The sequence below is a fragment of the Euprymna scolopes genome, chromosome 26, assembly GCF_053919585.1.
Source record: "Euprymna scolopes isolate OS-2025 chromosome 26, ASM5391958v1, whole genome shotgun sequence".
Lineage (NCBI taxonomy): Eukaryota > Metazoa > Mollusca > Cephalopoda > Sepiida > Sepiolidae > Euprymna > Euprymna scolopes.
The window spans coordinates 70,423,194-70,567,372 of record NC_136507.1 but is presented as its reverse complement, the minus strand read 5'-3'; the positions used below and the strand labels follow the sequence as shown (position 1 = coordinate 70,567,372).

The window sequence follows — 144,179 nt, the reverse complement described above, 5'->3', positions numbered from 1 at the left end:
AAAATGTCAGCCCAAGAGTTGGGAAGATTAGTTGGAGTCAGAATCAAGAATTTAAAAAAAATCAGAACTTTTTGATGTATGGAATCGGTATTAGCAAAATTTGTAATTATTTTCCAATGTCAAAAAAATAATTCTTTTAAGTGTTTTTTTTTTTTTTTTTTTTTTTTTTTTTAACATTTATCATTGTTGATACTAATGATAAAAAGATAAATGTTATAGTATTGTGTATTCATTTTTTTTTTTTTTTTTTTGGCAAACTGTTATCTTCATCTTCATAGTTGTTGTTGCTTCATCACGTTTCGGCCAACTCATCCTCTGGCCTTCCTCAGGTGGTTAACTGTGGCGGGATAAGAATGCTGAGTTTTGTAACTGTATCCCCAGTAATTACTGCCTTCTATAGTTGTTGCTTTGGCCAACTAATCCTCTGGCCTGCTTTGGATAGGATTACAACCGCCATCTTCAAACAATGCTCACCTCGAACCATAGAGACTGTATTCACTTTGAGGCCCATAGTGCAGTGGATAGAGGCATTGAGTCTCTACAGTTCCAGGTAAGCTTGTCTGAAGATAGCGGTTGCAATCCTACCCAAAACATGTCAGAGGATTAGTTGGCTTAAATGTGGTGAGACAACAACTATGTAAGGCAGTAATTACTGGGAATGCAGCTACAAGACTCAGCATTCCTATCCCATGGCGGTTAATCACCCGAAGAAGGCCAGAGGATGAGTTGGCCAAATCATGATGAAGCAACAACTATGATGTTGAAAATAAGTCCACAAATAAAGTGAATGCATTTCTTTCTCTTTAAATAAAAGCTGACAGGGACATTTCTCCTCACTTCACCTTTTCACAGTTCCCACAGAAGAGACGTTGTGAGCTTGCCTCCGCTCTATCATTATTTCCATGGTAAGTGCTCGACTGAGCTCCAATCTATGGTTCCTCTCTTGCCAATCTTTCACAATCGTCTAGCCGAAACCACTATAAAAAATTTCCCCCTACCCCTCTCTATCGGTGCCTGAACCTAAATGTGGATTCCATGAACAAAGCTTCTTTCTTAGAACTGCCCGCCTGTGGAATTCAGTTCTGCTGATCTGCTTTCCAGCTGACTACAATATTGTTGTCTTCAAGTCCAATGAAAACAAGTTCTTATTGAACTATTCTTTTAATCTAATTATATCAAATTTCCACTACTAACGATTACTGCGCTATTGTTCCAATGACTACCGTACACAAATTAATCATTATCCTTGAGTGGCCTCTGGGCCTTGATGTGTGGCGATCCTTTGTAAAAAAAAAAAAAATAAAAATCTGAAATGTTTAAAACTGCCTTTGTGCACTGACATTGCAGACAGGCTGAGAGATAAGTGGCCATGACTGGCATGCACTTGCTGCAAGGAAACAGTAGTCATATGGAGGTGTGAACCTGGAACTGTTAGATTTCGTTAGATCATGCAAAATAGCCGCTGTTGGTAGTCCAGAATGGCTGAATAAAAGGAGTGAGATTCTATGCTTGAAGATCCATTCGTTTTCGAATGCCATTCTTACTGTGTCAAGAATTTATTCTCAATAATCAATTCGATGGAGGTGGGCCATTGTAACTGATGGTAGCCTTTGTCGTGCTGAGGTATGGTTCTGGCTAGTTCTAGGAGGTCCACTTTCTCAGGCCTTGTCTCTCCTCTTTAAGGTGGAGTAAGTTTATAGCTTGCTGCCTGAGGTGCACTGACTGGGTAATGATGACGTGGCTACTCGGACATTTTTTGCAGGATTAGAATGTGCCTCCTTTAGAGGCGCTACCTCGAATCTTTCCACCTTTTGACGTGTTACATCTTCATTTTTGGATGGATGTCAGTTTTTCTTTTGTTTTTTGGACACGTGTCAGAGAAATAATGAAAATAGAACAACTACTACTGCTGATATTACAAGTGAACGTCTTGCCTATTATTGGTGAAGAAAAGAAATGGAATAAAAAAAGAATCTGGTATCTTACGTGAATACTGGCTTTCTGTGTGTTCTTTCCATTCTTGATTGTTTTATTTTATTTTGGGGTTACTTTATGCTTTAAGTTCTTTATATTTTCAAATATTTATTGATGGTGTTTGCTTTGGTTTTTATTTGAAGATATGGACGATTTGAAACATAAAACCTTTTCCCAGAATTACTTGATTCAGCATTAAATAATCCCAAAAGGGCTGAATCCAGTGATTTTGGAAAAAGGTTTTAAGCTTCAAATTTTTTATATCTTCAAATATTTAGTTGTGATGTTTGGTTTGGTTGTTTTGTTTTATGGCATATTAAACCTTTTTTTTTGTATTATTTAATGTTGAATCAAGTAATTGTGGAAAAAATTTTACTCCTCAAGTTCTTTACGTTAATGTGAAATAAATAAGGTCCAGACAGGAATGTCATAAAAGCAGGATGTTTATTTGAAGTGTGAACACGAGCGACTTGTCTAAAAGAAAAGTACTAATAAAAAGATAACACCTCGTTCCCCTTTTTTTCCCTGGCGGTCCTGGCTTAACACAAGGGGAGATCATCAGTTTTTCCTTGGTCAGGATAAATAGGGGATGGGATATTAACACTTTACATCTTCAGATATTTATTCATGGTGTTTGGTTTGATAGTTTTATAGAAGAAAATTGTTGTTTTTGTTTTAGGCTTTGCAGAACATGATTGAGTTTTGCAAAGGAAAAAAAAAACCCAATAACGTCAATGTTTTGATGCATTTTTTGTTCAGGAAACCAATATCTTCAGACAACCTAAACTAATAGCATCAGATGTCCAAACAGGTAATATCATCCCAGGCCAAAGTGGACCTGAGAGCAATGATAACTAAGGGGCGATTCCACATTCCCCACAGCCCCCAAATGGGTCCTCATCACTGAATGTCGTTTAAGGTCATACCCAGGACCTGGATGAAATGAGTAAGAAACAGAAACCTGTACACAAAGATAGATAGGGAGGGGAGTTAGAGAGATAGAAAGAGAGGGAGGGAGTGAGAAAGTTAGAGAGTGAGAGAGAGGGGTTATTAAAAAGAAAGATGTTGGACACACTTTGTAACTTCATTTAATCATTTAAAAAATCCCAAATGCATATTCTACGTCATGATCTGATGAATGCCAAGTACATAAGCTAACATAGACAAGAATAATGTTGGGAAAGGTATGAACCCACAATCCCCATCTGTAGCTGTTAGTAAAATAGCGATATATTCAAATAATCATTGACAATAGGTACTCTGTTTCGGTATTAAATGACTCAGTTAGCCAGGAGCAAAGTGTAGTAGCTGCTCTAATGTTACACTATCTTTTCTGTCCTCCGTCACTGAAAGAGCAATCCTTCTAGACTGAGGCAATTAAAATTTTTGCTCCTAATCCAGAGTATTTACTTTTTAGGGAAGTTGGATCTCCCTCCCCCCACTAAAAACCAACCTTGCGTCCAACTCTGCCCTCGTGGAGAGCCAAGTGGTGACTGAGAAGAGGTTGATATGCCGGAAAACAGAAAATAAAGCATCCTTGTGATCAAGGAATTATCATGAGATGGGCGTGTGTGTGTGTGTGTGTGTGTGTGTGTGAATATAGCAATATTGATTTCTTTTGTCAAGCATTCACGGTGCTTACCTCTGTATTGATTAAGTTATTTATAGTTTTCCTCATTCATAATTATTTACTGCTTCTTTCATTATTCTCTCTCTCTCTCTTTCTCTCTCTCCCTCCCCTCCCCCTCTCTCTCTCTCTCTCTCTCTCTCTCTCTCTCATTGATTTCCATTTTTAGAATATCATTTCCTCTTGGCGACAGCAATCCTATTACCGTTCGGTGATTTTTCAGAATAGCCAACGAAGCAAAAATGGGAGTGAAAACATAAATACACAACAAATAAATGTTACCAAAGGCAAGATAAGTTACTCTTCTACCTATCTGGATAAGTTTTTTTTTGTGTGTTTTAACTTATTTTAAAGTGTTTTATAAAGCCTGTTGAGCCCCTCCTCTCGAAAAAAATATTAATTTGCTTGAAGCCATAGTCGAGCCTTGATAATCGCTCAGAAATCGAAAATTAAACAAAATACAGGTAGAACATTACATTTTCGCACAATTGGCGACATTTATTCCAGGTGCTTCTATCAGTATTTTGTTTGATATGTATATAGGAAGAGAATAAAAAAGAAAAAGAGGACAGATGAAAAGAGGGAACGGTGGGAAGATAAAAGGGAGAAGAAAGAAAGAAAGAAAGAAGGAAATGTAAAAAGAAGGAAAGTAAGAGGAGAAGAAATGAATGTCAGACAAGAAAAAAGATAACGAAAAGAAGAAAGAATAAAATTGAAAGATGGTGGAAAGAAAAGAAGAAAAAGGAAAAAGAAGGAAAGAATGGATAAAAAAGAAAAATGGCAGACAAGTATTTATGGTAGGTATGAAGCTCAAAGAAATCATTAAAAATAAGCACTTTTACTTGTAATATGAAAAGAAACTACGTTTGGTGCACAAGTCAATAGGTATAGTGCGGTGGTCCTCAACCTTTCAAATATGGCGACCCATTTTATAACGAGTAATCAAGAAGCGACTCCAATCCTTAAAATATCTTATATATTTATTCATTTTTAAAAAATTTTTTATTCATTTTTTTTACAACACCCTGCAATGTGCTGCAATTATTGAATCATAAATTATTTATTCGTGAAGTAATAATACATACTGTAATTTTATGATTAATTTCATTTATTCATACAAACTTACAAAGCTGCTACAAATTATTATTGCAAATCAAATAAATATTATAAATTATTAAATATTATTCAGACACACGAATTCACACCGTTATGTAAAGTACGACTTTAATTAGATGGATGGTATTGCAGTTTTTTGAAGTTGCGTGCAAGCGGGCGTTATGAAGGTCAAGTAGTCAGAGCTAAGCTTAGAAAGATAGGCAATGAAGCAGTCAACTCCAACACTGACGCGTGTTGTGAAATTTCTAGGCATGGCTCAGACAAGTACATTGCAAAGGTAAGACATCCAGATGGACGCACCCTGGAATCGACTCGGGAGATCTGCAAGGGGTTTCGAGAACATTTCGAGGAGCGTTTTACGCAGCAGCCCGATCTTCCGGTCCTTGAGTTTACCGACTATTTGGCTGACTCTCCCCGACTCAATGGTCTGCCATACAAACTTTATTTGAGGCTGTCGCCCATGTTTCTGCTTCTTCTGACAGATGTGTTCAACCATTGGTTTTCTCAGGGGTCCATCCATCCCGGGGGTAGTCACCAAGGGAGTGATCACATTGCTGAGGAAAGGTGACGGGCATGGTTGGGAAGAGTTAGACGAATACAGGCCCATAACTCTGCTAAACACAGAGTTGAAGATTTTGGCCAAGGTCCTGTCGAATCGGCTGCAGGTTGTTATCGGCGAGTTGGTTGAACCGGAACAGTACTACGCTGTAAAGAGGAGATCGATTCAGAACAACTTGCACCTGATACGCACGATCCTAAAGGGAGGGATAGATGACGACATGGAAACCGCGCTGATCACCTTAGATCAGTCCAAAGCTTTCGATAGGGTTGACCATCGTTTCTTGGCATCTGTCTTAGAGGCCGTCGGTTTTAAACCGGACTTCTGCAAGTGGATCTCCATGATGTATCGACAGCCCACAGCTGTCGTGCAAGTCAATGCAAAGCACTCAAAACACTTTATTATCTCTCGGTCAGTTCGTCAGGGTTGTCCGCTGTTGCCCCTGCTTTATGTGCTGGCTTTGGAGCCCCTGCCTCGCAAGCTTAGACGTGGGAAGGCAAATTCGGCCCTGCGTGGAATTGCAATACCCGGTGGCTCAGCCGCCAAGGCATCCGCGTTCGCCGATGATGTCACGGTCTTTGTGTCGAACTTCAGAGACATTGAGATCGTGTCGGTACGAAAGAATTACAGGGACCAAGATAAACTGCAGCAAGTCGGTAGGACTGCAGTTGGGCGCCTGGAGTGGCAACACCAACCTCCCAGCTCCCTTCAGCTGGATGGATGGCCTGGTTCGGATCCTTGGAGTGTGGTTCGGACCAGGTCTCCAGCTTGACAAAAATTGGTTGGAGGTACGATCAAAGGTGGAGGCGGCAGTCAATTCGTGGCTTCCTAGGAAACTTTCCTTAAAGGATAGAGCTGAGGCGTGTGCCACTTACGTCTTTCCTCTCATCCTTTACCGACTGGCTGTACTTCCCTTGCCTGCACAACACCTAACAGCTCTCTTCGAACTCTTGTCCTCGCTTTTTTGGGACAGAGGAAGACACTGGGTGAGCAGACAGGTCTGTATTCAACGTCCATGTGAGGGAGGTTTGAGAATGCCGGACTTGAAGTGTCATCGAGACGCTGAGAGTCTGGCCTTCCTGAGCCACTATATGCAAGATGACCAACCGTGGCACCCCGTGGTTACTGCCGCCTTCCCTGACCTCGTTCTTGACCCTTCTATCGAGAGCCGTCGCAGGCCGTGGGGAGAATCTGTCTACATGAAAGAGTGCCGAGCCGCGCTAAAACGACTACCAAGGTCCAGCGACCTTGTGACTGCTACCCGTAGGGAACTCCACAGAGATCTAGTGAAGGGGGCCGCCGCCGACCCACTATGCACGTGTTTGGGTTGGCAGCAGAGTGAGATCCACTCCGCGTGGAGCTGGGCGCCAGGTTCGAGTCATCTGAACAATTCGGAGTTCTCTCTGACCTGGCGATTGGCCCAAAATGCACTTCCACTTAACAGCATACAATGCAGTTCCGGGTTTTTGGAGTCGCCTGATTGTCCCCGTTGTGGGACAACAGCCATAGAAACGACTGATCACGCTTTCTTCAATTGCCGCGAACTCTGCCGGTACTAGTCGTATGTCAGCGAGGTGACGGCTCGCATCGATCCTGAGCATCCTCGCCCAATTACCGTATCCAATGTTGTGGACAACGTGAGGCCGCCGTGGGACCGGGAAAGACAAATGGTCTACGTTACAATCCTGGCCGTGGCAAGAATGGTGATTTGGACGTTGCGTCTGCAAGGTTGCCAGGGAGTGTTGTCTTTTTCTGATCAAGATCTGATCGCTTTCTTTAAACACCAACTACGAGTGAAGATCAGATGTGATAGAAGAAGGCTGCATTGCACGGCATTTGACAGAAGATGGATACATGTAACAAGTCTGTGTGTATGAAGAGGAGCCAAATTTGAATACGTGTTCCCCGCCTAGGTGTGGAACATGCAGTTCCATAAAGTAAAATTAAACAAGTAGCCTCTCAACTAGCTGAGTGTGTGCTCCATCCCTCCCCGATTAGAAAGCCTCCAAGATCCTCACCCCCTCCTACTTGCAATTTTTGTTTTCACCCTTTCCTCTAAATTTCACCCATCTTGGAGAGAAAGAAATACAAACTAACCCCCATCCCTTACCCACAACATTTTCTTTTCTCCATTTACCGCCATCTATAGGGCATCCCCACTTAGAGACTGACCTGCAGAAGCGAGGTTCCTTTTACAAACCTAGTGGAACAGGTAGTCTATCAACTAGACGGGGTTGGGAGGGTCCTACTAATCACCTTTTGCTTTTCTTCCCCCACCCTCGACACCAATGAATTATTGTACCATTTTCATTGTTATCTTTTTTGTTTTTTACACGTCAATAAAAAATATTTTTAAAATTGGGAGTTAAGTAGGATGTCCCCCAGTATGAAAGGGTGAATGCGGTATTATGGTGAAAGAAGATACTAGCTGGAAGAAACTTTTGATTTTGTTTAGTTCTGGAGTGACAAGGATGACCAACGACCCCCACAATCCCCCCTTTTGAGTTGGCCATGTGCCTAAGTTTTTGTTCATTGTTGATTTTCACTGTATTTTTAACATGAATAAAGGATTTAATATCTCAAAGTGTAGTATCTGTTCTTACTACATGCTGTACTTATGTTTGTAACTTTGTGATATAAAGTGGGGGATCACTTTTCTGTATTAATTTAATGTAAAATGATCACCCACTTTACAACCAGTCAGTCTCAAAGCCATTCACGTCATTCTCCAGATCATTCAAGTTGTTTTTGAAGGATTCCAGTTATTTTTAAGCATTCAAGTCATTCTTAAGGTACTTCAATTCATCCTTAAGTTCATTAAAGTCATTCTAAGTCATTTACTTTTTATTTATTTGAGTCATTTCGGCCCATTTTTTGGTCATTTTAGTTTATCTTTAAGAATTTCATGTCAATCCTACATTCACGCATTCATTCATTACACGAGAGCGTGCGACTAATGTCTATCAGCATTGTTTAGCTAGCAATTATATACCAGGGTCCATCGTCGATATGACACACCTCAAGTTGTCTTCCACATTCAATTAATTTCAGTACATGTTTTTAAGGATGAAAGGTTGGGAGAATTCTGCTTCGCATAAGTTGTTGGGAACGGCAAAAAATTCCTTATTGCGTTTTCTGATATTACTGGGAATTTTTGCCCTAAATTTTTGTAGTTTTAGTTTATCAATATATTTTTTCACCGTGTTGTGTATAAAATTCACATTCGGCTCAAAATCAATTGGTTGGGCATCACTGGTATAGTGAGAGCAGCAAGGGCTACTGCTTTAAAAGAAACAGCAAATAAAGTACTTGCTGCATCTAAATGGATTTCGCTAAAAAGATCAAAGCCCTGGAAAAGAATTTAGCTTTTTTGTTTCATTTTACTTCAGCCGAAGGAGCCCCCTTCTTGGGGCTAACACTTGATCTCTATATGAGACACATAGATATTCAAATATTCCATTAAAGTTCTCATTTACATCTCAAACACTGAGTTAGTAAAGAAGTTGAGAAGATAATTCTCCTCTCCTCAATTGAATATTTAAATATGATATAATCTACCTTTCTTGTGGTATCTTGGTCTTACTGGATTTCAGGACAAGAATTCATCTAGTCTGGTGGGGTATCCAGTTTCGTCCTGTTACTTGAGGTGATATAACTTGAAGAATATGCACTATTCCTTGTAAAAGCCAGTTTAGGTTAGCCATGCCGAGATCTTATTTGGGCCTTGAATACTATGTGATTTTTAATATTTAGTCAGGATTTACCTGTAGTGAAAAGTATTCTAATACCAAGAGAAAGAAAAAAAAAACGTCAATTTTTTGATGCATTTTTTGGTCAGGAACCAGTATCTTCAGACAACCTAAACTGATAGCATCAGATGTCCAAACAGGTATTATCACTCCAGGCCAAAGTGGATCTGGGAGCAATGATAACTAAGGGGCGATTCCACATTCCCTACAGTCCCCAAAATGGGTTCTCATCACTGAATGTCATTTAAGGTCATACCCAGGATCTAAATGAAAAGAGAAAGAAACTGAAACCTGTACACAAAGATAGATAGAGAGAGGAGCTAGAAAGAGAGAGAGAGAGAGAGAGAGGGGGAGAGAGGGAGGGATGGAGGGAGTGAGATTGAAAGAGAGAGAGAGAGAGAGAGAGAGATAGAGAGAGAGAGAGAGAGGTGGGTATTAAAAAGAAAGATGTTGGACACACTTTTTAACTCCATTTAATCATTCAAATGCATATTCTATGCCACAATCTTTTCTCAAGCGTAGAAACACACTTGTGGGGGATGATCTATATATTTTAGTTTTACTTGTATTTTAAAATCAATAAATATTTATTATTTTATCATTATTACCAGCAGTGGAAGATTTTGCTTTACACGAAATCAAATAAAAAGGAAAATTAAAAGAATGGTTTTTGGTATCTGAAAATAGGCACACATTTTTCTGATTCCAATATCGATTCCGATACCCCCTAAAAGTTTTGATTTTTCCAATTTCGGATTCCGATTAATTGTCCCAACACTAACATATGCACACCTATAAGTATATATCTTCAAAATTAATGTTATTAAAGTAGAAAATACCTGTCACATAAGGTTTATTTTTAAATTAAATAATATGTTTTAGATTAAAGCAAAGAAATTTGAGAAATGTGACATAGCATTGATTACAGGCAGACACCAATCCTTCATTATGATAAGATGGTAGATTTGATCTTAACCCCCTCCCCCAACCGTTTTGGGTCTATTTCTTTTACTGAAACAATAGCCTAGATTCATGGACCAATTTTAGATGTTTGCTTCGACCCTGGTCCATTTTGTGCTCACCGACCCTCCCGTTCTCCTTCATGAATTTCCTTTTGCTCATCTGCTCGGAAGCGAATGTCAAGTAAATGCCATGTTTGCTGGGTATCGTTGTCATGGTCACCATTATGTCCGGCACATTTGCCTTCAGAGATAACGAGCGAAAAGATAAGCGAATAATACAAGTTGTGAATGATGACATTTAAAACATACAACGCCATTATGAACCAGACATTGTATTGGAATATAATAATACGTGATATAAATTGGATTAAAAAAAAAATCAACTCCATTTAGTTGTAAAAAAAAAGAAGAAGAAAAAAAAGAAAGACTAGAGTGACACTTGTTCATCATAATAGCAAAACTCGAAAATTGAAAGACTGAATTTTAAGTAAAACCAATATCTACTTAATTGTCATAACGAGAAGATAGAACATTTATTCTTAATAACTAGCAATACCCATGTACCGGCGTTGCCTGGTGGAAGCATGCCCCTTACACCACATGTAAAAAAACAAACAAACAAAAAAACAAAAAAACAAAAAAAAAAACAAGAACAATAAAACTACGGTTGTTAGTGGGAGCCACTATCGGCCCAGTAAAATAGTGGGCACCGGCACCAGTGGGCAAAATGAATGTAACAACGTTAGTATTTATAAACGCATTCTTATGGGGATTTGATTATGTGCTGTGATTATTCTATGCTTTCAACTAACGTGTCAACATTGTGTCACACAAAAAAAAGAAACAACCAAAAAAAAAACACTGCTGCAAACCTGAACAATGATTCCCATAGCCTTTAAGTTTTACCTTTTAACTTTGTCGTAATTTTTTTTTCCAGTGATTATCATCGCGTACAAGCTTAATTTTCAGATAAAAAAAAAATAAAATAAATTAAGTAGTATTTTTAATGACTATAATAGTCGGAGATCAATTTGTAATGATAATGTTCTAATAAATGGAACACACTTTGTTTTCCACGTCAGTTGTTAATGCTGCAGCTGCACCTAGCCTTTAAATGTTTCTTTTTTCTGCTGATAAGGTGTAATCAATTTTTTCCATGGTATTTTTGTAATGTGAAAGCTATGAAAAGCGCTGTAGAAATATGCGAAAAATTGAAAAGGAAAAAATCTAAATGCTAATTGCAGTATTAACAACGGGAGTTGCCAAAAAGTGGGTGTTCACTGTAGTAGAATGTTATAATTCCAAATTTAAGCCTGTAAATGTTGATAATCGGCTGAAAAATTTACGAGTAAGTGAAAAATAAAAAAGTAAATGGTAGGGACAGTAACCTTTTCGTTCTTTTTTTTTTAAATTAACTTGCAATCTGAAAAGTATGTGTTTTTAAGGGTTCTAAAAGGGTAAATGTGTCTAATTGGGTTGCTATACACTACTCAATATTTGAAGCTAAATCTTGCAGGAAAAATACCAAAAAAGGCCAAATTGATGACTATAGCCAGATTTTCACAAACAAAAAAGACAAATTGAAAAAAAACAAATAGTGTGTGTGCAAATATTTATGTATTTTACACATCATTAATTTTATATTTTGTGTGCTTGTGTAGATTGATGATGTTTTAAAACGACACATTTCGTATATATTTATATATTGAAGAGTTTCGCTTCCAAATGATCGCTTGTTTTTTTATTATAATCTGTTCAAAAAAATGTAATGTTAGTAAACGTTCGTTTATAAAGTGAAGAATTGCATTCCGGAATTTGTAAATTATAGGAGATCAGCCAATCAGAATGTACAGACTTTGGTAAAGGAGCCTTTATTATTTCTGAATCAGAGATTGGAAAGATTATATTAGATCTATGTATGTAATAGCCAGTTAATATCGGTGTAATAACAGAATCTGTGGAATGTGTAGAATTTGTTCTGGTGATAATTGGTAGCAGTGGTAGGACTAAATATTTAGAAAAAGAAAAATAGAGACTCCTTCCTCTAAAGATGTTGCAATTGTGATGGTGTTGCTAGTAGGATGCAATGTAGTATTTTATTATCATAACTGAATGTGTCTAAAATGGTGTTCAAAAGATACATAAGATAGTGGCTATTAGCTTAGATGTATTGAATTTGTATGTGGCATCTGTTGTTGCAAACCAACGATACTTTGGTCCAGAGGGGAATTTCTGCAGTTATTTTATTATATATATAAAATAGTTTTCGAAATAATTTGGAAGTTTATGCTAGGTTGAGAAGAAAGTTCTTGCAGAATTTTAATTTTGGTTTCAAATGATGTATTTTCAAATAAGTTTTTGTTATAATACCTTTATATATCATTTATATATCATTTTAAAGGGCGTTTTTCTCTCTATCTAATCCTTTAAATTACAATCGTTTTAAAACAATTATATCTTTTTTTCAGAACGTTGGTTTCGCCTGCATTAAAAAAAACTGTAATGGATGAGACTGGTTGCAGACCACCTAACAGTCAGCATGACCTTCTTTTGGTGCAACTCTGGCGTCGGGAAGTGTCATGGAGCTTTGTTGGTGTCTAATCAATGAGCTGAGCTGGTTGTCATAAAGAACCCACTTTTCATCATAAGTCACAACCTGGTCAAGAAGCGGGTCAGTCTTGTTGCATAAAAGAAGGAAAGATGACACTTCATAACAGCATTTCTTTTGGTTGTCGTTCAACTCGTGAGGCACCCATTTATCAAGTTTTTTTGTCTTTCCAATCTCTCTCATGTGGCTGGAAATCGTTGTATTTGTTACGTCTAATTTAGAAGCAAGGTCTTGAATAGTTGTACATGGATTGGTTTCGACTAAGGCTCTTAATTGATTGTTGTCACCATCTGATGGCTGACCACTATGCTCATCCGCTTCAAGACTCTTGTCGCCACTACGAAATTTCTTAAATCACCAATATGCTGTGCGTTCAGTAGTGAATCCTGTGCCAAACGATTTGTTGATATCGCAAGCTGTTTCAGTAGCTTTTCAGCCTAGCTTGAATTGAAATAAGAAAATTGTGCAAATTTGCTTTTTTTTTTTATCTTGTCTTCAACGTTCTGAAAAGAAGACATATAATTGTTTTAAAATGATTGTAACTTAAACCATCAGATAAAGCAAAAAAAAAAAAAAAAAACGCCCTTTAAAATTATTTATAAATTAAATGTATTATAATAAAAACTTATTTGAAAATACATTATGTGAAATCAAAATGAAAAATTCCGCAAGAACTTTCTTCTCAACCTAATATATAAGAAATAGGAAAAAAATGACGATAAAAATAAAATTGAATCAATTACAATATCTATTGATCTATTCAAAATTCAAAAAGAAATTATAATAAGTTTTCAGTTTGCATTGTTAACCATTTAGTCACCGTCACCTCGCAGCTGCTGCTGATATGACGTTTGATGAGATCTGATTGGTCAGCTCGAGTGAGGATATATGCAAAAAGAATGAAACTGTATTGATTTCTGTCACGATAGCTAAGGCGTCCCAAGATTATACATCCGGTTTTGTTAAGAGTGCCGAGCCATCAAGAGGGTTTAAATAATTATTTTTATGATATTTTTAAGATTTAAAATAATTATCCAGTATATATATATATATATTATTCCTTAATTGGAATTCATTTTTGAGATGAGCATTATATATTAATTTATTTTTATTTCGGACTATTATTCTCATCTTTATTAGTTGTTGTTTTTGATCTTTTATTGTTTTTTTTTTGTTTTTTTTTATTCACAACGTTTCGGCTAACTATTCCTCTGGCCTTCGTCAGGTGGTAACCGTAACGGATAGGAACTTCGAATCTCCTAACTGCATTCTCAGCCATCACTGCCATCCGTAGTTGTTGTCGTCTCACCACATTTTCGCCAATTAACCTCTGGCACGCTTTAGGTGGGATTGAAACCGCTATCTTCAGACAATGTTCATCTGGAACCGTAGAGATTCAACGTCTCTATCAACTGCGCCACGGGCCCCGAAGGGCGATCAAGGTTGGATTCTTTGATCTTATAAATCCACGTTTATTTATTATCTGATCTTCCATAGTCGGGTCCGTACCGATTGGTATATATATATATATATATATATATATATATATATATATATATTATTCCTTAATTGGAATTCATTTTTTGAGATGAGCATTATATATTAATTTATTTTTATTTCGGACTATTATTCTCATCTTTATTAGTTGTTTTTGATCTTTTATTGTTTTTTTTTTAAATTTTATTTTAAATTAAATTTTTAAATTTTATTTTAAATTAAATTAAATTTTAATTTTAAATTAAATTTTAATAATTATCTAGTATTCTTTAAATATGTAGCAGTTATATGAGAGATTTATTTTTTTTTTGTATTATTTGTATTCTTCGGAATATTGTTCTCACCATGAGAGTTATTTTCCCAACGTTTCAATCGATATAAGCTCCAACCTTCTCCAGGTGTATCTTGTCAAACTGGGAAATCTTTCTCTCAAACTGGGGAATCTATATGGAATTTCTAATGGAACACTTTATATAATCTACGGTGGGGGGGGACGCATGCTCTCGTTCCATCAGCCATGATTATAAGTAATTTGCAAATTGTATATTGAGTGTCGCCCACACTGATGATTGAACCTTCAACCTCCAGAAGAGTGTAACTTACAACTGAATCCTATTCTTGATCCATAGCTAGAAACAACCAAGCTAGATGGACCAATCCGATTTAGCTATGAAAGAAATCTTCCTTAAAGCTATATTGGATTTCTTCTCCAGCTAAATTGGATTGTTTTTATTCTGTACTTATCTTCGTGTTTTTTTGTGGATATTGAAATTTCAACTATTTTTTTTTTTTCAAAACACTTTCTTTGCTTCTTGGATTTACCATCACGTCTTCATTCATTCTGGATCTCCTGTATTCGGTTTGTTTTCTCACTTTCACATGTATTAATCAATATGAACATATTACAAATTAAAAAAAAAAATTATGACTAACTATAACTGAGGAGAAGAATAGCATTGTTTGAAACTCTGCAGATTAAGGATTTCTTAATAAACTTTTTTGAAGTATTCGGTCGAAGAATAAATTTCCCCATAAATTTGAATTTACAATCTTGACTTGTTTTTTTATGATAAGCTCTGCTTCCTATTGTGGTGGTATTGAGTTTTTTCTTTTATTTACTACATAAATATTAGTATTTATATTAGATTTAAGTTTACACTTGCTTTTGTCTGGTAAACTTTTAATTCCTATTGCTTGAACTGATATATATATATATATATATATATATATATATATATATATATATATATATATATACTAGCAGTTCAGCCGGCTTTGCTCGGGCCTTACGTACTGTTCATAACTACCCTATGTGTGAATTCACTTTATGTAAAATTTGAAATGTTTAGACCAAAAATTGTCCAAGTAATTTTGTAGAAACCGCACAGGTTATTTTTTTAAACTTTGACCCCAATTTTAACCTCTTAACATTTATTGTTTTGGTCTCAAATCAAAATAAAAAGTTTTCCCCATATCCAAGTTACCTACATCTAAAATTTCAGGTGTTTAGACCTAAAATTGGCGGAGGAGTTTGGTAGAATCTGCAAAGGCCTACTATTTCAACTTTAACCTTTTGGCACCAAGATTTTCGCCCAAAAACTGATTAAAATGCTTACTGCATGTCTGAATACCCGTTATGTAAAAGTTCAAATGTTTAGACCAAAAATTGACGGAGTAGTTTGCTAGACACCGCAAAGGTCAAATCTGCTGAACTTTGACCCCTTGGTAGCTCAAATTCTCGACCCAAACCAATTAAAAAGCTTGTCCTATCTCTGAATACCCTTTATGTAAAATTTCAAATGTTTAGACCAGAAGTTATCCGAGTAATTTGGTAGAGACCACAGAGGTCAAATTTTTTACCCAAATTTTTTTACTCAAATTTTGGACCCCAATTTTGACCCCTTAACATTTATTGTTTTGGGCTCAAATCAAATTAAAAGTTTGATCCATGTCCAAGTAACCTACATCTAAAATTTCAAGTGTTTACACCGAAAATTGGTGAAGGAGTTTGGTAGAGTTCTCAAAGGGCAAATCGTTGAATGTTGACCCTTTAACAGCCAAATTTCTGTCTGAAAACCGATTAAAAATATTTTTCCAAATCTCAATACCTTTTATGTTAAATCTCGAGTCTGTAGACCGAAAACTAACAAAGTTATTTGGTAGGGAAATGTACACAGACCGACAGACATTTTCACTTTTATAGATCTACTAGCATTTCAGCCCGGCGTTACCCGGGTGTTTAGAGGTGTCTGTTGAGCAAAAAAAAAAACAAAAGTGGTAGTAGGAAGGCAGGCTTGAAAGGCAAAGGAGGAAAAGAACGTTTATGCTGTTACGACCACCGCCAAACCGGAAGCGACATTTTTTAAATTAAGGCTTGACAATCTAAAGGAGAGGATAACTTTAAAAAATATCGGCGAAAAAAAGTGACCCCTACCCTGTAGAAAAGTGCCTAGTTGAAGGGGAAGATATTAATGTTTTTTAGCCAATTTTTCGATATTTGTCATATGAAACGTCGAACTTTAAAACGATATTGATCTTGGTAAAATCCGTCGCCTCTATAAAAAGTTTAAGGCAGACATGCAAACAGACATACATACATACATTTATATATTAGTAACTAAAAATTTTCGACCCAAACTGATGAAAAAGCTTGCCCTATCTCTGAATACCCTTTATGTAAAATTTCAAATATTTAGACCAGAAATTGTCTGAGTAATTTGGAAGAGCCCGCAGAGGTCAATTTTTTTTTTAAACTTTGACCCCTATTATGACCCCTTAACATTTATTGATTTGGACTCAAATCAAGTTATTAAGTTAGATCCATGTCCAAGGAACCTATATCTAAAATTTCAAGTGCGTAGACCCAAAATTGTCGGAGGAGTTTGGTAGAGTTCTCAAAGGTCAAATCGTTGAACTTTGACCTCTTAATCGCCAAATTTCTGGCCAAAAACCGATCACATCGATTTTCCCAAATCTCAGTACCCTGTATATCAAATTTCGCGCCTGCAGACTGAAAATTGACAGAGTTATTGCGTAGGGAAATGTACACAGACACACAGACACACTGATACACAGATACACAAGCAGGGTGACTTGATTTTGCTCGGAATTGAATGATGGTCAACAAATGTTTCACACTCCTATAATAAATGGGGGTGCTATTAGCTAGATTTTAAACCAAAACATAGAAGTCGCCAATCTTATCTATGACCATATGTGCATAGAAAACCGTGCGAAATAATGTTGTAAAATGGATAAATGTGCATTTGTGCATGCTTTGTAATAATATGTTTAGTCGACTTGCCAAGGTCACTGTGTTTTTGCTAATTTTGACCACTTAGCAGCTATTTTTACCAGCTAAAAGCCAACTCAAATTTTTTCCACAGGTCTAAATCTCCTATATACCGAGTCTCAAGTCTGCGGATAAAAAACAGAGGAGTTTGGTAGAGATCTCCCATATACATACAGATAATCTCATATATATATATATTTTTTTTCTACCAGGCTGCTTGGCATTGGCCGGTTGTAGAATACAATATTTTCATTCAAGATTTTATATTTATTATTATAAAGCAAATTCTTTATTATTATATTATTATATTGTATTATATCATATTATTATATTGTATTATATCATATTATTATATTGTATTATATTGTATTTAATATATATAGTAAGGATTTCAAAAGTAAAACAAAAAAACCAACCAATTTTGGTGCCATCAGCTGGAATCAAAACCAAAGCATTCAGCTCTCTAACCTTAGTTGTTATTTAGTGCTTTAGCTTTCGTCGTTACCGTCTGAGCTTTAGTCAGATGGATAAAAATGTTGAGTTACTCCTGCTTAGGTCAACTGTTTTCCTTTTTATACAATTTTGACCCCTTAGCAGCTATTTCTACAGGCTAAAGACCAAATTGAAAGTGTTTCCGATGTTCAAATACCCCATATATCAAGCTTCAAGTCTGTAGACCATATATTCAGAGAGGAGTTTGGTAGAGAAGTTTCGCACACACACACACACACACACACACACATACAAAGAGACATGGTTACTTTTATATATATTCTAGCAGGCTGCCTGGTGTTGCTCGGTTATGAAATATGTATTGACTTTCAGGCCAAGATCACAGTGTAGTATCTGTTCTCATACTACACTTCGCCTTTTCTGTCCTCAGCCAGTGAAGGAGAAATCCTTCATGACTGAGGCAATTTTTATCTTTGTTCCTATCCAGAGCGCCTCTTTTTGAGGATCTGGATTTTCCCCACATTGGGGAAGCAAGTAAATAGGAATTATATTTTTATTCATGCAGATTTCTCATTTCTTCTTATAAAACCAATTCTCTATCGATTATTATCCAATATATAGTGATGATTTCAAAAGTTATAAAAAATATGACTTTAATACTGTCCGCTAGAATCGAAATATTCAGTGCTCTAGTCTTAGTTGTTATTTATCTCTCCAGTGTTGTTACGGTCAAATATTCAGAGAGGAGTTTGGTAGAAACTTTTTGCACACACACCGATAAGGTCACTTAGCAGGCCGCTCAGTATTCACTGATCATAAAATCTGCATAAATATCATATTTTAATTCATGTAGATCTCTTATTATAGTCAATTCTCTATCTGTAATCATATTATACCAAATACCTGGTATCAAAAGTAAAAAAAAAATACAATATGGCTTGGTTGCCATTAGCTAGAATCGAAATGAAAGCATACGACACCTTAGCCTCAATACAATATGGTTTTCATTCTGTGAGATTCTACAACGGATGTACTAACTGTTATATCACACAGGATTAGTGAATCTCTCGACAGGTGCTTCATTTTTACACTAATAACTCTTGACATATCAAAGGCTTTTGATAGAGTATGGCATAAAGGTCTATTTCACAAGATCGCCAGCTATGGAATAATTGGAAATGTCTTCTCAATTATTAAATCCTTTCTCTTTGATAGGCTTATAAGAGTAGTTGTTAATGGTCAGAAATCAGAAATTCATATTATTAATGCTGACGTTCCTCTCTTCCTGATCTAAGGCAGCATTAGCCACTATCGTGGCAAAAAAAAAAAAAATGTGTGTTCCATTTATTAGAATGTTATCATTAGAGTCATTAAAAATAATACCTTAAATTTCTTTATTAATCTGAAAATTAAGCCTGTACTCTGTTGCGGGCCAGGATATAATAATATCCTAACTCGCTACAAGAAAAATAATGAAACGAATGGAATTGAAGGAAACAAAGACTCAATTGATGGATAAGATAAACGTCGTTTATTTACTGTTGAAAGAATGAATGTTTTAGATATAACATGTTCGTGCAGGTGTAACCATTGTTTGTTGCGGGATTGGTATTATAGAAGGAAAAAGGAAATATGTTTTCATCTAACGTTCGGGTCACTATCATTTGTTCGCGCGTGGGAAAAGAAGTGAGTAATATAGTAGAAATGAGAATGATAGTCCAGCTTGTAGACAAAGACAAAGGATAGAGGGTTTACATCAGTTAAACTGTGCGCCATGTTAGCCGTCAGCTATGCGGTGGTGTTCTCTGGCACAAGTAGTAGATAGAGAGAGAAAGAGTGTACGTACTGTCTGTTGGCCTTTTGTCCCACATAGTTGTAAATGGCATGAGGTACGCGTGTGCGAGCGCCTGCCGAAACGGCGGCGGCTGGTGCACCGACCAACCACCTCGGAAAGGCAGGTCGGAAAAAAGAAAAGGGAGAAGCCACTTGTTGCTCTTTCTTTTATAGGTGTTTCCGGTGGTCTTTTGCGTATGTGTGGATTTCCATTGAAAGGAAGTGACGTCGTCCATCTGTGTGTGTACGTGTGCGCGTGTGTGAGTACATGTGTGTACGTTAGTGTGTGTGTATATACACGTGTATATACGCGAACATGAATATATGTACGTGTGTGGATGTGGGCGCGTATGTTTGTGCGCGCGTATGTATATGACAAGTAATATAGCTTGAAATGTGAACGTGTGTTTTTGTATGAGACTAAAAAAGGCTTGCGCGACTCGATGATAATCACCGGAAAAATTATGACGAAGTGAAAAGGAAAAATTTAAAGGCTATGGGAATCATTATTCAGGTCCACCGCAGTGGTTTTTGGTTGTTTCTTTTCCTTGTAACACAATGTTCCCTCCAGAATAAATGCACTAGATTATAATTAATTTTTAGTTCATTCTTTTATTTTCATTATATGCTAGCAGTTCAATCCGGCCATATGTACTGTTCATAACTTTATGTGCATATGTATATTAAAAGTTTGACTAATGTCCAGGTAACCTACATCTAAAATTTCAAGTGTTTGGACCAAAATAGGTGGAGGAGTTTGGTAGAGTCTGCAAAGGTCAAATCTTTCAACTTTGACCTCATAGCAGTCAAATTTTCACCTCAAAACTGATTAAAAAGCTTGCCACGTGTCTGAATACTCTTTATGTAAAATTTCAAATGTTTAGATCCAAAATTGGCTGAATAGTTTGTGAGAGACCACAAAGGCCATATCTTTTGAATTTTTACCTCCTGGCAGCCAAATTTTCGGCCAAAAACCGATTAAAAGCTTGCCCATGTCTAAATATACTTTATGTAAAATTTCAAATGTTTAGACCAAGAATTGGCTGAGTAATTTGGTAGAGACCATAGAGGTCAAAATTTTTTTTTAACTTTGACCCCAATTTTGACGCCTCAACATTTATTGTTTTTGGCTCAAATCAAATTAAAAAGTTTGATCCATGTCCAAGTAACCTACATCTAAAATTTCAAGTGTTTAGACCCAAAATTGGCAGAGGATTTCAAAGGTCAAATCGACAACCAAATTTCTGGCCGAAAACTGATTAAAAAGATTTTCCCAAATCTCAATACCCCTTTATGTCCAATCTCGAGTCTGTAGACTGAAAATTGACAGTAGTTTGGTAGGGAAATTTACACACACAGACACACAAACACACAGACAGACAATTTCACTTTTATAGATATATAGATAGATTGCAGGCGGACAGTAACACCTGCTATCTAATAGGCCACGCTATCCTACTGTTATTTGACACGTTAGGTGAAAGTACTGAATATTTACATCACATAATCATATCCCCATGTTAGGAATGGGTTTATAGATATTAATGTTGTTACTTCAGCATGGTATATTTATTTTGGCTATGGGTGCCAGTGCCTGCTATTTTACTGGGCCGGCAGTGGCTCTCACCAACAACCATAGTTTTTTTTTATGGAGGGGAGAGGCATACGAGGGGCGTGCAATAAGTAATACCCCTGACCCACTTCCAGTTGTCTGATCTAGCTGAAATTTTGCATGTGCAATGATTTATATCTCTACAGGTTATGTGGCCAATTACAACTCTGAACTAATTGTGGTTTCTGTTTTACAGGTGTTTGAACTGAGTCAGGTGTGAAATGAAGCCAGTTGAATGTCGAGCAGTGATCCAGTTTTTGTATTTGAAAGGACGCACACCACAGGAGACTTTTGATGAAATGAAAAAAACTTATGGTGATAATGCCCCATCATATTACTTTGTAAAACGTTGGCATCGTGAATTCAAACATGGCCGGAAGTCTGTGGAAACAGCTCCCAGACTTGGTCGCCCCCCCCCCCCTTCTGCATTTGTCCGTCAAGTTGAGGCTGCCATTTTGGAAGATCGGTGCATTACTATTCGCCAAATAGCCCAAGATGTCAAGATTAGTACAGAGTCTGTGGAAACTATCATTCATGACCATTTGCATATGCATAAGGTGTCTGCCAGATGGATTCCAAGGTTCACACCATTCCAGAAGCGAGAACGCGTCGAGTGTTCGAGGATGAATTTGGAAATGAGAAGATGAGTCAGTTTTTCAAAAGACTGATTACACAGGATGAAACCTGGGTCCATCACTATGATCCAGAGACCAAAGCCCAGTCAATGCAGTAGAAGCACTTGGACTCACCACTTCCAAAGAAGGCAAGGGTGCAGCCCTCCGCTGGCAAGGTCATGCTCACAGTCTTCTGGGACCAGGACAGAGTAGTCATGCCAGATTTCCTGACAAAGGGTACCACAATTACAGGAGCCTATTATGCTTCACTTTTGAGGAAATTAAGGGAAGCTATGAAAATCAAGAGGCGGGGCAAGATCAGCAAAGGTACCTTCTTCCTGCAGGACAACGCTCCGGTCCACAACTCGCATGTTGCCAGATCAGAAGCACGGGCGTGTGGTTATGAAATCCTGCCCCATCTTCCCTACTCTCCTAACCTTTCACACTCTGACTTTCACCTCTTCCCAGCCATGAAGTTGTTTTTGAAAGGAAAGTGCTTCCCAGATGATGCAGCCTTGATTTCTGAAGTCACGTCGTGGTTGGAGGACCAACCTGTGGTGTTCTACAAAAACGGTCTCCAGAGCTGCATCAAACAATGGGAGAAATGCATAACTCTGCGTGGTTCCTATATAGAGAAAGACTAATAACTCTGCCAAGTTTCATTGCTCTACTCCTATGGGAAGTGGGTCAGGAGCATTACTTATTGCCTGCCCCTTGTACTTCCACCGGACAACACTGGTACACAGATCCTGCTAGTATATATATATATATAATATTTCCGTGTGCTCGAACGTTTTATTTTAAATTCTATGCAATGATGCAGAATTTAGAAACAATGCAATAATAGAATTCAGTATAATATTGAATTGAAACCAATCATCTAATAAGAAACCATAAAATGAATAAGTAATTAATTAATTAGTTAACCATTATGTAGTCGCTCGCATATCCATGACTGAATATATCAAAAAGTTTGTTTTAAAAATTTTTGAAGAGAAAAATTAGGCTTTTCATGTTTTTATTTTTAAACCTCGGGAATTTTTACTTAAATCATTACAAATTGTTTCGATAGATAGGACAATAAAAAAATCCTGTCTATCTCATCAGACAATTCAAGCTAAAACCATATAATCTATATATATAAAAGCGAAAATGTGTGTATGCATGTATGTTCGCTTTTTGTGTATGTCTGCAAAAGGATTTTTTTCGGCGGCTTCTCAAGGCCGTCACTCATTTTTAAAACTTTTTATGTCACGTTGAAATCATAATATCTACGAGTTATGAACGGGGGTCGCATATGTATTTAATTTGCCTGACTTTCAAAAGCTAAATATTCAACATTTTTCGATCGCTTTTTTCATATAATAAAAGCGAAACTAATATGAAGGTTGTTGCATCGTCCCAGCGCAATCCCCGGGAACATCCAAAAGCAATCAGCTTTGATCAATGCGGTTTTTTCCTTATATCAGACAATTGCTATTCAATTTGGATAATCCCCTTTCAATGGGGAGCTGGTCCCCCCCTCCCATCATCTTGGGGAAGCCCAAACTGCCCCGTAGTAAATGAAAAAATGGTCCCGCAGTGAAACAAAATAAACAAACCCCAAAAAACTGCCCCATCATCGTAACGCTCCCACGATGACCTCATTAAGCGTCCACTTGTCAATCTAACCTCCTTGACTTGACTCACTTTAATCGCTCTTACATTAACATGGTCGTCGTAGTGCAGGTATTCAGGCTCAGTCTATAGGCCTCAAGGCTCCAGGTTCGAGCCCACATGCCACGAATCCCCCATTTTTTTTTTTTTAATCGCTATCGTTAAGTTTCCTTTTTGTTCTGATTTACACCCCCCCCAAAAAAAAACAAAAAACACACACACCTACAAATACCTGGGCAACCCCGGGTACAACCTGTCTATAATATAAATCTCACCTGTCTGTTTAAATGTATGTATTTATGTTTGTATGTCTCGTAAAAATTTTTGACAGAAGTGACAGATCCTGATAAGATCAGTATCATTTTGAAGCTCGACGTCTCGGACGACAAATATAAAAAAATTGGCCAAAAAAAATAATTCTTTCATCCTAAACTCGCCCGTTTTGTACAAGGAGGGGTCGAAATTTTTTGCCGACATTTTAGCAAGTCATTGTCACTGTTGGATTGACTTTGGTTAATTTCAACGCTTTTGACTTCCAATCACATCATGGAGACGTCAGCTAAGACGTCAGATTTTCTTTCACTCTCTTTTCCGCCTTTGCAGCATGAGTTCAAGCCTGCCTGCTTGCTACCACTTTTTTTTTTTTTTTTTTTTTTGTTTTTTGCTCAACAAACACTTCCAAACACCCGGGCAACGCCAGGCACCCAGGCTAGTATATATATATATATATACACAGAAAAATATAATATAATGCATGTAATAATATATATATATCCGCATAAATTCTAAATGCACATTGCTCTTTATTATACAGTGGAGGGTGTTTACCATTGGTATAATTCGGTTAATGACCATATATGGAATGGTTATCTTATCAAATAGCGGTCCGTAATGGTCACATGATCATCTTTTGTTATTTGTCCTCTGTTTTCATGACCTTGAGAAAGAATCAGTCTTAAAGAAGACAAATTAGCAGCCAACAACGAAGGTAAAAGAAACACTATAAGAAAAGGAAAAAAAAAAATACGGAAAAAGAAAATTGAAGTATTTGAGAAAAAAAAAAAAAAAAAAAAAAAAACATTAAAAGGAAATTGCATCTAAGTCAGGTATTTACCTCTCTCTAGCCCCTTGCCACACCCAACTCAATTCTGCACACACAAGACAAAAATTCATATTTTTTTCTTTCGGATACTGTTTAAAAAGAAAAGCCTAATTGAAAACAGCAGAAATGCAACGTAGTTAGCTTAATGTACTCCGGGTATTTTCTGTGCTTACCTTCATGCAAAACTCTGTCAAGTCTGACAATGAGTGAAGCAGCATTTATGCTGTTACTGACCCACACATGTGTACCTCTTGTTAACATTATAGTTCAGTCCTTGCACAAGAGAACATAGTACTGGAACATAAGGGCTGAAAATTGAACTGGGAACAACAGCTTTTGAAGAAAAGAACAACAACCATATACAGTGGTGCCAAAAAGATAGTCCGCACTTGTCATTAAAAAAACACACATAAATTTAAGCTAAACAATCTATACCTCATTTGATTTTCCTTTTATTCTTTTATAATTTTATCTGTTTATATTTGACTTTTAATTGAAGTATTCTAGTGTTCACGTCAATTTAAAAAATTAACTTTGAATCGAGAAGGCAAAAAGAAATTCTGCTCGATGGAAAAGTGTTATTTAAATGTAACTTTAGAACATTAATGCACCAAAAATACAACAGGAACACAATGAACTAGTTAATATTTAGTAACATAGCCTTTCTGCAAATTTAACAGCCTGCAATCTTTTTGGCATTCCTTGAATTAGTCTGTGGCAATACTCCGGTGAAAGAGCATCTCACTTCTCTTTAATTTTTGTCCAAAGTTCTTCCAGATTTGAAATTTTATCATTGCATAGCTATTGCTTGATGTAATGCCATACATTTTCGATAGAATTGAGGTCTGGAGATTGTGCAGGCCAATCCAAACACAGAATATGCATTGCCAGCTGTGTGAATGGGAGCATTATCGTGCATGAAGGTGGGATTATCATCCAAATTTCGGTTAAAGTAGGGTAGAAAATGTTAAGTCAACATATTAATGTACTTGATCGAATTAATTTGACCTAGCAAGCAAAATATAAGCTCTGGACCATTGACACTAATAACGCCCCACATCAAAACTGAATCTCCACCACCTTGCAGCATTGAAACTGTGCACCTAGGATTAAATTTTCCGCCCTTCCTTCAATGGACATACTGCCTACTATGACTCCCTAGCCTATTGAGCTTACTTTTATTGCTAAATATCACTTTTGACCAATATGAAGAGTCATGATCTTTATTCTATCTGGCGAAGTCCAGACAGCACTTTCTGTTTTTTATAGAAATCATTGGCTTGCGTTTTGCAACACAGCATCACAAATTAAATTCCTTCAATCTGTTCTTAACAGTAGAAAGAGAGCACTTTTTAACAATATTACACTGTTGTTGGATTTGGGGAGCCGTTTCAAATCTGTTTCTGAGGCTACAGATCTTGATAGCATTTTCTTCCCTGTAAGGAGTTACTCTAGGACGATTAGATTGAGAGACATCACGAACACTGCTGGTGTTTTGGTGCTTTTGCACAATCATTCATACCGTTTTCTCATCACATTTCAATCGGCTGATTTCTTGATTGGATCAACCAGAAAGGTGGAGATTAATGAGCTCTTGACAATCACTAAGAGAAAGTCTAGGCATATTGACTAAATGCTATATTATATAACCTGGAACAACAACAATTATGCAAAAATTTAGCATGTGATTGTTACCTAGTACCTTGGAAGGATTACAAGAAACGTTGGATTTTTTTATTTCCTTACTACCAAGATTTTCCATTTAATGATTTAGCATTCATTCTGGATTTAAATTACAATATACTTTTTCTGCCTCAATGTCTATTTCCTTTATTCTATGTATCTTAAACGTTTTTAAAAAAAACTTTAAAAACTTTAATTTTCTATGTTTATTGCTTTTAGCAAATAAGGTGCAAACCGATAAAAATATTTGCTGATATTTTTCCTCTGAGGAGATGAATAAGCATCGAAAACTCGTGGGTTAAGGAAATAGATTTATTAAATTGTATTCCTTGTTTTCAAACAATAAAAAAACTTATTCAAATCATAAGATTTAAATACCTACATATATATATATATAAATATATATATATATATATATATATATATATATATATATATATATATATATATATATATATATATATATTAGAAAAAAAGGATTTCAGCAGAGTGCTCTATTATAAGGAAAAATTCTTAAATTTCACTCCACGCTCATAAATATAGGTTTTATCGTCATTCGAAGTCTGAGTATATGAATACATTTTTGGAGACACTGTATATTTTAAAAGTAAACAAAAATAGTTTTTACTTTGAAGTATTCTTTTTTTATTACACGTTATACAAGAACTTGTAGGGTGAAGGGAGATCGACCAGTCTCTGAATTCATGACGATGACAAGAGCATAGGTCGAAACTCCTTTCTCTAACAAAAAAACAAAAAAGCAAAACAAAAAAAATAAAACAAAAACATCAGCAAATAGCAAGGACTCGGGAACGATTACAAAAATTTTAAATGATGATTTTTATTGAACCTGAAGAGGTTCATTTTTGTGCGTGATGTATGTGCAAGTCATAGTCCTTCTTGAATGTGTGATATCTCCCCATGTGTGCGGAATTAAAAAGATTGGGGTTCATTAGTATTGTGGTGAGATGTGTATTTTAATAAGACGAAAGTCTAGGAACATCATTCAAGTAGAAAAAGAATGTTGTATAATTGTAAATGCATTGCATTGCTGGAAGTTTTTAGTGACTGAAGAAATCCTCCGAGATTGAGGAAGCTATTAATGTCACTTTCATTTATGAAGAAAACCCTGCGAATGCAAAATACTAAGAGGGAAAAAGTTTATGAGCATAAAATATTCATCCACTGTTGTTTACATAAGCTTCATTGAGTAATTTGTCCATTTATGTTTTTTTATTCATCCACTGTTGTTTGCATAAGCTTCATTGAGTAATTTGTCCATTTATGTTTTTTTATTCATCCACTGTTGTTTGCATAAGCTTCATTAAGTAATTTGTCCATTTATGTTTTTTTATTCATCCACTGTTGTTTACATAAGCTTCATTGAGTAATTTGTCCATTTATGTTTTTTTATTCATCCACTGTTGTTTACATAAGCTTCATTGAGTAATTTGTCCATTTATGTTTTTTTATTCATCCACTGTTGTTTACATAAGCTTCATTGAGTAATTTGTCCATTTATGTTTTTTTATTCATCCACTGTCGTTTGCATAAGCTTCATTGAATAATTTGTCCATTTATGTTTTTTATATTACACTTTTACTCATGCAGATTTTTACGTAGGTAGAAGGAGTCCACATAATGATAGTTTCGAGCAGCGGCTGTTCAGCCTGTGAAAAGTCGTCAGTAGATCACAGAATTGTTGCTGAGACTATGGTATTCTTAACGATGCTGTTTAACGTCTATTAGACGGAGTCCGGCATACATGATAACCAGAGCTATGACAACAGAATATTCTTATCATTGTTTTGACTCTCTACTATATACCCATAACAGTTAGACAGTTAATCAACCGAGAACCAGATTACTCTATATAAAAGCATATAAGATACACACTCGAGAGTCAAAACAATGAAAATAATATGCTGTGGTTCTAGCCCTAGTGATAACCACAGGCAGCGACGATGGTGACTTGCGGAAATGCTGCTTGGACTGGTTAGATTTTTTGGCGCACTTGGCATTTTATATCGAGTTTCTTGAATGTTCTAACCTGTTTACTGTCTTCATACGCGAATGGATAAAAATATAGTCCCATGGATTTGTGTATAAAAGTGACACATTACAGCCACATCTCTTACATACTAACAGATTTGTGTAGGTGACCGGTGACAAAATCAAATTGTTCCTGAAATGAGCAGATTCCGACCATATAGATTCTTCTTGTGACAAGCAACTTGATTTAGCTGGTCGCTACAAACGTATTCAATACAGAATATTTCTGAAAAAAAAAAAAAGAAAAAAATAACAAGATGACTTTAATTTGTTGGCATCGGAAAAACTCTTATAGATGACTATGAAACGTTTCCCTCGTTTGTCTCTTACCAATTAAACTCACATTAAAAAAAAAAAGAATAGAAAAAGAATTCTGGAATTCTGAATCCTGATTTAGTAGAATATTTGGGTTTGTTTTACAATCCACATTGATTCGAAAAAATGATCAATAAACAAATATGTAACAAATAAATATTACCATAAGCAACTCTTACTCTTTTACATGGATAAGTTTTTAATGTTTTGACTGAATGTAAAATGTTTATTCGGCTCGAATATTGAGCAGTACACAACAACAGAAAGAAATAGCCCTAAAACAAATACATTACAGCCATTTTTTCTTGTGTTTGTGTATGTACTTAACTGTAATGTCGAAAATAGTAATATATCTTAAAATTATGGAAATTCATTGAGTAGAACTGTTCGAACATGTGTTCCTCACATATACACATCCACATGCATGCACGCACATATGCACACACACGCCGCATATACACATCCTCATACACACACACACACATGTACGCACATATACGCACACAAGTACGCACACATGCGAAACGTCACTTCCCCTGAAAGGAATTCTAGACATGTGCAGTCAGAACACTCACCCCGATATAAAAGTCCACATCAACTTCCTCTTTCTTCTCTTTTGCCTGGTTTCGTCAACCAGGCAAGTTCGGCGTCCATAGCTCTTGGTTTGAAGACTTTTCCACGTGGACGACTGCTATCATGAATGCACCGTTTTGCTGAGGCAAACACTCCCTTTCTATTTTCCTTTCTACGTGCGGGACGGCCATTTCTCACCCTCGACTTCATTTCTTTCTTTTCCACACATGTAGTCGTTAATGCCTGAATGAACACGTATTACACCTAAACCATTTTATTTTCAACAGAAAATTGTCCGAACAGGTTTTCCCGTACATATATACACCACACGTATGCGCACACACACGCATGCATATACACAGCCTCATACACACACACACGCTAACGTACACACATGCAACATGAAATGGTGACCCTCTTTTATTTAAAATGAAATGAATTAGTGAACGAGACACGCGGTGTAAGCTAAACGTTTCCACACAAATTCACGGCACACACGAAAAACAATTTTTCTCTAACAAACAAACAAAAACTTGTCGACCACAAGGAGGAACAATTTCAAACCGCGCACATTTCAACACAAAAAAAAAAAAAATAAAAATAAATAAAAACAAAATGGAACTACAACAGACGGACTCCAACAAACCCATGGAATTAAATATTCCACCCTTCAACCCGACAAATACAAAAATATGGTTCATCCAACTTAAACGGGTAACGTCACAACGAGCACGTTACTGTTATTTAGTGGAAAAACTGCCGTTGGAGGTGGTTGAGGAAGTCACGGATTTCCTCGAAAATGTACCGGAGGAAAGACCGTACGACACGTTGAAGCAAGCAATCCTGCAACGAACCGGTGTTTCTAACGAAGCCATGCTTCGTAACTTATTCACACAAGTGGAGTTAGGAGACCGTATGCCTTCTCAACTATTTCGCCACATGAAAGCCTTGCTGGGAGACAACAAAATGTTGGACAGCATTATGAAGAGTCTATGGTTGGATAAATTACCCCCAACTACCAAACAAATCCTTGCTCCGATGTCGGAGGAAACGGCAACAGAAAAGCTCGCCGACATAGCCGACAGAATTCACGAAAGTTCCTGGAGCCGACAAGTATACGCCCACCAACGGCAACCTGACTGAAACCGAGATGAGGAATTAGCAGAATTAAAGTCGGCGGTTGAGAAGCTTTTGAAGCAGCTAGCTGATGCACTTCAAACACGTCAATATTCTCACAGAAACCACGACGACATGCAGCGAAATTACAGGCGAAGAAGTTCAAGCAGGAACCGGTCCACGTCACGAGATAAACAAGATGTTTGTTTCTACCACAAGAGATTCGGTGTCGACGCGAGAAAATGCACTAAACCCTACGCGTTCAAAAAACCGGCACAGGGAAACGAACCTTCCAGCCAGTAACGACAACGACTGTAGCTGGAGCACACAAAAAAGGTTATCTATTTTATATCCGAGATAAAATTCACGGATATAACTTTTTAATAGACACCAGAGCAGAAATCAGCATCATACCGACACCGCATGGCCATCCAACAGGGACACAATTTTTCAACTTACAAGCTGCCAACGGTACCAAAATACCCACTTTTGGCGAAAGAACCTTAAATTTGAACTTTGGAATGCGGAGGAATTTTTTATGGAATTTCACCATAGCCAGCGTGACTACTCCAATTTTTGGGGCAGACTTTTTAGCCCATTTCAACCTGTCTGTCGATATGACTCATCACACATTGACAGACAACGAAATGAAGATTTCAGTCAGAGGAACTACCTCAAAATTTTTAACCACCAGAATCAGCACTGCCCTAGCCGAAGATATACACGTCCGCCGGTTACTCCAAAAATTTCCTCAACTTTCCCAGCCGTTTAAAAACACGGACCCCATCAAACACAGCGCTGAGCACTATATTAAGACAACAGGACCACCCGTCTATTCAACCCCCAGATGTTTGAAACCGGATAAATACAAATTGGTAAAATCCGAGTTTCAAAACCTACTCCACATGGGAATAATACGACCCTCGAAAAGTGCTTGGTCATCACCACTCCATATGGTGCAGAAAGCTGACAACACCACATGGCGACTGTGCGGAGATTTTATACGTTTAAACGCAAAAACTGTTCCAGATAGATATCCTATTCCCCATATCCATGACTTCAACAATGGACTCCAAGGCGCCACAGTTTTCTCCAAACTGGACCTCGTAAAGGCATATTTTCAAATTCCAGTCGCGGAAGAAGACATTCATAAAACCGCACTGACCACACCATTTGGCCTTTACGAGTTCCTAAGGATGCCTTTCGGGTTGAGAAATGCCTGTCAAACTTTGCAGCGTTTGATTGACAAAGTTTTCAGAGGTCTGCCGTTCATATTCGCTTATGTGGACGACGTTTTAATCACCAGCAGAAACCTCGAAGAACACGGGCTACACCTGGAACAAACTTTTGAAAGACTGTCACATTTCGGTCTTAAACTAAACACAGATAAATGTGTTTTTGGCCACCAAGAAGTTCAATTTCTCGGACATCTAATTGACAAGGATGGAATCTCCCCTTTGCCTGAAAAAGTAAGTGCTATTTCGAATTTCCCTCTACCGACATCTGTCAGACAAGTACGCCGTTTTGTAGGCATAATTAACTATTACCAACGTTTTTTGCCTAACTGTTCCATGTTACTCGCACCTTTAAGGGACTTGTTAAAAAACCGAACCAAAAACCAACAGTTAGTTTTGGAAGGACCTGCACTACAGGCCTTCGAACAATCGAAAACTGCTTTGGCAAACTTCACCAAACTCACTTATATCCAAGATAACGATACAACGGAGCTTACGCTTATGACGGACGCATTGGAAATAGCAGTAGGTGTTGTGATTCACCAAATTTCTGACAACAAAATGACCCTTATTTCATTCTTCTCTGCCAAATTAAACAACGCGCAGACTAAATATAGCACTTTCTCGAGAGAGTTACTTGCAATTTACCTTGCAATTAAGCACTTTAAACATCTCCTCGAAGGCAGAAAATTTTCCATTTATACAGACCATAAACCTCTAACATTTGCTCTACACACACATGTCGACAAATATGGTCCACGTGAAATTCGACACCTGGACTTTATAGCCCAATATTCTACCGATATACGGTACGTAAAAGGACAAGAAAACGTAGCTGACGCTTTATCTCATGCAACAATTGCTTCTTTAAATTCCACTCCACTAAGTATGGAATTAATAGCACAAGAGCAATCAACCGATACCACGCTCCCAGCTATAATGGACAAAACTTCACTGAAGCTGAAAGAAATGCCGATACCATTCGGAACAACAACTTTCTATTGCGATGTTTCACAAAAACACCCTTGCCCTTATATTTCACCCAGCCTCAGACGATAAGTTTTCCAGCATTTCCACAATTTGTCCCACCCAGGAAAACGTGCCACCGTGAAATTAATAGCGGAACGTTTTGTTTGGCCAAATATGAATACGGACATCCGTAGTTGGACCAAAACTTGCATTCCTTGCCAAAAAAAAGAAAGTTCACAGGCACACCAAATCACCTTCAGAAACTTTCAGTGTACCAGACGCTAGGTTTACTCATGTGCATATCGACTTGGTTGGACTCTTACCCACTTCAAAAGGACATACACACATCCTTACTATAGTTGATAGATTCAGTAGATGGCCGACAGCAATACCAGTGAAAGACACATCAGCCGCAACAATAGCCAGAGCGATTTTACAAGATTGGATAGCAATTTTCGGAGTACCTTCCGTAATCACAATGGACAGGGGCTCACAGTTCCAATCAACACTTTTCACTGAATTCAACCATTTGTTGGGAACAAAGCACATTAAGACTACTGCCTATCATCCTTGCACAAACGGTATGGTGGAACGATTGCATAGACAATTAAAAGCATCTTTGGCTATGAACGAAAACAAATCGGACTGGTCAGACAATTTGCCACTCATTCTCTTAGCAATTCGCAACACTGTGAAGGAAGATTTTCAGAGCACACCTGCAGAATTAGTTTTCGGATCAACACTGATTTTACCAGGACAATTCTGCAAAAACAATACAGACATTTCCCCAATGACAACTTTTGTGACGGACTTAAAACACAAAATGTCAAAATTAAAATTTACTCCGACGAAAAAGCCAGACACGAACATTTTCGTCCCAAGCGATATTTACACATGTAAATACGTTTTTATCAGGAACGACGCAATAAAAAACCACTATGTCCAAACTATTCCGGACCTTATTTAGTTCTCGACAGGAGTAAAAAGTATTTTACTATTTTAAAAAAAGAAAAAAAAGACACTATAGCAATAGACAGACTTAAACCTGCATTCATAGACGAACAATTACACATTTCTCCTCGTTCAATACAAGAACACACACTCAGAAACGGACAAAGAAATTACAACAAACAACACACCACAAACAACAACAAAAACTGGTCGAAAAGTTCATTGGCCAAAACATTTCAAACAATATATAACTTATTTAAAAAAAATATGTACATAAAAAAAACAAAAACGAAATACGTTTCTCTTATATATATATATATATTTTTTTCTCCCCAGAAGGGGGAGTCTTGTTCGAACAGGTTTTCCTGTACATATATACACCCACACGTACGCGCAAACACACACACGCATATACACAGCCTCATACGCACACACACACACACACGCTAACATACACCCATATACGCACACATACGCACACAAGTACACACACATGCGAAACATCACTTCCTTTAAAGTGAAAGCCAGACATGCGCAGTCAGAACACTGACCCCAGTATAAAAGTCAACAAAACCTGTCAACTTCCTCTTTTTGCGTCTGGGCCAGCGTTCGACCTGCTTAGTCGACGAACTGACCGCATGTTCTAACGTCACTTTCCCTGCTATTGTAATGTGGGGCAAGCGCAAGCACACTTAATACACTTTCCCTCTCCATGAACTGGATTGACTTACTCTATCTCCCCTTCACTTTGGCCCATCGACACAGACATGTGCACGACTTTCTACTGAGTTTAACCCTTTCTTTCTACAGCCGGCTTGCCACTTCGCATTTCTCTATTCCTTCCACGCGTGTAGTCGTCAACAGCTGAATGAACATGTGTACACGAAGACCATCATTTCTCAACAAAAAATAAACGACATGTTTATTTTATTCCAGCATCTGAGTTCTGTGTTTTATTCATTCAATTCGTTTCATTATTTTTTCTTGTAGCGAGTTAGGGTATTTTATATCCTGGTCCGCAACAAAATAAACGACATGTTTATTTCATCCCGCAATTGAGTTTTTGTTTCCTTCATTCCATTCGTTTCATTATTTTATTTTGTAACGGGATTAGGATTTATATGTCCTAGTCCTCTACAGAACAACTGCAATTGTGTTTTTAGTTAAAAAAATCTAGTGCTATAGGCTACAATGTTGGCTGCCATTAAAATGTAATCTAAAATTTGCTTTCCGAGTTATGTCCCCTGTGTGTGAACTCTTCAGCGTCTACTTTATAACTTCTAAGAAAAATGCAGTTTTACCCAATTTTCTGTAAAAATTATTTTTAACTATAAATAACTTTCTACTCGATGAATTTCCGTAATTTTTGGATATATTACTATTTTCAACATGACAATTACGCAATATTGTTTTAAAGAAATCGATCTGCCGACTCTATTGCAGCAAGCACCAAATAAACATCTAAAATATTTCACATCTAAAGTATTTTGTTTTAGCCAACATTTGAAGTAAAAGATCAATAAGCTTTGTTAATTTTTCAATTATAAGGAAACTGAAAACTATTATGTAAGCATTAATCAGAAGGGAATTTTCCTTGGTATACACTAACATGACTTCTGCTAAACAGAAAGCGGAAGTCAAAATAACATGAATTTATTGAATTTAACCAAGAAAAAAAAATAATAAAATAAAAAAATAAGTGGACATTTAAAATGTGTATTGGTTGGATTAATAGAACTACCATTATCATCTTGAATGTCATTCTCACCACAGACGATACTAAGAATAAAATAAAAATTACTTTAGACTTTTACTTGGTCGTGGGTGATGGAACAAGGTGACCATACCAATGAAGTCTCCTGTTTTGCACACATCTCTCTATACTGCCCAGATTTAATCTTCTGCTGAGATCACAGACCTAAGTCTGTCTTTAAGACTCACATTACACATCGATTGTATCATTCTCATATAATTTCTCTCCATGCAACGCATGTCCTCAACTTTCCCTGGCCAAATTTAACTTCTGTACATCAGCACACTGTGCACACATGCCTGATAGACTCTTCCCTGGTTCAACAGTGGATGCTACACTTAGTCTAGTCTGTTCACAGTCAATGAATGGGGAAATCCTTCTAGACTTGGGCGATTCTTACTTTTATTCCTATCCAGATAATCTTGTTGGCCAAACATACTTTTTTCACATCTGGGTTCTTATCTGTCTCCATAGTTTTACACTTTTTCTGGTTTTACATTGTTTCTTGCACACAAACTGGTTATCATCTTTCAACCTGTAATTATGCAACAGAGCCACTGACACTGAGTTAGCAGCAGCAGCCGCCATGTGCAAATGACCAAGCCGGCTGCACAATGTGACAGCAGATCTAAAAAGGACACACGTGTTCAGAGAATGGTATTCGAGACGTGTTCAAAACATAGACGATTCAAAACATGTTCAAGACACGAGAGAGCAGAAATATACGTGCTACAGAGCATGGCAGATTCTTGTTAAGCACATCTGGATATGAGAGGACTTTTGAACAAGAGACAAGGTGTTATTCTGGAAGTACCTGTAAATAAATGTCTGTTTTTTTTTTCAATTGAACAAAAAGTGAATCGCATTCTTTCCTTGTCTTTGTTTCCTTGCAACTGTCTGCAAATGTGTGGGTCCCGAGTGTAGATATGTAACGACTATGGCACAATTCTACTGACCAACTTACCAACTGCGTACCCAACGATTACAAATACCACAAAAGATGTAGCTGTACCAGAGTCCATTTTTTACACGGAGTAACTTTCGAACGCAAAAACAACTGATCATACTTTAGTTTAAAATAAAAGTCAATTCGTCATATGAATCAGAATGATTCTCTTGTTGGCCCTGGTTTTCCAGATTCTTTTGAGAAAAAAAATCTGATACTTACGGTGGAGGGGTTAGCACGTGAAGGTTGCCAACATCCCTAAGTGAAAGTGGCATGATGAAACGAACTGTATTTGAGCTAGTATGGTGTGGATTGATTACCAAAAGGCATATGATAGCATAGTGCACACGTGGCTACTAGAATGCCTAGATTTGTATAAAATCCATCCAGTAATCAAAGAGACCATGGCTGTACATATACAAATGTGGCAAACTACCACGACATTAAGCCGAAATAATAGAACTGTAAAAATCCCTAACATCAAGATAAGAAGAGGAATCTTCCAAGGGGATAGCCTATCTCCGTTACTCTTCTGTCTAGTGATAGATCTGTTAAGCAAGTTACTCAACACAACCCGGAGTGCCTACAATCTGAGCCAGGGCCAAGAACAAAATCCAAACAAAAGATACAACCACCATAAACGACCTCAAGCTGTATGCCAACTCAGACGCTGACTTGAGCCGACTCTTGCAGGTCGTATATAGCTTCTTTAGAGGTATTGGAATGAAGTTTGGTTAGGAAAAATGTGCCAAGTGCTCCATCAGAGCTGGAAAGAAGGTCCGAAGAGGGAAAACATACAGCTTGATGAAATTACTGACATCAAGGACCTAGAAGAGCAGGAAAAATACAAATATTTTGGCATAGAAGAGAATAATTTAATTTAGCATCTTAAAATGAGGGAAAAAATTGGCAGTAAATATATATGCCATGTTAGGAAAATCTATAAAACAGCTTACAAACTTACAAAATCACTGCCATTAACCAACTAGCCATGCCTCTGATAACATACAGCTTATTATTGTCGATTGGCGACAAAGAGACATAAACAGATTGGATACTAAAGTGCAGAATATGCTGACACAGTATAGAATAACATACAGAAACCAGTGTCTTCCTTGTGTTATATTATGAATAAGCATATGGTGGCAGGAAAGAGACAAAAAACAATATAAGTTTAATTTTAAGTGATTGATTGCTTAACCGTTTATTTTAAAAATAAACTTAAGAAAAGCAAAATAAAATGAAGTGTTCTTCAGTTCAACAACAGTTTGTCTCTGCTGTTAAGGTTATTCATTTCAGCATAGTCTTTATCGGCGATTTGCGTCTTTCTTTGTTGATAAAATATGTCAATATTCGTTATTCCTTGTAGTGTTGTTTTTTATAACAATATCGAAGGATAAAGGTTTGGCTTTCAATGGGAAACGTTAAGGGAAGCAACTCAGCAGATTTGTCGTTTACGTGTTATGAAAATTTTGTTCCTCTTACATTTAGATGGGACGTTTATTCAGTTATGTTCCACAGCTTTGTTGATCCTAGCATGATACAGATTTGTTGTCTGCCAGTCAGCGATATCGACTTTGTCTGCAGCCGTCTCTTCTCTCAGGCAAGCTGTCAAGTCTCCTGGTGTACGTAATAGCAGTATCTAGTAGTAGCACTTTCGATGGATTTGTTGATTTGTTGATCCTTATGTTGTCCTGTAGCAGACGCGAAGGAGGCTGGGGATTTGACCATTGGTCTGGTGGGGAAGTCAGTATTGGCCGGTGGTAGACCATTGAATTTGTAGCACTTCTCATCTCTTGGTGTTAGTCAAGTTAAAGTTGGTTGCTCTCCTTGGTCTTCGAGTTGGATTCTCAACTGACAGGGATTTGAGCCAGTGTCCCCTGATCAGCTTTTTTTTTTTTTTTTTTTTTTTTTTACACGGTGGTCACCATTTATCAAGGCCCAGAAGCCACTCAGGGATAAGGGTTATTGCAAGTACAGTACGTTAGTGTGGAGATTTAATGAAGTGTTTACTTAAGGGGGCAGTTCATTAGGAATTTGTTTACGTTGGACTTGAAGACATCCAGGTTGTAGTCAGGTGGGAAGCAAGCAGATCGAACAGAGTTCCACAGGCGTGCAGTTCTAAGAAAGAAGCTTTGTTCATGGAATCTATGTTTTGATTTGATTTAGGCACAGATAAAGAGTGGGGAAAATTTTTCACAGTGGATTCAGCTAGATGGGTGTTTTTAGTGAAAGATTGGTGAGGGGGGACCAGAGATTGGAGTCAGACGAGCACCTGCCATGGAAATAACAATAAAACAAGGACAGGCTCGCAACATCTCTTCTGTGGGAGAGAGGTTGCAGGGTAGAGAAAAGGGCATCCCCCACTAAGCCACAAAGTCTATTTTGTACTCTGTCAAGGCAGGATAGGCTGTTTTTAGCAGCTCCTGCCCAGATATGGCAGCAGTATTCCATCCTTGGACATATTGGCTTTTATATAGATAGAGAATTGCATCAGTAGTGAGATATCTTCTGGAGCAGTAGAAGGATCCCACCATCTTTCCAGCGACCTTGGCAACAGATTTGATGTACGTGTTCCATTTCAGATCAGGAGTAAAGGACAAACCCAGAAGCTTGTCAAAATATGGAGCTTCTCCTAGACGAGAGTCATCCATTTCAATTGATGCCAGATGGGGATCAGAGCGTTGATGATGTAAAGATAGGAGTTTGGTTTTAGATGCATTAAAGGTAACCAGCTACGTCTTCCCCCACTGAATCACGCGCTCGAGATCAGAGGAGAGAGAATCAGAGAGAACTTTGTCATTTACAGCCTTTGATGTGTTGCCATAGATGGTTGTGTCATCAGCATAGATGTCAACGAATGATTTAAGTATGTGTTTAGGGAGATCATTGATGTAGATCAGGGAGAGAGTTGGGCCCAGGATTGGCCCTTGAGGGACTCCAGCATTAATACTGCAGGCCTCTGATTTTTGTCCATCGACCACTACTCTTATGAGCCTATCGGAGAGAAATGATTTAATGATTGAGAAAACATTTCCAGTTATACCGTGGCTGTAAATCTTATGAAGTAGGTCCTTATGCCATACCTTGTCGAAGGCCTTTGATATGTCAAGAGCAATTGCCCTAGAAAGGAAGCCTTTGTCAAGAGATTCACTAATCCTGTGAGATATAACCATTAGCACATCTGCGGTAGATCTTGCAGAACGGAAACTATATTGTGTGTCACTAAGAAGGTTATTTCTGCTGAGGTGGTTGACTATTTCTCTATTTAATATGGATTCCAGCAACTTACTCATAACACACAGGAGACTTATTGGTCTGTACTGAGAGGGAGATGACTTATCACCTGAATTCTTAAATACAGGGCATACTGATGAAATTTTCCAGGGAGATGGGAAACTATTCTCCTTAAGACAACGTTTAAATAGTTTTGTTTTCCAGGGAGTCGGAAAGCACTTCTCCTTAAGGCAACACTTAAATAGTTTCGTAAGTATGGGAGCAAGTTCTGGTTGAAGCTTTTTAACACTATAATTGGGATGCCGTCAGGGCCAGTTGCTTTACTGGAATCAAGGTTCTTGATTAGCTTGGCGACCTCATGCACAGATATTTGTATGTTACCTAGCGTGTTCTGTGTTATAGGAGGAAATATGGGGAGTTGATGGCCTTCGTCACATAGGGTAGAATTAGCTGCAAAGTTCTTTGCAAATAGTTTGGCCTTGTCTGATGCTGACGAGATGACCTCTGGTTCATTGATAATGGTTGGGATAGAATGCACACTTCTGTTCAGGATCCTATTTGTTATTTGCCAAAACTGGTGGGAACCAAGCCGCTGATCAGCTACTTTGGCTTTAACAGACTGGGCATATCGCTCTCTTGCATTTTTTATTACTCCTTTACAGTGGTTGCTGGCGTTTCTGAAAGCAGCTTTAGTCTCAGTGCATCTATTACGTTGGTAGTTATGGAAAAAGTGATTTCTGTGCGCAATAGCAGCAGCACATTCTTGGGAGAATCATGGCTGGCTGTTAGGGTTTTGTTGGAATTTTTTAAATGGTATGAATTGGTCTATGCCTACAAGTAACCATTCGGTCAGATCTGATACTATAGAGGACACCTCCTTTTTAAACATGGAATGCAGAGGTAAATCAGATATGAATGTACAGAAGCTATCCCAGTCAGCCATGGAGTATCGGTATACAGTACGGTGGAGGGGTACGTCTGGGGACTTATTACATTTTGCTTTTATCTTAACTGATATGACGGAGTGGTCGGAGGATCCTAGAGGAGAATGAACGGAACATGAACATAGTTCAGGGGAAGTTGAGAGAAAAATTTCTAGGAGGCTTGCATATTGACCAGTAGTATCGGGCACACGGGTGGGTTCGCGAACAATCTGAGTGAGGTCATAAGCTTTGGCAAAATCATGACAAAACCTCCCCTCATCATCTGTCTTATTTGAATGGTTCAGCCATTCCACGTTATGGACGTTGAAGTCACCACAAATGTGGATGTTAGCCGAGGGATGTGCAGACAAGATGTGATCTATTTTCTCAGATATACTCTTAAAGATAGTAACTCCGCTGTTATGGGGCCAATAGAGGGCAAATATAAATGCAGTGGTATATCAAGTGCAACCCGGAAGCACATATAGGGTAAATTAGGATCTTCTCTAGAGATATCCCTGCCACTTGGGAAGCCATCTTTAATGTAGCCACATATTCCATGCCTATGGCGATCTTGGGGGGGGGTCAGATTTAGCTGTTAAGTTAGAGTATCCATTAATTATGAACTGATCTAGGGAAGTGGTCGGCCCTATTCCAGTTTCGCTTAGAAAGAATATGTCCGGTTTCGTCTCCTGTAATTGGGTTTCAACCTCTGGAAGGTTGGAACGTAGACCCCTGATGTTGGAGAAGGAGACCTGGTAGTAGGGGTCTATGTTGGAAGATGGGGTTCTAGATTTATTCGAGTTTTTTTTTCTGGAGATATTTCATGTTGAGGTTTTGGGATTTGTGGAACAGGTCAGCATATTTGATTAGAGCAGGATAGAGAGAGAAAGTAAGAGAGAAAAAGAAAGGAAATTGGCTCCTCTCTATTTAAACATAAATTTAGTAGGTCCCCGACTCCCACAACAAATCTCTTCTGATTAGACAAAGTTGGATGTTGACATCCAATCAAACTGTTGGAAATTAACCAATCAGAGTTGAGTATTTTGGTATTTTGTAAAGATTTGTAAATATTGTTGTTTTTAGCTGCTGCTGTTATTATTTATTTTGGTTGGGGATGTCCCTTCTGATTTCATAATGTATTTGCTGCTACTGCTAATTTGTTGTTTTCTTTGTGAGAAAGTTTCATAAATTGAAATGATTATCGCACCCAACTTTGTAACACTAGGTTGTATTTGCCCAGAGGAGCAGGGGGGTTGTGGGTAGGGGGTATGTAAAAATCTTCACTGGACGATCTGTAAAAAGTTGAATATCGAATGCAGCAGCAAGTCCTGAAAACATGTTTACCGGAATGAACAGTTGGAAATAAGTCACACACCATTCCCTATAATTATACAATTCCTACAGCTACATACCTAGAAAACAGAGCCATAAAACCTGATGGTGATATGGGACAGGAGAGAAAAAAAAAAAGCAACAGCAGAAGTTAGTGTCCCCAATGATGTTGCGTTGAACAGGGATGAGAGATGGAGAAAATAACGAAATACCAAAGTCTTATGTATGACATGAAAAGAAACTGGAATCTTAGGAAGACCTCTATTATACCACTAATTATAGGAGCAACTGGACTCCTGAAAAAGAATTTCAAAACTTATTTGGCAAATATACCCGGTGAACTAAGCGCAAGAGAGATTCAAACACTCGCACTTAAAGGGACGAACAGAATCTTTAAAAAAGGATCTCTTGGTTGGAATATCTGAGTTAGCGGGTAGATGTTTGGCGTCCGGTAGGATGCCCCATAGCTTGAACAAACTAAGAAAATTAAAAGAAAAAAAGAAAGAAAAAGAAACACGAAAGAGACAACAGACTCCGTCAAAAGTCGCACCTGCCACTGCAGTGCTTTTTTCATGACAACGATATCAGCAGCAGCAGATAAATTTTTTGTTTTCTTTTTAATTTGTTGTTTTTCAATACAGAGGGCGCTTTTGGCACTCACACTCGCCAATATGGAAGCTATTACCAGAGTTTGAGGCGAAAAGAAATAGTTTTTTTTTCTTCTTTTTTTTTTCTAGTTATTCCTTTATCGTTTTGGTTTTATTGCTTTTCCTTGTTCGTCTCGTGGTCCCCCTTGCAAAGTCTCCAAAGTGTGCGCAATTTATTTTTACGGTACGCACGTCGCAAAACACACACACACATAAAGCAAAAAAAAAAAAAAAAAAAATTAAAAGAAAAAAAAAAAAAACGCGAAATGGAGGGTAGTCCAAATTCCCCCTCGGATGACGACGAAGAATGTGGACCGGTTGGAAGGTAAATAAATGTCTTATTCGACACCTGTTCTCTCTTTTCACTAAATTGCGTTTTAACTCGATAATAATTAATCTTTGGCGAATTATTCGAATTGTACTTTCGGTTTCCGGACTTTTTCTTCCTGTCTTTTTAGTTTGCTTGAATTAAAAACAAAATAATTACATGTGGTTTGGATTATTCGAACTACTGTTCTCTTATTGATGGTTTCACAACGTAATTTCCGAGTTTCAGGTGCATTATTTATTTATTTTTTTAATTAGAGAACCTGGACGGAATTTCAAACAGAATGTTCCCAAGATCGGTGCTTACCGCGCTATTTTTAAATAGTATATTCAAGTTTTAGTTTTACGATATTCTTTTTCTTTTTTTTTTTTTTTTAAATTAAATTGTTAGGTGAAAGTACGGAATACAAGACTCCCTTCCTTACCAATGTTAAGAATGGATTTCTAAATAATGTTATTTTAATACGGTTCATATTTGCACAAGTAGTCTTTTATTAGTGCTAGTGCAGTTATTGATCCGCGTTATTTTTTAAATAGTATTTTCAAGTTTAATTTAAGTTTCACAATATCTGTGTTTATTAAATTGTTAAGTGAAAGTACAGATTAGGCACACAACACCCTCCCGTCCCCATGTTAAGAATGGCTTTCTAAATAATAACGTTATTATTTCAGCACGGATCAATAAGTGCATTGCATTGCATCATGAGTACCCTTTTATTTATTAAATTGTTACGTGAAAGTACAGAATAGTGAACAATCCCCCCCTTTCCATGTTAAGAATGGGTTTATAAATGTTATTTAATATGGTCTGTATTCTGCATAAGTACCATAATTCCGAAGCCGGGTTTGGGGTGTTAAATAATGAACAGATATAGAAAGATAAGTACATTCTTAAACGCATAACCACATTTTGTTGACGCATGTAAATCTTCCGGTATTATTATACAAACACCGTGACAGCGTTAGGGTTAGAGTTAGGGTTTAGGGTTAGGGTTAGGGGTTAGGTTTAGGGTTAGGGTTAGGGTTAGGGGTTAGGGTTAGGTTTAGGGTTAGGGTTAATTCGCTGTCACGGTGTTTGTATAGTTTTACCAATCTTCCTAAGTGATTTTTCGCAATTCCTTTAAAATAGAATTTTGTCTTAATAAAAAGACATTGACAATATGATTTGGACCAGAATTTAAAGCTTTTGTTTTTCTTTTACTCTATCCCCTCCCCTCGTTTCCGACACAAGGTCAAGTTTAGAACTGAGGAGTCCAGTTACCTTTAAAAGGGGTTACTCTGGATCGGTTTGTTGGAGGCCGTCAGCGTTCCCTCGTGAGGGCACTCAAGCGACAGGTATCCCATCTGTCCGAAAGGAGGGAAAGGACATAGAACCCTTAAAATAACTGTTAAGGACTTTTAACTAGCACCCCTTCCCTTCTCATATGTACTCGTGCTTGCTTCCATACCCTTAACCATCACCCCATATATTACCTTTTTGATTTCTATAATTTTCAAGTAAAACACAATGCACGTGAAACGTCTTTGCTGTACGGTGTGAGGTCTAACCCCACGATAGGATTGGCAAAGACCCGACTCCACAATACAAAATTAGTGCCAGTATTATACCTACCACCACTGATTCCTTGTAAAATGTTATTTATCTTGGTATAGGGCCTAATATGTCTGGTCGGAAATATAATTGAAAGCCAACACCATGAAAATTAGTTATAATTCTGGAGAGTTTTCCAGTATAGACAACAAAACGAAAAACTTAATAAATGTTACCAAAGGAAGTTGTCTGTGTTTTAACTTATTTTAAAGCGTTTATTTATTGTGAAACACAAGTAGTGTCAAGTTAGAACAAGAGTTAAATGCCTGACATTAGATGACATATGAGGAGTCTCCATAATCGCTCAAAAATTGAGAATCAAACAAAATACTAATAGAAACCCAACCAATAAATGTCACGGTGACACTTTTTGTTTTGCTGTCTATACTAGACTTAAAATGTCCAAAATGTGTGATAGTGATTTTGATCCTGTGACTGTTCGTTTACTTTTTAAAAATATCCTTTTTAATTTTTTTTTTCTGTAAAAAAAAAAAAAAAAAAAAAGAAAAAAAAAAGTGCACTTACTGATCCGGATCCGCACTATTTTTTAAATCGTATTTCCAAGTTTAATTAAAGCTCTTTTTTATTATTCAATTGTAAGGTTAAAGTATAGAATAAGTACAAAATACCCTCCCCTCCCCATGTTAAGAATGGCTTTTTAAATAATAACGTTATTATTTACGTCCGGATCACTCTCTGCACTAGTACCACAAAAAAAAAAAAAACTCTAAAAAAAACGGTAAATTTTTACAACGTGCCCCTGCCCGAGCGTATTATAAACGCGCCAACCTCCCCATGTTAAGAACGGCTTTTGGACTACCCACCCCCCAGCTCGAAAGCCATTCTTAACAGGGGAGGTTATGGGGGGGGGGGTTAGTCCGAAACCCGTTCTTAACATGGGGTGGTTGGAGGTGTTTGTACTACGTTGGGGCAGGTCATATAAAATACCCCCCCCCCAAAAAAAAATAGGGAAAAATTAATATATTTGTTACCGTGTAGTATTTTCAAGTTTCACGATGTTTTTTATATCATTATTATTATTATTATTATCATTATTATTAAATTGTTAGGTGGAAAATTCGGGAAAAGGTGTTATAAATAATAAACTAGACAAAATACTGTTAGAAATTCGCTCAATATATGTTACCGTGACATAAGTTGACATATATTCGGTGGTTTTTTAATAGTATTTTGTCTAGTTTATTATTTATAACATCTTTTCCAAAACTTACCGTATTAAAGAGAGAGTCGGGCGCCATTTTGAATTTTCCAGTACATCATCGGTAAACACTGTATGTTTTCCGAGCTGAATAAACATGTTACATTGAATAAAAACACAAAAAATATATCCAGTTTGGTAGAAAAGTAACTTATCTTGCTTTTGATAACATTTATTTGTTATATATTTGTACTTTGACAACTTTTTCGAATCTATGTATACAGTAATACAAACCCCCGAATTTTTTTAATTCAACAGTTCAAATAATTAGAATAAAAAAAAAAAAATAAACAGTTCACATAATTAGTTTTCAATTTCCGTTTACACACCATCATCCACATATTTTCTATTCTGTTATTGTGCACTTGAGGGTTAGGGTAATTTTCTGCCTCGACACCGCTTACGCCAGACGGCTTCTCCCCAAACTCAGAACGCGGTGGGACGTCGGGACCCTTTCCGTAAAAGTTAACCCAGTTTCCAATGAACTGTTTTAGTTATCTTCGCGATTACTGTTTTCACCCCACTCCCGGTTGCCTCATTTCAATGTTAAAAATATTTTCTAAAAATAATGTTGTTCTGATGCTACATTGCTACACTTCAATTTTTGTTCTCGGTTGGTGGAGGAAAAACCCTTCATTACTGAGACAATTTTTATTTTCGTTCCTTTCTCCACATTAAAAAAGGACTCTGGTGTCTAACTCTGCCCTCTTGGGGAAGCAAAGTAAATAGGAATAATAACGTTATTAACACGATGGCTTGCTTTACCTATTACGTTCACTTAACAATTTAATAAACAAACCGTAACAAATCAATTAAAAACGAAGTAGCAACCGGATGTGAAGTCAAAACACTAATCGTAAAGATAACCATTCTTTTCTCTTTTTTCCCCCTCAACTTTAAAATCGTTTTTAGGACACTCAAAACGGACCTTCCCATTGCAAAACATATCCCTGGGATGATTCTATAAATTTACCAAAAATTGTTTTTCCTTATTTCACTTTTGATTTCAATCAACAACAACAAATAATAAAAAAAATTATTCGGTGTGCATTTATCGAAGTTACGTATAGGTTAGAAACAGACGATGAAACGCTGTTTGATAGTTTCATTAAATGTTGGGATACGCGTATTATTTATACACTACTACTAGCCTATAATTGTAACAATGGCTTGGAAATTTTCCAAAGCCTTTAATGCCCCTCCCCTCCGCCAGTTTTGAACGAAGTGAAATATATTTTATTGAAAAAAAAAAAAATAATAATAAATAAATAAAATAAAAAAATAAACAATTGACTTGTTCTTTAAACAAGATAGTCAAGTCACGTGACTAAACATCACTTTCTCTAATTCATCTTTTTTTATGTCTTGTCTAACACTTGAGCCTCTCCCTTACCACGAGGGCAAAGTTAGCCACAAGGTCGGTTTTTAATGTGGGAAAATGGGAATTAAGTTCACTCCTCTCCCTTCAAAGGAACACTTTGGATAAAACAAAACTAAAATAAAAATTGCCTTAGTCGAGAAAGATTTCTTTCTTTGACTGAGGACAGAACAGATTAAGTTTCCTTTTTCAGTTCAAAACATGACAAATTAAAAAGGCTTAATCCACTAAAATGATTTTGCAAACTTCTAATGAAATGATAATCTGTTGGTGCAAATTCTAGTGAATATGGTGGATGATGTATCATTTCTGACATACCAGCCGATTTGGCACAATGGTTAAAGTGTTTGCTAATAAACAGGATGACTAGAGTTTAATTCTTGATTAGGTTCATCCCTACTCAGTTTTGTAATTAAAAAATAAAAAAGATGGATAAGCAACTACAAATTTTTCTATGGGTTTTACTGTATTACTTATGTACTAGCGGGACCCGTGGAAATTCCGCAGCGGACTCTTTCATATGTAATATATTGATGTTGGCATTCTATGGATTTTCAGCATAAATGGAGACGCTCTGATATTATTGTAGCTATTTTGTTAAAACTGCGAAAGTATTTATCTAAGCTAACAGAGACGCCCGGCGTAAACCAGTCGTAAAATATGCTTAAATATATTTTAATCTATGCAGATTTCGTATATATTATTATAGTCAATTTTCTATCGATTCTTATGTATTATAAAGTTGTAATTTTAAAAAAATACATATATATATATATAGGGTGACCCAAAAAACAAAACAAAAAAGCTAAATGGAGGCCATCTAGAACATATGTTGTAGAACGGAGAAAAAAAAGGCCAAAGACCCTAGGGTTTTGATATGATGTTTTGAATATAATAAACTAGTTATGACCAAAGTTTAATTTCATTCGGACACAACACTTAAGAAACGGGGCCTAATTAGAGTTGGGGCTCGTTTTTTGGGTCACTCTGTATATCCATATGACTTGGGTGCATCGGCTTGAATCGAAACTGAAATCAAAACTTATGAAGAATATATATATATATATATATATATATATATATATATATATATATGTGAGAGAGAGAGAGAGTTCCTTCAGTTATAATCGAAACCGAAACTAAAACTTATGAAGAATTATAGGTAAAATTATTTATTACAAGAAATGGAAGGCATAACAATACAATTACTTGAAAGAAAGATGTAATCGTGACACACAAAATAACACACACACTATCGTATTAATATATAGATTTTACTGTTGTATTTATTTTTTAAAGTTGAAACATATTTGAATCTTATTTTGAAAATTTTAGAAAATCAAATGTTATAAAATATTTTATTAAATTACTAGCTGGACGTTTCATGTTGTCTGGTCATACCATACGCTTAAACATGATATTTTAATTTATGTAGATTACATATTATTATAGAATCAATCCTCTATTGAATATTAGGGTTTGTATTACTGTACACATGGATTGGAAAAAGTTGTCAAAAAACAAATACATAACAAATAAATGTTATCAAAGGTAAGATAAGTTACTTTTCTACCTGACTGGATAATTTTCTAGTCATTTTATTTAATGTAATATGTTTATTCATCTCGAAAAACATACAGTGTTTACCGATGTATTGGAAAATTAAAATGGCGCCCAACTCTCTCTTTGACACGGTAAATTTGGGAAAAAGAGTTAAAAATAAAAAAAATATACAAAATACTGTTAAAAATATGTCAGCCTATGTCACGGTAAAATATATTGAGCGAGTTTCTAACAGTATTTTGTGTAGTTTTTTATTTTTTAACTCCTTTTCCCAAACTTACCGTTTCAAAGAGAGTCGGGATCCATTTTTAATTTTCCAATACATCGGTGAACACTGTTTTTCGAGCTGAATAAACATATTACATTAAATAAAAACACTAGAAAATTATCCATTTAGGTAGAAAAGTAACTTATCTTGCCTTTGATAACATTTATTTGTTATATATTTGTATTTTGACAACTTTTTCGAATCTATGTGTACAGTAATACAAACCCTAATATTATATATTAGGAGGAATAATTTGCCCGGTAGATTAATTTGTAAAAAAAAGAAAAAAAGTCATTCATCAAATTCCGTCTGTCTGTTTACAATATCAACCAGCTGATATAATATAGGGCTTGACAGTGAATGCCCTCGAAAAGTCATTTCTGATTAATATTTAGTTTTAAAATATGCAAACAAAGAAATGATTTGTGGTGATTTTAAATGGTACCTATTCTTTTATCATAAATTGAACTCATTAATAAGAAAAAATTAAAATAAAATGGTGAGGTATATCCGGGCTTGAACATTTGATCTGTAGCTGAATACTCTACCACTGAGCTATATCTTCAGATAACAATTCTTTTTTTAAAGAAGAAATGATTTGCTGAGATTTTATTACCTCCATTGGCTGGTCTAACGTAAAATATTGTCCTGTAAAAATTCTTTTTTTACCAATTTATCTATAAGAAAGACTATTTTTAGGATTGTAAAAGATCGCACACATACGAAGTGACTTTTATAATAGAGATTAAAATCATTTTTTTTTTTTTTTTGAGACTCTCAGTGTTAAATATGTTTTTCCTTTGAAGAAGATATCTTACACAGAAAGTCTAAAAAAAACCGAACTTATTTTAATTTATTTTTCTCTTCATTTTTCTGGTGGTATTTACCCAGAGGGGTCAGCTCTTCATCAAGATAAGTCTGGTGTTATTGACAGTTGTTGTAAGTCTGAAGTGATGCATATGTTTGCATGTTTTTTTTGTTTATTTTTTTCGATTTTGACCACCCTGTATATTTTTTAATGTTTTCTTGAGTATTTTTTTATGATTTCGAAATGTGCAAGAATAACTTAAAAAAGGAACATTTTTTTTTATAAAACTAAACTTATTTTTTTTTTTATTTAAAGGACATTTATGTTTTCTTTCACAAAAAAGGTGAGAAGGGGGCAGCATGATACATATCTTTTTTTTTGTTCCCCTAGTATATAAGGTTATCTTTTTATGATTTTCAAAGTCATACCCAAATAGCAATCTTTCTGACATATCCTTTCTTGATTTAAACTAGCCTGTTTTTTTTTTCTGGGGATTTTCTCTTGGATTTAAGCCATCAGAGTTTAGACCATTATTGAGATGGCCTCTTCCCATTTGGCTGAGGTATAATTTCTGGTCTTGTGCAGTTTTAGGAGGTCCACTTTCTCGAACTTACCAGGTGTAAGCTTATTGCTAATCGCCTGACGTGCACCTACAGGAGAATTTCAACAGGATTACTCAGGCATTTATTTATTTATTTTTTTTTTGCAAGTTAGTGTTATTCTAGGGCACTGGCTCTTCAAATCTCATTTTCCAATCCTTGTCACATAATCTTGCGATATAAACACTTCCTTCAACTATGATATTGGCAAAAAATATTTTTTTCTGAAAATACTTATTCCAGCTAAGAAAACCTTTTGAATGTTTTTTTTTTTCCCTTATTAAAGGGAGGCAACTTTTTAATTCATACATCACTGGCTATAAAATCAATTCTTTTGTTCATTATAATGAAGCAAGAGTAAAAAATATTTTTTTCTGAAGAGTGATTTTCAATTTTTAACAACTTCTCATCTATCATAAAATTTGGTAATTCAATGAAAAATGAATTGAAAGATGAAAACAATATTTTTGTTATTATGAAGAATATACAATAAATAATTATTAGACAATTTTTACAGAACTTTAAGAAAATTAAAATTCAAATCGAAAAAAAAAATAACTTACATTTAAAGGTAATTTCATAAATAATAATTTGAATAACAAACAACTGATGATAAACAAAAAAAATTTATTTATTTTTGTTCAAATCAAGATAAATATTTATTTTTTTTATAATAAACCAATGATAGCCAATAAATGTTGGCTGCTACAACTTCATTGGTTCATTTTTGGCACCTTTTGACATTTTACATAAACTGCTCCAAAAAGTTCCAGCAATAGCACAATCCTTATTTTGTATAAGTACCAAAAACTTAGTTTTTGAAGCTATTTAATTTCGTGATGTAATAATGATCAGAAATTTTATATTAACAATCCTATTTAAAAAAGAAAAATGACAAATTTATACTTTGGTAAAAGCAAACATGAATAAAAGGTTATTTTTATCTACTGGACTTGAATAAGCATAGAAAAATCATGAAGCAAAAACTGAGTCTTGTGTAATGTTTTAATTAGTGAGTAATCAATAAACCAAACAAAATCTTTATACATGCATGCACAGATATATATATGTGCTATTCTTTTTTATGCTTTCTGCTTTTTATGGTCGTGTCTAGGGTTCGTTACATGATTCGCTTAATCTTCCTTATTTTTTTGTCTGTGATTCACCATCATTGTTGCTAGATAAATAAAATTTTTCAAACACAAAATGGAGATGTTTGCTGAGTTTTCTTGAAGGTTTTATCTGCAGAGAATGTACTTGGAAGATAGACTAATGTTGTCTTATTTAGTTATTTACTTCTTAAACTTTCTAACTTGGTGAAATGAGTGACATAAATGGACAGACATCGAAGTAACATTTGGTGAGTTTTCGGTACTTTTGGATTTATCAACCTGCTATTTCCACAAAGTTACTTGAGTGTGCCTGGCAGATGATGAAAAGAACCGACAATGGTCGAAAAGTAGTTTTCTGGATATTAAGACTTTTTTTTTTTTTTTTCCAACATATTAGTTAATGAATTTCAATGGTCGTTGCCATTCTTAACATGGGGAAGAGGGTGTAACAATTTGTGTTTTATTTTTTATTTATTTTTTTATAATAAGGCTCGCATGGCCGTTTCCCGTTCTTCCCATCGTTTGCTAGGCACACCCGAGTAACTTTGTTGAAATCGCGGGTTGAAGCACAAAGTTTTTTTTCAAGGTTTTATTTGTAGAGAATGTACTTGGGGGGGGGGGAGAGAGAGAGAGACTGTTATCTTATTTAGTTATCTACTTCTTAAACTTTCTAACTTAAGAAACGAGTGATGCAGATGGCCAGACATCATTGAGATTGTCAGTGTTCTACATCATCAGCCATGTCTCGTTCACATGATTTCCTGATTTCTTGTCACATGCTGGGCATTTGGCATACCGTATGTGGTGTCAATGTGCAAAGTTAAAATGATTTCAATTTAAGAATCTGGTGTACCCATGCATAAATTATGTTCCTTTGAGATTAGAGACACTTTGTTGCTTTGTATATAGTAGTGGAATTCTTTTCATATCTGAAAGTGTTAAAATTTCCTTTCTCCAGAATCTGCTATCAGGGTAGGGCTGACATCTTGAGTGCTTAAGGATGGTCAGAAAATGTTACTCCTTTGTCTTTAATAAACTGCAGAGTTGATATCAGGTAATTTGTTATCTTGTAGAAATGTTGGTATATTTGTGTTATGTTCAAAACGAGTTTTTTTTTTAATTTAATTTTATTTTTTAACCAAAGCAATCTTATTTCTATGAGATTAGTATGTAACACTATGTATGTATGTATGTGTACATACACACACACAACTGAGATGAGTGTGAAGTTATATATAAAAAAAACTTAACTCTTTAAATCAAAAGGGAAGACAGAAAAGAAATAACCCCTATACGTCATGCCATTTTGAAGCTAACTGCTTCTCACCAGAAGAGAAGAGTCAGCATTATAAAGCTACAGAAAAACTGGTTTGATGACATCAAGGTTGTGAAGTCAGAGGGAGTCAGAGGTTTTAGCTAGAGTCGGATTTCTAAGAGTGCTAGTAGTCGGAGTCAGAATTTTTTTTATCCAACTCTGACTCCTTAAGTTCAATAAATTTATTTTTTTACATTGTTTTCCTGTTTAGTTTTACCAGTTGAACAATTTAGCAGTTTTTGTATGGATTTGCTTTTATTTTTGGAGATATATTATATTTTGTACTGCAATGCTTCTACTTCATCAAGATATTTCGGTCCATCGGATCCCTGCAAATCCTGTCTGGACAGCTGTTTTCGTTTTGGTTGTGATGTCACACAGGGTCAATGAAAATTCTGTCTTTAAGTAAGATCAGTTTGGATTACATCAAATAACAATTGGATTGTAATCCGAAAGTTATCCAGTTTCTGAATCAAATGTAATTTGGCAATTGGATTAGTCCATGATCGATCCAGAATTACAATCTTATCCCCAAAAAAAGGGCCTAAATCTATAAGAAGCAACCCATGCTACTAATAGGCCTTTATAGTTTTTTCTGTTTTCCCTTTGATCCTCTTTTCATAAAGGCAATATTATCTTTTAAAAAATTCTTCTCTGTATGTATTTTTACTCCCCTCTTCTGATGAGAAGCGTTTGGCTTCGAAATGCCATGGCCTAAACAGGTTTCCCTATCCCTAAATATTGTATTCTCTTTTGAACTGATAGCATAATAACATTTTGTTGTGAAATTTTTTTTATCCCTTTGTTATCTTATTCTATAAAGCTGGTTGAGTGTATATGTGAGTATATTTATCATACAAGTGAATGTTAAATGAAAGTCCTCATCTTTTGTTGGTTGCTGGACGATGTGAAAACAGATGCCCTTTACATCAGAGCCTGAAACGAGATGAGGCAAGGTGAGTATGGCATGGGAAATAGAGTGAGTGATAGCTACCTATCTATCTCCTCCTCCCACGGAGTTTCTGACTGCAGTCTTGGAACTTGTGCTGCTTCAATCACTCTTCCTTATCATAACAACAACAACCTGACGATTCAGCAACTTTTTCACCTACGCATTCTTTTTTCTCTTCTTCCACTAATTAATTATTATTACCCGAAAAAATACCTTTCCTTCGAAAAAAAAAAAAAAAATATATATATATATATATATATATATATACACCTGAGGATTTTTGTCTGTTTTCAAACGTGAGTGTATTTTACAAGACTTTTACATGTGGAACCGCTCTCGGTCTGATGTAGAGGACATAAATGAAAGTCCTCATCTTCTGTTGGTTGCTGGATGACGTGAAAACAGATGTCCTTTACATCAGAGCCTGAAATGAGATGAGGCAAGGTGAGTATGGCATGGGAAATAGAGTGAGTGATAGCTACCTATCTAAATGTTAAACGTAAAAAATAATATACATGAAAAGTATTTATAAAATGCTTGCTGAATAAGTGTGGGAGGCTGGTATATAGATCTGCAGAATAGGTTTCCAGATAGTGGTCAAGGAATCGGTAGTTGGAGTCGAAGGTATCAAGTCGGAGTCACCGTCCTAGGAATTCTAGAAGTCGGAGTAGGAATCGGCCTTTTCCCATTCGATTCTGTGACCCTGGATGAGATTAGCTTAGAAATAAAAGGATAAATGCATACAGAAGCAGAAAGTATACGTAGATATAAGATAAAAGAAAAGGCCATATATTACTGAGTAGGGGATACACAAGGAGAGGATAACAATGATATATAAAAATACTTATAATCAGCAGAGAAAAATAGAAAGAAAAAAAACGTAGAGCAGGCATCAGCAACTCGTTTGACTCTGTGGGCTGAATCATATTATAATTATGGATTGTGGGCTGGACAAAGGTCATTAATGAAGAAATAAGGAAAATTACATATGCAGGCCCCTGTCAACCTAAATGTTAAAAGCCATAATTAAAATAAACATTGAGAAATCAGAAAAACAAAAGAAAATCTAAAATTAGAAAAATGTTTAACAAAAATTAGTTTTCCTCAAAGAACATCAAAATGCTTCAAAGTGAAAAAAAAAATCAACTGAAATGAAATGGATGAAATTATGATGTGTATGTTTGAAACTGTTATTGAAAATTGTACTTCAAACAAACCATACAAAAACGAAATGCATATCCCCATACACAAAATAGTTGCAAGCACATACATTTACTTATGTAACATCCACACATTCATGAGGCATGAAATAAAAAGCTGACTAAGGCAATATTGTCTCTTTAAAGCTGTCTGTTGCCGGTCGGTCATTCAAATTGGTTCTCAGTTTGTGTTTTATGTTTATTTTTTATATTTTACGCAGAAATGGAGGTGATTGGGTTTTGATCATGTTCTTGTGATCATAGTATTCAAGTTCAGTTGGGTGCATCAGAAGATAATAGCAGACCTATTTTTGAATTCGAAAGCCTCATTTCTCATGTCAAAAATAGTCATTGGTAATCAGGTTCGTGGGCCTGTCAAAATGCCTTTGTAAACCTGATCTGGCCCATGAGCCGTAGGTTGCCTACTCTTGATTTAGATGGTTGATCAACTAGTTGATGGGAAAAATAATTCAGAGGATATAGAACCAATGGTTTAGAAGTCTAATAAGGAATACAAACTGGAAATCTGGAACTTGAGTATCCATAGTGAAATGTTCCTATGGGGTTAGTAACTAAGTGATCAATTATATTATTTGCTCCACTTAATTGTGTAGAGCAGCTACTATCTTGATAGGTTTATTTGCTAAAAGAATTGTTTGTATCTTTATCAGTTTTATTTATTACTAATATATATATATATATATATAAAAATTACAATAAGTTTACCAAGGTAATCAAAATGGTAAACTTAAAATATATTATAACCGGACTATCCATTCATGTGAAATCTTTTTATCATTTTTTCTTTAACCTCCTATTCCCCTTACCTCACCCTTTTTTAACCAAGTAATATCTGTGAGTGATTTGTGGTTTCATTAAATACTTTTACATGCAAAATCTGATCCCGCATTTTGCTAATTCCTGCCCTCTGATGAGAAGGAGAGTATTTCTTTGAATCGCCATGGATTAAGGACTATTCACTTATCTTGTGCTTCCTTTTTAAAATTAAATATGTTTTTAACTCTTTTTCAAGCTGTTTTTTAACATGTTTTATTGATCATTTGTTCATATATATATATATATATATATATATATATAATATATTAGTGTTGGGATGATTAATCGGAATTGGAAAAATTGGTGCCTATTTTTTTATGCTTTTTTTTTTTATTTCTATTTTTTTAAAGCAAGATCTTCCATTGCTGGTAATAATGATAAAATAATAAATATTTAATGATTTTAAATTGCCAGTAAATCTAAAATCTATAGATCATCCTCTACAAGTGTATTTTTGCGTTTAGGAAAATATCTGCATATTTAACATGCGTTTTTATGGGAATCGGGGGGGGGGGGAATAACAATCTTATAGTAAAATAATTAGAGATTTATAAAGAATCAGTAATTTAGCACGGAATCAGTAATTGTATCGGAATCAAGAAAAATATTTGAATCGCCCCATCACTAATATATATATTAGTGTGTATAGTAAGGGGCAAAATTTACAGTATTTTGAGACAGTGCATGACCAATTAGTTTATCGAAAATCATGAAAATGTATTTGCCAAAAAACAGTTTACATAATAGAAAATGCTTTTATTATGTGTCCTCCTTAATAACACTTCCTCACACTCGCACAAGTGTTCCTCGAATATTTGAAAGGCAACTTCTAATCTTGTTTAATTATATATTTAAGAGATTCAACATTGCTGGGTGATGTTCAATCGATAGCATATTCTAAAATACCCTAAATAGTATAACTCAGAGAGTTTAGATCTGGATGAGACCCAAGAATTGCTAACGTTGCATTTGCAAAAATCTTGTATGTGTGGGCTGAAAATAATTACTATTCGGGTAGTTTGCTTTAAGCCATAGCAATACCTGTTATGTCAGAGTTATGTTGTAAGTATAAAAATTCGTCTTTTCATCAGCTTTTTAGAATTTTGTAAGCATTTTCTTTCCATCAGAACCACAGCACCAAAAAACCGTAACTTGATGTTTTGTTCTGAATGTACCTTTAACCTCACCTGTCAATTTTGCAACCATCGTTAAAACGTACGAATCCAAAGATTATATTGTTGACATAGGTTTCCCCAATATTTTTCTAGTCGGAAGACATGGGAATCACATGATGGTTTCCAACATCCTAATTAGAAGTGATTTTTGTGGAATGAACTGGATTCGAACTCAAATATCCATGTCATCAGTTTGTGTTATTAACCACTGAACCACCGTCACAACTCTGTCATTTCTGTGGTGCAGGATATCCTCAATAGTGAAGATCTTTTAATTTGAAAAGACCGTTACAGTGAAGTATTTATTAATTTTTAAAAAATTATTTTTAACCACCTTTCCAATCTCTTTTCTTTCGTAGTTGTGTCAACAAGTGATTTTGTGTAAGATTTTAACTTCAAATCGTGTTTTTACTGCATTTCTAATGCTTTCGTTTATCTCAAGTTTGATTGCCATTTTTATCAGGGATGTAATTGGATCGTTTACGATTTTGGATTTGAGAGGTTTAATGTTTTGGTATATTTTTTTTTTATTGTTGATTTCTTCCACTTTCCGACTTCTTCATAATAGTTTTCCTCATAGTCAATTTATTATTTACATTATAAACAGTATAGACGCTCCAACTATTCTTGAAGTCGCCTTTGGTGTGATGACTGCATTCTGCAGATCACACACTGATGTTTGCTTTCTTGATTACTTATATGAACAGAATTCTCTAAGAAGGTAAGGATATGTTAGATATGAATATGACATCGATATATGCTATTGACTTGGTGTCTGCTGAGAAAAAAACGTTCATTGTAAATTTTGTTTCCTCACTCTGTATATACACTCGGGGTGTTTAACTGAGTTTTTTTTTTTTTTTTTTTTTTTTTTTTAATCTCTAGTGATTAATCCTGTATATAGCCTTAAAAGACCTCATGTGGTGAAGCCCTATTTGGGGGCTGTGGAGAGTATGGAATTGCCCCTTACTTACTCCCAAGTCCACTTTGGCCTGGAATGGTAATCCTTGCTAGGGCATCTAGTGCTACCAGATCAGGCTGTCTGAAAATACTGGCTTCCTGAACAAAAATGCACCAACCATTCATGTTATTATTTATTTACTTTTTTTCCTTTTGCAAAATTCGGTCATGTTCTAAAAAGTTGAAAACAAAAATATTTTTTTCTACAAAACAATCAAACTAAACACCATGAATAAATATTTGCAAATATAAAAAAATTGAAAAATAAAACTTTTTTTTCTGAAATTACTGGATTTGACATAAAATAACCTGAAAAGGATTGATATACTGTAAAACAGAACCAGCCACCCAACCGAATTAAAAAAAAAAAAAAATATTAAGATGGGATTAAATATATTTTGTGATTTTATTCATTAAAGTCTCTTTCAGCTTTAATAGCGCCAATAATTGCTGACATGATAGGATCCTTGTTTATATTGGACGTTATTCAAACTTTTTTTTTCTTTTATGAATTACTTGATGTTATGTAGATTATCATTAATCCTTTTCTAAACTCTGCTCAATGAGAAGGCCAAATATTATAATCATATGATCACAATAACTTCCTGCATTCTGCCAACCTCTTAGCTCTGCTCAAGTGATTTCCTTTTCTTGTTCTGCCGTAAAATGACCTTTACTCATCACATAAGACTCATATCTGATGTATAACGGTCACAAATAAAATAAAGATCTATTTTCTCTTGTGAATCAATACCCCCTCTCTCGCCAAGTGATTCGGCCACACATTGATTCATCTTTCCCCTAAAGAAGTTCTTTAGCCCTTTTGGGAACCTACAGTCAGCCAGCAGAGAGAACCTGATAAGCAGCAAAGACAGACTTTTCTCTTTCTCTCTTGTCCCTGTCCACTGGACACTCCAGTATAGACGATTTTCACTGAAGATAACTGCTGCCAACCTGGGAATCCACAAAGAACTGCTGCCTGACCAAAAGAATTTTCTACTCTTCATTTTTTAATTCTAACACGGTCCAACTTTCTGCCTTACAAAAATCTTTCATCGAATTCTTCAGACTACCGTTCTCATCTTGAGTGTCATTATCATAACGTTTCGGTCGATGCAACCTTCGACCATCTTCGGGTATATCTCATTGAACTCGGGAATGTTTCTGCCGAACTCGCAAGGACCTGTGGCACAGTGGTCAGAGTACTTCGAAAAATCAATTGTAAAAGTGATATTGTCCTGAAGGTTGAAGGTTCAATTCCCAGTGTGGACGACCAAAAACTATAATTGTGAGTTACTTAGGACTTCTATCCAGTCAGGGCTAATGGAACAAGAGCATGCTACCCCCATGAAAAAAAGGGTTTCATTTGAAATTCCGTTCAAATTTTCAAGTTTGATAGGAACATTCCAAAGTTTGACAGGATAAACTTGAAGGTTGGAGGTTACATTGACCGAATCGTTGTGAAAATGAGATTCAAGATGAGAACGGTAACCTGGAGAATCCAAATAATATGAATAACCAATCTTCATCTCAAAAATTCAGAAACTTTTGTTGTTTTGTTTTAAAGGCAGTTTTGTTGTTTATTCTGTGCTATGTTTGACTATTAATTATTTTATAGTGATGCAAATAAGCAATTTCACTAAAGATACTTTTGTGGAAAACATTTCAGATTATCCTTCTGAAACATAGTCTTCTTTTTGCAATCAATTTCATAGATCTAAGATTATCACTGTTATGATATATATATATATATATATATATATATATATATAATGTGTGTGTGTGTGGGGGGGTTCTGTCATTTTAGAAAGATTTTTTTTTATAGAAATCTACAATAATGCTGAAAAAGAAATAGAAAGATTTCGAAAAATCCGGGACTTTCCAGAATCTTCAAGAAAGATCTAGAGGGTTCAAGAACATTCTAATACTGGGTGGCACTCTAGAAAAGGGGTTTTTGTGTTAACTTGACAGGTGTTGATTTATCGACATGATGAGTTCAATCCCAGTTCCTGCGTGATTCAAGGGTTATGAATCCAGTCAAAAGAATCCTCTTTGGTACCCCCTATTAACAAATGGTAACTTCTTTTGAAATATTTCTCGAACCAAACTTTAAAATTAAAAATTCTGATATTCTCTTTGTATGAATAATTAAACTACTCAAAATTGTCTGCTTTATTCCCTGCTTCCTTTGTTCCAGCTCGTTTGACTCATTGGTCTAAAGGTCTCCATCAATTCATTGTTTTAATACCTCATTGTGATACAGCTTTCTGTTCTAGTACATTCTTTCCAAAGACTGCAAGGTTGTGGAACTCTCTTCCTGCTCAGTTTTCCTTCTACTTACAGCCTTGAACTTTTCAAGACTAAAGTCAATAGGCATCTCCTGTCTTTGCAATAATAAGCTTTCGTGCTTGTTAGCACCTTGCATCAAGTGGCTTCATGCCTTGTTTCAAGCGACTTCTATTAAAAATAAAAAATAAATACTATGACCTCCTTCACTTAAGAGCCGCATCCATCTCCCTGCCATCCGGTTATCTGACTTCATGGTTAGCTTATGTAAAATTACAAATTGTTTGTTTAAATCTTTTTTTTTGTGTTTGTGTGTGTGTGTGTGTGTGTGTGTTTAAGTAAAGATTATATTTAAATTAATCATCCTTTTGTTCAACTTTTAACCATGTAACCTCACCAATGATGTGATGTAGTTGCCAGATAAATTCAAGTCTTTTAATGTTATCGGTGTATCTTGAATGTCGCTTATGTTTTGATATGTTCTCATTTCAAGCCTTTAATTCTTTGCAAGCTTTGTAAATGAAAGACTAAGCGAATTTTAAAAAATGTTTATATTATTTAAGTTGCTGGATTTAACTGTTATAATCACAATAACTGTCGCTCTGCATTTGTTGTGCTGCCATTTATAATTCTGAAATATAAAAAAAGTAAAATCAAATATTCCTGTAATAGTAAAACTATCATGTACTCACCTTACACACTGTGCACATATTCCACTTTTATATAATAAGGTAAAGGTGATTTATTTCTCGATTGTTGTCATCGATATTTGATTCTGACTAGCCAATTTTTGTATCATTACACCATGTTTTTACAAGAAAAATGTATTGCAGTTCTGTTTCTTTAAAAAAATAATTATTCAGGCTAGAAAGATTGTTAATATGGAGATTTTTTTAAAAATAACCTAAACAATACCAGCAGCTGCTTACGACATGAATGAAAAGAATTTCTACATTGCTCTGTCTGCTTACAGATAAGCAATTACATGAAAAAATATTAGCTTTTTTTAAAATGAAGTATTATGTTATACGTTTCAAAGCTATATTACAATGTAAAGATTTTGTAAACTAAACATTTATGTGTTGGAAATTAATAATTTCGATGTGATATGTTTTCTTCAGAATATTTTTTTTTTTTCCTTTCCGTGATATGGTATTATTAAAATGAAAAAAAGAATTTAGAACATCTGTTTCTTCAACGGTGATATTTTTATTTACTGCCCAGTAAAACGCATTGGCACGCATGTTATGAAATAGCTAGGTTGTGTTCACCGTCACATTTATAGCTTATTGTTGAAAATTATTTGTTTAACATAATAGTTTGCAAAATTGCTTCGATCAGTTGTTTTATTGAAATAATACATGTGGCTCTTATTAACTTTGCTTTCTCGATACATCAACTAATTAGTCCTTAATAGTCACATTAAAAGAACAGATGAAAGTAGGTTAGATGTAGAACAGTTGAGGTGGCAGGTTCAGCTCAGAGGAAGACCAAAGAAATCGTGGGAACAAGTAATAAGTATTGACTTGAGATAAACAAAGATAAACAAAGATCTGACCAAAGATAGGTTAGTTTGGAAGTCAATTTTTAAAAGCCGTCAAACATATGTCAGCATGTAAAACAATGGTAATGATGATGATAGTTGCAGTTTTAGTTGTTCTAAAACAAGATGCATTCTTCTTTAAAACAAAGAACCGAACGTTTATATTCTTTTGTTATTTTAATATCGAGATATATAAAATGTAAAAACAAAACCACCTACATGTAGTAGCAATCATTATAAAGAGAGAAGTGTATGTGTATATATATATATATATATAGAGAGAGAGAGAGTGATGGTGGCAAGAGGCTTTGTATTCCTTCTTTGTTCCTTACCTTCTTTCTCTTTGTTTCAATAAGTAAAAATATGCACAAAAAAAAAAAAAAAAAAGATGCAGATTAATTTTTTTTTTTTTTTTTTTAATGAAAATCGCTCCAGAAAAGACAAACCCATAAGGAGCTACAAAAAAATAATGAATAAATATTACTTCAAGATTAAAAACTAACCAACGATAAATGTTCAATACATAGATTTCAAACCAGAAAACAATAATTCTTTCCCCTTTGTCAGAAACATCGCTGATGGGATGTGAAGATTCAAGAACAAAATAAGAGAAGCAAGCGTTATATTATATACCAAAGAACAATCTCAGTAGTACAATATATTAACGATACAAAAATTTAAATTGAGCATTGATAAACTTGTCCATAGTAGAGCTACAGATCCACTCCCAACTAACTTTACTTTATATATTAGATTAAAAAAATTGTTAATGTATTAGATAATGTGAATGTGCAAGTGAGTTGGTCACCTGCTTTGGTGTTAAGATTATTTCCTGTGTCCGTATATTTCTCTGTATATTATTTGCCATGTAAAAAAAAAATTAATAAATAAATAAAAAAAAATTGTTTCTTTTTTGTCAGTTGAAATTCAAGAAATAAGTTAAATGCCTCTCTTAAAGTACGGACACCTCTTTAACACTGGATTTAAGAAAGAGAACAAAAACTATAACATACCCAGCATTATCTTGGGCTTTCACTCCCATTTGGATAGAGACATAGTTTGAATGGTTTTACAAAAATATTACTACAGGGTGTCTTGGAAAGCTTCAAATAACGATAAAAACTTTATTTATAAACATAAATAGCTTCGAATACAGGAGGCAAATGTAATTGAAAAATCGTTCGCAAATTGATGACCATTATTATCCAGATAATGCTGATAATGTGCACCAAGGGATTTGTGATGTTGCGAAACAGGTCATTAAAAATACATTTTTTAAGCCACTGTACTTCTTAATGAAACAGACTTACTGAAATTGATAAGTTATAGAACTGCGGCAAATAAGTTGTCTTTGATGTAGTCCGGAATTAATCACCATGTGAGCGTCCATCTTGATGGGAATTCACCATCCTCGCTCATTAAGTTTCATAATACTTAAAATACACAAATTATAAAGCATTTAATAGTATTAAAAAATAATGATAGAAACTGTGATCTATACAGTTTGTGACTTAAACTGATTGGCACGTTATGTATTTATTTGAATTGTGAGTGTGCTTTTCGTCTGATGTTAATTCGAGGAACTTTGTTTTTTATCACTATTTAGTTACTCTGTCATTCCGTCATTCTGTGATTCCGTGAAGCCATCATTCTGTTATTATGTCATTCCGTCAGGGTGTTGTTTCTTTATTTTATCATTTTGTCACTTTATCAGTCTGAGAGTGTATTGTTCCTTTAGTCCCTTCCTTGGTCTGAATCTTGATTTTTCTCAAAATTAGTTCAATAGTTTTTCATGCAGTTTTGTATGAATACTGATCAATCCAAACTAATTTGAGAAAGCTAAAATAAAGTACTACAAAGTGGTAAAAAAGTGGCGATTCTTTGTAACTAAGATTTTCTTTAATTTTTGAAAACCCATCAAAAGTTTGGGTTAATTTACATGCAACAAGTACAAGCGGTGATTCCTCCCAATCACCATTGCATTTTTGCTTAATAATATCTAAAATTATGCATATTTGACATGTCTTCCATGTTTCACTCATGATTGTCCAACGGTCTTTGTTTTCTCCTCATGGGCTTGACTTTCACCAGAATATAACTCTCCACAAGTTTTATCCGCGGGCTTATCTCGAAACCATCCCTATACTATTCCTAAATTGAAAAGGGCTATCACAGCCTAAATTAATCATATCCATGTGGGTTTGCAAAGCAAAGGTTCACTTTTGGGGCATATCATCGGACGTCAGTAAAACACTGTTGAACATTCATGAGTGAAAATTGGTGGACAAGTCGGTATCAGGAAGCATTGCAAATTTTATTAAAGATTTCATTTGTAGATGGTATTCAAAATTTTTTTGTTTTTGTTTTGACTTTAGTTCAAGGAAGTTTTGCCATTACTAATCACCAGGATGTTATGACTATTGACCATATCATCACACTGCTATGAGTAAAATTGATTGTTTACAATTTTAGTGGGGAAAATCCTTGACTCCCTGCAATTGCTTTTTGTTGTCTTGTTAATAGAAAATGGTAGTTAGCTCAGTGGGTAGTAATGTCTAGTTGTAAAGGTCGTCCAAGGGGTGATGTAGCATCAGACGGTTTTCTGTCTTCCATTTTCATTTGCTTCTGCAGTGACTGTAACAAATAAAAATCACCCCAATTAAGAAAGGTTTCTTCTCTTCTGACTGGAGACAGAACAGTCCAAAGGCCAAGGAAGTCAAATCCACGAAATGCTATCTTTTTTTTTTTTCTACTTTTTTAGTTACTTTTTTTTTTCTGATTATTTGTCATTTTAATATGTGTCGCCATTACTGGAAATGAGGGTTTTTGTGCAATATGTACAATGTGAGTGTGGTTTTCTCTATCCATGATAATAAAAAAAACTTGTCTAAATATGGTGGGTCAAATTGATCTCTGACTTTTCTATTTGCTAGGTGACACTAAGAGACTAATTTGTCTCACCTGATTCAATGGTGATCACTTTGAGTGCATGTGATAAAAAAATGCAAAGTTTGTAAAAAAAATTTTATGCTGACTGCAGCCCAATCGAAAATTTGTTGATGGTCGTAGTGTGTGAAAAAAAAAAAAAAGAAAACCTCAAAAAACATGTCCTTATCATTCCGTATTATTTGCACAATGTTTTGGTTGATGTCACCTGACCTCCTTCAGGTGTATCTTGCTGAATTTGGGAATCTTTTTGTCAAACTCGAGGAATCTGCACAGAATTTCGATCCAAACCCTTTATTTAATCGATGGGAGTAGCATGTTCTTGTTCTATCAGCCATGACTGGATAGAAGTCGTAAGTAATTTGCAATTGGATTTTGAGTGTTGCTCACACTGAGGATTGAACCTTCCACCTCCAAGAAGAGTGTAACTTACAACTGAATTTTACCAAGTACTTTATCCCCTATGCCACATTATTTTGTGTTTTTTTTTCCTTGTTCTTTTTCATATCAGCATCTATATGAATGAACAAGCAGATAAGGCAGCAAAGGAATCCCTGCAACAAAACCACAAAAGTGGAAAAATCCCCCATACAGACCTAAAGATTAAAATAAACATATGGCAAGAAAACTGGAGCTCATGTACAGAAAACAAATTATTCCAAATAACACCAAATATTGGAACAAGAGACACCAAAAAGTTAACAAGAAAGGAAGAGGTAGTAATGACCAGACTGCGAATAGGTCACACACACACATCACCCACTCACATCTACTAAAAGGGGAGGAGACACCTATCTGTATAACATGTCAAGAACCCTACACAGTACACCATATACTAACGAACTGCATTGACCTTGAACAAACCTGAACAAAGTATTACCAAGAAAACAATATAAAACAAGATTGATCCCCAAAATTTATTAATTTTCTGAAAGAGATCAAAATATACACTAAAATATAAGGAAAGATCCCCCCCCCCCCAAAGAAAAAAACATTAAGAAGAACAAACCGATATATAACGCATAACTAACATTTCGACATTAAATGACCCCAAAGTGGTTGATATGCCATAAAACAAAACAAACAAACATTTTCATGTTGCAATCGTAATAAAAATAAAACCTGACCGGATATTTTTTTTTTTTTTTTTTTTTACATGGAGGTCACCACTTATCAAGGCCCAGAAGCCACTCGGGGATAAGGGTTATTCTTTAGATATGTCCATTATATCTGCATGTTTAGTGATGCAAATGCTACTTCAGTCTTTATAGATTGTCAGAAAGACTCATAGTGATGCAGGGATGGGTGTAAAAATGTTTTAACCTTAAGAGTGACACTTGATGCAAATGCCGTTTTAATCTTAAGCATGATGGATCGGATTCAAATGCCGTTTATGCCTTCAGCGTGACCGACCTGATTCAAACCATGACAGATGTAAAAAGAAATGATCATCCATAATCAATATATACGATCTTCAATAATCCATAATCATATATATACGATCTTTAAGATCAAATGGAGAAAATCCTAGACAATCCAAACAAGGTTGATTGAAAATTGCTGTTTAAAATAGAAACACAGTTTCTATTGATGTCTTTTGTCGTGCACTTGTTATATATTCTCCACATGAAGATTATTTTGTTTTATCTGTCTGTACGTCTTACAATGAAGTCACCTATGAGTCGTTGGTTAGTAATGATAGATGTGTGTGCTTAGTCAGACATGGGGAGCGGTAGACACAAGGTAAACCAATTTTAACTATTTGACTAATAAACAGGTGTCCGAGGGTCAATTATAGAAACGGACAGTTGTTCATCTATTTTTGGATTGTAATGGAGCAATGTTCCAGGTTTATTTTCTCTCTTCCTGTCAGCCATGTAGGATTAATCAAACTATTTTAGGGACACTGCCAGATGCTGATGTTTTTTTTTTCTTTTAAATTTTAAATAAAATTATCTTTTGCAGTGTCACAGTTGTAGGCTGCTATCTTTTATCATGTATGTGACATAGTTTTAATTGTATAAATGCATCTAAGCACTGCTAATTATCGCACTAAAAGAATAAATGAATATTATCTAATGTTATATTTCTCTTTATCTGTCTGTCCATTCCATTTCTCTGAAACTACTGGGCTGATTTGGCTAAAAATTTTGCATGGACCTTTATGAGGTGCAGCAAACTAAGTATTATGGTATTCGCTCAATGCACAGTTAGGGTTAATAGGGATTAGTATTGAATGCACACCTATTTTAATAGTTTCTTCCCTTGCACTATATATGGCATAATCATGTTGACACTTCGGTTCCCATTAGATCATCAAAGTTAAGCAATGTTGAGCCTGGTCAGTACTAAAATGGGTGACCATTTGGGAATTCCAGGTGTTTTCCGCTCAACTCAGCATTGTTTCCAGTTGTCTTCGACTTCTCCTGGCCACTGGATAGTGTTGATTCAGGAGAGGTGTGGTTGGAAATTGCACAACCCTTACCTCACAATTTCATGTACAGCTACCCTTACAGGGGGTATCCATTGTCTTTTGAGACTGAACGAAGGCTTCCATTTCCCTTGAACTGCTAGATTTCGGAATTCCCTTCCTGTTTCCTGTTTCCCTGACTGTACGAACATGCAAAAGTTTAAATGTTATGTGAATAGGTGAATAAGAGTTAAAATGTGAACGAGTTTTTGCACGGAAATGGGAAAACAGGAGAGGACAGATGCTGGCAAGCGCTAACAAAAGGATAACTTTAAATCCGAGTAAATGAAGATGGAGAAATGTTACTCCTGTTCGTGACAGTTTTGACACCCAAACTCAAGTATTATCGGACTAAGACTGATGTAATTTGTGATGAAATGGAAACTGCACTAACCCTATGCCGGTTTAACTGGCTTCATGCAAAGGAAGAAGTTCCATGGGAGTATGAAATTCACAAGCAGTCCCCAGTCGCATGTATGTTCCTACTAGGGGAAATAACGTTAGGGTTTTGCATCTCTTGCAGGAAAGTTTTGACGTCTTCTTACATACAGTGCCTGAAATTCCCAAATCGGTCACCAATCTGGTACTGACCAGGCTCCATGTTGCTTAACTTTAGTGATCTAATAAGAACCGGTGTGTCAATGTGATTATGTCGTACAATTCTGTACAATACAATTCTATGTGTTGCATCCTTGTAAATGAAATGTCTACGTCAAGTTAGTCGTGAGTATCCCCGTTTCTTTCACTGCTTCACTCATACACACACATAATCGTCTTTGGGCATAATCTTCCGCAAGGCATTAATAGTTATAATATGCCAATGACTCAATTCATAACGGTATGTATTAAGGAGATGGATAAATTGACAGTTTAATAAGGTTGAATATTATGAGAGGATTGAAAATCTCCACTTTCCAGTCACTCAAAACAACAGCTGACTCAGAAAACAGCATTTTTTTGCCCCTTGTCAGAAACATATGCTCATTGAATGTGAGAACTAAAGGACAAAATAAGGGGAGGGGGGGATTGCTGAAAGTAAACCAAAGATTGACTTTAGATCCGTTACATTTACTTTCTACAGTTTATATATCTTATTTTTTAAATCATTGCAAGGTTAACTCTCACTGGAAAAATTGTGGCATCATTCTACCGCTCTAGAAAGTATCTAATTCCTGACACTATCCTCTATCTGTACAAGAGTCAAATACAACCTAAGATGGAGTACTGTTCTGGGGCAGAACTCCTAAGAGTACATTTTCCTGCCTTGACACAATTCCAAACCGTCTTCGAAATTTAGTGGGTAAGGACATTTTTCACAGAAGAGACGTTGCGCGTCTACCTCTGCTCTATCATTACTTTCATGGCAAGTGCTCGACTGAGCTCCAATCCATGGTTCTCCCCTATAAAACGTTGCTACAGATACTCATTTAGCTAAAACGGTCTACAATTTTCCTTCCTCTCTATCTATTCCTAAAACTGAATGTAAATTCCATGAACAGAGTTTCTTAGAACTGTCCGTCTGTGGAACAAGATACCATGGGGCTGCTTCCGGATGACCATAACTTTGTCCTTTTCAAGTTATATGTAAATAAGTTTTTGTTGACCCGTCCTCTTAAATAACTAAGCCCTACACAAGTATCACCATTACTGATCATCACCGAGCTGTCTTACCAACAACATAACACTTATTAACCCTTATTATTAAGTGGCCTTCCGAGTAGTGCAGTAGTGAATTTGAAGTTAAAAAAAAAAAATCATATGATCTAATCTTTTAGCAGTGTGTATATTTATACATGATAAAGACTCAATTCAAAGAAGTAATGTGGCAGTGAACAATGTTGTAGTTACTCTGGGGATGGGGGAGGCGTATTGCTTAAGGGTGGAGGGTTGAAAGAAAATAACGGAAAACCTATTTTATACCTATTGGATGAAATGTAAATAAAAATAAATTAAAAAAATGGAAGAGACATTGAAGGACCTCCCCCCCCTAAAAAAAACGTACTTTTTTTGTAATTGGGAAATCTGTAATCTGTGCCACTCGTATTGCGTTCTGATCGATATTTACAAAATGATTATTTATTCTTTTAATCTTACTAGCATGGCTACTTGGTGTTACTCGGGAGCATGAACAGCGAAACAGAAGAGTTAAAAAGTAACATTTTATTTTTAAACTTCTCTCCCCCTGTCCCTTTCTCTATAGCAAAGCAAATACAATTTCATACCAAATGTTGATGGAAAGAAATCCCTCTAACTGTTGCCCCTCTCCCTCTGACTAATCTTGTTGGTCCTTAAAAGAATCGGATTGCTACATCGTCCCTTCGTTGTTTGTCCGAATTCAGTGCTTAATTTTGATATGGAACCTGTGATCGAATGCTTTAAAAATGGGTACAAACCTGATTTTATGAAACTTGTAGTGTCAGACAAAAACAAAGAAAAAAAAAAACAAAAAAATGACTACTGCTATATGCTAATGATCTCTTTCTTTCTCTCTTTCTTTTATTCATTCATTTCCGGAGGAGTATATCTACATTGTCTGTATATTATTGTACGGAGGGGTACTAGGTCATTCTATTATAACAAAAACTAATATCGCTTTTTGAAATGTATTTAATTAAAATGGTACACTATTAGTCGATGGGAAAACAATTTGGTTTGAGAACAGTTCATTTTAATATGAGTAAAGTCGTAGTAATTTTTTTTTTTTACATTAAAAACAGAGTAATCACAAAATTGACCGATCACATTTTTTTTTAAATTGTAAAAGGTGATATGTACGAACATGACGTGGTTTAGCATATTATTTACTCATTAGAAATTGTCACACAAATCATTATCAGTGAGCAATTACTGACAATAATAAGTACTATAACCTGGAATCTGAATGACAAGTCTCTCCAAATTTCCAACACTCTGTTTCTTTTGATAAACATCGCAAGTCACTTTGCAAGTCACAACAATCATTTATCCTTGATTTCTCACTAATGAACAATCGTTGACTTTCTTTGGGATTTAAGCAGTAATAAGTCTCCCCAAGGTTCCAGTATGTCTCATGTCCTTCCTGAGGAGGCCGATATGGTACCCTTCTTCCTGTCTTTCCATCCTCCTTAATTCTTCATGAACGTTTTGTGTTGTATCCACTGGAATTGAAGCTATTCTTTTTTCTTTTTCTTTTCTGTTAGATTTGTGTATGTTTTTTTTCTATACTTTTTGGTTTTTCTATTTTAACTTAAAGATCGTATTATTTGGACGACTGTTTTCTTGGTGCTTTAATGGATAAAGTACTTGGTAAAATTCAGCCGTTAGTTTCTCTCTTCTGGAGGTTGAAGATTCAGTCCTCAGTGCGAACGATACTCCAAACAAAAATTGTGAATTACAAGTCATGGCTGATAGGATGAGAACATGCCATGCATGTGGATTAAAGGCTTCCATTTAACAAAAAAATTCCTGCGTTCACCAGGATACACCTGAAGAACTACTACAAGAGCATGTTATCCATTTGGATTAAATAAAGAGTTTGTTAGAAATGTTATGCAGATTACCAAGGTTGACAAGATACACCTGAAGAAGGTCGGAGGTTACATTGACCGAATTATCGCATGAATAACACTTAAGATGAAAACAGTAGTCCGAATAATCCAAATAGTGAATTATCAATCCTCATCTAAAAAATCAGAAACATTACTTGTGATTAGTTGGCATTACCTGGTTAGTTTATTTCTGCACTATAATCTAAATATTAATTTACTTGCCCAACGTCCAGTGTCACAAAAACGTACAGCATTACAAACACTGAGAAACGAATTACCCCCCCCCTTTATAGTCATTATCAGTTAAAAATCATTAAAATCATTTCCTCTCAAAAAAAAAAAAATATGGCTGTCTGTTTACGGTTTGAAATTAGCTATTTTATTTTTTAACTGTTTTAAAAGGTCAAGTTGAGAGGAGACTGTTTTTTTTTCGTTTATTTTATTATAGATTCTTTTTAAAATTAGAAAAAATTGTGCAAGTGAATTAATATCTGTTCTTTTATAATTTATATTAAAAATTATTCAGAAAACAAAACAATGTGTTGAATTTTCATTGAAAAAAAAATGGAAATTTTTAAAATTAATTCTTTTTAGCTTTAAAAGATTAAATAGAATTGACTAAAAAAATTGTTTTAAATTCGTCGTTTTATTTTTTCCTTTTATTTGTTTTAAAATTTTTCAACTACCGTGAAATTTCCATGGATTCTGCTTGTTATTATTATTGGTAACCTGACAAAAGGAGGGTGAACCTGTAAATTCACCCTTGTGCGCTCGTCTGTCCGTCCTTTTCTCAATAACTACGCCTTGGAGTTTTTAAAAGTTTTGCACAAACATTAAACATGATATGAGTAAAAAGTAAGAGAAAGAATTTTCCAGGAAAACGCCCTTTCGGGTTAAAATGGATAAAATTGACACTTTTATGCTTATTAAAAAAAATTGATGTATTGGATTTTTATAAAACTTTCTGAAAAGTTATAACTAACTGAATTCTATATAATTTTGTTTGTCTATACTTGGGATAACTCTTGGGTTTGTCCCAGGAGCTCTTTAAAGGCTAATAAAAATACTCCATTTTTGGGATTATTTTACCATATTCATCCAAAATTTTCTGTGTATGTCTATTTAGCAGTTTTGCTTGGTGCTGAACTCAAATTTAAATATGTTAAGGCCTTGGGGACTTTTGGGGCTGAATGGGGGGGGGTCGCAAATGATGGACTTAGTCATTTCTTTTTTTGTATGGTGCAAAACTCAAATTTACATATGTTAAAGCGTAAAACTGATCCGTTTGTTCATTTTCACCAGGATTTAACGTCCCTTGGGAACTTTTGGGACTAAATGGGTGGGGGTCAAATGCTGAACTTAGTCATTTTTTTATGCCTCGTTCACTGTGCACTCACGGGGGACCATGCATGCTTCACTTGTTATTAATGTTTTCCTGTCCAAGAAATAATGCTTGAAATGTTAATGTAGTAGCAAAAACAAATCATGAAAAGGTGAGAAATGCTTTTGTGGGAAACAATCGACAGGCATATTCCATCATGGCTAGGTATGAATGATGCAATGAAATAGAATATGATTTCTTGTATAGGCGTTTTGTCTGTTTATTCAAATTTATATATATATATATATATATATATAAAGCTGAGTGTGTGTGTGTGTCTGGTCATGAATAGGCTCCTATATGGTTGACTATTTAAAAATCCGATTACATATAATGATAGAAGATGTATCGAGACACAGGAATGGGTATGTTTGATCTGGCAGAACGGTGGTTCATAAAAATTGTGGGGTCTGCATTTGCGCCTGGTCCACAAAGTATGGAAATAAATAAAAAAAATAAAAAAAAGCGTTTACAAGTGTTTTTTATATAGATGTACATAAGAATACTTTGATAAGTATGTTTTAACGTAAATAGGGATGGTATAATAAAATTGTGGGGTCTGCGTTCGCGTCTAGCCTCTATAGAATGGAAATAGGCACAAACTTTAATAAAGATTTTTCGTATCTATCTGTGTAAGTATACTTTCATAATTATGTTTCAGTTTGAAGAAATATGGTATAATAAAATTATGGGGTGTTCGTTCGCGCCTGACCTCCATAGAATGGAAATATGTCACAGAGTTTAACAAGGTTTTTCAATATAGATCCACAGAATATTGTGATAAGTGTTTCAGTGTGAACAGGTATGGTATAATAAAAATATGGGGTTTATCTATTTTATTTTTATTTTCATCATATTTTGCTTTGGTTTTGATACCCCCAAATTGGAAGCTATCTCTTTACAACCTTTCCTTTTCATAACCTATCATACTTTCATAAATCAGAGTCCATTTTCTGTAGGCTGTTTTTGAATCCAGTCAACGGCGGGTACTTTTGCTAGTATATATATATATATATATATATATATATATATATATATATATATATATATATATATATATACATACTAGCAGGGGCGCCTGCCGTTATCTAGTCATAAAATGTACTTAAATATGATATTTTAATTTACAAAGTAAAAAGAAAAAAAATGATTTAAGTGTCATCAGCTAAAATCGAAACTGAAATTAGAACAAAATAGTTTCATGATTGAAACCATCAAAGACTAAAGTTTATTTGTACTCAATATGGTTGAACTGTGGAAGAGGAGTGGGAATTTTATTAATACAAGCTGGTTTCCATGACAATCTTTTTGATAGACAAGATGCAAGCAAGGGCAGTCAGAAAGTCCACAGAGTTTTATATATATTTCTCTGTTTCTCTGTCGTTTTTTCTTAATCTTCTATTTATATAAATCTCACCTGTCTGTTTAAATGTATGTTTGTATGCCTGCCTAAAACTTTTGACAGAGGTGACGGATTTTCACGAGATGGGTATCATTTTGAAGCTTGACCCTTCGGATGACAAATATCGAAAAAATTGGCTAAAAACATTAATTCCTTCATGCTCAACTGGGCACTTTTTTTACAAGGAGGAGTCGCTTTTTTGCCGATATTTTCAAAAGTCGTCCCCTCTATTCGATTGACTAGCCTTAATTTAAACCTTCGCCACTTCCGGTTTGGCGATGGACGCAATACCAAAGACATCACATTTTTTTTTCATATTCTTTTGCAGTACCGGTTCGAGCTTGCCTCCCTACTACCACTTTATTTTTTTCTTTTTTGCTCAACACACACCTCCAAACACCCGAGCAATGCCGGGCACCCAGGCTACTCTGTTATATAGCAGATGTTCACTTATGTTTCTGACTTCTCTTCAAATAAGAACCTATGTTTATCCTCAATTACCTGGAGATAAATAACTTGTGCCACATTTGTGACATAGTCTCTTGTAGATTTTGCTTCCAGCTTGGCTAGTATCCATTACTATACTTAGTTTACTCCCAAGTTGTCACCTATTTAAATACTAACTAGGCTCAACACTGCTTGACTTTAGTTTAAATCCAATGAAAATTGATGTTTCGACATGGTTTGGTTATAAGACTTCCAACTACTTATATTTTTCTTTTCTTTTTTCTTTATTTCATGTCAACTGTCTTGGCAAGTTGGATTCTTTGTTACTAATTGATTTCTTTATAACTATAATTTGCCAACTTTTGAGTCATTGGTGGTAGGTAGGATTGGCATGAGTCCATTGGATTCAAGAACTGCAAGACCAAAATGTATTTTGGCATACGATTCAATGGAAATACTTGAATCATAGGACTTTTCATCAGAGGTGGGTAGTCTAGTCTGGGTTGGGAATTTTTGTTGGAGTCTGGTTATTTTTAAAACTCAACTCCGGACTTTCTTTTTCCAGCTCACTAATTCACCTTTAATGTAGATTTGGGTGAAGTGAGGATTTTTTTTGTTGGAATCGATTAGTTGAGCTTTTCTTATTTATAGATTCAGGAGCCGGCTTTAGAAAGAAAAATTTATTATTTTTTATTTTTTTTTTTTTTTTAGCCATGATCAAATATTTGTTGTTGGACCCCCCCCCTTATTTTTTAGAGGAAGGGGGGATCAAACATTCCTGTTTCCTTTATGCTAGAACCAAAGTGTAGCATCTGTTGTATTCTGCTAGCCAAGAAAAAAATCAATTTTTATTTTTTGTCTGATCCAGAATCCCCTTATTGTGGAGCTGGATATTCACCGCATTATTAACTGACTTTGCTCCTTTTTGAGCAACAAATAAATGGGGGACTTATTTCTTATGAGTTTTCTAAGAGAATTGTGAAATATTCCAGTATATTACCTGTCTGCACAGACTATTTCCTTTTGTGTCTTTTAGCAGGATAATTATGCAGAAAGTGTTTGCAGTTGATAATAATTTTAAATATTCTTATGTAATCCGTATTATTTGGATTCTTCGGGCTATTGTTCTCATCTTGGGTGTTATTTTCACGTTTCGATCGATGTAACCTCCAACCTTCTTAAAGTGCATCTTGTCGACCTCAGTAATTTTTGTCAAACTTCCTTCCATTGTATTTTCTGTTGCCAGTGGGTTGATCATTTTTTTTTTTTTTTTTTTTTTTTTTTTTTTTTTTTTTTACAAGGAGTCACCGCTTCTCAAGGCCTGAAGATCACTGGACGATAATATTCATCATCATTTAACAATCAATCTATTCATCTCATAATCTTTACTCTTGAATATTTTTTAGTAGGCTTTGGTAAGTGTTGATTAATTGCTAAAAAAACGAAACAAAAGAAAAGGTATGAATCTACACTTCCTTTCCTAGACATATATACATATATATATATATATATATATATATATATATACAGTTGTGCGCAAAAATATTCGACCCCTGTCTAAATTTTCTTGTTTCGTTGAATCTATACTTCAAAAATCTTCATAACGCCTTTTAACGGCTAATTATGAATAAATTGTATATTTTTCAACAATAAATGAGGAAAAGTAATTCGAGATTAATAATATATATCAATTTATTTACAAAAAATATAAATATGGATGTTGCAAAAATATTCGACCCCTTTAATTTAAAGTTTAAATAAAAGCGTCATTAAGTTTATTATTTTAGACTGACCTTGTATTTATTTCCTATAAATAATATTTATGACTCTACTGAATCTAAAATCAGTTAAAATTGAACTTCAATGCCATATTGAATGATTGAATAATTGTTTCAAGTAAAAAAAAAAATTCTTTTTCAACGTCAACAAATCTGCAACTATGACAAATAACAAAGAGTACTCTGAAGACATTAAAAAGAAAGTAATCGATGCCTACCAGTTTGGAGAAGGTTATAAAAAAATTTCCAAACGTTTTTCTATACCACGGTTGACTATTATGTCCATTATCAAAAAATGGAAAGTAAAAGGGATTGTATCAAGTCTTCCAAGATCAGGTCGTCCGGATATAAATTGTATTGGGGGATAGAATGGACTCTATATGCCAAGGCATTTCGAAGCCTAATGTTTCCCATCAGTAGAGTAGAGAAGATGCTAGGTAACATAGTGAAGATGCGGCGTCTAATGTGGGGTTTATTAGGAACGAAATAGATCAAATAAACTTATAGATGATGTTGGGGGAGCTTTATCAAATTCAAAATAAAGGAGAAGCGTATTATATATAGTATGATGTAAAAAGATGTATAGGGTCTTTACCATAGTCTTAAATATATGGAGTATATGTTGTAGGGTTAAATTGGGGGTGTAGCGTGGATGTGTGGTGATTCTATTTTAACGGTTTGTTAGGTGTCTGTTATCTATGGAGGGGCATTTTTGACAGGTGCAACCGAGACGAAAAACAGCAACTATAAAGTAGTGTATAATTTTGGGAGGGGTAGTTGTAAGGCTATAATATTGAATTTCAGAGCCCGGTATATGTTAGGTACTATGTGGCAATATTTTTAAGTTTTCTTTGTTATTATATATAGGGAGGGGGTTTGGGTGTAAGGGGGAGGTGGAAAGATAGGGTAGTAATGCGTTTGCATTTCGTAGCCTATATATATAGAAACAGCTTCATGGTAAGCAGCTGATGATCCCCGTTTTCTATTTAAAAAAATTTTAGTTAAGGTTTTCTCTTCATCCTCATCTAGTTAAATTCTGTTTTAAAATTGATGACTTTTGCGAAATCGGCTTATACAAGTGCTAAGTTTATTTCTCTTTAACAATTTTAGTAAAGCCTTTTTTTTTTGTCTTTTCCTTCATCCTTATATAAATGAATCCTCTTTTGTCATTATAAGCATTTTAGAAGTCGGATTATGTAGGTGCTAAGTCTGCGATAGGTTAAATTTAATATTTTTTTCCTTCCGGGAATTTAAACTGTATTCTTTATTTTTATTTTTGCATTTTTTTATTCAAAGCTTCTTTAGACTATATAATCTAGACCACAAAATGCAGATTCATACCTTTTTCAAACTGGACCCATTATCTGGAACATTTTTTGTTCTTTTATTTAGGGGATGTAGTGCTTGATCAACACTGCTAGGGAGCTATAATTTGATATACTGTTTTGTTTTTAAATCCCTGAAACAGTGTTTCATGGTAAACAACTGATGGTCCCTGAAAACGTAGGACCATTGTTAGTGTGACAAAGCAGGTTTGTTCAGCAATCAAAGGAGTTAAAATGACTTACTGACAAAATAATTTTCTGACGGAGGATTCAGAATTAAATTTTTATAAAAAAATTTTTTTATATAGTTTTCAAGGTTAAAGAGCTTTAGAAATTGTAGAAAAATGTTCAGTTAATCACACAGGTATTATTTCTGTTATGGAGTAATCTGGTTTACCCATTTCAGGAATAATGAACTTTCCCCAAAACTATAAATATAGTTACATCTAAACATTGATGCAGCAATTCGTGACAGTTATGAATCATGACGTGTACTTCTGTAACATTATTTTGCTAATAGACTTATAGTTAACTAATCCACTGTGTTTGTATTGATTATTACCAGCCTGCAAGGCTACAACAGTTTCAGTATTAACCCTTTATGACCTGGTTGAAGTAATTTGTTCAGTCGTAAATGAATGAATACACGGGTTAAATAAAGCCTTGTATGTATTAGTTTAGTATCTGGGTAGATGCCGAATACCTCCAAATTGTAACTGTCCATTGCTTACATTCAGTATGCCGCCATCTAAAATTAACAAATATTTTTTTTAATCAGCTACATCATAATTCAAGTCATAAAGGGTTTAATAACTCGAAAAAGGGGATGATATGCTATTAAAATGGACAAGCAAATTAAGTCTTTTGTTGACACGTCATAAGTACTTTGCTCAATAGCTAATAACATCTCTCTTTTCTTTGCCGTTGTCATGGTCGTAGGAAAGCTACAATAAAAGATTCTGTCTTCTGCTTTCGAATTTCGAACCGCCACGATGTCAATCAGCGGGGGGGGGGAGTAGTAGTCTATGTTATTTTTCAGCCTATCTGTCGGTCCGTTCCACCTTTTCTCGGAAACTACTGAGCCGATCTGGCTGATATTTTGTATGGACCTTTGTTAATATAATGTGCAGCGAATTAAGTATTATGGTATCCAATGCCAACAACTTAAATGTTCAATGGCTCATGCTCTCTACTGTTTTATTCGTTGACAGCAAATAAAAAGTTACGCATTATGTAAGCTTCCTACTGGGAAATGAAAACAGCTTAGAAGAAAAAGTCCAAACGCAAACTCCCAAAAGGGGAAGATTTTACTATCCTCATTCCTATTTGTCCTTCGGATTTCCTCCCCATGACGTCATATATTATTATTTAGACCTAGTTTTAACCTTAAACTTCTAGTGGAATTTTCAGTCTTTCTACTTAATTTAACCTTATGTGGAAAATTCCATTTTTAACATTATTTTTATACATCTACATACCATCTTGCTGCAGTGTCAAATTAAATAAAAGTTTGTTGAATCTGTTACTGACTTTGAAATGACACTTATATAAAAGGACATAATTGGTTGAAACGTTCTGCATATGACAAGGACAAGGCTAACTCAAAAATTAAATAAATAGATAAAGTATCAACTGGAATAAAGACACAATAAAATTTTATCGCTTCTCATTTTCTCAGTTTGAAAATACATTTTTCCTTAAATGGATCTAACCATTTTTTAACCAAAGCTCCTCTATAAAAATGGTGAAGCGGTTAGATTAAACTAGAAAAACATTAAAATAAATAAATAATAAAGTAAAATTATTCCCCCCCCCCATCTCTTTGAAGAGAATAATTTTATTTTTTATCACTTTTATGCCTCGTTGTAATTCCACCTTGGGCAGGTTCTCATTATACACACAGGCAAGAAAATGTTCACTAACCCTAAGTCCCAGTGGCTACACTTTTATCTTTGTCTAGTGGTGAACCCTTCAAGGGTGATCACTCTACCAGTTACTGGAACTATTACTCTGTTGCTCAGAGCACACAAAACATGCATGACCCTAAGTCAATGTGGCAATACCTTTTGCACTCTGACTGGGCGTGTGTTAGTTGACCTCATGTTCCTTTTCATAGACGTTCTGGTGTCACTGGTATATCTCTTTTCTCCGTGCAGTCTAGGTTGGTTGTTGGTGCTGTAATTAACAGGGTTTCCAAATCCAAGCAATCTAATAACTTGGAGATCATTTTTTTATAAACGACAATAATTATTCATAAGATATTCAGGGTACACTTTGTGCAAAGGAAAGTTAATTCTTCAGGTTCTTAATGGCTTCCTGATGCAGGATGTTTTCAACTTAGGTTTGTTCAGACAGCTTCTTAGTCAGGAGCAAGAGCTTTTCAACTTAGCTCTTCAGGAAAGGTTTCTGGCCCTGGACGGAAACCCAAGGTGATGCATACACTTCGATGTCAGCAAGCAAATCCTCTGAATTTCCAAAACACAGTGTCTTTTTTTATTGAACCTTAATTCTGACCACAATCTCTTTGAGATTAGCATTTCCTCCTCTGTCGTTTGGAGATTACTCTTTTCTTTCGCTTTTGTTTTTGTTTTCTCTTTTCTTCTGAATCTCTATTCTTTCTAAACCATATTTCTCTTTAATTCTCCTTTTCCTTTTTTTCATTCTTCTCTCTCTCTCTCTCTCTCCAACTCCTTCTTCCAAAGAAAAGCAATTTAATAACTCAGATCATTTTCTTATAAACGATAATTATTATTCATAAGATATTCAGGGTACACTTTGTGAAAAGGAAAGTTAATTCTTTGGGTTTTAATGGCTTCATGATACAGAATGTTTTTAACTTGTTCAGACAGCTTCTGAGTCAGGAGCAAGAGCTTTTCATCTTAGCTCTTAGGAGAGGTTTCTGGCCCTGGGCAGAAGCCCAAGGTGATGCATACACTTAGATGCCAGCAAACAAATCCTCTTAATTTTCAAAACAGGTTTTACTTTTTTTTTAATCCTAGAATGAAGAAAGCTACTTGATACGGTTAGCAGTGTTTGAACGTATTACGGTTAGCAGTGTTTGAACGTATGTGATTGGAATTGAATATTAGGTGCTTATCCAGTTATGCTTCAATAATAAATAAAATTAAAAAAAAAAATCAAACTATTATGTACTTACCTATTAGGTTAAAAAAAAAACTGTACACCAAAATGTATACAAATTCATTCAGTATTTTTATTTAGAAAAACAAATCAAATTATCCCTGTGCAAATTTTGGAATCCATTCTTAATATGGGAAGGGCGATCTTTAAAGTTTGAGTTACATCCGTTTCGCATTGATATCAATGACGGCAAAAAATGGCTGATGAAAGAATTTGACAGTCACCTTTTAACAACAAAATACCGGATGAATTTGTCATTTTTGGTATACTTTCTTTTATTAACCTAACAGGTAAGTAGATAATGAAGTTGTTGTGCTGGTTTGTTTTTCTTTTTACAAACAGTGAAATTGGATAGGTGCCAAATATTGAATAAGAAAAGGATCACCATTTTCCACAGAAAATCTCATCATCTCCACTAAAATATAAATCAACTTTATTCAAAAGAAACACTGGAATATAAAGAGATTTAGCAGTCTGGATTTTGTTCCATCTTGTTGGGCCACTTTTGGTGAAAGACGAGAACAAGCTAGGACATCTTGCCATAACAAAATTTACTCTGGAACTGAATCACTTTATCTGCCAACTATTTGAGCGCAGGAATTGAAGTTGTGTCTGTGTAGAGGTGTTTTCACATATATGCAGTTATACAAGTCCATATATCATTGCACATGTGCCAAGCTTAACTACAACTAAACAGAATCCAAGATATTGAACGTGTGTACAAACAAAATAGGTCTGTAATGCAACTGCTACAACAGTACAGGATGTGTGCAGAACAGAAGATTTTGTTAGTTTGGTCACATCATATAAAATGGATGAGAGTTCTTGAGTTAGAAGATGTAGAACAGTTGAGATAGCAGGGTCCGCTGGTTGGGGAAGGCCAAGGAGATGATGGGGAAGTGAAAAGAAAGAATGATATTGAGAGAAAGAGGGATAAATAAAAACCTGTCCTGCGATAGGTTAGTTTTTTTTTTTTTTTTTTTTTAACAGGTGGTCACCACTTATCAAGGACCGGAAGCCACTCGGGGATAAGGGTTATTGCGTGTACAGTAATCAATGGGATAGTATCATAGCAATCGTTAATGTTGGAGATTTGAGTTTGAAAGACAACTTCTTAAAAGCTGTTCAACACCTGCCAGTCTATTAAATGAATGTTAATTTGAATGTGATGATGAGGCAGTGTCATGTTAGTTTACTATCAAGGAATTGTTCCCACCTTTTTTTGTAAATAAAAGTTTTTTTGTTTTTAACAATATAGATATGGTAAGAAATAACATTGTTTTTTATATGATGGCGTTCTTAAAAAAAAAATGGAAAAAATTGAGTTATTTCCCTTTATTATTAGGTCTTTACAATTGTTTGTAGCTATAACGTTAATTTGTTTTAAATTATAAAAATTAAAAGTTTATTCACATAGAAACATAACTTTTAAAAATTCCTTTTCTGTAATCTTATCTATATTATATTTCTCTTATACTTTTTGTCTGTTCGTTCCACTTTTTCTTGGAAACTACAGGGCCGATCTACTTGAAATATTGTATGGACCTTTATTATGGTAAGATACCGCAAACTAACTATTATGGTATCGTTCAATGCAAAGTTAGGGGTTAGTAGGATTTAGTTATCACAATACAACATTTATTCCAGAAGTTTTCTCTTGAACTACTAGGCCAATCTGGCTTAAATTTTGTACGTACTTTTGCTATAATGAGGTGAAGCGAACTAAGTATTATGGTATCCATTCAATGCACAGTTAGGGATTAATAGTGATTAATATTTAATGCAAAAATCAGCACAAATTTAACCATATTCAACCACCAATTTGGCATAAGGCAGTCATCCTAAGTCAATCAGTTATAAATTTTTGTTCATTTTTAATGGACTAAAAAATCTTGTTATTAGATATTTGTAATATATTATTTTTTAAGCGATTTTAGTATTTCTTTAAATACAATCGATTTAATATTCTGTCGATGTAATATGCTGTGCAGTTCATTTTATTTTTAAGGTGACAGTTTTTCAAATCAGTTAAATATAATTTCTAAAGTTCACTTTTTTGCATTTCTTTATTTCTATCTAGAATCTAGTTTTGCCAAAGAACTTTATATTTTCCTTCCTTATCGTTGTACCGTTGGCAAATTTAAAAACGATTAATCCGTCATCTTTATAAAAGGATGGATCACTATTACTTGTTGAAATTCATTTAATAATTAAATTCCTACTCCTAAACTGCAAACGCCATTGAAACTTAAGATTTTAAGCTTTTTTTTTCTTTGTGTAAATAGTTCTACTAATAATAAGAGACCTGTTCTTTATCTTTCGATATTTAATGATTTCACTCCAAATAAGACAAATTGCGACTTGGACATAAAGGCTACTATTTAGGACCATGTCTTACAGGGGATCATCGGGAGTTAAGTAATGAAATGTCTGTTTTATATTAAATCTAAACTTCTGCATGTTGTTATATTCAAAAATGCAGGAAACAAGGAGGTAATTCTGTGGGACCATGTATGCTCCCTCACTGAACAATTACTGACCCCAACGCTGTTTTCATGGTCTTTTTATTCATCTTGTTCTGGCCGGGTCATTCTCTCTCACATAGGTGGCTCTCAAGGGGGTACGCCCGGGTTCGCAAGCATAAAAAAAACCCTCAAAATACAAACTCAACACATTCTGTATGTAGCGGTTGGACTCTGGGTGTGTGTATGGCACCATCGTGGGAAACAAGTATTATTATCCATGTCTACATCTTCTGTGGAGTCTGTAGTCGTCAGTTGCCATCAGCTCATCTCTTATCTGCTCAGAGCCACAATCTGTATTCAACTATCTGTAACTGGACACTGTTCTCAACTGTTGTAAACCTAAGACTGTAAATTGTCAAACTCATTGCCACTCCTAAAACTGCCTGTAAACTAACTCTAAATATATTGACCTCTATTGTTCAATCCTTTTGTCCCAATCACTGCCACATCTTGATTAACAATCCTATTTTAGTTACCTTTTGTATGCCTTGGTGAGCAACTTCCTATACCTTTGTTCTACTGATAAATTTATTTCCTTTTTATTTATTTATTTATTTTTTTTTTTTTTAACTTCCTAACACTCAGGGCGAAGACATCGATAGTATCACAATTCCAAAGTGTAGCAATGTGAGGAATACAACTATTAAAGTAGAAGGCTTTCCAGCATCTAGAAACCTCAACAGTGAAGGGGGAATCTTGCTGCTTGTCGGATTAGTCAGTCTATGATTTCTTTTATTGAAGCATAAGAATCTTAAATATCAAACTGGATAAATACACCTTTGTTTTATGCCTGTAAAATACCAGTAGACTATTTCATAACTGCTTGTTTATTCTTCCGTTGATTTATTTTCCGTGCTTCACAAAGTATGCTACTTGTAAGGCCTAATATTCTCTTACTAATATTATCAAGGTCACTTATTGGTACAAGTTTGCATGAAACGTTTAACATCTTGTGATCATTCAAAGTAATGGACACCTAGAATTTTCCTGGTGCTAACAGATCAAGCTGTCTGGAGATATTGGTTAAATGCACTAAACTACATTAAACATTGATGTTATTCTTTTTTTTCCTTTCACTTTATAAAACTCAAAGCCAAAAATAAAAACAATTTTTATCTACAAAACGACCAAACCAAACACCATGAATAAATATTTGAAGATATAACAAACTTGAAGCATAAAATGGTTTTTCCAAAATAACTGGCTTCAGCATTAAATAACCCGAAAAGAGTTGATATACTGTAAAACAGAATAACCGATCACCTGGAATTTTACAGTATGTCTTACTTCATTGAAACTTCGGTTTGAAAGTGCGTATCACACATCAGTTTAGTTTAGAGTGTAAAAACGGTTAAATATTAAAAAAAAATCTCTTCAATTTTAACTTGCGGTATTTCGTTTTATTTTTGGGTTTATTTTCATAAAATTTTACTTTTTTGGTTATCTGCAAAAATAATCAAAAATGGCTCCAATAGGTTATCGACAATAGACTTCTTAAGGAGGAAGTAATTTATGGAAGGGTGCAACTTCTGAGGCCCAAACTGAACTATACCCTGTTCCGAGAAAAGAACTATACCCTGTTCCAACACTGTCTGCCAGAATGATATCAAGGATGTAGCCTTGGCTGAAAACACTATTGGACCACACTATAAGTGTGTGAGATGCTGCCAATATGTCAGAACTGACACGTGATTTTGAGGTGCGCTCGGGCATTATAAAAGCAGATTGCTGGAGGGAGTAGGAAGAAGCGTTCAGACTTGTGTGGAGTGAACATCGGCAGACTCTTCCGAACTTGTTTACATGGGACTTGAAGGAAACAATATTGTAGTCGATCAAGAAGCAAGCCAGCAGAACAGTGTTCCGTAGGCGGGCAGTTCTAAGAAAGAAGCGTTCAGACCTGCGTAGAGTGAATATCGTTGTGCGACTCAGACTTTTCGGATTCATTTTCTTTTGTTATACACAGACACGCAAGAAGAAATGTCCTGTCTAACACTAAATGGATTCCCTAGCAATTTTTGCCTAGAGGATTCCATCAGCCTTTCGGTGTCAGTTTCCTGCTCTTTGTAATTACCTATTTCATGACCCTCATGGAGAATTTTTTCTATATTAAATATTCTGCTTTCGGCCTTGCCGGCAAGAAATATTTAACCTCATGATTCAGCATACTTTATATTTTTTTCCTTTCTAGCATTATTTTTATGCTAAAATATTTTTTATTTCATAATTTATTAAGCTTTCTACTTATTACTGCCCTCTATAGGTTTTATCAAACTCCTTGTCTGTACCTTGTCTTCATTTTGTATTTATGTGTTTCTAAAACAGTTTTTAGTATCTTTTCTGTTTTATCTTATTCAGTATTCAATAAGCCCAAGTTTAAAATATACTATCCCTGAGAGTTTTGATTGTTGAGATTAGTTTATCTGACAGACAAGGTTTTTGCACATATCCACGAAACGTACAACTATCAAAAACAGTAAATAGACACCATTATTATCATGAATAATGAAGGTTGTTGTCATAGGGTTCTGATTAACCTACGCAAGATGATATTAATGTATTTATATCTCTAATGACTTGGAAACTCGCTTTGCAATTGAAGCGTGCTGAGCCTATAATCTCTTGAGTGGCAAGCCTTTCCTGTAATAGAAAAATGATCCAAAAAAAGGTTGGCAAAAGAAATAACTATAATAGAGAAAAGAAAATTGTCCAAATGCAAATATTAAATTTAGTTGTCACAAGCAAAACTAGTAGAAACAAGCCAGTTAAAAAGCTTTGAATTGTAACCAATTCTAGTTTTTTTTTCTTTTCTTTTTTTTTTTTTTTACATAAGTCACCACTTATCAAGGCCCGGGGGACCACTCGAGGATAAGGGTTATTGAGTGTACAGTAATCAATGGGATAATATCGTAGTAATCATTAGTAATGGAAATTTGGTAAATTGGATTACTTAAGGGGGCGGTTCATCAAGAACAAGGTAAAAATTGATAGTATTAAATCTACTCAGAATCAGCAGAGTAATTTCCTTCTCATGCCAAGACAAAATGTTCTGACTGAAGAATTCAGAGATTCAGTATATTTTATTTTTCGTATCTGATTGGTTTGTTCTTATCATCCATGACTATAAATATAATCGTTTAAAATCTTATTGATCATGTCCTATTGATATACCAAAAATATTGTAACATGGTGAAATATTGAATTCTAAAGATCACCTTCAGTTAACCCTATAATATGGCTCTTCTGCTTATTTGGTACGTATTATATTTAAAAAGGTAATGATAGGTATTTTGATATCGGAAAGATAACAAAAGTCAATTAGTACAAAATAAAGTTTCTGGAATTTTGTAGATGAGGATTAATGACTCATATCATTTGGATTCTTTGAACTACTGTTTTCACCTTCAGTATTTTTTTCACAACGTTTTGGTTGATGCAACCTCCAACCTTCTTCACATGTATCTTGTTGAACTCTAGGAATCTTTTCTGTCAGACTTGGGAAATCTACACATTACTTCAAACAGAACTCATTATTTAATCCACCAAGGGATAGTATGCTCTCATTCTATCCACCGCGACTGGATAGAAGTCTTAAGTAATTTTCAATTACGTATTTTGTGGCTTACACTGAGAAGTGAACCTTCAACCTCCAGAAGAGTGTAACTTACAACTTTTAGCAAGTACCATGCCACATGTCCTTCAGAGTTTTGCAGAAAGATTTCCAAGTTTAACATGATACACATTACGAATGCTAGAGGTTAGATGGACTGAAACGTTATGAATATAACACTCAAGATGCGAACAGTAGTCTGAAGGATCCAAATAATATGAATGAAATATCAATTTTTCAAACTTTTACTGCTGCTTTGTACGGCTGCGAGTGCTGGCCATCGATGAAGGAAGCAGTAAGTTTAAACATGTATGAATTATGTTTGTGAGGCGTCTATTTACTTATTGCATGTGTCAATATAAAATATTTTCATCTTTAAAAAAGTAATCTGGTCATCATACCATTTTCTTTTTCTGCAGTGACTTTTCAAAAAAATAAAGTTTTGTAAAATCCATTTTATTCATTTTTATTTATTTTTTTTTTTTTAATAAAAGTATCCCTCCCCTCTTTTTTTTTTTTTTAATCAGAAGGTGAAAACAAGAGGGAGGGGGCAAAACAATGTAAAGTATGCCGAACATATTCAAGGACACTGTGTCGAGGAGGAGGAAGTGGTTGCCGAGATATCATGTTTATGACCTTGGTAAGGGAGTAGAAGTGGGTTACTGGAGAGAAATGTATAATCTCTTAGACATAACAGCAAAGCTGAAGAAGAGGTGCTTTGTGTTGCCAAAATGGATGAAATGTCTATCATATAAAATAAGTCGCTGCTTAACAGATAGCTGCCATATCTTAGTTTATATTCTTTAAATCTATCTATTTCAATCCCATATAGCTACCCCCCCTCTCCCTCTCTGATGCGGGCAACCAGCCATGCCCTTTCTTTGTGATGGCCGTAGACACATACACACACACAAACCAGCAAGAATTTATGCCCCTTCTTTCTTACGCATTCTCTGTTTTGTATGATTCCTCCCCTTCTTTCTAAACACACACTTTTTGAATGCAATCTCTCTAAGGATGTCGCAGCCAGTAACTTTCCCTGTGAATGTACTCATTCTCTAAAAAATAAGCATCCCTTCTTCTCTGATGTCTACTTTTGTTAACTCTCTCTATTTTACTCTCGCTCTCTGATCTCGTTCACTTTCTGCTCTGTAATTCAGTCTCGCTCCCTGTGAGGCAAGGGTTGGTCCGTCTCGCTCCCTGTGAGGCAAGGGTTGGTCCGTCTCGCTCCCTGTGAGGCAAGGGTTGGTCTGTCTCCCTCCCTGTGAGGCAAGGGTTGGTCTGTCTCCCTTGATCTCTCTCTCTCGTAATGGTGGTCTGGCATCCTTTGATCTCTTTTTTTTTTTTCTTGTTTTTTTCTCTCTCTCTCTTTCCCTCATACCGATGATCTGTTGTCCTCGATTTCTCTCTCAATCATAATAGTGGTTGGTTCATCTCCCTGGATCTCAATTCTTCGCTTTCCTTCATAACGATGGTCCGTCTCTCTCGATCTCAATCTCTCACTCTGTCTCCCTCATAATTGTTGTCCCTCTCCCTCTCTAGACACGCCCCCTCTCTCTCTGTCTCTCTGATTATCTCTCTCTCTCTGCTTGTCTTTGTCTCTCTCTCTCACTCTATTTCTGTCTGTTTCTGTCTCTCTTTACACACTTTTTCTCTCTTTACACACACACTCTCTCTATCTCTTACACACACTCTCTCTCTATCTCTTACACACACACACTCTCTCTATCTCTTACACACACACACTCTCTCTCTCTCTTACACACACACACTCTCTCTCTCTCTTACACACACACACTCTCTCTATCTCTTACACACACAATCTCTCTATATCTATCTCTTACACACACACTCTCTCTCTCTCTCTATCTCTTGCACTCTCTCTCTCTATCTCTTGCACTCTCTCTCTCTATCTCTTGCACTCTCTCTCTCTATCTCTTGCACTCTCTCTCTCTATCTCTTGCACTCTCTCTCTCTATCTCTTACACTCTTCTATCATTCCATGTGCGTGTAATTGATTTATTTAATACAAAATGTTAGCAATGCCAACAATGTTAATCTTCTGGTAACTTGATGCACTTAATCATTTTCCTAATGTACTCCCATGACCAGAACAACACTATGTAAGCATTTTTTATTTATTTTTTATTTTTTTACAATTTTTATTTCTAGAACTTTATAATATTTTCCGAAAGGGTTGAAGAGGATTAATTAACAAGTTTCTTTTAACTCCTCTGTTCTATCCTGGAACTGGCAGCCCATTCTCAAGACTTGGTACAACTCTGAAGATTTGATGGATAGTTTTCCCTCCTATGCCAGCACTGCAGTGCCAAGGAGGATTATCTTCTGTATTTATTTATTTTTTTTTTTGTCAGAAATTTCTTTTGAGTGCACTTTCCATCCTTTTCTTGAGTGCACCGATATTATCCCATATTTCTCGTATTACGGTATCCTCTGTTGCATCTTTTTAGAAATTAATAGAAATTATCAATTAAATATCTGAAAGTCAATTTCTTAAAGCTGTCAAACAGATGTAAAACTGATGATGATGATGATGGCTAGACAAGTTCATTTTTGTCCTTCACTATTGGTCTTGGGATGTGACGGTAGTTAAGTGACTGACGATCAGGATGTTCCAAGCTCGAATCCAATTCATTACACAAAATCGTTTTCATTTATGATGTTGGCAACCTTCATGTGGTCCTTCCCGCAAGTATTCGATGTGTTTCTAGAATGAATACTGACTAGAAAGCCAACGCCAGCAATAGAATCACCTGATATGTACAATATGAATGAATGACTATTGGTTTTAATTTCTATTGGACTTAATTTGTTTGGTTTTGGTGTTCTAGTTAATGCAATGGAGATATGTCTTTACTTTGTTGTCTTCCTATTCTGTTTGGGCCGATTCTTATGATAGGGAAACTTTTGCTGATAGTTGGAAACACAAAAAAAAAAAGAATGAATTACTTCTTGAGCTTTCAGCATTTTAGTTTTTATTTTGGTTGTTTTGTTTTACAGCATATCAATCCTTTCACGTTATTTAATGCTGAATCCAGTCATTTTGAAAAAGTTATGCTTAAAGTTCTTTGTCTTCAACTCGACTACGGGTTTTTGTCCTCGGCCCCCAAAGTAAAGAGATTAGACCGTTCCTGTAATGATCTGGTCCCTGTTGATTTTGCGCTGAGATGTTAGTTCTGTGCAGTTCTAGGTCCACCTTTCCAGGCTTTGCTTCTCTCCTTGAAAAGGGGTTAGTTTATTGCTAATCGCTGGGGCACCTTTACCAGGAAATGCCGACGAGGCTGCTCAGGCACTTTTTGCAAGTTAGTGCACCTCCTTGGAGGTGCTAACTTTTCAAGCTCACTTTCCTGACACTGGTGTCGCAGTTCTTGCAGTAGGAGCAAACTAAATACCCTTCAAATATTATTTTTATGGCAAGTGCTTGTCTGAGCTCCAATCTATGGTTCCCTCTTGTCAAACTTTAGCAGAAAACACTCAACAATTTCCCCAACTCTATTTGTGCCTAAACACAGATACCATGAATAAATCTTCTTTCCTAGAACTGCCTATGATATATTTATTCATGGTGTTTGGTTTGGATGTTTTATAAAAGGAAATTTTTGTTTTTTACTTTGTGGAACGATTGAGTTTTACAAAGGGAAAGAAAAAAAAAACAATGCTACCAATGATTGGTGCATTTTAGGTCAGTAAGCCAGTATCTTCAAACAGCCTGATCAGGTAACATTTTTGTTTGTAAAACACTGTCTCCAAATTGGGGGATGGCAGTGTCGGTTGGAGAGAATTAGATTTGTGTATCGTGCATGGCGGCCACTGAATTACAGTGCATAAGCGTTGCTACCGATAGTAAAGAAGGCCGATGCACATGATAGCGTGACGTCATTATCAGATCCACTTGTAGGTATATGGTCTAGGCTAACGGTCCCTTATCAGCAGCAGTTTTGTCTAGTTTTCAGTTTGCTGTCTAACATGGTTTATTCTTACGTTGTTCCAAATTGTCGGTGAAATTATCCAAAAGGCCCCAAAGTACATATATTTTCTGTTCCTAAAGAGAAGGAGCAAGTCTCCATTTGGATATGTGCCATTAGAAGGGAAAATTTTATTCCAACCAAATATAGTAAAGTAAACAATGTTATTTGTTAATTAAACGTGTATTTAATTAGAACTGTATTCAAGTACTTTCATAACGTTTGATAACATTGTTAATATAAATTAAAGAAACAATACTATTTATTGCTAATACAGCAAATATTATGTTGATATTTTTAACTGTTTATTTTCATATAAGGCTAAAATTCTATCAGGAAGGTTGAAAATTTATATAATTTTGTTTTAGTTTTTAAAATTATAAACAAATTTTTACATGAAAATCAGTGTCAAAATGTCTTTTTAATAATAAATAAAACCTTTCATTGAGTATTTCCAAATATTTTAAAGTTCTATATTTTTTTCTAAAGTCAGTTTGAAAATTATTCACCACGTGGCTATTAAGAAAATTAGCAGTGACTGAGCATTATATATTAAAATTGATTGTTTCTTTTTAGAATTATAAACAAATAATTTTTACATGAGAATAATTGTCAAAAATATTTTTTTTTTAAATTTATTTACTTGCCTCCCTATGAGGGCACAGTTAGACACAAGGTCGGTTTTTAATGTAGGAAAATCTAGCTCCCCAAAAAGGGGCACTCTGGATAGGTACAAAAATAAAATAAAAATTGTCTCAGTCATGAAGGATTTCTCCTCCACTGACCAAGGACAGAACAAATGAAGTGTAGCATCAGAAAAGATACTACACTGTGATCCTGTGCCGAAGATAAATGTTACCAAAGACAAAATAAGTTACTAATGTTCCAACTGTGTTTTAACTTACGTCTTTCTTTACTTCAAACAAAAGTGGTGTCAAGTATATTAGAATGAAAACAAATATCGTTTGTTTTCATTCTTAAAATTATTTATCGTTTGTTTTCACTTTTAGAATTATTCATCGTTGGTGTTTAATGTTTTTAATTGTTTGTTTCCTAAATTCATAATTCAGTTTTATCAGTATTAAATTGTATAATGCTTTAAAATTACTTAATTTTACACAGATAATATTTATATTTTATATTGAATAAAGTTCAGTTTCAGTATTAATCGAACTGTTCCTTTTTCTTTTTAAAAATGTTTTATTACTCATTTTCAAATGTCCCTCATATAGTACTGACAGCCTGAAAAATCTTACCTACATTGCCTGCAGGCATTTTTCAGTTAACAGGCCTTCTTACTTTAGGTGGCCGTGGTATAATACCGGTCTTTTATTTAAATTACTTGTCTCTGCCAAATTTAAATGAGATTGTCTTATTCAGCATAGTTGAAAATCTACAAAAGTCGTCATTTTAAAGAAAATTGTGGAGGTGGAGCTAAGGCAAAAATTTACCTAATAAAAGAAACAAAACAAACTTAATGTCTGTGCAGTGTTGATAATGAGTCTGGAAAAGAGAATTAATTAAACAAAATACTCCACAGAAAGTATAATTGGTAAGAAAACAAATATATAACAAATAAGTGTTTCCGTAGGCAATGTAATTTAGTTTAAAACCTACCTGCATAAAATATTGGGACGTTAACTTATTTGTAAGCGGTTAACGAGTTTAAAAAAAAAAAAAAAAGGAGAAAAAAAAGGAAATTGCAGACACAATAAGTAATCTGATTGAAGCCTAAGTAATTAAAATCGTCCACAGTAATAGTAAATGTAAAAAAAAATAATATATATATATATAAAACACCCCATAAAAAAGAACAAAAATAGCATCGTGTAAGGGGTGAAAATCGAAAAATATATAATGGTACCCGTAAATGTTTTTTTTTTTTTTGTTTTTTTTTTTTTATTTTTTTTTTTTTATTTTTTTTTTTTCAGGGATTTTGGGGGGATATTGGCATGTAGGCACTTTGTGCATAGGTAAGGTTGCCAGTATTTAATTTTCTGTTTATGAGCGGTTATTATATTTGTATATATTTTTTTTTAACATGATTGCCTTTCTGGAGTATTCATTTATGTATGAAGGGGATTCTAGAATAATAGAATCGTCCGGTCTCAGCCAATCAGAATGGGCAAATTTTGAGAAGGAAGAATTCAATAGGGAAATGGAAAGATTAAGTTATGTGTATGTAGTTAATAACCAGTTACGATGGGTGTAATAAAAGTATCATAGGAAAATGTAGAAATGGTCCTGTAACAGTGGGAGGACTAAATATTTATAGAGAAAAATAGGGACCCCTTCCTCTATAGATGTTGCAATGTGATGGTGTTGCTCCCAGGATGCAATGTAGCATTTTATTATAACGACTTAATGTGGATAAAATTGTGTGTGAAAATTACATAAGATAGTGGATAATAGCCTAGACGTAATGAATTAATGTGGCATCTGTTATTGCAAACCTACAATATTTTGGTTCAGAGGGGAATTTCTGCAGTCAAAATCATATATAGGAGATTATATATGAGAGAGAGAGAGAGAAGAGATGATTCTGAAGTGAATTGTTGGCACTAACAGCCGTAGCCAAAGTTGGAAATTGGAGTGTATATAAATTAGTTATGCTTTAAAATAATTAATATCATAAAGAAATTTGATTCTTTAAAAAAAAAAAAAAAAAAAATTTGGTTGCATGCATTCCATTCCATTTAGAACAGCCTAACAAAGCATCTGCTTTTTGGTACAACCTTTGACAAAAGGATATGGAAGACTAAAAACAAGAATGTTAGATAATGTGATGGACATCGCAGATATTAGCATGGTTGAGTTGTTCAGAATCATGCAGAACCGTGGTTTATGAAGAGTGCCACAGCTGGTCAGTAATGACCATTCCATCAGAGAGAGAAATGCGTTCCATCAGTGTGTTTAGCGAAATAAATGCTGTTTCAAACATATGCATGACAAACGGAGCCTCTCTCTAAAGAGGTGTGGATACAGTAAAAAAAAAAAAAAAAAAATTATTATATAATTAACTAGCAGGTGAACCCAGCATTGCCCTGTATTAAACATAACGTTAAATTCTTTTTAAAAATAAAAATAAAGTTAAAACAAAAACGGAAAGAAACTGAGACATGTGCATGTGAGTATTATGGTTCATTTCTGGTAAGTAAAAAAAAAAAAAAAAAAATATATATATATACTAGCTGAGATCAAAACCTAAACACAGCCTGCCACAATCTTTAAAAAGTGTTTTCAAACCTACTTATTTTTTAACTTATGAGGAAGCTATCATGTGAACGATTCGTGCATGCACAGTCATGAAACAGTCGACAGATAAAAATTTGATGCCCCCTAAGTACTCATTTTTCAATTTTGACCCCTTACCAGCTCTTTTTTCCAGGTGAAAACCGATTAAAAAGTTTTCCACATGTCTGAATACCCTATATACTATATTTCAAATCTGTTGATCAAAAATTTGTTGAGTATATAGGTTGAGAGTTGTCCTCTCTCACACACACACACACACACACACACACACACACACACATTCTCACTTATATATATATATATATATATATATATATAATCTTCTGGGGGGGGGGGTTGTTTGTTTGTTTGTTTTTTGTTTTTAAACTTTTGTTCACCCCAAACAAGGCAAATTGAAATTTTGACTGACGGGGTTTATATTTGGGATCATGTCTATTAGGGGGTTGTGAGGAGATGAGCAAAATGTCTATTCACATTACATTTAAACTTCTGTCTGTTAGTAAAATTATGGAAGCAGGAAACAGGGACGGCATTCCAAAGTCTAGCAGTTTGAGGAAAGAAGATATTAGAGTGGAAGGCTTTCCGGCATCTAGAAACCTCAACAGTAAAGAGGTGGAATTTTGTTGGTAGATCTGTTTGTTGGATGTATGTATGTCGAGAGGGCACAAGTTCAATGACTTAATCAGAGCACATTCCATTAAAGTATTTGTAAAACAGGCACAGGGATGTGAAATTGCAGCAATGGGTGAGAGCTTGGTTGATAATGCCGGACCTATCGGCGACTCTTTTTTAGACACTAAGGAAAGCCTAGTGGTATATGTATCAGTCCAGATGTGCCAACAATATTCCAGGCATGGGCGAATGGTGACTTTGTAGAGATACAGGATATTCTCAGTTGTGAGTAATTTTCTAGCATGGTAGAGGGAACCCACTTTCTTTGCAGCAACCTTGGTAATGTCTTCAATGTATTTGTTCCAATTCTTGTTGCCTGTAAAAGTTTGAATAATGAGCTCTTAAGGTGTTATTAGTCATGACTATCAGTGGCTGAGAAGGTTTCTTGTTAAAGGAAAGAAGCTTAGTTTTAGTAACATTTAAATGTTACCATCCATTTACATGTCCCATTCCACTACAGACTGGAAGTCGTTTTCTAGGATTTCTACCATCGCTTTAGATGTAATGCTTCTTACTAACTATATATCTAGCGTTTTTTTAAATTTAATTTCTTTTTTTTTAACTATTCTCTATGGACATTATTTTTTTTATTTTTTTTATACTAAATAAGATTTTGAAAGTTAAAATAAATTATTATGGTATCGCTTGATCATTTTAATTATTAATTGAACCAAACTATTATAAAACTATATTTTTCATGAGATAATGTTTTAATATATATTTATACATTCTCCATGAAGATTTGATCAGAATTGTCAAGTCAGAAATGATTTTCTATTCAACAGTTTAAATGCTTCCAAAGTTCTTTCAAATTTCAACAAGTGAAGCATGCATGGTCCCCCGTGAGTGCACAGTGAACGAGGCATAAAAAAATGACTAAGTTCAGCATCCCCCCCCCCATTTAACCCCAAAAGTCCCCAGGGGATGTCAAATCCTGGTGAAAATAAAGAAACGGTGCAGTTTTAGGCCATTATATATATGTAAATTTGAGTTCTGCACCATGCAAAAAAAAGAAATGATTAAGTTCATCATTTGCCCCCTACCCCCACCCATTTAGCCTCAAAAGTCCCCAAGGCCTTAACATATTTGAGTTCAGCACCATGCAATACTGCTAAATAGACATACACAGAAAATTTAGGACAAATATGGTAAAATAATCCCAAATATGGAGTATTTTTATTAGCCCATAAGAGTCCCTAGGGTACACCCAAAAGTTATCGCGAAGTATAGACAAACAAAATTATATAGAAATCAGTTAGTTACGACTTTTCAGAAAGTTTTATAAAAATCCAAGGCATAAATTTTTTTGATAAGCACAAGCATCAATTTTAGCCATTTTAATCTGAAAGGGGAGGCAACTCTAGGAGGTGGAGGCACCAAAGTTTTCTTTGAAAATCCGTTCTGTTACTTTTTTACTCATATCATGTTTAATGTTTGTGCAAAATTTCAAAAAATTCCAAGGCTTAGTTATTGAGAAAAGTGCGGACAGACGAACGGACAAGGGTAAATTTACAGGTCCACCCTCCTCCTTTTGTTGGAGGGCCAAAAAGTTATCAAGTAATTCCTTCCTGTTTTTTTCTTTTGTTTCAATTATTAACCAAAATTTTAAATGACTGATTTGCTGAGATATAGAAGTACATTCTGGTGGAATAATATTGAAATGAAATTTTTTTTAAATAGGATTTTTTAAAAATTTCATTTTATGTTACATGTTTATATTATTTCAATAAATATTTGATTAGTAGTAAAAAAAAAAATTGTCATTATCAAAGAACACAAGAAATGTACAAATTTTCTCATAATTTCATTAATATAGAGAAACCATAAAAATATCTCATGAAACAGGGGAGGAAAAAAAAATTAATCCTAAAACTTCTGTGAAATAATTAATACCATTATTCTATATTGGAATAAGTAAAAAGAACAATTCTTAGAAATCAAATAATTCATGTTGTATTAAATAAGAATAATAAAAAAAAAAATTCTTTGAAATCAAAAACAGTAATGTACAAGGCTTTTTTGTTATATGAAAATCACCTTTTCTGTCTGATTTCTGGTTTCTCCTGCAAAGCTGTGCTTGAACATTTTTCTTTTTTCTTTTTTTCTAGGTTGCAAGAAATTCTCAGCCAGAATGATTCCAAGACATTAAGAAGAATGATTCTTGCAAAAGAATTAAGTGATTCTGAGCTGAAGGCAAGTCTCATGTTCTCCTGCAAGAACGGCTCTGTTGACTGTGCTGCCACCATCTTAGAGGCTGGCATTTCACCAAATACACTAAGCACCAAAGAACTTACACCTTTGACCATCGCTGCTCGGTATGGACAGTCTGTGATTGTAGATCTACTTATACGATGGGATTGCACAGTGGACCTGAATGTAGGACCTCAACAGAACACAGCTTTGCACTACGGCGCCGCTGAGAACCATTTTGAATGCTGCCAATCTCTTCTTGAAGCCGGTTCATCTGTCAACTCTCAGAATGCAATAAATAATACTTCAATAATTCTCGCTGCTAGCAATGGCCACAATGACATTGTTCAACTTCTACTGAAATGGAATGCGTCTGTACGTCAGGGTGGGTCACATGATGCCAGTGCCCTGCACATGGCCGCAACAAACGGTCATTTGAGTTGCTGCCAGAGTTTGCTGCAGGCCAAAGCTGACATAGAGAGTGAAGATGCGTTTGGAAACACGCCTGTGATGTGTGCAGCTGAAAAGGGTCACTACAATGTGCTGGCTCTTCTGTTGAGTCGCAGCTGCGATGTGAACCACACAAGCCACAGTGCAGTCACTGCCCTTCATCTTACCGCTCAGCACGGTGATGTTGAATGCGCGATGTTCCTGCTCGACTGTGGGGCAGAGATAGACGCGCAGGACATCCGCCGTTTTACTCCTCTCATGATGGCCTCCCTGAACGGACATGAACGAGTTGTAGAGTTACTGACACGGCGCAAATGCAATGTCAACATGGTGGCCTATAACAAACGCACTGCACTGCACATGGCAGCAGAGAGAGGAAAACTGCACTGCTGCAAGCTTTTGCTGGAAGCCAAGTCTGCCATAAATGCACAAGACGTTCTCGGTTGCACACCTATTCATGTAGCTGCCAGCAAGGGTCACACGGATATAATAAAGTTTCTGATTGATCAAGGGGCTGATATACATATGAAGACTGTCGGCGGGGATACATTGCTGCATTTTGCTGCTGCGGGAGGTAGCGTTGAGTGTTGCAAGCTTCTGTTACAGCACGGTTTCGACATCAATGCACAGAACTACGACTGTATAACACCGCTAGTGAATGCCGTGAAACACCAGCAGATCTCTACAAGCAAGTTGCTTCTGGAAGAAGGCTGTAAACTTAACCACCGAGGGCTGCATGGGATGACAGCCTTAAATGAAGCTGTATTTTACAACAATTTTCAATTGGTAGTCATGCTTCTTCAATATGGTGCCGATCCAGATATTGAGGATGCGGTTGGCACATTGCCTCTCTGGTTTGCCATTGACAATCTAAATCTTGACATGGCCAAGGTTTTGCTTCTTGCCAATGCTCGAATGAACGAAACTTCAAGCTTCCTGGATGCCTGCGCGCCTTGCAGTCCCCTCGAACACGTACTTCACCAACAAAAAGAAACTTTGATTATATGGTTGGCGAAAGCTTACTGTGAAAAGGCGCTCAATGCTTTCCGCAAACATCTAGAGGTTTTGCGCAAGATGCCATCAGTGAACGATGATACCGTTGATATGGTACAGGAACTTTCCTGTACGACACGGCCCCTTATGGAGCACTGCCGGCAGTGTATCCGAAAGACTTTTGGTAAGGGTGCCCGAGTTTCGAATGATATTCAAAGACTTGAAATTCCTGTCAGCATTAAGAATTATTTGTTATACAGTGACTTTGATGGCTTGTAGTTCTCATATCATAAACATGTGAATTTTTTTTTTTTTTTTTTTTTTTTTTTTTTAAATGATTAAATTCTGAATGGAGGACAAAAACTTCGTAAAAGAACCATCTAAACCAAAGGAAATTTTTTTTTAGAGCTTTCATGCAGTTGAACCCTGTTTTGGTTCTTGTCCAGAATTTCCTCCGTGTTAAAAAAAAAATATTAACAAAATAAAGAAAAATCTTTGATGTACATATCTGAGGAAACGAAAATATTGTATTCCAAAAATTATATAAATTGATCAAGTGGTTTTATTTTTATAAAGAAAATAATTTTTAAGTGATTAATAGGAATTTGTAGACATTGCAAGATAACTCAATAATTCAAGCTTGTGAGATTTATGTCCCTTTATTTTTTTTTTTTTTTAAGATTGTTTTCAAAATGGTGGACAAAGACAGTCACTCTTGTGTTAATATAAAATTTAATTTTCTTTTATAAAAATAAAACTACTTGATTAATTTACATAATTTTTGGAATATGATATTTCCGTTTTGTCAAGAGTACATACATTATGACAAATTATTCTTTATTTTTATATAGTTGGAATTCTGGACAAGAACACCGTTTTTGTTGCTTTGTTTTATACTTTAATATTTCAGCAGATCCATTCTACAGCCTTCTTCAGATTTACAGTTTGATGAAGGAATATACAAAACCTTATAGCAATCTCAAAAATAATCTGATAGTTTTTTTTTTTTTTTTTTTTGACAATCCTGCAATAATAACAGCTAATCTCAAATTACAAGATACAAAAAAAAACATGGAAAAGTAAATTGTGATGAAGGTGGGGATATTATTTCTACCAACTTTAGTTTTTGATGTGAATATAAATTTTTTTGTTACTCTAACGATTATAAATATGAAATAATATGCAGATGATAAAAGTAGAAAAAAATGCCTTTTGATTTTTTTTTTTTTGCTTTTTCATTTTTCTTTATTACTTTATCTATTTTCTCTTTCTTCTAGTTCTTTTTTCCTTTTTTATCTTTTTTCTAGATGTCCTTTTTCTACTTTTGTTTTTTCCACTTTTTTATCCTCCCTTTTCCTTCTCTTTTTATGTTTTAATTTATAAAAAAAATTCTTCATCTTTGTTTCCTTTTTCTGGTTTTTGTTATTTTAATCTCTTTATTTTAAACTGTTTTCTTGTCCTTTTTTTTTGTCACTTTTCTTGTCTGTTTTTCATACTCAGTCTCATTTGGCAGCCTCGAAACCGATCAAATCATCTCTTCCTACATTTAATACTGAACTTCTTTACTATCAACCTCTACCCACAAAGAGGCGTAATTTTTTTTATTTAATTTTTTACTTTTATACATATAAAAAAAAGGTCACTATGAGCAAGAATCATTGGAGACAAAACTAACCGAGAGTTTGGATGATTAATTAGCTAACCCACATGTTGCAACCATCTTTTCACTTTCAAAATATTAAGTCACCTCAAGTGCCGATGACACAATAATGTAATGATGATACTTTATGCAGCTTTTTTATTTGTTTTTTTGTTACAAAACCCTGTTTTGCTAAACTTAATGTATGCCAAGCTAAATTATTCTTTAACTTATAAATTGTTATTTAATCTCAAAATTGCTATCGCAAGTATTAGATAATATACATTCAGCATAGGACCAGAGGTGGATTAGATTTTTAGATCTATCAGAAGTTAGAACACTGGCCATATCTTAAAACCCAAAACAAAATATATTTTAAGTCATGAAACTCACTCCACCAGCAACCCAAGCATTTCACACACATACACAAAAAGAAGTGGCTCTTACTGTTCCTACTCCTTATTTGCAATGTTGCTATAAACTAAACAATGCTGTTGTGAACCAGGTAGTCTCCCTCTACCATGCTAGAAAATTACTCACACCAGAGAACATCTTAAGAGTCCAAAAAAGAATCTCAAGTCTAATGGGTCTTGCCTTGTCTGCCAAGCTCCAACCTCTGTCCCAACACCGCAATGTCGCATCCCTGTGCACGTTTTACAAGTGTTTTAAAGGAATGTGCTCTGATGAATTCATAGTACTTGTGCCCCCCCCCTCGATATCCATACTCCCAATTAACTCGGCAAACAGTAAAATCTCACCCCTTCACTGTTAAGGTTTCTAGATGCCGGAAATAATTTCCTCCTTCGAACTGCTAGACTTTGGAACTCCCTCCCTGTTTCCTGCTTTCTTGACTGTACCAACCTGATGAAGTTTAAATATAATGTGAACAGAAATCTTGCTGCTCAACTTCTCACAGTTGCTTGTTAGACATAATTCCAAATAGTAGTAGCCCCTTATGGAAAGTATGAGACAAAAGAGGAAAATATCCACCTGAGGATTAGTGCATTGTTGTGTACTTGGTATCAATTAGATTTTTGTTTCTAGGTTTTTTTTCTTATCAAAGTCTTAATAATCACTGCAGCCTTTTTAATAACGTCCAAAAATGCCTTTTTTTTTTTTTTTTTTTTTTTTTTAACTATTAAATGTTTGTATTATTATTATTATTATTGTTAGCAATTAAGACAACTGGGCCAAAATTACCAAAAAAAAAAAAAAAAAAAAAAAAACTGACATATTTCATCTTTCAGTTAAATTCTATAATAGAAACTAAATAGGAAATTAAAAAAAAAAAAAGAAAGTTGTTGCAAGACGAAAGATGTAAATATACAACTGCAAATTAGTGCATTACAATGTACTTGTATCAATTGATATAATGGACCTTTTGTTTCTAGAGATTTTCCTCATTAAAGGCATTAAATTCAAGGATATTTAAATTTTTGGTACTTATGCAGTATAAGTATCAAGATATTATTAAAATAATCCGGGCAGTTTATGCTAAGCAGTGCCATCAGGTAGAATTAAAACCAAAACATTCATCACTCGAGCCTTAGTCATTATTTTTAGCACTTCAGCTTTCGTTGTTACCGTCTGAGTTATTGCCAAATGGATAAAAAAGGCTAAAAATTAGACGACTTCAAGCTGAAAATGTATATGTACACATGCTCAGAAGTTAACCCTGGCAAGATCAAATCAACTATCCACCCCCCATTCAAACCTCCTTAGTAGCTATTTTTACAGGCTGAAAACCAAATTGTGTTCACAATGGTCCAAATACTCTATATGTCAAGTTTCAAGTCTCTGGATTAAATATTCAGAGTGGAGTTTGGTAGAGACGTTTCGCACTCAGACAAGGTCACACACTCACACACATATATAAATATGTCTGTGTGCTAGAATGTTTCATCACAAATTCTACATAGTTATGCACAATGTAAAAACTATGCATAAAGAATTAAGCGTAAAAGTTAAATGAAACCAATCATCTAATAAGAAACCATAAAAATAATTAATTTATGAACACTCCTTTTTCAAAGGAATATGCAAATTAGTTAACCTTCATGAAGTCGCTCGCATATCCATGACTGAGTATATTTAGAAATTTGTTTTAATTTTTAAATAGAAAAAAAGTAAGCCTTTAATATCAGTGTAAGAGCGAAAAAAATAAAAATGAACTTTATAGGTATATAGATATAATTTTAGCAAATTTCACAAGAATTTTTAAGAGGGTTTCAACAATTCTCGAGAGGAGTTAACTAATATAGATGAATTTTATTCTTTTTTCAGAGTAATTATGTAGTGCTATTATACATTATCCTATAATTTTTAAAAAGAAATTATTTGGTGTCCTATTTATTGGGTAGTAGGACCTAATGGGTTAATAATCACCATAGTCTTATATTTTTTTTTCATTTGTAAATTATTGAATGTTTATATTATTAATACCAAAGAGGTTTGAAGGGACAATATGGCAAAACTGGACTCAAATTAGAAAAAATAATTTTAAAAAAATAACAAAACAAAAACATTTCGCCTTTCAGTTACTTCGGAGTGGTACCAAATCGTCTCAAATGCAAATATATAAATAAAACGGTTATTTTCTGGTACATCATGGTGGTCATGTGTTGGAAGATGGAAGGAATAAAATTAGTGATGAAAAACATTTTTTTTTTTATTATTAAAAAAGGGAACAAAATGTTAATCAAATGGAGAAATGTTAAAAAGAGACAGACATATATATTGTGTCCATCTGAGAAGACCATCATGTGTGTGTGTATTTAGGCTGCATTTTTTTTTCATTTGAACAAACATTGTTAAAAATAAGAGCTTTTGTTTAATTATACCACTAAAAAAAAAAAAAAAAAAAAAAAAAAATTTATGATTTTTTTTCACTCTGAGAAAGGTGCCACAAACGTTTTTGATTCTTCATCAAAACATCATCAGGTGATAAAAAAAGCAAATGAACAAGAAGGCTAGAGAAAAAGGGAAGGGAATCTCAAATGCAGTGACGGTTCATTTGCTTTTTTCACCTGATGATTCGACGAAGAAACAATGTTCATGACACCTATGGAACTTACATTTTTTTTTTTTTTTTATGTTCACACTAAAAAGATCATAAGAAAAATCTAAGACAATGTCTAATTAAAGATAAGTTTTGTTATTTTTAACAATGTTTACTTATATGAGAATGAAAAATAAAAATATTTATTAATCCACCAAATTCAAATATATAATACCAGTGGAAAAATCCTTGTACTATTTCTTTGAATTTGAATTGATAAATATTATAATTCATTCAATTTTACTGTTCATCACATATTTTGCATATTTCTTTCATCTGGCATATTGAGCTTTTTAAAATATTGATATTCATCTTTACAATTTTATTTATGTATGTACTAGTTGACTTACCTGTCATTGACTGGGTGACAAATGTTGTGCATAAATATGTGTGTTTGTATATGCACTCAACATATCCGACATTGTCCACATGTCAAATATGCCCAAACATGTATTACTATGAAATCAGTTTTAGTTTTTTTTGTTATAATTAACCTTTCTTTTAATTAAAAGCAAAAGTAAAACTCCTAAAGTTGATTATTTAAATTCTGAAATACGTTAAAACAAAAATTGTAATATGCTAATATGTACGAAACAAAAGAAAAGAAAAAAATTTAAATATATTTGTCCTCCTACTCCAAATACATGCATAAATAAATCGAATATGAAAAACTTTTTTATTATGTCTTGTATTTTATTTTAATATTTATATTTTTATATTGAAGAAATTGATGTCATATAAGTTTGTTTTGGATTTCTACAAAATATTGTTTCTACCTATATTGTCTCAAGATTTGCAGGTTACACAAAAAAGAAAAAGAAAAAAAGGTAACCCTCAGCCAACTAGCATAAACGCTTATCGACAATCAAGACTGAGGCATAGTACATTTTATATACAAGTTTATTGGTCATCGGCAAAGATGAAACTGAAAAGGTGAAAAAAACCTTGCTTCAGAAACATGTAAATACAACATGAAGATGAGGCAGAGACTAATTTACTAAGACTCTCTTTAAATCATATAGAAATAAAAATGGATGCCGAAAAAAAAAAAAAAAAAAAGATAAAGAAACACTAAAGAATGCAAAAAAGGAAAGATAAAAACAAATTAATATAATAAAAAAAAATCGATAACAAATGTTTAAAAATACTGAATAAATAATTGCAAAATTACTGAATTTGACTGTTTCTGCACTGATAGTCGATTTAGAGAACAGGATTGGGTCACAGGGTTCTATGACGAAACCGAGAAAGTCGCTTTTTTGCGACAAATACCCGACCAGTCAGCCGTAACACTAGAAGCGGCCATTATAGAATGTGTCGCACCGGATTCTGTCATATTTACCGATGAATGGCGGAGCTACAGCAGGCTTGAACAATTGGGCTATCAACGTGGCACAGTTAACCATTCGGAACATTTTGTAGACCCCGCCACAGATGTCTGTACAAACGCTATAGAGGCCCACTGGTCTCGAATGGTCGGTAGTACTTGGTGAACAGTAGTCTGAGATGTCGGAAATTTTTCTGTCTCTGTCTGTCCTTGTGGCCATGTCACTAGTAAGGGTGCTGGAGGTAAACGTTTTGTCTGGGCTGACGTTATCCGCCTGATAGTCAGGGACCCGAACCTTGGATTAACCACTAAAGAGGCTGTCCTATCAGCAGGCGCAAAGTACTGGGACTGCTGTATTGCCATTTGGTGAGTGGATCTGGACCATGCAGTAGTCTCTGGTGGGGCCTCTCGATGCCATACTAGTGGGCAATTGTTACGGCTTTACCTTTTCGTGTGCTACAAAAAAAAACAAAAACAATTTTCCTGTCTTTTTCTCTCTTACTTTCCCTCTCTGTACTGCTCTAACCAAGTATGCCGACCTATTCCACAAATCCCAAAACCTCAACATGAAATATCTCCAGAAAAAAAACTCGAATAAACCTAGAACCCCATCTTCCAACGTAGACCCCTACTACCAGGTCTCCTTCTCCAACATCAGAGGTCTACGTTCCAACCTTCCAGAGGTTGAAACCCAATTACAGGAGATGAAACCGAACATATTATTTCTAAGTGAAACTGGAATAGGGCCGACCACTTCCCATGATCAGTTCATAATTAACGAATACTCTTACTTAACAGCTAAATCTGACCCCCAAGATCGCCATGGGCATGGAATATGTGCCTACATTAAGGATGGATTCCCGTGTGGCAGGGATATCTCTAGAAAAGATCCTAATTTACCCTATATGTGCTTCAGGGTTGCACTTGCTAACACCACTGCATTTATATTTGCCCTCTATTGGCCCCACAACAGCGGAGTTACTATCTTTAAGAGCATATCTGAGAAAATAGACCACATACTGTCTGCACATCCCTCGGCTAACATCCACATCTGTGGTGACTTCAACGTCCATAACGTGGAATGGCTGACCCATTCAAGTAAGATAGACGATGAGGGGAGGTTTTGTCATGATTTTGCCATTGCTTATGACCTCACTCAGATTGTTCGCGAACCCACCCGTGTGCCCGATACATACAATATGCAAGCCTCCTAGACCTTTTTCTCTCAACTTCCCCTGAGCTTTGTTCATGTTCCGTTCATTCTCCTCTAGGATCCTCCGACCACTCCGTCATATCAGTTAAGATAAAAACGAAATGTAATAAGTCCCCAGACGTACCCCTCCACCGTACTGTATACCGATACTCTATGGCTGACTGGGATAGCTTCTGTACATTCATATCTGATTTACCTCTGCACTCCATGTTTAAAAAGGAAGTGTCCTCTATAGTATCAGATCTGACCGAATGGTTAATTGTAGGCATAGACCGATTCATACCATCTAAAAAATTCCAACAAAAACCTAACAGCCAGCCATGGTTCTCCCCAGAATGTGCTGCTGCTATCGTGCACAGAAATCACTTTTTCCATAGCTACCAACGTAATAGATGCACTGAGACTAAAGCTGCTTTCAGGACTGCCAGCAACCACTGTAAAAGAGTAATAAAAAATGCAAGAGAGCTATATCCCAGTCTGTTAAATCCAAGGTAGCTGATCAGCGGCTTGGTTCCCACCAGTTTTGGCAAATAACAAATAGGATCCTGAACAGAAGTGTGCGTTCTATCCCAACCATTATCAATGGACCAGAGGTCATCTCGTCAGCGTCAGACAAGGCCAAACTATTTGCAAAGAACTTTGCAGCTAATTCTACCCTATGCGACGAAGGCCATCAACTCCCCATATTTCCTCCTATAACACAAAACAAGCTAGGTAACATACAAATATCCGTGCATGAGGTCGCCAAGCTAATCAAGAACCTTGATTCCAGTAAAGGAACTGGCCCTGATGGCATCCCAATTATAGTGTTAAAAAAGCTTCAACCAGAACTCGCTCCCATACTTACGAAACTATTTAAGCGCTGCCTTAAGGAGAAGTGCTTTCCGACTCTCTGGAAGACGTTTGCCCTGTATTTAAGAATTCAGGTGATAAGTCATCTCCCTCTCAGTACAGACCAATAAGTCTCCTGTGTGTTATGAGTAAGTTGCTGGAATCCATATTAAATAGAGAAACACACAATATGGTTTCCGTTCTGCAAGATCTACCGCGGATGTGCTAACGGTTATATCTCACAGGATTAGTGAATCTCTTGACAAAGGCTTCCTTTCTAGGGCAATTGCTCTTGACATATCAAAGGCCTTCGACAAGGTATGGCATAAGGGTCTACTTCACAAGATTTCCAGCTACGGTATAACTGGAAATGTTTTCTCAATCATTAAATCATTTCTCTCCGATAGGCTCATAAGAGTAGTGGTAGCTGGACAAAAATCGGAGGCCTGCAATATAAATGCTGGGGTCCCTCAGGGGGTCAATCCTGGGCCCAACTCTCTTCCTGATCTACATCAATGACCTCCCTAAACACATACTTAAATCATTCGTTGACATCTATGCTGATGACACGACCATCTACGGCAATACATCAAAGGCTGTAAATGACAAAGTTCTGATTCTCTCTCCTCTGATCTCGAGCGCGTGGTTCAGTGGGAGACGTGGCTAGTTACCTTTAATGCATCCAAAACCAAACTCCTATCCTTACATCATCAACGCTCTGATCCCCATCTGGCATCAATTGTGATGGATGGCTCTCGTCTGGGTGAGGCCCCGTGTTTTGACAAGCTTCTGGGTTTGTCCTTTACTCCTGATCTGAAATGGAACACGTACATCAAGTCTGTTGCCAAGGTCGCTGGAAAGATGGTGGGATCCTTCTACTGCTCCAGAAGATATCTCACTACTGATGCAATTCTCTATATAAAAGCCAAGTGCGTCCAAGGATGGAATACTGTTGCCATATCTGTGCAGGAGCTGCTAAAAACAGCCTTGACAGAGTACAAAATAGATTTTGTGGCTTAGTGGGGGATGCCCTTTTCTCTACCCTGCAACCTCTCTCCCACAGAAGAGACGTTGCGAGCCTATCCTTGTTTTATCGTTATTTCCATGGCAGGTGCTCGTCTGAACTCCAATCTCTGGTCCCCCCTCGCCAATCTTTCACGAAAAACACCCGTCTAGCTGAATCCACTGTGAAAAATTTCCCCCACTCTTTATCTGTGCCTAAATCAAAACGTGGATTCCATGAACAAAGCTTCTTTCTTAGAACTGCACGCCTGTGGAACTGTTCCGTCTTCCTACTTCCCACCGGACTACAACTTGGATGTCTTCAAGTCCAACGTTAACAAATTCCTAATGAACCGCCCCCTTAAGTAAACACTTCATCAAATCTCCACACTAACGTAATGTACTTGCAATAACCCTTATCCCTGAGTGGCTTCCGGGCCTTGATAAGTGGTGATCACTAAAAAAAAAAAAAAAAAAAAAAAATGAAAGAAAAGTGAAGTATGTCTCAGGGTCAATAGGTGAGATGAAATGGTCACACGTGGATGAAGCAATGTACAGGGAAGCCTATCAAATGATAACGAACAACGCAATTAGGAACTTTAATGTGTTTTTAACACGTGTAAAAGAAAAATATCCTGTCTAAAAAATGAGTGTTTTCTTAATAAATTATTTCAGTCAGACCTGATGAATTGTCAGATGTTTTTTTACTTAAGAAAACGTGTTTTGTTTTTTTAACGAACGAATAAAACGGACGAAGATTTAAAAAAAAAAGAAACAGATGAAGAATGAAAAAAGAAATACTAAGGAAGAAAAATACTAAGGAAGAATGACAAAAAGGAAGGAAAAACAAATTAAAAAAAAAACGAATGAGAACAAAAAGTGCTTAAAAAATATCAAACAAAGAACTGAAAAATTACTGAATCTTGAACTTGTCGAGTGTTTCTGCACTGATAGTCGATTTAAAGAAATTGATTCATCTTTTATCTGTTCTTACTAGCTGTACAAAAGATTCAGTGACTTCATTTTGCATTTGTTTGCACATTTTTTAAAACTTATACAGAAAAAGAAAACATTTTAGCTGTGAGACAACACTTTATATTCTTTAATTAAAAAGAAGAGTTATTCTACTTGTTGATTTTCAGTCACATTTGAAATGTTTTTCCCTATTACCCCCTAGACGGACGGACTACATTACTTTCAATAAACTGCAATGAAGTATATTTTCTTATAGAGCCAATAACATGTTACAATACAACAAAATGAAAATTAGCTAGTCAGAATAATAGTTTAATATGAGTTTAAATGTTATTTAAGTGAAACTATTATACTGTCTTCAGTATGTGTGTATTTCGCAAAAAACACGCAACCCTCGGACAGCTAGCCTAAACTCTCTATCAACAATCAGGCTGAGATATGCTATACTTTACAAACAGGCTTATTGGTACTTAAAGGAAAACTGCAAACGGGGAAAAAATTGCTTCAGATATAGTGTGGAAACAATGAACTCTGCTGAAATTTGTTTTTATGTAAATAATACAGACTGAAAATTTCCATATTTCAAATGATTACCAGATTCAATTCTATAGCTGTCTAATTTAGAGAATCTGACTGAATTTTCTTTATACAGTCCTGGTCAAAATCATAAGACCACTTAAGAAAGTAAGCGTTTACGCATATGAAATTTTTAATCAAACAAACGGTTGAAACCATTGCCAAAAGGGGGAAATATGATGGAAAAAAAAAAAAATGAAATCTGCTTCACCCTGATCTAATAATTATTTTTTAAAAAACAAATATTTTCACCTTAATAAATTTTCACTTTAATAAAATCGGCTAGTTTTGGAAAAATGAATACGAAAAGCTTTCTATGTTACTAAAAGCAACTTGTTAGTGGATAAAAAACATCTTGCTAAATTATAAATGGCAAAAGGAAGCCATTATCAAAGTTTGAGAGAGGAAGGATCTTTGAGCTTAATAGGGGTGGACTCTCCTATAGATCCATAGCAAACTAAGTGAATCGTAGTAAAACGGTCATCACAAATTTTTTTAAGAAATCCAGATCAATATGGGCACAAAAAGAGTCCAGGTCGACCAAAAGAAAATAACCCCATCACTGGATCGCCGTATCAGGAGAAGTTTAAAAAAACCCAAAAAAACTCCAGTATGAGCTCAAGTCGATTGAAAAGCCAAACAGCAGCAGAATGTAATCCTAAAACCATCAGAAGGCATCTGAAAATGAAGGGTTTCAATCATTTAAAGCGACTGCAGAAACCACGTCTTCTTGAACAGCACAAAACTAACCGACTTGAGATGAAAAGAAGTGGGAAAATGTAATTTTCTCTGATGAGAAAAAGTTTAATCTAGATGGTCCAGATGGATTTCAACACTATTAGCCCAAAGAGACTTTTTCAACTTGGCATAGTAGAGGAGGGTCTTTAATTATCTGGGGTGCTTTCTCGTAAGCTGGGACCCTAAAGTTGCAAGTAGTAAAAGGCCAGCAAACATCATTGAAGTACATTTCAATGCTTGAAAATGCTTCTATCAGAACTGAAGGTCCACGTCTGTGTGAAAGAAATTGGATTTTCCAGCAAGACAACACTGCGATACACACTTCGACAAGCATGAGCATACTTTTCTTCAAATAATATAGAATTGTTAGATCATCCAGCATGTTCTCCGGACCTCAATCCCATTGAAAATCTTTGGGGATGGATGGCAAGTGTTCAAGGATGGAACCCAGTATGATTCGATAAAGGAACTTTCTAATTCAGTTTTCAGTATATGGGATAAAATTCCTTCACAACTGATAAAAAACTTAGTCGCAAGCATGCCGGAGAGAATTTTTGAAGTAATTCGTAATAATGGAGGCTATACTAAATACTGAGACCCTTTTTAGTAATTTATAATTGCCTTTTGTTAGATAAATTATCAGTGGTCTTATCATTTTGACCAGGTGAAAATGTTTTTTTTTTTTTTTTAAAATAATTATTAGATCAGGGTTAAGGTTTCGAATGAAGCAGATTTTTTTTTTTTTCCATCATATTTTCCCTTTTGGCAATGGTTTCAACCATTTTTTTGATTAAAAATTCGATTATATGCGTAAACGCTTACTTTCTTAAGTGGTCTTATGATTTTGACTAGGACTGTATATTAGACGATTCAGTTATCTATAATATAAATCTCACCTGTCTGTTTAAATGTATGTATGTTTGTATGTCCCACAAAAACTTTTGACAGAGGAGATGGATCCTGACAAGATTGGTTCATTTTGAAGCTTGACATCTCAGACGACAAATATCGAAAATTGGCCAAAAACATTAATTCCTTCACTCTAAACTCGGCCATTTTGTACAAGACGTGGTCGATTTTTTTTTTTTTTTTTTTTTTTTTTTTTTGGGGGCGACATTTTAGCAAGTCATCGTCACCGTTGGATTGACTTTGGTTAATTTCAACGCTTTTGACTTCTGGTCGCGTCATGGAGATATCGGCTAAGACGTCAGATTTTCTTTCACTTTCTTTTCCAACTTCACAGCATGTGTTTGAGCCCGTTTTTTTTTTTTGCTCAACACACACCTCCAAACACCCGGGCAATGCCGGCTCTCAGACTAGTTAATAAATACTGAAGATTGAATAATTCTGATTTTTGGTGGATTTTTTTTTGTTTTTTTAAGTAAGATTTATTCTTTAAACATACCTATCTACATTTTCATTGTACTTTCCTAGATTATAGTCTACCTTACTATTTCATCCACAGCAAATAGAAAGGAGGTTCCTACTTTACCTGAGTATTAGAGAAAATAACTTTTCAGACACTTTAACTTTAAAAATTTAAAGCACACAGTGTTCCAAAAAATATGATCACCCATCTAAGTACTGACCAGACTCAACATTGCTTAATTTGTCAATACTCTTTATCCTCAAGATTGATGTGCTGCTGTTTATGGATAAGAGCAGCCATTTTATCAAATCGTTTACGATTAAGTGAGGTGAGAAGAAGTATTTCTCAATCCAGATCAATAATACACACACACACAAACAGAGGGGAGGGTGACATTTATTAAATGCAGATTAACTTTGTTTTCACAAGTGTCCTAAAATGTTACCAGTTCAATAAAGTGTATACATGTGTAAATAAATATCGTCTTGCCAGAACCACTATCAACAATCACCCACACTCTTTATCCATGCCTTTTTTTTTTTTTAACAGTGATCACCACTTATCAAGGCCCTGAAGCCACTCAGGGATAAGGGTTATTGCAAGTACATTACGTTAGTGTGGAGATTTGATGAAGTGTTTAATTAAGGGGGTGGTTCATTAGGAATTTGTTAACGTTGGACTTGAACACATCCAAGTTGTAGTCCGTTGGGAAACAGGCAGACGGAACAGAGTTCCACAGGCCTGCAGTTCTAAGAAAGAAGCTTTGTTCATGGAATCCGCGTTTTGATTTAGGCACAGATATAGAGTGGGGGAAATTTTTCACAGTGGATTCAGCTAGACGGGTGTTTTTCGTGAAAGATTGGCGAGGGGGGACCAGAGATTGGAGTTCAGACGAGCACCTGCCATGGAAATAACGATAAAACAAGGATAGGCTCGCAACGTCTCTTCTGTGGGAGAGAGGTTGCAGGGTAGAGAAAAGGGCATCCCCCACTAAGCCACGAAGTCTATTTTGTACTCTGTCAATGCAGGATAGGCTGTTTTTAGCAGCTCCTGCACAGATATGGCAACAGTATTCCATCGTTGGACGTACTTGGCTTTTATATAGATAGAGAATTGCATCAGTAGTGAGATATCTTCTGGAGCGGTAGAAGGATCCCACCATCTTTCCAGCGACCTTGGCTGGAGACTTGATGTACATGTTCCGTTTCAGATCAGGAGTAAAGGTCAAACCCAGAAGCTTGTCAAAACACGGGGCCTCACCCAGACGAGAGCCATCCATCACAATTGATGCCAGATGGGGATCAGAGCGTTGATGATGTAAGGATAGGAGTTTGGTTTTGGATGCATTAAAGGTAACTAGCCACATCTTCCCCCACTGAACCACGCGCTCGAGATCAGAGGAGAGAGAATCAGAGAGAACTTTGTCATTTACAGCCTTTGATGTGTTGCCGTAGATGGTCGTGTCATGAGCATAGATGCCAACGAATGATTTAAGTATGTGTTTAGGGAGGTCATTGATGTAGATCAGGAAGAGAGTTGGGCCCAGGATTGACCCCTGAGGGACTCCAGCATTTATATTGCAGGCCTCCGATTTTTGTCCATCTATGCCTACACCTAAACGTAGATTCCATGAACAGGACTTCTTTCTTAGAACTGCTCGCCTATGGAACTCTATTCCGTTTGCCTGCTTTCCAGCTGACTACGACCTGATTGTCTTCAAGTCCAACGTGAACAAGTTCTTATTGAACCGTCCCCTTAAGTAATCCAAGTTACAAAATTCCCACTAATGTTTACTACGCTAAAATCACATTGACTAATTGACTAATGTATTACCTACTAACCCTTATCCTCGAGTGGCCTCTGGGCCTTGATAAGCGGTGACCCCCATGTAAAAAAAAAAAAAAAAAAAAAAAAAGAAATGTTCAGTCCGACTATCTCAGTGTTACGTTTCGGTCACATGCAAGACATACACTTGAAGCCTCTTTTAATTAGTTTTGGATATTAAAATCAATTTTTTTTTTTTTTTATTACAAGCATGAATTATTTTTTTTTTAAATCCCAAATCTGAGGTTTCCAATTGTTTTTAAATTTAATTTCTTTTGGCTTATGCCCACAGTACCACATACTGGGGTAAATACCTGTTTACTTGCCTCCCATGAGGGCAGAGTTGGGCAAAAGTTGGTTTCGTGTGTGTGTGTGGGGGGGGTGTCTAGCATCCCTCTCAATAAAATAGGGCCATCCTGGATAGAGACAAAAAGCAAAATTACCTTTGTCTAGAAGTATTTCACTGAGGACAGGGTAGATGAAGTGTGGTATCCAAACAGACTTTAAAATATTTATTTGCACAAAATTTTAAAAAAAAATACATTTTAACAAATTAGGCACAAGGCCATTAAAAAAAAATATTAGGTTGGAATGTCCGAGATAATTGTTGAATGTCTAGCATCTTATTGAATGCCCCATCTCAGCAAGAACAAAATTAAAATTTTTTAAATGACTTCTGTATTCTAGTCTTTTAAGTGAATGGTTTTATAGCATATCTGCCTCCTTTTCTGGTATTTAATGTTGAATTCAGGAATTTTAGTAAAAAGCTTTATGCCTCAATACTATAATATCGTTAAATATTCAGAGTAAATTTTTTATAAGTTTTGTTTTATAGCATGTCAACCTTTCATTGGTTTAACCCATCAACCATTGTGGTCATTAAAGGTCAGCTGTGTTGAATTTTTCTTCAAATATAGGTTAACTTATTGCACCATAAGAAGAAACTTATAAAGAGCTATCCATATTGAAAAGCTTTATACCCGACTTTCCTTGTACTCGAATGGAGACGCATATAGGTTAAAACAGGTTATTCAAAACATGGTGACTTCCGTGGGTTTTGTCAGTACATTTATCTGGAGTTGACTTGATAAAAAGTGAAGACAGAGAAAAAAAAAAAGAAAAGTCAAATCAATGTTGACTGGCACGACTGTAAATGTCAAAATTTAAAACAATTTTTATAAATTTAATAAAATATTTTCATCATGAGCGAAGATTTGTTGTTCAGTTAAAAATTGGATTATTCAAATTGGTCACAGAAAAACTTTTTTTTTTTTTTTTCATTTTGAAATGATATTTGTCTACCAAATGTCTGGTATTGTTGTGTAAATTTTTTTATTCAAAATTTTAGATTAATTTGCTTTATGGATTATACAGTAGAATTCCGAGATACGGTGGCCCTAAGATACGTTTTTTTAGGTTACAATATAGAATACGATGTTTTTCCAGTCCCTGGTTACGGTATTTGCCCCACCTTACGGTTTTATAATATTTGATTATATACCTGTGTATTATATACTGTATTGTATTTTGTTACTAATTTTTAATGTCGTATTCCAGGTTCTACTGTATTTTATAAAAGAAATTTGCAAATATCTTAATTTTTTTTTTCTTCAAACTATTTCTTTATTTTGACACTTAATTAATCCAGTATGTAGATTTCCTGCCATGACTCAACTAACTTTTCAATGGATTTTTTCATTTTAAACAATTTTACACACTCAAATTTAATATCACTACATATATTAATATATAGAAGCAGATTTGAAATCCCTCTAACATGAAGATAAAAATATGCCAAGAAGTTAATCCATGAAGGGCACTAAATATGTACACTTACTTTTAATGTATGAATGTTGATCCAATGGGTCACGAGTTGGATTATCTATAAATATAAAAGCAAAAATGTATGTATGTATGTATGTGTGTTCGCTCTTTTCTGTGTGTCTACAAAAGGCTTTTTTCAGAGAAGCGGTCGCTCGCTTCACAACTTTTAAAACTTTTTATATCACATTTAAATCGTAATATCTCACAGTTAACAACGAAGCTCGCCTGTCTATTTAATTTGCTCGATTTCGGGAAGATAAATAGTCAACATTTTTGTCGCTCGCCGCATGTGGGTTAGTCTTTTTCCTATAACATCTGGGGGGGGGGAGGGGAAGAAGCGTTCAGCAGTAAATGAAATCCTGCAGTCAAACTTGACCTCATTAACTCTTTAAAACGGGCACCTGCTAAATCCAAGTAATTAAATAAATTCAAATGTGTTTCCGTTAGCATGTTGCGGTGGGGAAATGGTTAACGTCGCATGTTTTTTTTTGTTTTTTTTCACACTTTAGTTTACAACTTTGCCTCAAGGGTTCGGGTTCGATCCTCATACTTACTTTTTTTCTAACCCCCTCCCTCCCCCCATCCCCGGAGTTTCCACACACACCTCCAAACGCCCGGGCAATGCCGGGTACCCCTCGCTAGTCTATATATATAAAAGGCAAAATGTGCGTGTGTGTGTGTGTGTTTGTATGTATGTCTCGCAAAATCTTTCGACAGAGGCCATGGATTTTCACCGGACAGGTATCATTCTAAAGCTTGAATCTCCGGTCGACAAATATCGAAAAATTGGGCAAAAACATTCCTTCATCCTCAACGGCTCTTTTTTGGAAGGATGAAAAAAAAAAAAAAAAATGGTATCATCATGACAAGATGGCTTTACGCATACGTCAATACACGCAAAAGACGTACATTGAATTCGTTTAAATGTTATAAAAACCGAACTACTTTCATCCACGCATCTATAGTGCGATGGGTTAAGTGACGCCGTCGTTATCTAACGATTTCAGGTTCAATCCCAGTTATCAGATATACTTTTTTCTCGATTTGTAAACATTTAATATTGAAACGAGGTTATTTATACCATTTTTTCACTTTTCGCTGTTTTTTTTTTTTTTTTTTTTCCTTTTTTTTGGGTTTTTGTTTATCTGATTGTTTTAAGTCCGTTCGCTTCTTTGTTTTGTTTTTTCCGATTTTTTAAAAAAAGTTTCAACAGGGTTATTAATTTGCTTATTCTTCCCCCCCCCTATATACACACCCCGAAACACCCGGGCAATGCCGTCCTTTTTTTTGGGGGTGGGTCCGATTTTTTAAAAGTTTTACGTTCGTTGGCTGGTTTTTATTTGGGTTTTTCCGATTTTTTAAGAAGTTGTTTACCCCCCCCCTCTACACACCTCTAAACACCCAGGCAACACCGGGTACCCCCGCTAGTAATTACATAAAAGGACAAATGCCTATATTTGCACCTATTAGTTCGATATAATTACCTCCCCTTAAACTATTTTCAAGTTATCTCCCTTAAAGTGAGAATGTCTTCAATTTTGAAGTACAAAAAAGACTTGCACGCATGATGCAAGATTCAAAATAGTTGTCTAGTCTCTTTCTGGATTAGGCTACAAGATGAGTGAATTTATTAGTTTGAATGTCTTAGATTTAAAAAAAAAAAATTTATTTACACTTATGAGGTGGGGCTCAGATTGGCGACTATTTTAATATGCTATTTTTTTTTCTATACAAAAGTAGCATTTTACTACATATTGGCTAACACGGGTATATCTCTAGTTCTAGGACGGGTAACAAACTTGTCTTAATAATTATGTCCGTTAATGTGCATTTGATTCTATGTATCCCGTTTCATTATATCCTTACATTTTCTCAAGAGAAACGTTTGTAAATGAAACCCGAAACCTAAAATCGAATGCACATTCTCACAGGTCTCCATTTAGGAGAAAATAAATGTATGTTTGCTTATGTAAATGGAGCCGTCTCTTTATCATAGTTTTCTTCCCCCATTGTCCACTAACCGTTTATTTTCGACCCGCATGTGTACCCAAGAAAATAATTATCCAACATGAACATCTTTCTCCATCCAAAGCAGCATTATGTGTGTGTCAAAAAAGCCTGAAATCCAATATTGGAATTTTACAATCCCATCATTAGAACAAAACTGAAATTCGTTTTGAATTTATTTTGTAAGATAATTTATCAAATTAGGCATCCAACCCCAAAGGTTAGGATTAAAGAGGAGCATTGCAGTATTCACTGCATACTTGTTATAACTAGATATTACTATGATCCATGTATACAAAACATGGCATGATTTTTCATGACGTGTCCTTCACGTTCATATTCTCAACTATCGTAAAATTGCATTTTTTGATCTAATTAGAACTGGCATGTCAATGTAGTTTTCTACAAATGCATCTTAACTGAGATGACCCGACTGAGAAACACCAAATTCTTTGTAACCAACTATAGTGCCTCTCACATAACCTATCTAAAGCATAACACAGCATTGTCGCCAATAAGATTTACACAGGGGCAGGTAACTTGTTAGTTTTACCTTCAAAATGCGTTTAGCTTTGATAGTTTCCTAGTTTACTGAAAAAATTTGAAAAAGTTTGACAAATACTAAAAATAACTGGAGTTATCCGTGCATAATTTTGATGACATTTTGCTGAGTGGCACCATATTAGATTAGAGTGTTTTTATAATCAGTGTCAGATTATTATTTTTTTTTTTTAAATATACAAAAATCATGATCATAATGCAGGATGGTATGATAAAACTATTGCCCTACAAGGAGACACTATAGCTTTATTTTAAAACTTATCGAGGAAGAAAAAAAAAAAAAAATCAATTCAGGTAACTTTATGTAGTAGCGCTGGCATCTATTCAATGTAGCCCCCTTCAGCTTCAATCACCACCTCAATACAGGTTCAGAACTGGGAGCATGCCTTTTCCACAAGCGCTGGCAGGAGCTCAATGAATACTCTGGGGATGTCAACGATCAGGCTGGCTTTCATATTGTGAGGTCATATTGGTGATCTCACTGTATGACAAAACGAAGTAGTCCAGCGGGTTCAGGTCAAGAGAAGAGGGGTACAAAGTCGTAGTTCTCCTGAAGCCAAACCTGGGTCCCCTCAGACTTGTGGGCCAGTGTCACACCCAGGGTCTGCCAGCAACTGCCTGATTGTACCTGAGGATCACGACACTCTTCAGCGCATCCAGGTACACATTGTTGACTTTCAAGCCGACTTCAACGATGTGAAGCGGCATGATGTGGCCTTCACTTGAAACCATACTAAAAACCATAATCATGGCTGGAAACTTGTTCATCACCCTGAGCATGCTCCTGTTATTCATAGCAATCCAGCAATGCATTTTGAAGGTGCTGGCAATGGTCCCGTTTGCTTAACTTGGATTGATAGAGAGTATGAGTTGTACAGCGGCACATCTCCGATCTCGCTCGTTGAACATTGTGTCATTTTCAGACATGATAGAAAGCTTCTATCACTCTTGGGATTTGTACACAAATAGCCAACTAGTAGATAATCTTATAGAAAACCCGGTAAAAAACAAAATTAAGAGACACTGGACGATACAGCTTGGTAACATATGGACTACACACACACACACACACACACACACACACACACACACACACACACACACACACACACACACACACACTTGTGCTTCATTACTTGTTATCTTTATAATATAAACCTCAATTGTTGGTTTGTTTGTATGTCTGCCAAAATCTTTTGGCAGATCCTAATGAGATCAATTTGAAGCTCGATGTCTTGGACGACAAATATCAAAAACTTGGCCAAAAACATTAATTCCTTCACCCTCAACTCGCTAGTTTTCTACAAGGAGGGGTCGGTTTTTTGTGTTGCCATTTTCCTAAGTCAGTTGAATTGACTATGCTTAATTTCAACACTCGGAACTTCCAGTCGGGCGATGGAGACATCGGCTAAGACAACATTTTTTTTTTTTTTTTTTAACCTATTTTTCTCCTTCGCATTACAAGTTCCAGACTACCACCACTTTTTTTTTTTTTTTTTTTTTTTAAACACCACTGCCTTCTGTTTTGATTCCCCCACCCCACTATTACCACTTTTTTTTAGACCCCTCCCACCCGGGGGTTCCTTACTACAACACCCACTCATGGGCAACGGTCACCCCCTACTACTGTTTTGATTCCCCACCCCCAAGGTTCCTCACTACACCACCTAAACACCCAGGCCAGGCAACGCCGGGCACCCCTGCTAGTAATCCAGGAGGCAATCACATTGACACCGGTTCCTGTTAGATAACTGAAGTTAAATAATGTTGAGTGGTCAGTACTAGATGGATGACCATTTGGGAATACTAGGTGCTGCATGTAGGACATCAACATCTTCCTACAAGAACTGCAAGACCTAACGTCATCTCCCCTGACAAGGAGTGTTATTGTATCAGTTCAACCACTTGTTTACAAAATATCACATGCCATTTTGAACAAACTTAGAGACGTCCATGTCAATCTCCATACGTGACATCATGCTTTCCAGGATTTAGTTACCACATCTCATGCTTTCCCGTGTCCCACATTCTTCATCCAGTCTACTTTTGTCCAGGTAGGAGGTTTCCTGTTCAACCTTCCTGCTTCCAGAATCTTCATCGATCAACTATTTATGGCAAAATAAATTTCAACTCTCCACCTGCGTTTGGCCTTTGCCATTTGTTGAAATGACTCATGTCATGAGAAAGCATATCTCTTACATTAAAATATTTTATATTAAGAAATCAATAATCTAATTAATATAGGATGTGTAACATAAATGATTAATATTTAATAAAATTTAAAACAATCTTTTCATTGAAGAACAATCCAGAACATCTTCAAGAGAACAAAAAGATATTCTTATTAACCAAAGAAAAAAAAAAAAAAAAACTTTCTAGAAGAACCCCCCGTGCTTACAAAATAGAGTTATACTAATGGCTGTTGACTTATACGGTCGACTTCATGTTTCTAACTCCTGTCTATTTCATGGACCTTATTCCAGCCGACAGAAACTTCTTAAAGGCATTTCCAGCATTCAATTAAAGATTTGAGTTTCGGGTTATAAAAATTTACCTTAATTTCTTATTGATCAACGATTGTATGCGTTTTTGACTTCATCTGATATTACTTTTTAAATAGTTGAGTTAAAGTTGAGTTACTTCCCTTAGACCATTGTTTATTGTAATAGTATTAATAGTATTTGTGGTTAGAAGCAAGAAAGAGAAGTCTTACCGTGGGAGCTCAGCGAGTGAGTTCAGGCGAAGAAAAGGAAGAACAAACATGGTGGCCAGCATTTTTATTTCGTCCGTTCTCGCATAATCTCGTGTGTGTGTGAAGATGGAACCTATAAAACGATGTTCATTTCTGGGTGCTGGGAGATGATTCCCGATCAGCCAGGAGAGAAGGCAACGAGAGTAGAGACAAGAGACAGAACTGTAGCGATAATTTTTCTTGAACATTCCGTTTGTGTATTTGAGGTGAACCCCCCCCTATTTTACATCAAGCTATTTCGGCGATGGCCAACGCAGGCTTAAGCAACATGATTAAGCCTTTTAATGGCGACGGTGATGTGGTGGCGTGGCTTAAAAAAGTGGACCTTGTAGCAAGGATTCAGAAGCTGGATGATGTGGCCGCAGTAATACCACTGTTTCTAGAAGGGGACGCACTGGCCCTCTATTTGGAGCTCAGCGAGCGGTAACAGGGTGACGCAGACGCCATCAAGGGTCGACTGATTGAAGCTTTCGCAGAGGGGCCTTTCGAGGCCTTTAATAAGTTGAAAGAGAATAGGTGGACTGGTGAATCTGTGGATGTCTATGCGAATGAGATGAGGAGATTGGTTAAGTTGTTGGGCATCAGAGGACATGCCACGAGTCACATAGTCAAGATGACTTTTGTTACCGGGTTCCCGGAAGAGATATCAAAAAGGTTGCAGCAGGTACCGGGAGTGGAGACGCTGGATGTGAGTGAGCTGCTTAAAACTGCAAAAATCTTTGTGAGCACCCAGCCCACGGAGCCTGGAGGAACGACAGCAACGGTACAGCAGGATGTGGGCAGGAATCTGCCAAACCCGGGGATCGCATGCTTCGAATGCGGGGGATCACACATGAGAAGAGACTGCAGGAAGTTCTTGCAACGGACAGTGTGTTACAAATGCAATCGAAGAGGCCATTTAGCGGTAAAATGCACAAGTTCGGGAAACTGGCGAGGGGAGGCCGACGCGCCAGCGGCCGCCCCGATTCGAGAATAGAGGCACACCCGCAGCTGATGCAAGAGTTTTGTTTGAAGCTTCGCGTAGATATGGTGGCTTCTGAAAAGAAGTGAGCAGATGCTCTCACGAGAGTGAAGAAGAGTTGGCTGTTGCCAAAGAAAGATGTTGCTGCATCGGATCTAGATGATGTTGGCGTGCGAGAACTGCACAATTTGCACCATATGGGGGTAGAGAGGACTTGGTACTTAGTGAAAAAAGTCGACCCGAGGATCACCAAGGAGCAAGTGAGGCAAGTGGTCAGGACATGCGACAGATGTCAGTCGATTGATCCTGCTCCAAGCACGCAAGAAGCTGGCCAATTGGAGGTGAGTGGGACCTGGGAGAGACTGGCATGCGATGTCACCCATTACAGGGGTGGACTTTACCTGACCATGATTGACTGTGGGCCCGGGCGATTTGCCCTATGGAAGAAGCTACGTGGAGGAACAGGCAATGAAATAGCGGCAATCCTTGATGAGGTGTTTTTGGAGCGAGGCCCCGTGGAAGAGTTGTTAACCGACAACGGGACTGCGTTCAAGTCAGTAGCAGTGACAGAAGTACTGAAGAAATGGAAGATCCAACAATTTTTCAGAGCTGCCTACAGACCTAGTGGCAACGGGATCGTGGAGAGAAACCACCGCACCATAAAAGCAGTTGCGGAAAGAGGAGGCACCTCACCTGAGCAAGCCGTCTTTTGGTATAACATGTTGCCTAAACTGGGACAAGTACCAGAGACGGTCCCGCAACTGTCAATGTTTGCATATTCCTGGAGACATCCCAGGGTGGAGCCGGCAAGCCGAGAAGTAGAGGCCACAGGGACAATTAAACTCAGGGACGAGGTATGAGTGAAGCCACCGGGGGCGCGCTGCACCACACAATGGAGTAGAGGTCGCGTGACTGGGAGGAACACTAGTAACAACATTGTGGTGGGAGGAGTCCCGAGGCACATTCTCGACGTCAGACCAGTTGAGGGCGAAGCAGTGGAGGGGAGTGTGCAGCCACAGGAGGAGGATGAGACACCTCAGAGGCCAAGTAGAGAGAGGTGACCGCCACAGTGGATGAGAGACTATGAAATGTGATCTTGAGATCAGGGATGCATGTGGTTAGAAGCAAGAAAGAGAAGTCTTACCGTGGGAGCTCAGCGAGTGAGTTCAGGCGAAGAAAAGGAAGAACAAACATGGCGGCCAGCATTTTTATTTCGTCCGTTCTCGCATAATCTTGTGTGTGCGTGAAGATGGAACCTATAAAACGATGTTCATTTCTGGGTGCTGGGAGATGATTCCCGATCAGCCAGGAGAGAAGGCAACGAGAGTAGAGACAAGAGACAGAACTGTAGCGATAATCTTTCTTGAACATTCCGTTTGTGTATTTGAGGTGAACCCCCCTCCCCCATTTTACATCAGTATTTAAAATCTTTTGTAAAATAAAATTTTGTTATCATTCGGAGTCAATTAGTGTTGCCTTTAAATTTGTTGCATGCAATACCCTAGACGAAACAACACTCATAATTTTAAATCTTTACCAAGTTGTATATATAATTGTTGTGTCGATGTATGACAAAATGAGACTGAAGATTTATATAGCTTGTATAAAGCTTTATTCAGCTGAAAAGAGCGCCAGCAAAAAAAAAAACAAGGGGGGAAAGAAAGATGGCCGATCGCTGCTACTACTGTCTCCCAGAAGGAGAGAGAAACAGGAGAGGTAATTCGGGGTAGGGAAGAAAAAGAGTTCTTTTATTTTCAGGTCATTCTCCGCCGCCTAAGAAAGTCCAGTATCACAAGGTTCTTCCAGGACATATTTTCGGACAGCTTCTGCTCAAACTGAAAATAGAGAAAATCTGGTAATTTTCAGCTAAATATGGAGGTTTGCAACGAACTCGAGACGAGCGTCTGGGATTTAATGCATCAGCATCTTCAAGGGAAGTTCTTTGCAAATCATCTAAATGTGAGCGGCGAGGAGATGTAGGAGTGCCAGTTTCAGGGGCATAATTTTCGATGTCTGCCAGAGTATTAATAGCAGAGTCTTTAGTGACGCTTGGTGGAGGAGGATGGTCAGGGCTAGACTTGATAGGGTCCTCCATAGCAGCAAGTTCAGGCTGTGAATAGTTGTTTTCGTCACCAAGTGGTGCAATATGGCGTAGTGACACTGTTGTTTCTCGCCCATTATTAAGTCGCATATACGCATAGTTCGGATTGACATCCAGAATTTCCACTGTCTCAACTAAGGGTTCATATTTACTTCCGTGTACATGGCGTCTCAGGAGCGCAGATTTTGATTTGGCTAACCAAGTTGGTATAGAATTGCCAGACGCAGATTTCCTTTGGAAATTAAACAGACGTTCATGAGGGGTGCAGTTGGAGGTGGTAGAGAGCAATGAATGTATGCAGTGTAGTGCTACATCTAGCACCTTTTCCCAGCTAGTTATGGGGAGATTGTTGGATCATAGAGCGAGGCTAACTGTTTGCCAGATGATTCCGTTATATCTCTCCACTTGGCCGTTGCCTTGTGGATTAAATGCAGTTGTTCGACTGGTAGCAATGCACCGAGAGAGAAGGAATTCCTCGAGTTCATCGGACATGAAAGCAGTGCCTCGATCCGAATGTATGTATGAAGGATTTCCAAAAATAGACTGGTAAGGTGTTTCTTGACAGTTGCTGCCGAGACATCTGCACAAGGGTAAGCAAAAGGGAAACGGGAGTATTCGTCTACTACAGTTAGCAAAAATCAATTTCGAGAATTTGTTGGCAAAGGTCCCTTAAAGTCTACTTAACCTCTCAAAGGGTTGACTTGCCTTAATGAGCGTTTGAGGCGGAGTTTTAACAAATCTAGGCTTTATCTCAGAACAGATCTGGCATGATCTGGTTACCGCTCTTACATCATCTATGGAGTATGGCATATTCTTGCTTCTAACAAAGTGCACCATTCGGGTTACTTCAGGGTGACACAAATCCCTGTGCAGAGCATATAGTTTCTCGATAGAAATTGTGGCTGAGCAAATTTGAGATAGAGCATCCATTTTGTTTTCCTGGACGATAAGTTATGTCGTAGCTGAAGCAGGCAAGTTCTAGCTTCAATCTTGTGATCTTATTTTTATTTTGCTCTTGCTTTTGGGGTTGAACATAAAAGAAACAGATTTTTGATCCGTGACAAGTTTAAAATGCTTTCCAAGTAGTAGGTGTCGCCATTTTTGAATGGCTTCTACGATAGCGTAGGCCTCTTTTTCAATTGAAGAGTGTTTCTGTTCAGCAGAAGTTAAAGTTCTAGAAAAGAAACCCACAGGACGACCGTTTTGGGTGAGCGAGGCGGCGATGGCATGTTCTGAAGCATCTGTTTCGACCTCAAATGGTAGATTTGAGTCTATGACTACCAGGGATGCTTTTGCAATTTCTTTCTTCAGATGCTTGAAGGCACCCGTTTGTTCCTCGTTGAGGGGAAAGTGGGTGACCCTAGTTAAAGGATGTAGTTTTTCTGAAAAGTTTGAGATCCACCTGGAGTAGTGGGAAAACATCCCCATAGCTCGCCGAAGAGAAGTATGGTCTAGAGGTAGAGGGAGGTCCACCAATCACTTGAGTCTGTCGGGGTCGGGTCTTACTGAACCACTGCTTATTGTATATCCGAGCAGATTCAGAGCTAAGCGAATAGTGGCATTTGTTTTTATTCAGTGTCAAACCGTACTTATCCACACTATTCATGAACTGCTTCAGATGGTTATCATGTTCTGCCTGGTTTTGGCCACAGATAGTGACATTGCCAATGTAGGCATAAGTTCCTTTGAGGTCTTCTTGCTTGATTATGTCATCCATAACTTGCTGGAAGCTAACTACCCCATTGGTCACTCCAAAAGGTATCCGACAAAATTGGTAGAGGCTCCCTGCAGCTTCGAATGCAGTATATTTTCTTTCTTCTGGTCTGATAGCAACCTGGTGAGACGCACGGGTTAAATCTAGAGTGCTAAATACTTTATAACCAGCAATCTCGTTTACCATGTCCTCTATCTGAGGTAGGGGATAAGCGTCCAGAAGAGTAAATCTGTTTATTGTCTGGGAATAATCTACTACGAGTCACTTGTGGTTATCAGGGGATATCACAAGCGTTTGAGCTCGCCATGAAGACTGAGAGAGTTCGATAATCCCTTCCTTCAGCATGCGCGATATTTCAGATTTGATGAATTTAGCATCTGGTAGGCTGTGCCTCCTTGATTTTACTGCTACTGGACGACAGTCGGGGGTAAGATTCGTAAACAGAGAAGGATAAGGGATATTATTAATTGCTGTCCATCCACAAATCGTAATAGGGGGGAGCAGTCCTCCAAAAGGTATTTTCACAGAATAGTGTTGGCGTAGGAAATTATGTCCAAGGATGACGTCACAGCATAAGTCGGCCATAACAGCTAGTTTGACATTTTCTTCCGCCCAGATTGAGGGATACTATGCAATGCCCGAGAGTGGAGGACGAATGCGAACTGCTAGCCATAAAAATTTTTCTCGAACTTGCCATGGTCGATAGTCCCAGCCTTTTCACCTTATCAGGATGAAGTTTTCTGAGCTTCCCGTATCAATGAGTATATTAATAGACTTGCCCTTAATTTTACCACAACGATGAGTGAGATAGACTCTCTGTAAAATTTTAAGATGGAATAGAAGCAAGAATCGACTCACTGATTTATAGCGGCTGCTGTAGGGGATCAGCAGACACGAGCAAAATATCCTTGTTGCAATTCTTGCAAATGGAGCTTCGGGCAGGACACCTAAATCTATCGTGTCTCGGGTTCCCACAGAAGAAGCATTTTTGTCTCGAGGCAGCAGCTATAGTGCGTCCCTCACCACACTCAGACTGGTCATCACTGTAACTTCGGTCCGGACTGTGGAGGCAGCTGCATTCAGAGAGTTCTGTAGGGAGTAAGAGGCTAATTGCTTTTGCGCCATTTCGAGGGTTAAAGCCTGGTCATACGCCGTGCTTAAATCCAGCTTCTTGTTCTCCAGGAGTCTCTGTCGTATATGATTGGAAGAAATTCCATTGATGAAGGCGTCTCTGACGTAGTTATCCCTTGTCTAAGTAGCTGTTTCGGCTTGGAACTCGCAGTCCTTGGCGAGTTTATTAAGGGCCTGTAAATATTGGTCTACACTTTCATCCGTTTGGTGACGACGAGTAGCCAGTAAATGTCTGCAGAATATAGCATTTTTAGGCTGCACGAACACAGCTTCGAGAGTATCAATAGCAGTGTTGTAATCGTCCATGTCCGATATATATTTGAATATAGTTGTAGAGACAAGGTTAATTAGTAAACAGTTTTTGTCTGTCTGTTAGGAGTCTGCTGCGTTTCGCCGACCGCATCAAGAAAGATGCGAAAAGATTTTTCCCAGTGACGCCATGTGTCTGCCGCGTCCGATTTACTGGCGTCCACATCTAGTCGGTCTGGTTTCAGATATTTTTCTATCTTACTTTTTAGCTGAATAAATTGTGTCCATGTATGACGAAATGTGACTGAAGATTTATATAGCTTGTATAAAGCTTTATTCAGCTAAAAAGAGCGCCAGCAAAAAAAAAACAAGGGGGAAAGAAAGAGGGCCGATCGCTGCTACTACTGTCTCCCAGAAGGAGAGAAACAGGGGAGGTAATTCGGGGTAGGGAAGGAAAAAAGAGTTCTTTTATTTTCAGGTCAATAAAATAAAAAAATAATGGCGGATCGTGATAGTAACATTGCAATAATTTAACTAATTTGAACATGACAATCAGATCATTGCTTCGTTCAGTAATTCGATGTTGCTGGATTTGTCGCGGTTAAAAAAAAAAAAAAAAAAAAAAAAAAAAAAAAAAAAAATCACAGCCAACAACCCTCAGGCAAATACATCGACATGAATAATTATCCTATGGAACACTTTAAGAGTACAATTCCCACTCGAATACATCCATGACTATCAGCTTCAATTTGATACAGAGAAGTAAACATAACTCCTGGACAGATGGCTCCCTGCAGTACGTTAAAACGTAAAAACAAATCAAATAAAAATGACAACTAGCACTTTGTCTACAACTGTTGGCCAGATGAGTACAAATACAGCAGGCTTTTCAACCACTAATCAGTCACGGCTTGATCACTGAGCGGAGATGTTGGGCCCACCAGCAGCCTAACCCAACACAGCAGTCATGCCACCACAGAACAGGTTAGACTATGCTCCCCCCTTCCAACAGCAGCCTAACCCAGCAGCAGCCACCTACGACCAACTTACTAAATTCCATCAGCTCAACATTGCAAGTCAGTGCCTTCCTGCAGTCACCGATGACCTAGCTGTTTCAGCTCAACCCCTCGCTGGACTCCAACTCTCAGCCTAAGACCTTCAACTTTAAGTTTCTTAGAAAATAAACCTGGATAGATTTATATCCGTTCACAACAGTATCAACCGCGTTTGTCATCTCTTCTTTGCCATTGCCGTTAGTCTTTCAAGTTGTAGGGTCGATTGCCACCGACTTTCGGCCCCGCAACAGGTTATAATCCATGGATATGAAATATTCGAAAGAAAATAATTTGAATTAAATTAATACAGATTTACTTTAGACGTGAATGTTAGTTCTATAGCACCGGTATCACTGTTGGGAGTTAGCAACCCTTATGTACCTATTTACTATGCCTCCCCACGGGACAGAGTTAGACACCAGGGTCGTTTTTTAACGTGGAGAAAAGGTACAAAAATTAAAATTGTCACAGTCGTGAAGGATTTCTCCACCGAAAGAAGAAATAAAAGTGCAGCATCCGAAGAACAGATACTACACTTTGGTCTTGTCCCGAAGGCCAAGAAAGCAACCCTTATGTAATTGTTCCTGTAAATATGTTTCTTTTCAAAGCATTGGGAAAAGCAATGCCAACAATAGACTAGAGCTGATCAAAATGTAAAAATTGTAAATACTATGGAGCAATATAATTTAGGAGCAAGTTTAAAATTTTATTGGAATCCTTCGAGATTAAAAAATAAAATATACAAAATTACTCAATTGTGAACTTATCTTCATAGTTGTTTCATGTTTGGGACAACTATTCCTCTGGCCTTTGTAAGGTGGTTAACCATGACAAGATAGGAATGCCGAGTTAACTATCCCAGTAATTACTGCCTTCCATAGTTGTCTTACCACGTTGTAGGGGACTAAAAATCACAGGACACCAGGGAGGAGTAATCTGCCCCTGCTCTAACGCTTGTCTTTTCCCTTTGGTCACGGGCAGACGTGTTGCCTTTCCCTCTCAAGAAGAGGAGAACCTTTTTTCCACCAGTCAGTGAGTCTTATCGAACTGTCGCTATTGTATTGTGTTCTGTTGTTGTTTAAAGGTTTGTCAGTGTATAATAAATGTGTAAACGTAATTGGGCAATTGTGTTTATTCATATTTTTTGTTTAGTTAAAACTAACAACGTTTTGGCCAACTAATTCTGACCGGCTTTGGGTAGAATTGAAATCTATCTTTATACAATGCTCATCTAGAACTGTAAAGATTTAATGCCTCTATCCACTGCGCCACAGGCGAGAAGAATAGTTTGCTGAAACATCGTGAAACAACTATAAAAGATGAGGATAACAGTCCACAAGTTTTAAATGTTTTATATCAATCTATATATATATAAAAATGTAAATGCTGGTTCGTTCTAAAATAATAAAACCCTATTTCTACGTTACCAATTTATTTGAAATTTTCAGACAACCCATCTTTAGAGTCGAGGTATGTTTTTATGTTATTGAAATAAATTTACCTCGCGAATTATTAAAATATTAAATAAAATAAATATATTTTTTTAACCGTTACTGCAAATCTGTTCTGTTGTAAAACTGAACTTCCGGTTCGATTCATTTCACAGCCACGAATTGACGAAAGATTTCATTTTCTGTTAACTCGGCAAGTAAAAAAAAACAAAAAAAAAACTTCTCATGCAGAGAGTGATCCGTGCTGAAATAATGTTATTACTTAAAAAGCCATTCTTAACATGGGGAAGGGAGGGTGTTTTGTACCTATTCTGTACTTTAACCTTACAATTGAATAAAAACATCATAAAACTTTAAACGTGGAAAACGATTTAAAAAAAAAATAGCGCGGATCACTCTGCATTAGCACACAGACAAAAAAAAAAAAAATCCCATATTTTAAAAATTTAAATTCATTTATGTACTTACCAATTTTTTTAAAATTTTATTTATGTTAAGGCTTTTCACTCATGAAACATTACGTTTTAATTGTTTAGTTTATTTTCACGGCATTGTTTACATAAAGTTTGTTTTAACTTTTTCTAAACTGTTTCATTTTTACGACATGCCTCAACGTATTATAAACACCCTAGCCCCCCCCATGTTAAAAAAAAACACAAAAAACGCCCTTCCATAAACCACGAAAACCGTTCTTAACATGGGGAAGTTAGGGTGTTTATAATATGCTGGGGCGAGTCGTAAAATTAACGAAGTTGCTATCTATTATTTATAGCAAAAATTGCTTGAAATTTATTTGACAAAAAAATTACATTTTGGTACTCCTTGGGCGTTGAGTTCCATGGCGACCAGTAGAAAAAAATAGTCGCTCCCTTAGTCTCCCACCTCACCCCGCACGTAGCATTTTATTTACTGACGTTGCCATAACTAAACGATTATTTGTCACATTTACAAACATTTTATTTATTTTGAAAAAGTTTTACTTTTTATGAATATTAAAAGAAAAATGGGTACTCATGCAGAGAGTGATCCATGCTGAAATAATAACGTTATTTAAAAAGCCATTCTTAACATGGGGAGGGGAGGGTGTTATACACTTATGCACTTATGTTACCGTGCTATGTTAAAAAATAGTATTTTCCTGTTAAATTCAAATTTTACAATGTTTTTTTTATTAATTTGTTAAGTGAAAGTACAGATAACCCGGTCGGTTTCTAATGCGAGGAAAATCTAGCCCCCCCCCAAAAAAAAAGGGGTACTCTGGATAATAACAAAACATTAAAATTGCCTCAGTCTCGAAAGATTTCTCTACTAAATGAGGAAAAAAAACGGTGAAGTGTAGTTCACCTGTTTCTCTCCCCCTCTCTCAATATCTCTATCCATCTCTCCCTTTCCCTCTCTCAATCTATCTTTCTCTCTATATCACCCTCTCCATCTCTTTGAGCCCCTTTCTCTCTCTCTAACTCCCTCTATCTATCTCTCCTTTCCTGTTTTATCCCTCGCTGTTTCTAACTCTCCCTCTCTCTCTGTTTATCTATCAATCCCTTTATCTCTATCTCTTTCTCTCTTCTATCTTCTATCTATATATCTTCCTCTCTATCTGTCCATCTCTAATCCCTCATCCTATTTTAGTCTCCTAAATTAATTAGTGAATAAGGCATTGTCAAAACATGGATAAATCCTATTTTAGTCACCTAATTTACTGACTGTGAGAATAGAAGTTATTTGGAAATTACTGCTACCTTGAACAGCACCAGAAGTAACTGGTAAAACCTTTCTAATTAAATTGATTTTGGCAGCCATTTGGTAACAAAATGACATAGCCTTAGCCCTTGCTGCATGAGGAATACCTGCGACCTTGCTGCCAAGTAGAAGAATTATTTATTCTACTTTAAAACATTCAATTTTTCAAATATCTCATGTTCGACATCTCCAAAACATCCAATATGGGGAAAAATATTGCAGAAATGCAAACTTATTGTTTAGGATGAATGCACAATGATACGCAAAAAAATCACTTGAGGCTCTTGGTCGATCCTTGCAAGATTTGCGTGGCAATTTCAGACCATTTGGGAATGCAGTAATATTGCTTGCAGGAGATTTCAGATAAATGTTACCTGTTATTCTTCAATCAACACCAGCAGATGAAATAAATGCTTGCCTCAAATACTCTACTTTTTTGTTCCATGTGAAGACATTAAACTTAACTCAAAATATCCATGTACAGTTGCAGACTGTTCGATCCGCACAAAACTTTTGCATCACTTGTGGGAAATTGGGTACGAAAAAGTGCCAGCTGGTCAGAGTTAAGGGCAAAATTCTTTGACTTTTAACTTGTGTAATTTCTGTAATTTTATTTCATCAAAATAGTTTAAAAGGTTTTTGCAGATATTCAAATTATAAGAATTCCATTTGACTGAGTGAATGAGCTATTCTTGCAGGTCAATACAAAGATGCCCATGAACTTAACGCTATAATTAAATGTAAAATTCCAAGTGAGGTAGTCAAATACAAATCCATCGACTGTTGTGAAAGCAGATAAAGTGGTTAATTATCCAACAGTTATATTTGCCAGGGATGCCACCGCATGTATTGCAACTGAAATTTGGTGTACTAATTATCATGTGAAATATAAACCAATCCAAGCTTTGCAATGGCACATAGCTTGCAGTAAAAAAAAAAAAAAAAAAATTAACAAACAATAGCATAGAAACAACAATCTTAACAGGACCTTTCACAGATGAATATATCTTCATTCCATGCATTCCTATGATCCAACCGGATACATCATTACACTTTAGGAAATTGCACTTTCCAATTTTATTGTCATTTGCAATAACCATCAACAAAGCACAGGGAACAATCTTTACAATTGTGGGTCTTACAGTTACACACTGACTGTTTTTTCACATGGATAATTTATGTTATATATTCAAGAGTCACCAAACCGGAAAATCTCTATATCAGCTAAGAAAATGGAACAACAAAAACTGTACCCATGCAAAATGGAAATTTAAACCTATAAGAAACATGCTTTTTCTCATTTTGGAACTTTTTCCATTGCGCCAATTTGAGCCACAGCAACGCGTGGCAGGGTACAGCTAGTATTTTATATTTTTTAAAACACGGACTTCTATTGCCAACATCTTGTCTAAGTAACATCTTTGAAAAGGTGCCAATAACAGCTGTTAAAAAAAAAAAAAAAAAAAAAAAATGAAATTGGTGAATGAAAAGACGGATAAAAAAATGTTATGAATAGATCACGATGCAATTTAGAATGAAACAAGAACCCGAATTAATCAGTTTTACAAAGATAAGATATATTGAAAGACTAAAGTTTGTTGAAAAGTTTCAAAATTTTTGAATAAGTACTAAGCAAGGGCGCCAAGTTTCAAAGTTCCTTTGTATGCACAAATTTACCTTTTGCGTCGTTGTGTTAGCAATAAGTTTAAAAGGAATTTCAGCATGGGACATACCAGTCTTCTAGGATGGGCGTTGTTGGCGTTGAGAGTCAAGGCGCTTCACGAGTGTCGGTATAACTTTACTATAGTGCATCATCTGACCCAATTGTGTAGTGGAAAAAAAGCAGGAGGGGGGGGGGCTTACGTACTTGTCATGTCGAAATTACTATAAACACCGAAAAAAATTTAAAAAATGGTTCAGTAGAACATGTGCTAGATCTGATTTTCGGAAAAAGCATGCAGTATACTGATAAAAAGAAAGATGGCCGACCCGAAAGATAGTGCTATCTTATTCTGCGCAAAGTAACTAATGGTACAATGCAGTTATCTTCCTGATTTTGATCTTCTAAAGGAGTAATTTACAATGAAAAAAAAATTTCGAAAAATTATAATTTTACTTATTTCTGAGAACATTTTTGTAATTTTATAATTTATACTAATTGCAGCATGATACGCGAGTAATGTTTTTCTCCAAAATGTAATTTTAAAGAAAGCTAAGTTGCACCCAAGTGTCACTCAGAAGACCCGATTTCAGATGACCAACCATTGCCTTATGGGCTTGGTTAATTCCACTTTTGATTGTTACTTTGAGTTTGAAAATACTTTTATTGGTTGGAAAATATTTTGAGTTCACACGTTACTGTGAAAACAGACTTTATGAAGAGATTAGATCTCGAAGCAGAGAGAGAGAAAAAAAAAAAGATAGCAAGTCAAGCCATTTGCTATTCAGCATTTATTCAAGTCTCATCTGCACGTAAAAATCCGACGCCAAACTACCATAAAGTGAAAAGGAAAGAGTAAGCTGAACGAAAAAATAAATAAATAGATAACGGTAACATGCTTGTCGGAATAACGAAAATCGAAAAATTTAATTTCTACTAAAAGCAATGGTATCTACTTGTGTCGAAATTCGTAACATTACATTACAGAAAACATTTACTTTACGAAGCCAGCGATCCGCCATTATTCTGATATGTAACTTCCAAACAGAGTTACTCGTTTTTCATAATTTTGGGATATGTTTCTAATTTCAACATGGCAGTTACATAGATAACATTGCTTTTAGTTGAAATTCATTTTTTTTTTCATTTTGTTTTTCGTTATTATTCCAAACAAGCGCCTGCTCTTCCACCTCGTACATAGATTTCTCATCTAGCACAGCATTCACTTTAACGTCCGTTTTACATAAACAATCGAAACAATCGTTAAATTTTTATTTTTAAAAATAAAACATGTTGATGTAAAATATTGGTTGCAGAATTTATTAGGATATTTGACCTAGCTACGATAAGGTCAATTAAAATCTTTAAAATACTAACGGCGATAAAATGTTGAAATGAACGAGGTTACGAAACAAAAACAAAAAATACTTCCATTTTATTAGATTTCTAAAACAAAACGTTGATAAACGATCAAAATCTGAAATAGAAAAAAAAAAAAAAATGAAAATTATCAAAAACGTACAAAAATATAAAATTTTCTATTTTAAATTGGGAAGTGAAAATTACATGGCGTTTTTTCTACTTAAGTATTGTGAATAATTTCATTTTGTAATAAAACAGGCAATACTATCAACCCTGCATTGGTCACCTGGGTGTTTCAAACATGGTAAGTTTCACAGGGTGTTTATACCCATACAAAAATGGGTATAGTATTTTTATTTTGCAAGTTATCAACAGTCCGTTATTGAGTCACTTGTATCTTGTTGATAATTATAAAACTAGAGGAAGATTAATATATTGCATTAGCTAAACTCGTAGTTACGAGACTGAAAGAGTAATACGTTTTGATGGGATGATTTTATTTTCAGTTTAATATAGAGGAAACTACCAAAACATTAATTCCATATTAAATTTTACAGAATAGCTTAATGATACACAATATGCGCTTATATTAGGCTGATGCAAAAATGTTTTTTGGTGTGCATATATATATATATGCATCTCCGATAAAAAAAAATTTTTTACACCAACCTAATATCTAGAAATTTTCATTTTCACTGGAAAAAAATATATAAATAATAAAATCATACCTACGTTAGACAGCTGGGTGTCCAGTTACCCCAGAAGGACAAAGCAATGTCTACCTCCAAGGAACACAGATACAACTGCACTGTGCTATGCTCTCCTACTCAGGAGAGTACTGGGAGGGAGGAAAAGAAATAAGTTGCCAACTAGGAGTTATGAGCACTTAAGACTGGGGTGACAAAACACCATGGGACTAATGCAGGATTGAGAAAAAAATTTTACGAAAATTTTCATTGTCAATTAAATATTATAAAAATTCATTTTAACTTGTCTTACTGTAAAAGACAGCAAATGTATATTCTAAAAAAATACATAAAAGTCCAACTTATGTTAAGTCACTTTTCAAAAATGTTAAATTATAATTTTAATCAGATATTGTAACAGAGCGTATGAGCGCATTGGAAAATATCAGAAGCTGTAGGTTAGTTGGCTTTCTAAGAGTTATTGAAAGTGTGCACAAGCTTGCATGAGAAAGAAAAGAAAAAAAAAACAAAAAAAAAAAAACAAAAAACAAAGAAAAATGCAACACGCAAGCTGGGCAAGAAGGACGTGTGGCCCCACAGTGGTGACAGACCTTTAAGCTAGTGTCGAGACTGCAGGGTGTTAGCCTCCTGGCAAACGAAATGAACAGAAAAACAAGCAGGCATTGTTTGGAAAGTAATAAATGCCTTTTTCTTAAAACAGAAGAGCTAAGTCGGATTTATTTTTGTTTGATATTTTTCAATGACTGGGGCTGGAGCGCTAAATGTTTTGATTTCGATTCTAGCTGATGGCAGTCAACTTTTTAAACTTGAAATCATTGCTATAATAAAGATACCTGGCATTGCCCGGGTTGCGTTTGAACATACCTTTTACTTAGATTCCATGGTAATACCAGCCCAGTATCCTATTTGTACCCCCTCACTTTTCACCTATGCAACTTTTTTTTTCAGCAATACAATTTTGAAAGATTAATTGCCCTTGAATTTAAGTTGTGAAAACTCGAAGTGGGTTTAGTTTTCAATAAAACGTTCAACCTCTAGCCATATGACCCTTTTAAAACATGTAAAAATATAAAAAAACATTTTTAATTTTCAATATGCTATCCTGCAGTGTGGAAATGTTAAAATTTAGATTTTGGTACCGATAATCTTTTGAACTGGACATAGTAAATAAGATATGTACATCTCAAATAATGAATAGCCGATGCTCAAAATGTATAAACATGACTTAAAAAATTCACACAAAAAAAAATCAGGAAATTAACCAATTGTTAGATTTTTTAATATTTATCAAATAATTATCATGGAATATAATTAATTATTTGAATCTTAGTGGAAATGTATTGTTTCGTAAAGTTTGTTTAAAATGGTTTTTAGTAGTTAAAAAAAAAAAAAAAAGCCCCTAAAGTCAGTATTAATGAATTCAATATAACCAACAAAAATTAATTTCTCGAATTACCGATATTATCGTTGAGTTAAGCATAGTTTATTTAATATTTTCACACAAAAATTTTAATTGCAAAAAACATTTCCTCTTTAGATTACATGTTTCGCGTAATTGTTATATTTACGATTCTAATATTTTTCCTTGCTTGAATGAACGTGTAACTTTCAGCGTAACAATTTTCATATAATTGAAAAAAAAAAGATGTTAAGCAGAAATACAGAAAAATTAAATTAAAAATGATAAAAATTATACAAATGCTCACGATAGGAATGTATGGATGCACGGCTAGGGGAAACTGGCACTCCCTACAACTACCTGACGTCATTTTCAGAGTCAGGACTTTCTGACATTTTGGGCTTCCAAAGAATCCATACTTGGACGCCTTGTTTGAGCAAAGCCAGAATTTCTTGCTTTTTATGACTAAGCTATTTTTATGCAAACAAGGTGTGTTTATTTAATTCAATATCTTAGGACTTTACTAATTATCTTTGAAATAGACTAAGAAAATTAATATTTATCTTTCAAGAGATTCTTTACAATGAATTTCACTTCAAAATTTAGCTGAACTTGTCAGTTTCCAAATGTCGCCGTGAAAATTTTTCATTATAGCTTTTTTGTCACGTGTAGAAATATTTTTTTTTTCCTTTTGGGAATTAACTTTATGCTTTAATCTTTCAAATAAAATAAAAACAGTAGTCGGAAACCTACAAAAAAATTCATAAACCGGCTTTCAAAACTGTCCCGCTATCTTTGTCCGACATTATTGCCTGTACCTAATTTACGATGAAACTAACTTTGTGCGTTCATATTTTTAGCTTTAAAAAAAATAATTTGATATTTTCTTTACTCAAAGTTCAGTTTAACACCATTCAACGATTGACCTTGGTATGCTGACTGGCAGAGGTCGCACTATATTTTTTGTTGATTATATTATCACACTAACACATACCCACCCATTCATATATATTTCTGCGTTTAAATGTGCCTTAAAACAGTTGTGAGCAGAGCTCTGCTGAATTAAGTTTGAAATGCATTGATTTTTTTTTTTATATCTCTTAAATAAAAGCTTACTTCCATTGTTTATTTATTTTTTTTAAACGGGGGCGGGGGGCTTTTTGCCGGCAAATTAAAAATTTTTTCAATATTCCTAAACACAAAACAATTCTATTACGATTAACATTGCACTAATTATTAAAATAGTTTTCTTTAAATGTAAATTAGGTAACTACTAGAATTAAACAAGCAGAGCATGCAGGGTCCTTTTCTACGAGTGAAATTTACTTTCACCATGACTAATGTCTATGCAAAATTCAAGGCGAGGTTAAGAAAAGTGCAAACGGATGAACGGTTTGGGGGCTATTTACTTTACCCCTATAATGCGTCTAGGGGGAGGGGGCAGATTTAGCCCTGAAAATCAGTTCTGGCAAAAAATTTTCACCATGACTAATGTTTGTGCAAAATTTAAAAAATCCAAGGCGTGGTTATCAAGAAAAGTGCAAACAAACGAACGGGAGTGAATTACTAGGCTCTATCCCTCTTGTGTCAGGTGGGGGTACCAATAAATTTTATATAAAGAAATTGCGGGGAAATAAAATAAAATCAGTTTTCAGTATAGAAATTAAATTTTTTTTGTATATATTAATCAAATTGTGAACGAAATAAACGGACCGGAAAACGGCTTAATTTTTAGCCTTTTATCCATCTGGCAATAGTTCAAACAGTAACGATGTTAGCCGAAACCCCTAAATAACGATTATAACTGGAGCTCTGCTTTGGTTTCGATTCCAGCTTATGACTCCAAAGTCATTTTAAAACTTGAAATGACACACACATTAGTACAATATGATAATAGAGAATTGGCTCTATAATTCATACGAAGTCTGCATGAAATAAATTTTTATTTAAGTGTCTTATACACCGGGCACCGCCGGGCAGCCTGATTACATGTATAGTATCTGGCACTAAATTTGATTGACATCAAGAGTGTTGACAATGCATGAAGTTTGGTAATGTAACAATGTGTTTAGCGCACCTCTACATTTAAAACATTTTTGAATAAAAAAAAATAACCTTACTCTTATTTCTGTTTGTCATTCGAGTGTTGACTTTTTCGAAATGCTCATTACAGGTGAGTCTGGAAAGAAACATTTAAACGATATTTGAAATGCATAGAGTTTAGACTTAAAATTCAAAAACAAAACACCGTCTATCGTCATCGATACTAATTTCATTTATAAATGGGATAATTCGATTTAAATTTTTAACAAAAAGAATGAAAATGAGGTTTGTCATTGTTAAATACTGGCGAGTACAGTTACTAGTAATACGACACTTGTGCACGAAGACAGAATCACTTTTTTTGGTTTTCAGTTAGGACATGAGAGCGCATAGTAGGAGCAGACAAATGCTATTTCAGGACCAAATTGAAAATGTGCATTTTTTTTAAAGAGCTTTTAAAATATAAGAAACTCATAATACAAGTTTTTTTAATGACATTTTCTTCATTTTTAATAAAACACGATCATGCATTTCAATAATGAGTGTACATTTTGGGAAAACTTTCAAAATGTTAAATTTTCGTATTAAAGTAATTTTTATTTTTGGTAATGAAAGTTGTCTGCCCTAGCTATGCACTCTTCCCACGTCCCAACTGAAAACAAAAGTGATACCGTCCTAGTAGTGCACAGCTGACAAAGATATTAGCTAAAATATTGGTACTTTGTTATTATAGCAAAATGCAACAGCCGAAGAGTTTTCATTTAAAAAATAAACTACTTTATCAATTTCAACAGTAAGCAATGTTATCTACCTAATTATTGTTAAATATTTCTGAAATATTGCATAAAACATTTCCATTATTCAAAATCAAAAATGATTGCGGCCATGTTTGTTTTGTCACATGACAAAAGACAAAAACTATGAAAAGATTTCCCTTTCAAATTTTTTTTCAGCTAATAAAGTATCCTGTTGATTCAGTGTATGCAGGTCCATTTCAAAAACTTCTAAATGGACATAAGTTTTCGACAGTTTAAAATGAATTACCTCCTCTGCTGATGTAAACACTTTAGTCATGCGAGCTAAAATTGCTAATTTCTTCAAAAACTATTTTCTTTAAGTTATCTTATTTTTTTCTTAATTTTTAGATATGTTTATTACTGCAGCATGGCAATTCAATAGATACCATTGGTTTCACGTGAAATTAAATGTCAATTTCCGAATTTCACTACAATAACGAAGAAGCACCAAAATTTTATTTGGATAAATCTGGCATTATGTTGAAAAATCAGAAAATTCTGACAAGGCGGTTAGTCATATCTACATGTTTGATTTCTTGCACAAGCTAGAAATTATGAGAAAAATAGTCCGATTGCACATCAGACAAGAGTAGAAATAAATCTGACTAGTTCAGAGAAAACAGGTGAACAGACGTTTAAATTACGCAGATTTTGACGCTTCAACTCAATAGTGAACCATTTGGATACTCTGGGACTTTTGTTTAAAACAAGCATACATGTGACAATAGATTACACCCAAATGAAGGTGCACATTAACTTGAATCATAAAATTTGCGCATTATATATATATATATATATATATATATATATATATTGTATTGGTAGTAATTATTAAGTGTCTACCAAAAGAGTGCTCAATGTTTAGACAGAGCCAAAATAAGTTAATTTAGTATACAAACAAATGGCTACACATAGACATACATGTTTCAGCGAAAACCCAGTAAGGGAATCACTTCGTCAGGCGAAGGACATGAGATGTCCTTGGCCTGACAAAGCGATTCCCTTACTGGGTTTTCACTGAAACATGTATGCCTGTGTAGCCATTTGTTTGTATACTAAATTAACATATATATATGTATATATAAAGGCACAGTGTGTGTATGCGAGTTCGTTCATTCCTATGGACTCAGACAGCTGAACCGATTTTTGTAAAATCGGAAATATACTTTTTGTCACCGCAGAAGCAGAAGTGACTAGCATCTAAAAGAACCTTCTTTGCTAAGACGGGCGTGTTTGAAATGAATCTTTTTTTAGAATACAATTGAACTATAAGTGACTTGAATTTTAAACCAATTGAAGCCATTATATAAAAGGCTTATAAAAACAGTAGGTTCTCTACAGTGCAATGTAGACTAATGCATTATGTATTAGGTCACTGGGAAGGCATGTGAAGCTTCCACCCAATGTACCGCAGTGGGTCCCCGACTAGACCAAGCAATCAATCGATTTAGTCATTTCACCGATTTTGATGGCAAAGTATAGTGTGGAACAGTCATTGATCCTCATTCAATCCCGTGCAACTTCGGGTATCCCTGCTAGTACATTATAAACCCCTAAACACAACTTTGAAAAGAATGCTATGCTGAAAAAAGGGCAACTGTGCGACTACTTTTATCACGATTTCTAACTTCTGCAAGAAGTGATCTTAACTGTCCAGAAGCTAAATATATCGAAAATTTTAGCAGCATGTAACCATGTATAGAGCTGTGCCAGATAGTTCGATGAGCTTCCATTCCAAAGAGACAAAAATATATGATCAACGAGAGAATTTGAAAATGGTTCAAGCGACGTAATCTGTGACAATACAAAGCTAATAACACGAAGCAATTTATGTAGAGTTTTGTGGGTGCTTGGACAACCCTACTTTATCGCATAAATACATGAAGACCAGGCGTATTTGGATTCTTTGGGCTACTGTTCTATCAAAACGTTGTGAAAACATTCAAGATGTAACCTCTGACCTTCAGGTGCATCTTGCGGATTTAAATTTGGATGGAATTTAAAACAGAACCCTTTTACTTTACAGGGGTAGCATGATATTGTTCCGCCAGCCATGTCTGGATAAAGGTCCTAAGTAATTTGCAATTGCGTTTTTTCGGTCGCCATGGGTCAAAGTAGTCATTCAAAACCTAAAATTCTGTCTAATTTGAACATTTATCAAAAAAGAAATTCATGATTTGGTCAATAATTTCAAAAACCTTTTTTCTGATGTTCCTAAAAAACACAGCTGCTGTACAGGTTTTCGTTGGAAGAAAAACCCAAACATTTTTACCGGATACACCCAATCAAGCTCCAGCAAATGAGACCGGAAGTAAAATATATGTTGGATAATGACATTGAACCAAGCAACAGTCAGTGGAGTCCTTGTATTCTTGTACCAAAACCGGACGCACATACAGATTTGTAACTGATTTCCAGAAAGTCAATGCAGTAACTAAGCGATTCCTTTCCAATTCCCAGAATTGATGACTGCATTGACAATCTTGGAAAGGCAAAATATGTCAGTAAATTTGATTTGATGAAGGATTACTGGCAAGTACCCTTGATGGATAATACCAAAGAAATTTTAGCATTTGTGACTCCAGATGGTTTATACCAGTATAAAGTTATGGCGTTTGGGATGAAAAATGCACCGGCAACTTTTCAAAGGATGATGCATTCCCTTCCACATAATATTCAGGGATGCGAAGTCTACATAGATGTAATTGTTTACAGCATCACTTCAGAAAGGCATTTACATATCAAACAATTTTTTCAGAAACTTGAAGCCAACCTGTGTGAACCTAAACAAGTGAATTTTGTCATGCAAAAGTGAATTAATTAGGCTTAACCTCTCCCTGTCCAACAGTATCATCTATCACAGCAAAAGTGGATGCCATTTTAAGGTATCCTATTCCAACTAATAAAAAACAATGAGATTTCTCGGTATGGCTGGATTCTACCGAAGATTTTGTAAAAATTTTTCAACGCTAGCAAGCCCTCTGATTTCCTGAAAAATAGACAAAATACAAATGGACTCAAGCTTGTGATGGGCCTTTCGATAAAAATCAAATAAACACTAGCAGTATCAGAATTTTGGGGGAATTTTTGACACCCCTAACAGAAAACTGCGATTAAAATATAGAAAACTCGTAATTTCTCTTTCTAAAGTGGGTTATTTATTTTCTTTATAGAATATGCTTCCAAAATAAACTATTTAAGTTGTTTAAAAAATAATAGAAATATTATTTTTCATTGTTTAAAAAACATTGTTTACAAAGTGCGTGCGTGCCTCTGGGAAGCCATTTTGTTACGTAGTGAAATCAATTGATTTTTATGAGATGAATATTTTTCAATTTTTAAACTTTAAAAATCTATCAAAATTTTCCTATTCGTTCAATTGTTACGTTTTTTTCAGGGTGAATGTAAAATTTTATGCTCTTTCCGATAAACTAAATATAATATTTTAGACAAACGTTGTTTTATAAATTCACCCCCCCCATTTTGGAATGTCTGAGAATTTTAATAATTAATTTTGTTTGGCACGTTTTATATATCACAAATTGAAGATAAAACATGAATAAATAAAATACTCAAATTTAAAACAAAAAATATCACTTATCTGTAAATTTACCGCTAAAGTCCAAAATTTAAATCCTTTTTTCGATAACCACGTGTTTTTTTTTGTTTTTTTTTTACGTGGAAGCTTAATTTTTGTTTAGAATGTTCCAGTAATTAATGGTCGATCAGATATATTTTTATATTTAATTCCTGGTTTCCTTTTTTTCGATATAAAAAAAAGGACGAAATCGGATAATGCAGATTTATAGTATAATAAAAAAAAAAATTCAGGTATTTCTTTAAGATATTAAAAAAAAAACCATTGCATATCTGCGTCATATCGTAATTCGTGTTAATGAAAAAATGAAAACTCAGTTTTTATGTACGATAGCGTCAAGGCACAAAAAAAAAAAAGGACAAGTTATCTCCCTTAAGTCAGGCAAAAACGTAACTGACTGCTACTGATCCTACCCAACACTAAGCATTCTTCGGAGCAGACGTATTTACTAGTCTTTAAAGAATTTTATTGGAATAATGGTGAGTTTTTTTTTTTTTTTTACTACCCGTATTTTTTAACTTTCTGTAACTGATGAGAAAGTTGTATTTAAATTTTATTTTGACTTTTTAAACTTTATTTGAGTAAAAAACATTAATTTTTCAGGTAATTTCTACACTTTATCGCCGAAAATGTTTCGGCGATAAAAAGTTACGTTTGTATTATTACTGTCTTTTTATTCTGGAATTTAAATCTGTCTAAAGAGAATTTATATTTTCTTATTTTGTTTTAAATAAAATTATTTAAACTTTTATTCTGATTTCAAAATATACGCTGGAAAATTTTATTTATTTTCTTGTTTTAAAAACATTTGCAAACTTATCTTAATTTTTCCCCCTGAATTTAAAATAAACTCAATTTCTTATTTCAATAAATGCAAATGGAATTTCTTTGTCTTTCTGCTTAATTTCTCACATCTTTGAAGAATTTATAAGAAATTATTTGATTAAAATCTTACTTACATTGGAAAATAGGAAATGTCAATCCTAAAGTGTTCTGTTTATATTTTTGATATATACAAACCTTCGTTTATTTTATACAAAACGGAATAAAAAACTTATATTATAAAGACGTGTTTTGGTTTGTTATTGTTATTACATTAAATATTTGTTTAATCATATAGGGTAAATATGAAGAATTCCACCCTTTATTCATATAGGGTCAATATGAAGCCACCCTCGAAAATTCCTTTAAAATTACGGCCAAATCTGTTCATTGCAATGTAGCCATAAAGTGGGTGCCCATTTGACGTCACATCATTATAGAAAAGTGACCCCCCACTTTGTGACCATTTGTAAAATTTTTTATCTTGGAAACTACTAGTTTCGTTTGCCGTATATATAAATGGTTATTTCCGTTTTCAGCGCCTCCGAAAACCTTTAAAAGTGGAAAATTTGAAGGAATATAATCCAATATCGAGATTATTAAGGTTTCTGAATTAGTGTTTTTTTTTACACTTATAGGCCTCCGTACATAAGAGATAATTTTTCACTTCCGGTGTCGTTACAAGTTGCTTTAAAGACACGCGTGGTCGCGATGCATGTTGGAAAAATCCTTCCATTTAAAAATACATGGATTATAATACATAAATATGAATAAATTCTCATACAGGAAGATTAAAAGAAAGCATATCTTACTCATTAACCAGGTAAGTTCTTTATTTTGCTGTTAAAATAATTATCGTAAGATTCAAGTAATGTTATTGTTCGACAATCCGTGTAATGTTAAGTGAAGAAATCGAAGGAAAAATAAATAAAATTGTTTATTTCTCTATTAAAGCTTTTATGATATTAAAATTTGGTCTTTGCTCGTTTTATTGAAATAAAATTTACGGGTTTAAATTACGTTTTACTATTATTAAAATCTGATAGAAATATAGGTGTATATTCAAAATGGCGACTCGCCTGAAAATTTCCCCAAAATTCTGATACTGCTAAATCAACACTCACTGGTGGCCCAGCTCTTGTAACTCCAGTCTATGATTCATGGATAAGTCCAGTCGAAAGAATCCAAAACACAAGAAAAATACATCCCTTCAACTCACGGAAAGTTGCAGAAAAAGCCCTCTGGACTAGTGGTAAATACAATTTTGAAATATTCTTATTGACCAAACTTTTAAAAGGAAAACAAAAAGAGTCATTGAATTTCTTGTTAATATAGTGAATAGCCACTCGAAGACTGGTCGGTTAGTAGTGCTTAATTTTGACTATCCTCCCTTACCCTTGTAACGCTTCACTTCCTCGTCCTAGTTTATCTAGGACTGTATCTTTGTTAACTGACCTTTTTTGTTTGTGTTATTGTTGTAAATATGTGAATAACAATTTGTTTATTTTGGTTATTGTTGAAAATAAAGGAAAATATTTTCCGAAAAACATTTCATTTCGTCCATATTTTTTAATTGTTGCACAATTTAAACGTAGCACTAAGAATTGAACCTTCAATCTTTAGGACATTTTTACAATTGATTTTTCTAAGTACCCTAAGGGTAAGATTAGAGGCCATTTGTGGTGAGGCTAGCATCTTTGTACATGGCCAAGAATCACCCCCAACATTTAATAAACTTGGGTATAAATGTATTTGCCAAGAAATAAAATATAAGGATATATACGTAGATATATAGAAAGTGCAAATAAATGCAACGTACGGAGAGAATAGAATCACCAGGAAGCAAGTGTTACCTAAAACAAAACTTTGGAAATGCAAATTGAGAAAGGCCATATAGCAAAACAATTTTATGCAAGAAATAATGCAAAAGTTGCTTTCAATCATTCATACAGACACGTGGTTGTTCGTTTTATAATCGGGGGAGGGTTCTAACTTCGTATCTGCTTAATATTGTCACGTAGACCAGTTACGTTTGAGAAGTTGGAATAATTTTAATTCGTTAAAATCATTTCCGTTA

The 144,179-nt window shown here is 35.4% G+C and overlaps 3 protein-coding genes across 6 annotated transcripts in view; 2 read left to right on the top strand and 1 right to left on the bottom strand.

Moving 5' to 3' along the window:
- The first annotated feature begins 29,892 nt into the window (after positions 1-29,892).
- On the top strand, positions 29,893-30,420 carry LOC145247835 (uncharacterized). Its single transcript, XM_080109461.1, has one exon. The coding sequence runs from the start codon at positions 29,893-29,895 to the stop codon at positions 30,418-30,420; it is 528 nt and encodes a 175-aa protein (XP_079965587.1).
- Positions 30,421-42,366: 11,946 nt separating this feature from the next.
- On the top strand, positions 42,367-98,698 carry LOC145248154 (uncharacterized). The gene is made up of 2 exons (XM_080109977.1): positions 42,367-42,714; positions 96,092-98,698. Exons 1-2 carry the CDS (start codon positions 42,656-42,658, stop codon positions 97,893-97,895), a joined length of 1,863 nt encoding a protein of 620 aa, XP_079966103.1. The 5' UTR covers positions 42,367-42,655; the 3' UTR covers positions 97,896-98,698.
- A 33,982-nt stretch (positions 98,699-132,680) lies between these two features.
- The window catches only part of LOC145248152 (DNA-dependent metalloprotease SPRTN-like), a 70,457-nt gene continuing 58,958 nt past the window's right edge, over positions 132,681-144,179 (bottom strand). For all 4 annotated transcript variants that reach the window (XM_080109975.1, XM_080109974.1, XM_080109973.1 and 1 more), the window contains 2 exons: positions 136,963-137,021; positions 132,681-132,851 (listed from right to left, as the gene is read on the bottom strand). In XM_080109975.1, coding sequence (XP_079966101.1) covers positions 136,978-137,021 — 44 coding nt within the window. In that variant the 3' untranslated portion in view covers positions 132,681-132,851; positions 136,963-136,977. The remainder of the gene's footprint in view (positions 132,852-136,962; positions 137,022-144,179) is intronic.

Bases quoted from the DNA above. Each gene is read 5' to 3' on its own strand.
- LOC145247835 (XM_080109461.1), top strand. From the start codon at position 29,893: ATGGAACTACAACAGACGGACTCCAACAAACCCATGGAATTAAATATT.
- LOC145248154 (XM_080109977.1), top strand. From the start codon at position 42,656: ATGGAGGGTAGTCCAAATTCCCCCTCGGATGACGACGAAGAATGTGGA. The intron at 42,715-96,091 runs GTAAATAAATGT...CTTTTTTTCTAG, and splicing joins GAATGTGGACCGGTTGGAAG to GTTGCAAGAAATTCTCAGCC.